This window comes from Lytechinus variegatus, chromosome 11, assembly GCF_018143015.1.
Source record: "Lytechinus variegatus isolate NC3 chromosome 11, Lvar_3.0, whole genome shotgun sequence".
Classification (NCBI taxonomy): domain Eukaryota; kingdom Metazoa; phylum Echinodermata; class Echinoidea; order Temnopleuroida; family Toxopneustidae; genus Lytechinus; species Lytechinus variegatus.
The window spans coordinates 32,849,184-32,972,061 of record NC_054750.1 but is presented as its reverse complement, the minus strand read 5'-3'; the positions used below and the strand labels follow the sequence as shown (position 1 = coordinate 32,972,061).

Genomic DNA, 122,878 nt, shown 5'->3' with positions numbered 1-122,878 from the left:
GAGATTATTGAAAATCTTTCTTTTTTTACTTAGAAATAGATTATTGAAAATCTCTCTTTTTTTTACTTAGAAATAGATTGAAAATCTTTCTTTTTTTACTTAGAAATAGGAGATTATTGAAAATCTTTCCTTTTTTTACTTAGAAATAGGAGATTATTGAAAATCTTTCTTTTTTTACTTAGAAATAGGAGATTATTGAAAATCTTTCTATTTTTACTTAGAAATAGGAGATTATTGAAAATCATTCTTTTTTACTTAGAAATAGGAGATTATTGAAAATCTTTTTTTTAATTAGAAATAGGAGATTATTGAAAATCTTTCTTTTTTACTTAGAAATAGGAGATTATTGAAAATCTTTCTTATTTTACTTAGGAATAGATTACTGAAAATCTTTCTTTTTTTACTTAGAAATAGGAGATTATTGAAAATCTTTCTTTTTTTACTTAGAAATAGGAGATTATTGAAAATCTTTCTTTTTTTACTTAGAAATAGATTATTGAAAATCTTTCTTTTTTTACTTAGAAATAGATTATTGAAAATCTTTCTTTTTTTACTTAGAAATAGGAGATTATTGAAAATCTCTTTTTTTACTTAGAAATAGGAGATTATTGAAAATCTTTCTTTTTTTACTTAGAAATAAGAGATTATTGAAAATCTTTCTTTTTTTACTTAGAAATAGGAGATTATTGAAAATCTTTCTTTTTTACTTAGAAATAGGAGATTATTGAAAATCTTTCTTTTTTTACTTAGAAATAGATTATTGAAAATCTTTCTTTTTTTACTTAGAAATAGATTATTGAAAATCTTTCTTTTTTTACTTAGAAATAGGAGATTATTGAAAATCTTTCTTTTTTTACTTAGAAATAGGAGATTATTGAAAATCTTTCTTTTTTTCTTAGAAATAGGAGATTATTGAAAATCTTTCTATTTTTACTTAGAAATAGGAGATTATTGACAATCTTTCTTTTTTACTTAGAAATAGGAGATCATTGAAAATCTTTCTTTTTTACTTAGAAATAGATTATTGAAAATCTTTCTTTTCTTACTTAGAAATAGGAGATTATTGAAAATCTTTCTTTTTTTACTTAGAAATAGATTATTGAAAATCTTTCTTTTTTTACTTAGAAATAGGAGATTATTGAAAATCTTTCTTTTTTACTTAGAAATAGGAGATTATTGAAAATCTTTCTTTTTTACTTAGAAATAGGAGATTATTGAAAATCTTTCTTTTTTACTTAAAAATAAAGAAAAACACTTCTTATAATGTTCATGCTTTAGATAAAGACATGATCTGTACATGGTGTGTTTCTAACATTAAAACACAATAATAGATGCTCTAACAAACTGAAATCTTCATTTAGCATCTTCTGGACAAGTCTTTCACAGCAACTCTTACCTTTTTCAAAATTCTCACAATGAAAAAATAAAAGACACACAGAAAATATAAAGAATTGGTGAGAAAATCATTACTTTAATGATATACAATTAATAAACAAACCAGAATACATCATTTTACATATGTAATTAAAAATCAAATATTCATGATGATAAAGGCCAGCCAATGAATTTCCCTCCTTTTTAGTACATGGTAATGACAATCTGCACTGTATAGAAACATAAAAACATAATGCAGAAGTTCAAATTTCAGAAAATAAACAGAAAATGGATGTCATTTCTTAGAACTTGTATGGTAATGCAAGGTGTCACTAATGAGGAATCTAGGTCACACAAGAACTACCTGATAAACATAATAAATATCACAAGGATAAGCATAAGATATTTAAAGGATAATTTGAGCATGATTATGAAGCACCATGACCGAAGATCTCAGCAAAAATGAAATGCTTGCAAATTTCATTTACCCTGTACAACTGAGTTTTAAAACATGTCATACAATGTGACGTCACAGCTCTTGTCAGTTCGAGAGTCACTGACAAGTCAGAGACAAATCGCAAGAAAGACAGTAAGGATTTGACATGTTGAATCCTTACAACTGGATCGTAAGCTCAATCAAACTTTCAGCCAATCAGATTGCCGAGTCGCACTTAAATACTGAGGCGTACATGATATGCAACGCGCATATGCAGTGGTAAGCGTTATTTTATCAGTTGCTATGGCAAAAAGCAAAAGGTGCATGCGTGAGTCACAAACAGAAGGGTAGTCGGATTGCAAGGTGTGCAGGGTCGCGGCTTATGACTACCCTGCAATTCATCTCCCCTCACTCAGTCGCAGACCAGTCGTAGACCAGTTGGGTTGTAATGTGTGAGGTGGCCTTAATATATACGGACCAGTATTCAATGTACAAAGAAATATATTTACTGTTAAATACATTCAAAATAACATGTGGCATTTCACAAAAGAACTTTTTTTGGCCAATTATCATTCCTGATGAATTCACACACCGTAAATGTAAACTCCTATGCACAATACAGTTAATGATAATGATGTCATAGTTACGTTCTTTAGTTCTTAATTACCTTTGTTACCTGTGTACAGTAATGTGAAAAAATTTCCCTCCATGAAGCACTAGAAATCATTTGCCTTATCTGCATTTCTTGATTCTAGTGGCCCAATTGTAGATTCGAGAGGAATGCAATTTGCCTAATATTTCACTGAAAAGTTCCATAAATACTAGGGTGAAGAATTTAAGCATCTTGATCACCAAAAGTGACCATGAGTTGTAAGCAAGTTGGAAAAAGAAGAAATCTACAGATTGAATTGAATATTGTCCTGGGATCAAAGTGATATGTAATATGAGGTAGAGAGCAAAACCTTTGGTAACTCCTCACAGCTACAACCAATTATCACACTATTACATATACAAGCATACAATCTTTATCATAGTATTGGTTTTCTTCCTCGCCTATATCAACATGAAACTAAAATATAGTTTGTCTGATTGTTTGCAAGTCATATCTATAGAACAAATACGTGTACCAACGCTATTATAGGAAAGTAGAATGCTAAGAAAGTATCAAAAGAATATTTTTGTTTCATTACGTTTCCTCTTGAATATTCACCATGCCCAATATCAAATAGTAGAGACTGTCCGATACAAATCAAATTATTTGTATATAAGTATAATGTAAAACAAGATATCTTACATCCATAATGCAGACATATTAATCAAAATCACAGTAAAAATCATCAATCCTTTCATAATAAATAAACATAATGGAACATCAAACAAAGTGTTTTTAAGACAACCTAACTTAAATAAGCCTTTACAGTTAACCTTAGTTTCTAATTTTCCATTTCAGTTAAAAATAGGCCCTTAGACTCCATGTTGGACATGCATAGAAAGGGGAAATATATATATATTCATATAACTCTATTATTTACAACTTTTAATTTACATAGTAAGGTGAGTTAAACAAAACTTATAATGAAACAAGGTACGAAGAGGACTGTAATTGATAAAGGATAACATGGCCCGTATTCTGAAGTCATGTTTAATTTAAACTCTGGTTTAAAGTTGTGGTTTAACTATGGATATCAATAGTGGCATAAATCTCTAACTGTAGAATTTCATTGAATCAGCTCATTTTTCTTCCAAACCATTCTTAACTGTTTCGGAAGGATACATAAGATAGTTTTCTTCACCATTCACGAGTTAGGAAAGAGCACAGTAAACATTAGAAAAATACATATGTAAGGAAAAAAATTTCTGGCTTTCCATAATTTTAGCAGAGTTAGACCATGGTCTAAGTTAAACCGGACTTCAGAATACGGGCCAATATGTCTCTAGATTTCTTGCAGCATCACTTTCACTCAGTGACAATTTTGGAGTCGTCTTAAAAACAGATATCCATTTTTTTTCTTAAAGTTGATAAGTTACGCAATATTTCAATTGTATTTCAATCACCAACCATTATAGATCATAATCACATACATGTACAAGATTTGATAAAGCTCTTTTCATTCAATATCAATTTGAAAGAAAACTATTTTCAATCCTCAAACATACATAACTGATACCCTTTACATTTGTGTTCATTGACTCAAATGGCACAAATATCCAAAATGATATACATGTATATAAATAATATAACTTTTTATTCCCAAACAACAAAACAAGAGACTAGTTTAAACACATACTTTCCAATGTTTAACCCTATCTAGGCCGGGGGGGCCTCGGAGGCCCCCCTCAACGAATCGCGTGATATTTTCGTCGTGCGAATTTTTTGACCGCACTGCTCGCTGACTTTTTACTTTCAAGTCTTGCGCAACTTTTGAGACCAAATTTGCGTCACCTGGGTACGTGGTTCCGAAATTACGCAACATTATGTAAGTGCATGTCAGACCGAAAATTGCTCAAAAACGTGATTTCATGTACAAAGTCAATGCAAATTGTGTTTTCAACCAAAATTCATAAATGTATGATTATTTTTAGTTTTTATAGTCTAAATGTATTCATTTTATGCTTTTTATGATCACAGAAGAGTCCCCAACAAATTTCATTGAAAAAACAATGAAAAAGAAAAGGTCAAAAAACAAAGAAATACATAAGAAATTGCAAAAAACAATATAATACATAAGAAAATGATTTGATATCACAATTTTTTTCATGTACACTTGCTAAGGACACCACAAAGAGTTTCTATACCAAAAATTAGTACATTTGGAGCTTTATTTAGGGAGTTAAAGGGAAAAGTATGATTTCGCATACTAATTACGCATAAATTAGCATAATCACTTAATAGCGATTCGCATGAAATAAATTACTATACAATCTTGTAGATTATGCTCCAGGCAACCCGCGTGCCAATTTTCGGCGCGGTCGACGGCCGAGATCTTAGGGGGGGGCCTGGGAGGCCCCCCCCCCCGGCCATAGGCACTCCCAAAATACCCCGGCCTAGATAGGGTTAACCTTTGGCATGGTTGCCCATAATTCCCTTTCGTATCTTTTGATCAGATAAAGAAAAAATATATCACAATTTCAATCATTATTTCAGCGCTTCAATAGCCGAGATCTCAAGAGGGTGGAATCAACCCACTTTGAAACATATTAGTGACTCTGATTGAAAATTCCTCCCATTACATTCATGTGTGCCTTGTTTGGTCACAAGTACAATTTACGAAACACAAGCCCGAAATATGATTTGAGCAAACACAGGACAAAAATCTGTGCCATCAAATATTATTAGATTGTCCTAATAGATACATGTAGAAGAACCTGAAAGCTTTTAAAGCTTCTTGTCTTTTACTCCTCAACGTCCCCTATCAGGAACCACCCAAGGAGGAAAGCTTCCCAGAGAATGGATGAATACCGACTACAAAACGGATTTGAAACTTGATGTGTTCACACACTCGTAAAAGGAGATTTTTCACCAATCAAAATCCATGTATAAAGCAAGAAGAAGAGCATTTATTATGCACACCCTGCTTGCTCCGAATAGACGATGGCGAGTTCACATGTCTTCAGGCCCCCAGATGACATTGGAGTAGTTTTCCTTCAGCAGCGTGTGTAGTCGTTCGGCATGCGCTTGGCCTGTTGTCTCCACAATGCATTTGACCTATTGGTAGATCAAGGAAGTGCAAAGGACAGTGTTCACTACTCAATCGAAAGATCAATTTCATGTCAACCTACAAATCTTGTTCCTCATATTTCTACATCATCTTTCAAAATTTCTTCCTCTGTGACACCGAGTTTTTCATTTTCCTCTGTATCTCCATTCACTTTATACTTTCTTTCAACCTCTTTAACATTCTCCCATCTCTCAAACTCCAACAACAAAACTTCTTCCACTTCTCCTCCCTCCATTTCTTTTCTTCTTCCTCCTTGTTCTCTTCTTCTTCCTTGTTCTTCTCTTCCTCCTCTTCCTCCCCCCCCCCCTCATATTTTCCTTCTTCCTCCCTCTTCTTTCTTTCCTACTTCATCTTCTCATCATCATCAACCCCTTCTTTTTCTCTTTTCTTCTTCCACTTCTCCTCCCTCCATTTCTTTTCTTCTTCCTCCTTGTTCTCTTCTTCTTCCTTGTTCTTCTCTTCCTCCTTCTCTTCCTTCCCCCCCATATTTTCCTTCTTCCTCCTCCTTCTCCTCCACATCCCCTTCTTACTCTTCTCCATTCTTCACTTTCTTCTCTCATTCCGTTAGAGATTATTATACAACGTAGGACGGGGAGCGTTTCATCAATATTTTCATCCGACAAGTTGTCAGATCTGACATCTTTCCATGATTTTGATTGGCTGAGAGGCACTGTTCCTATGGTAACTGTCGGATAAAACGTCCGACAAGTCCTTTCATGAAACACTCCCCGGATCTTAGTGATAGATCTTTCCTATTATTTGGTTTTCCTATTTGGGTTTTAAAGGAACCTACCTGAACTTGAAATATTGCACTTTTCAGGAAAGCCCTCTCATGGAAAATATCCTTGATACTGCAAAAAATAAGACAAATTAGAATTTAATTCGTCATGCGGACGAATTAGGTGGTCTGTCATGATTTTTCATTCAGAGTCGGCTAATGTATAAAATGAATAATTTAGATATCATTGATAATCTTGATTCTAGACATCCTAAGAATAAATTTTGACCATTGCTCAATGTGATTATTAATGTTTCCCATAGACTTTACACGTAAGCAATTTTGAGAATTACAATTCCAATATTGCAAGTGAAAAACGGGCATGATCCCGGCATCTGATCAAAAAGTGGAGGGCACATAACCGAAAGCCCAGAATCTAAGCTATAACATATCAAAAGCTCCGGCAAAACTGACCAGAAGAAATGGAGATATGGCTCACGAAATAGAGGAATGTCGAATCTAGTTTTGAGAAAAAGTCATGTCCCATAGAGATTACACACAAAATACATGTGATATGAAAAAAACAATTATAATCTGTTTTATCTTGCTAAATTTTAACTTTAATACCTTTTAATTATCATAAAGGATCATGTAAGAGGTGGCAAAAAGAAAAAAAAATGAAAAAAAAAATCATCTTTTCTACCCCAGGAATCGAACCTCCGCCCTCGAGAAAGCAAGTCAAATGCGTTATCCATTGAGCCACGATATTCCCCATAGAGATTACACGTAAGCAATTTTGAAAATTACAATTCTAATTTTGCAAGTGAAATACGGGCATGATCCCGGCATCTGATCAAAAAATGGAGGGCACACTTCCGATAGCCCAGAATCTCAGCTACATCATGGTAAAAGCTCAAGGAAAGCTGACACGAAAAAATGGAGATATGGCTCACGAAATAGAGGAATGTCGAATCTAGTTTTGGGAAAAAATCATGTCCCATAGAGATTACACGCAAAATGAGGAAAAATGACATGCCTCTTTTCATCGCTGTTTTACGCAATGATGCGTTTCTCAAAACGAATATTCATCTTAACTGAGGAGAAAGAGTACATTATAAACTACAACATATTAAAATCTGGGCGAAAAATGATCTATATTCGAGAAGTTACAGCCAAATTTGCATAAATTTGATGACGTCATTTTTGAAAAAAATGAAATTTTCAGTTTGGGCGCCTATTTGATGACGTCACGATATAATTTAGGGACAATGGTGACATGAAATCAAATTTACAATTAATACTCTATCGATATATGAAAAAAAAATTGGGGGTCAATGGACTTTTTAAAGAGCTACAGTGAATTTACAATAGGCATGTTTTTGCCCATATATGGCCTATAGTGAGAGCTCGCGCGCACACGTGCTGCAAAGTTTAACGGGTGTTAATTTCGTTATTAATGGTTGTAGAAAGTTAATCAAGGTATCAAATTGCTCAGAATTTTATTAGCAATGCAATGATATTGAAGAAACGGTTTTTATGCGTTGCGTTAAGGTGTAACGCGCGGAAACGCGCGCGCATATGTGCGCGCGCGCAAATTTTTGAAATGCTTAAAATGACCTGAAACGTACCCAAAAAAATTTATAGGTCATTTGGACGATTTTTTTACCTTTGACGCGCGCGTACGCGCGCGTCATGACCTCTACATGACCTTTGATGACATTGACATTTGACCCTTGACATGAAGTTAATGTCATGTAAATATTGTTAATTTTTGACAATTGATAATGAAGATATGATCAAATGAAGAATTTTACAAAATGGCGCGTAGATGACGTCATCATGACTATATGACCTTGAAAAGCTTATTTTGCCGTCTCTATGATAGATTCTATATATGACGAAAAAATCAGCAAAATTGATTCAGCCAATTTCGAGAAAAGTTGGCGACAAAAAATAGGTACTATGAATAAAGAAATAAAGAAAATTCTGACGAAATCAAGAGGTGATCTGTCGTAGACAGACCACCTAATTATAATATATCAATATTGTACAAAACAATAAGTGTTGTATACTCAATAATGTGAGGTTTAATGCAATCTAAATTGTTCCATTTGAAGTATTTACAATGAGCCAAAATCAAATTAAAACACCCAAACATCAACCCTGACCCAAATACTCACATATAGTTCTGAAACAAAATCCTTACCAATATCATAATGTGACATACTGTACTTGTGGGTATAAGAATGCTTGCAGAGGGAGTGGAGAATGTGCATAAATTGCTTTAAAGCAAGCCTGATAAAATCATATGGTTCTGAAACAAAATCTTTTCCACAATCATTACCAGACGTAATGAAGATATTAAATGTTGGAATGCTTGCAGAGGGAGTGGAGACTGTGCATAAATTGCTTTAAAGCAAGCCTGATAAAATCATATGGTTCTGAAACAAAATCTTTTCCACAATCATTACCAGACGTAATGAAGATATTAAATGTTGGAATGCTTGCAGAGGGAGTGGAGAATGTGCATAAATTGCTTTAAAGCAAGCCTGATAAAATCATATGGTTCTGAAACAAAATCTTTTCCACAATCATTACCAGACGTAATGAAGATATTAAATGTTGGAATGCTTGCAGAGGGAGTGGAGACTGTGCATAAATTGCTTAAAAGCAAGCCTGATAAAATCATATGGTTCTGAAACAAAATCTTTTCCACAATCATAACTAAATATACTGAAGATACCTAGTATTGGAATGCTTGCAAAGGGAGTGGAGAATGAGCATACATGAAGGCAAGCCTGATGACATCACAATTTTTTTTCCAACATTTACACAAGCCCAATCAATACGCACTGACTGTAATCATTACAAAGCCTTCTCATTGGCAAGGGTATTTATGATATGATATAATATCAAAGCACTACATAAAATTATCATTATCATGAACTGTTTTACATAAGTAACCATGGAAACCATCCATACCTGACCCCCAGTTTGAGGAGAATCTGTGTGAGCTCTGCGATGCCACCCGGTCTGTCGCTGACTGTTACAATGAATCGAACCAATCGGCTGTCAGTAGCCAGACCCCGCTCCAAGACACGCCCCAAAACTGTGGTATCAATGTTACCTCCACACATGGGCACCACCACTCTGTAATAAGAATTTAGAGATCAATATATATCTATCATGTACCATTACCAGTCAATGCTGAAATCAGAAAATAAAGTTGATCATGAATGACTCATAAATGAATTGGGCAAAAACACTTTAAAAGATCAAAATACTTAAATCTAATTATAAACAATATTTTCATGCATAATTTGACTGTTTTTTTAATTATAAGACGCAATCCGACAGGTGTCAAATTTCCTAAATTGGGGATAGAATCCCCCCATGTTTGGACAGTGCACCTTACAGGAAAGTGACTTTACTTTAGGAAGGAAAAAAAACTAAAGCAGATTTTAAGATTGAGACTTCTTTAGACTTGCCATTAATCACAATGTTTATGTGTAATTTCAGGATAAAAGAAATAAGGTACAAAGTATAATCAGTTATTCATATTTATTAGGGAAAAATACTTTACTTCCGTGTGTTACATAACCATATACCATTGCCATTACTGTCACCATGATCATTATCAACATCCATATCATTATTATTATCATCATTATTATAGATAAATGTCAACATATCCTTATGATCCACTAACCTCTTGCCAGCCAGTTCGGGCAGTTGTCCACTGAGGATGGCTGCTAGCCCTGTAGCCCCTGCTCCTTCTACTACAGCCTTCTCTACTTCAATCAATCTAAGAATGGCTAAGGCAATCGTATCTTCCCTGTAAAACAAAGGCAAGAAACATTGAGCATTATTATCAAATATTCTGAGGGTGTCATCATCAAGTATTAAAGAGAAATGATCAATATTTACAACTGACTGTGATTTTTGTACATAATAATAACAATAATAACAATAATAATATAGGGTATTTATATTGCGCACATATTCACCTTGTTAGGTGCTCAATGCACTCCTATATTACCCTGCTAAGCTAGGCGTTCATAGCGCACACAGCTTTTTAAGGAATTACTTCCTACCGGTACCCATTTACCTCACCTGGGTTGAGTGCAACACACTGTGGATCAGTTTCTTCTGAAGGAAATTACGCCATGGCTGGGATTCGAACCCACGACCCTCTGTTTCAAAGTCCGAAGACTAATCCACTGGGCCAAAATGCTCCACATACATGGTGAGCCTGAGAATAACAGATACTCTTGCTTGTACAGTTGGTTACACACAAGAAATAATAGAGAGGGTTTGTAATTTACAAGACGGGTGAGAGAACCAATATTGGACATGATACAATCATACAAATGTAGCTGAAATCATCTTGCAAGCAGTACTTACGCAACTGTGACCATCTTGTCAATGAGGTGATGACATGTAGCAAAGGAGTTGACACCGACTACTGGAACTGCCAAACCTGAAGGTAAAACAGATCATTGATTATTAACATGGAAATAGATATGGTAAGACTTCTATATGCCACTTGCTATAGCAATGCATTTTCAGAAACAATCGGATCTACTGTAGTTGTTCTACATCATCATCCTCATTTAAGAATTTGTGTGCTGAATTTTGTGGGCGACATATGAGTATTGAGGGAGTAATTAAAACTGAAGCAAATACAACCTACTGAATGATTGCCTGACTGATCACATTCTGTCCCTTTCAAACTTTGTACAGTTGAGATATAACGAATAGAGAATAATGACCAATCAACTCTTTTAGAGTTTTAGTGAATGAACTTGGAAATGTCAGGGAAGTACCTGTGAATGTCAATTGCCATCGTTCATGTCTTAAATGTTTGTTTTCATGATTCAAGAAGTTCTGAACAAAATGACATTTCTATACCCATTATCTGAGTGCTAAATGCAACCTTTTTTTTAATGCAATTACCGGGCTCTTTTTTTAATTTAACAAACAGAAGACTCTTTTTTTTTCTAAAGTTCAATGTTTTCTGACAAAAAATATTCCCAGCATTTCCTTTGAAGTCACAACAAATTAAAAGCTTACCATCAGCCAATGTTGGTCCTACTTTGAAGTATGTTGGTCTGCCAGCCTCGAGGGCTGCTGAAAAGCTCTTGGTTTGGTCTGATTCTACACCCTGTTTCCACAAAAAAATATAGAAAAAGATAGAGATAGTGGTCATAAGGCAATTCACATTACGTATCTTGGTGACAGATGATTGATGTAAGTACTACTGCCATTGGGTGACAAAAATCTTGGTATCTCAAAAAATATTAATGAACATTAGAAGATTGATTTTTTTTGTTGACTTTTGCTAATAATTGATTTGTATTGTTTATTTGTATGTTGAAAAATGGATAAAGAAATGAAGTAAACCAATAAATAAATAACTTAATAAATTAATTAATACAAATAAATGATTGAATAAATAAATGAATGAATGAATGAATGAATGAATGAATGAATGAATGAATGAATGAATGAATGAATGAATGAATGAATGAATGAATAAATAAATAGTCAACATATAAAAACCGTCTACAGGAATGTAATATGTTAAACGCTCACATATGGTAAATACCTTTTTGTTGATTTTTTTTACAAAAGATCTTTTTAATACCTGACAAGTCAGATTCAAGAATGAATTGATTCAAACTTACAATGATTTGGACAGAAGGGTTGAGGCTCTTGATGGCGAGCGCCAAACCAGCGATAAGCCCCGCCCCTCCAACGGGACAGACGACCGCATCCACGTCAGGGACTTGTTCAAGAATCTCCAATCCCATAGTGCCTTGTCCAGAGATGATGTGTGGGTTGTCATATCTGAAGACAAGAGAAAAGAAAAGGTTGATACAATCAGTGTCAATACATTCTTTTCAAATATGAAACAGCAATGAAAAGACATATTCTTAAAGGTCAAGTCCACCTCAGAAAAATGTTGATTTGAATCAATAGAGAAAAATCAGACAAGCACAATGCTGAAAATTTCATCAAAATCGGAAAGTTTCGCTTATTTTCAACAAAATAGTTATGAACGAGCCAGTTACATCAAAATGAGAGAGTTGATGATGTCACTCACTCACTATTTCTTTTGTTTTTTATTGTTTGAATTTTACAATATTTCAATTTTTACTACTTTGACGATTAGGACCTCCTTGCCTGAAGCACAACACGTTAAAATAATGGAATTCCACGTGTTCAGGGAGGAATGAAACTCCATTTCACATGACAATGACGAGAAAATATTTCATATTTCATATAATGAAATACAAAAGAAATAGTGAGTGATGTCATCAACTCTCTCATTTTGATGCAACTGGCTCGTTCATATTACTATTTTGTTGAAAATAAGCGAAAATTTAAAATGCCATAACTTTCTTATTTTACTTCCGAATTTGATGAAATTTTCAGTGTTGTGCTTGTTGAATTTTTCTCTTTTTATTCAAATCAAGTTTTTCTTGGGGTGGACTTGTCCTTTAATATGAAGGAAAAAATGAAAAGAAATAATCCTCTCAAAATGAAAGAATAAGTAGCAGTCACATATTGTATTCTGATGTATCTGCAATTATTTTCATTTTTTTTATGTGTTTTATTGAATCAATATAATCGAAAAACATTACAAAAAAATATCAATGATTTTAACAATAACAATTAACAACAAAAAGAAAACTTAATAACGTTATGCATACGAAAAAGCAGCTGATATCCATGTAAAGATATACGAATACATATTACAACCTAATCTGACAGTCATCCTGAACTCTTATAAACTTCTATATGCTAAAAATGTAACATGACATTGTTCTACAGACCATGACAAACACAAAGTTTAATGAACATTAGGGCATTCCTTTTTAACAATACTATATTCCCGGTTATTATTATTAGTATTCACCTTGTTTGCCCTTTTCCTGACTGAGCACTTTTGTAACTTATTTGATTGCGGAAAAAAAATGCAATTCTCTTAATTAGTGATTATCCTTCAAGCTGTGACACCTGCATTGAATTACCTATATATCATTATTAATTCATGCAACAGAATAAAAAGTGAAGGTAGATTTACATACAACCTACCAGCACATTATTTTAATAGCATTCAACAGTACAAATGCAAATGTTAAAGCTCTTGCATATTATCATCAATGATGACAGCTGGTCAAACAAAATCATATGCAAACTTTTCTTCACACAACACATATAATAATAGATATGATTTATATAGTACCTTTTCCATTTTGATTAAATGCTCAAGGTGCTTAGAAGAGAGTATGGCTAAAAGACAACCTCAGCATAACTTTAAATAATCATCATGGCTTTTTACTTACCCATTGACATAGAAATACCCCCTCTTCTTGGCTAAATACATAGCAAGCTTCTTTGACTGTGGAGACAAAAATAACGAAGCAAAACTAACAATTCAATTTTTCAAGGTAATCAAACTTCATTCTCAGCATGAGAATTACGCACAGTCATTGGTATTACTACAACACTATGGATATTAAGTACATTGGTAAAGAAAAAATTCAAAAATGTATGAGACAGTATGTGACAGTGTGAATTCAATTGTTCAGTTGGACTGTAAAAGCATGAACATACCAATTTTAAGAAATCAGAACAAAATTCATTAATCAGGATCAAGCTCGCAAATCCAAAGTGCAGTAAGAGTTGCATTTCAATTCATAATGCTGCCAGAATCACTGACTGTAAGCACATGAGTGCAACAAACATGTCAATCATATAGTGATGTCCCACTCTCCCATAACATTTGCAGATTTACAATTCTAAATAAATTGAAATGATCGTAGAGTAGTCAAGTTGAACTTCATGTACATTCCAATGTCAAACTGCACAAAATACAACGCATAGCCAAAATTTAAAATAGAAAATATTTTTTGAGAAGTTGGCAGCGATTTCATGACCACTTCCGTACAGATACTGAGTTGCCAAAGTTGAATTGAATTAATTGAACTTATTCTATTCAGGCGAGTAAAAAACATGTCTCGGGAAATGTGATTTAAATATTGATGAACTTAAAAAACAAGTACACAAAGTATTATATAATGAGATCTGTTTAACTTTTCAAGCTTTGCACGAAAGCACAGAGGAAGAATATAAACCTTAATAGTCTGCACAAATAGATCCCGACTGAAACTTCGATCAACAAATGGGTCCTCACACAAGACTAGCACATACAAAACTTGCTGTTTCAGAGGACCATCAGTATAGGCTGTGCATTCAGACCCCTTATCATTAATAATAATAATAATAATAATAATTGGCTTTTATATGGCGCTTTATCAATCTACGACTGCTCAAAGTTCCTCACAATTATTAATACCCGGTCACTGGATTCATAGCTTTTTAATAGCAGCTTGTTACGCGCACACTTGCAATGATACCAACCACAATGACGGTTGTTTCCTACTCAAGTGAAGGGTTTGCTGGGCAAACTAGTATGAACTCACCTCTCCAATGTCTTCTCCCTTGATGAGAATGGTAGCTCCGTGCTGCTTGCATCGATTCACCTTCATGATGGGTGCAATTTTTGGCATCACCACGAAGATAGGGATACCAAGAAGCTTCCCGTGGTAGGCCATGGCTAGGGCGTGGTTGCCTGCCGATGCAGCGATCACTCCTCTCTGCTTGTACTCCTACAGGATTGGAAAAGAGGGGGAGGGGAGGGAGATGCAGCGGGTGATTGCAAGGTCTTTAAAGTTGGAGAGTTATTTTAAAACTCACACGTTTTGCTTTTGATATTCAAATCAACTTCCATGACAATAATAATAATCATGCAACGATTTTACAACACTTAATACAACAATTTTATAAAATTTTACTAAAGTTTTGTACTTGTTTACTATTACACAGGCTTTAGTATGGCTACCATGATCGAGTGCTTTAAGGATTCAAAGAATTTCTTCCTAGAGGGTACTCTTTAACTAAACATTAGTGGAGAGTGGCAAATGCAAATAGATGTCTTAAAACTATATTGTGATATAAATGTAATCAGTAGCAAATGGTCACATGATATTGGTAATTTCAAATTTGAGTGTGAAATGACAAAACTTCACTTAAACTCTCCCTCAATGTCATTAATATATTGGCAGATAGTAAATAAAAATGACCTTGAAACAAGATCTATTATAATTGCTTGAAACTATTAATTCCATCATATGGAATATCAATCACATACATGTACACCAGTATTGGGAATCAACACTGTATTCCATTATCTACCAAATCACAGATAATCAATATTCGAGCAAACACTGGTGATGACTTTGAAAAGAATTCATTCTGAATCTGCATCCAGAATACAAGTTTGTATAAAAAATCACTCAATTACAAAGAAATCAAGCAACAAGATTTCTTACCTCTGGAAGCATTAGAAGCGTATTACGAGCCCCTCTCTCTTTGAAACTGCAACAACAACAAAAGGGAATTATGAATATTTACACTCTGGTGGTGTTAAGAATAGTCAGTGATGGTTCTTCAAGTTACAACGATTTGAGGTGAACAATTTATCCAGCTTCAAAAATCCCCCTGTAAGTTGTACCACCTAAAGGTCCCAATGCACTTACGGATGAAGTGAAAACGAAAAAGAATCTTGCCATCAGTTGGAAAATGTTATGTATCCGTTGTGTACTCCTTGCATACGTGTTTCGTACACTCTATACCCATCGAGCATCCATCCACTGTGATTTCATCGTTCGCCCATTTTGTCCATTGTCTGGAGCGGATGAAAACGGATGGAGCTACCCGGAAATTTTGCTTGTCTGCTGTATTCACTATGAGTACGCTTTGTGTCCGTCAGCCAGTGGGACCAGGCCTTAAGTACATACATGTAGCTGTTTTAAAGAATACTATTCTCAGCCTCATTATCTAATATGATAAAGCTTGAAACTAAACTAACAGTTGAAAAGAAATTGTGACTGCTCCAACTAACTTACCTTCCTGTGGTCTGTAAGTAGTCTTTCTTCAAGTACAAATCCATTCCCACCATTGTTGACAGATTAGATTTCTACGAAGAAAATTATAAGAAAGGTCGATTGAGATTTTTACATGTGATAGAGTGGTTTGCAGGAATGATTTAAAATAATATTAAAGAGAATACACATCAGTTTATCATATTTTGAGGGGGAAAATCAAGGTTTTCTGGATTCGACATTTCCCTCTTTTTGTAAACAATATCTCATAAAGGTAAAACAAAATATGAATCATTCTTTGAATAATTTCATTCCTTTTAGATTCTTTTCCAGCAAAACTTGTAATCAACTTTGAATAAACCAAAATTATATACATTTCCTTTCTTTGGTGAACTATATGTAAATGCAATTTCTAATACACGCCCTTTTGAGTACAATCAAAATTAATCACAGCGGTTTTATTACGTTTTCCATGAACATTGAGATTAAAGCAACTTTTCTTTTCAAAGTCAATGTCAAATAAAAAAAAATCAACATTTGGGTACCCTGAAGTTTTGAGCACATACAATTTGCAGGTACCGGTAAATGCCACCTGAACTAATGAAGCCCTTAAAATTTGTACTTTTAAAAGTTTTATCTTCAAATTGAGAATTTTAAGAGAATCTTCAGGAACCTGCAGCTGTGCATTTACATATGGTGACTTGAAAGCCTTACTGAGTCTGAAAGTGGCTTTAGCAACAAGCTTTACAGTCTACACTGATGCCACACACTCAATCAACATTCAGGAGAAAGTATTGACCTATCCTTAGTGTACAGATGAATCTAAGCTCAGATAATAAGATAATTTACAACTACACATTACTGGACTTTTCTTTTGCTCTAGACTTGTAATTGATTAACTTTACCAACACTTTAGTCACATTACTCACATATCATAACTTATCTATCAGCATTCTGAAGAAATTAATGACCTATAGATCATATAGATACATACATACTTCAATCACTGAATAAAAAAGAACATAGATAACCCTTTTTATATTACATGAAGTATGGTGTTTTCCATTGCAAGTTGTTGGTGTGATAACTGATAATTTCACAACAGGGGTTACAACTTAAAAAGATATCGTAAATTGATTGCAAGTTCTGTACACAGCATGATTGACCATGTATGTAGACCATGACGCTACACCTAAGCGTACATTTGTTATGCTTTTAATGCTACAGCACCAAGACTGCACATGTATGCCTCAGAGGATAGATCAAACATCACTGAGGAGGACAATAGAATGAAAATTTGAATAGTGTTGGTGGGATTTTCACACCCCAAATTTGGCGGTACTAAGGCCTCTCTAGCATCACCTACATGTACTGAAGGTGTCAATAAGAGACTATTGCGGGCATTGAAAAAAATGTGCAATCAATTGCAAGTCATTTCTGGGCCCCCAAATCAATCATATCTCTTGCAACTGATTACAAGTGTGCACTTGTTTGCTGATTTCTTTCTGCATCAATGACTTTAAAGTTTAAACCAACAGTACGAATGCAAAGCTTTTACAAAGTACATACTGGTACATGTAAATGGCTCATAATTTGTTTATTGCTTTGCATTTGTAACGTTAGGAAAGAAGGAGGAACACACTCAAAGTCCCTGATACATTGTTAAAGAAGAATTAAACCTTTGGAATAAGATAGCTTGTGTGAAAACAGAAAAATCAAAGAAACAGATCAACGAAAGTTTGAGAAAAATTGGACAAATAATGAGAAAGTTGTGAGCATTTGAACATTGCGATCACTAATGCTATGGAGATCCTCACATTGGCAATGTGACAAAGATGTGTGATGTCATCTAGTGAACAACTCTCCCTATTACTTTAGTATATTTCACTTAAACTGTCTCCTTTATCACATCTATCAGTTATATCATGTGTTCTTTCCATCTACACGTAATACAGATTTTTAAAGAATACATTATGGATAAAGAGTTTGTATCACCACAAGAAAAAGCAAGAAGGGACATTTGGGGGGTATTTTATAGTCCATCAAAGGGAGAGTTGTTCACATGTGACATCACATATCCTTGTCACATTGCCAATGTGAGGATCTCCATGGCATTAATGATTGCAATATTCAAATGCTCATAACTTTCTCAATATTTGTCCGAGTTTTCTCAAACTTTCTTTGTTTTTATTCTTTGATTTTTCTGTTTTGACACAAGCCTACTTGTTCCAAAGGTTTCATTCTCACTTTAAATGCTTTTCTAGTTGCCCTGTATTGTAATCCAACAATACAATTTTATGTGTACATGTAGTAGCGTGCATCACAGTACATGTATAGGTGACCAATGACGTCACAGAACCAATCTCTGTTTGTTGTGATTTGCATGATTAACCCCAATTCCATTTAATTCTGAAGCTTATTGTGAAAGTGCATTCACTATACAGACAGAGTCTATTCATTTTTAGTATTTATTATGACTGTTGACCTAGCTGAGGTGACCTTGTAAGATATTCAGTTGATCAGTGAGAAAAATGAAGATGTGATAGAAACTGGGACATGGGGTGAGAGAGAGAGAAAGAAAAAGAAAAGAGACAAAGACAGGGGGGTGAAGAGAGAGAAGGAGAGCGAGGCTGACAGGAGTTCTGATGAACCAAGAATAAAAACTAGTGTACAAGTGACCTACTTCTAAAAATCTTTGAAATTCTAAATGGAAAAATTACATGTATGATGGGAGTGTTTTTCTAGCTTGATCTCATGCACACAAAAAAACAAAATGAAGATTAGGAAACCATTAAAAAACATTGAAAATAAAATCTTCAAATATCCTGGAAAGTTAATGTTGACCATTGATGTTGCATGCAAGTTCTGCATTCAGGAATATTGAGTCATTTAAAAATTCAATTCTCATTTTCATCTATTGTATTTCACTCTATTTTGTTCAGTATTTGAATGGAAGGAGGAATGCTTCAAAGAGCCATGAAGGCAACTTTTCCTCGCACACGTACATGTACATTTATCAACTATTTTATCCGAACAAATTATTGAAAGTAAGAGAATGACACTCTGTTGGTACATCAAGTATTTTCATCAAATCAATGAAAATTAAAGTAATATGTACATGTACATATTTTTTAACTTACCGAACATGGTGACCGAAACACCCCACTTTTGATCTTGTAAGCCGCTGCACTCACGTCCTGGAATTTGACCTGGATCGGGTTGTCGGGGTCGCAAGTTGGATCATGTTGGTATTCCTCTCCGATCTCGCTGATGTCGATCTCAGCATCCTCTTCCAAGGTGGTGGTGCATTTATCAAGTCCGTCGACCAAGGTTTGTTTGTGCGATTCCATGGCGACGCCCTCGTCTTCAGAAACCTGTCCTTGATCTTGTGGAAGCTCAGAGGGCATCATAAATCAAGAATTTTTCAATTTTTTTATTAAACCTGAAGTGGATTGGAAGAAAAATGTTGCAAGATGCAAGTTAATGAAAGAATGCTCATTATTTATAGAAAACAACTGAACTAGAATTTGTGAGTTTCAACTTAAGTATATTAGGCCTACATAAACATGTATAATTTATAACTAAATAAGTTTTTTATCATTTTTTAAATGTTACCATGCCTGGTAACTAAAATGAAAGTTTTGTTCAGTCCCTGTTCTGCGGTGCTCCACTTCACTATGTTACATCTTGGTCCACTGGCTCCTCCTCCATACAGACCATAGGACTAGAAATTTTATAAAGTAAAACAAAAAAAAACTGTTTAAATACTCCTCCTTGCTCCTAATTAAGACCCAAGGACAACAGTACCGTAAGTCGTAACTGACGGATGTCATTTCACTTTCAGCTGTCCCCATTTTTTTTCCAATTTCACTTTCATTTTGTTGAACCTTCACAAAATTAAAGTGCAAAGAGAAAGCCAAAATAAAACGACTCAGTTTTTTTTAACCAACATTTAAAAAACCGAAATGAAAATAGTCACGATTGCCAAGCATTCTAACCTTACCTTTAAAAAGTCCTAAAATTCACTTGTTTAAAAACAAGACGAAATACTCTTTCCGCGCACGTTATCAACCACAACACAGGTGACTGAGCTCGATCAGTAGTCGGAATCGCAGTGGCGATGGACGTGGCCGTGGACAGATTCAGATCGATGATCTTGGCCTGTCTGTAAATGACAGTGTTTTTTTCTCTCTGATGACGGAGACAGAATCTGATATTTTTAATGTTAGAAACGGATCGTGATGTTGTAAACAATCTCCAATTTGCTTTGTTTCCTCAAAAAGTTAAGACATGAAAAACCGGAGGCCAGTTTCCAATTGAAAAAATGTCGAGTAGAATCGATGTGCTCAAAATACGCTGTTTACGTTCAACAACGATATGTCGGCACCACGCGTCGCATGCCGGCCGCCCGTACGAGTACGAGTACGAATGAATGCGTCGGTATAATTGTTGTCAACCGGTTCCAACCGGCGCTAGCCAAAACATGGTATTTCTCTCATGAGCACCAAAAAGACTTTTGAGAGTTATTTTGACGTTAAGATTTCAAAACTATTCAATCACGTGTCATTTTTGTTATTCTTTAATACGTTGATCATAAATGAAAATTCTTCATTCTCAGCATCTATTCAAAAGTTTTGTAGTTATTGTTAGTTAATACATCTTCCTAGAATTTTTTAAAACAAATTGCTACAAGAAAAAGACTACAACTATTTCCGGATTTCCTTCTCTGTTTGGACGTCATTGGGTCATGAGAACGGCACCGCCTTTTATGCAAATCTCTCGTTTGTGATTGGTCCACTGAGACAACACCCACTTTGATAAGCACGTGGCAATGTTTACGTTTTTCTCCGAAACTAATGTTTTGTTTGTGAATGTTATCGGAATGCTTTTGTCCGCGATTTTTTGTCAAATCATTTCCGAGGTTCTTCATCCTGGTAAGAGAAAGGCGGAAAATGCGTGTCGATGTCTCAACTGTTTGTTTTCATCTTACAAATCTGAAAAGTGAGAGAATCAGGGCCAGTAATATAATTAGACAGGAAGATTAGTTAGCCCATTTAGGGGCATATATATATTCCAAGTAAATTCTCCAATAATACTGACATGAACTTTGTAGGATGAGTCAATTTTGTGAGAAATAAAAAAGACCACAATGTGGGAAATGTGAAAGAAGCATGTGAAACTACAAATAAAATATGGTGAATTAAGAAAAGCAAAATTTGCTTAATTTTAGATAAGTAAGGGGGGTCAAATGCATTGCTCATGCGTGACCAAATATTATTTCCAACCTCCCCCTATAAACGAGTTCTTCTCTGTGTGCAAAATAACCCCCTAAACAAGTTTTTGCGGGCTTTATTTACACATTTTGGCCACTAAACAAGATGTCGCCAGAATATGACCCCTAAACAAGTTTTGACAACCGGGAAGGATCCGAACACTTTTCAGAGTAACGAGAAGGAAAAGGTCCCGGGGAAAAATCTTGGAGAAAAACATACCCTAAACATGTTTGGCTAGTCTTAAAAAAAAAAGCTTTGGAAAAAATGCCCTAAATACGGTTGACCCAGAGATTTTCCAGTCTTTATAAAACATCTTTTTCTTCTTGAAAATCGGTGTCCAAAACTGAAAAAAATACACCTTTATTATTAACCTAAACGCGTTTTTTTTTTTGGGGGGGGGGATCACGCATGTGTGCATCAATATATTTGGCTGCTCCCTTCGGGGAACAAATGAATTCAACTCAACGACGCAAACTAATAAGATGAGACTTGTTAGTTATCATCAGGTCACTCACTCCTTGACAGGTGTCAATGAGCATATTTAACACAGTGCATCCCATAAAAAAAATTATCAATATAATGTCATAACTTCGAGGGGAATCCAACCCAGATTGAAAGTTATTTTTAGAAGAAAAATTATCAGACGATGGGATGGTAAATTGCCAATTTGTATATTACCAACTCGTCCACTCATTACCCTATACCTTCATTTAGTCTAACGCCATTCCGTCCATCAACATTTCAACCATTTGTTCCAATCATCACTTTGTCTAATCGCCAATTCGTCTATGATCATTTCGTCTCATAACCAGTTGGTCTCATTTTAATTAATTTCACCCAATTCACACCTAGTCTAATTATACCAAAAGGTATATTGACTAAATGGTTATTGGGCCAACTAGTTACTAGACGAAATGACAATTAGACCATGGGGACAGTGGACGAACTTTAGTGGCAGACCAAATGATAGAAGACGAGTTAATTGAACGAATTGGCATTAGACCAATTGAAAATAAAGCGATTGGACAGATAAAACTATGAAAATATCAAATAGTAAGAGCTCCATGGTAAAAAAAAAGTATTAATTCTTTTTATTGTAAAAAGTTGTATTCATTATACCAAGGCTAAGGAGACTCCCAATTCCCCCACATCAGTGGTATTTTAATAAGGACAACTCCATTTGTATCGAAAAAAAGACTAGAATAATTGTTTCTCTTACTCCAAGTCTAACTTCAATTCTTAATTGATGACTCAGAACAGATCACAAATAAAATTTACCAAATTATCTCATTTTGTAAAAGAGACATAACTCTTTTCCTTTTACATTTTATTGAAAATTTTCATCATTTTTTCCCCCTTTACACACCTTTATAATCAAGCTTTGAATCAGGTTTAATCACACATGAAATTGATCATTGATGACGAATCATGTAAAGCCTATACTCATCTTTCATTTAACTCTGATAATGCTTCATGCATAAGGGGGTAAAACTAATTTGCAGAATGGATAACAAAAATTTGTGTGGCAGATCAGGGGCGGATACAGGATTTTCCAAATGGGGGGGGGGGGTCCTGAGCAAAAATTTGACAAGATAAACAAGGGGGGTTTAAACAAAACTAAGCACATTTCGTCCATGAAAACATTTGACAAGCCAAAAAAGGTTTTCACTTTCAAAAGGGGGAGGGGGCACAATTCTGTTTTAATGGCATTTTTACATTACAAATTTTAACTGTGCCTCTCAAAGGGGGGGGGGGGGGCACGGGACGGCTTTGCCCCCCCCCCCCCCCTGGATCATCCAGTGTGGCAGATGATACATGTATCTACTACTACTACTACTATTACTATCCTCATTTGTTCCCTGTGGCACATAAGGCCTCCACACTTTCTTTCCAATTTGGCGTTCTCTAGCACAACCCCTGGCCTCATTCCTACTCTAATTCCATCTGTAGGTATTTCTCTCCTTTACAGTTGTCCTCCATGTTGTTTTTGGTCTACTCCTTTCACGTTTCCCCCCGGGATTCCATGTTAGAGCAGTGTAACAATGATGGTCATCTTGCTTTCTGAAGGCATGACCTATCCAATTTTATTCCAACGTCTTCTTCTTTTTTTTTACTTCCTGACTCATCTTGTTGAGTGAGATTATCGAGCTCCTCCATGCCAATAATGTTCGGCCAGCAATTTGAAGTGCTCTTTTAAAGCATTGATGCTGAAACGAATCACTTTTGTTGATCTTCCATGTTTCACAACCATAGAGAAGTAAAGGTCTGATTAATGTTTTGAACAAGTTGACTTTGGTTTTCCTTCCATACTTCTTGGACCTCCACACCTTGTTTAGTTTAACAAAAACTTTTCTGGCTTTTAGTTCTGCTTCTCATGGCATTTTCTCCACCACCCTCTACTAACAATTGCGCCAAGATAGGTGAATTTATCTAGATCGTCATTGTCTTTACCTTCTAATTGAATTGCTTCATTTTTCTTGCTGTTCGTTCTCAGAATTGTATCTGGTCAAAGTTAAATTTAATTTCTAATAAAGATTTCCTATATCGGCTCTGTAATGTGATTCCAAATCAAAGAAAATAACAAAGGAATAACCAAGTTCTGTTTCTTTCTAGAACAATTAAATGTCTGTATTTTCATAATCTCATTACATAAATGGCCATTCCCAACAACCAGCAGGTAAAAATGTCTGAATGAGTGAATTAAGGAAATTAATGCCTCAGTCACTTTTCATTTACGGCGAGTCTAAAGCATAGGCGGTGGAAGCGGGGACAGCCCCCCCCCATCTAAATTCAAGGGGGCGGTCCCCCCTAATTTTTTTTTATTAACTTTTTTTTTGCTTGTCAATCTTTTTTACCTGTGTCCATCACAAAATTTCAGGTGGACCCCCCCCTGAATTGTTTTGCTTCCGCCGCCAATGGTCTAAAGCAAAACTTTTATTCATTATTCAAACCACCTATATGTAGCTGATTAAAAAAAATTAAAACGGCCGTTTTGGACTCACCATACGGCCGGCCGCCGTACGGGAAATGTGACTGAGGTATCAAGCATTGTCTTAAGCAGAACTGTTGATTCCTTGGTACATTTTTTTTTATATTGAGCAGGTATTTTATCAAAGAGCAGGTATGCAACTTTTGAGACCTGTGATTTTCTTTTCTGAAATTCAGACTCTGCCCAAAGATGTTTTTTTAAATATCCCGATTCGTTGATGGTGGGTATGTAGAAGAAAATGGTTATAAGCATGTTACAATGGTCTTGACTGGCAATTGACATAGTGGAATTGATATACAAATACTTTGATACCATGGTCACATTTGCTCTACGGCGGCCGTACGGCGAGTCGACAACAGCCGTTTCAACATTTTTCGTACCAACTACATATAGGTGGTTTTAACTGAAATTAATAAAACGGCTGTTGTCGACTCGCCGTATGGCCGCCGTAGATCAAATGTGACCAAGGTATTACCTACCATTCTTACACCAAACATAACAGGTAAGGACAAGGACAAGGTTCTGGGCCAAATAACACAAATATTCGTAATCAATATTATCAATTATACAATGAAAACGACCCGTCAAGATTATTTAAGCCAACACAAATAAGGAGACAATAGCAAATAAACATTTTTAAAAACTCAAAATACATATATTTGCAATGAAGCCTTGCAAATACAATGAATCACATAATACCCACTATTTGTTGATTTTGTTCCAACATTGGCAAGAATAGTACTTTTTTTCCACATAAAAGTACTGTCAAGAATAGCGACAACTTACTGACAAAATATAGTTATACTGAAATTGAGACCAGCCTCAGGGATGTATCATAAAGCTGTTCTTAAAGTTAGGCACAATTTTTCTAGACTTTGATATACAAGCCTATTAAAATGTTCTCTCATCATTTCCAATCATATTTATTAAAATGTCAAGACATGTTGATAGGGCAATGTACAGTATCCATTTTGACACATATTAGATAAGCTTATGCTTATGCTTATTGAAACACACTTACCCTTCATTTAAAGGGGAAGTTCACCCTGAAGAAAATTTGTTGTAAAAATAGCAGAAAAAAAAACATATTGGTGGAGGTTTAAGGAAAATCCATTAAAGAATAATAAAGATATTAGAATTTCAAATTTTGGATTTGTGACGTCATAAACATGCTCTGCCCCATATCTTAGGTAATATAAAATGCATAAATTTCATTTTTTTATGGTTCATGACTTGTACTTGTTTTCTTTTTAGGAACAGGTGTGAAATTATTTGTCTGTTGACATACTGAAGGTACAGTAAAAACCATTTTCAATTTTCTGACAAAATGACATTTCATTGATTTTTTTACCATACGATCATATGTAGGAAAGTTGCTTGCATATGACATCACAAATCAAAGAATTATAATTCTAATAACTTCTTTATTCTTTGATGGATTTTCCTCAAACCTTCGCTAATATTCTGTTATTATTTTTTCTATTTCAAATTTTGGTCAAGGTGAACTTTTGAACTAAAAAAAAACTTTGCCTTTGGGCATAGATTTGGCAGATAACATCGCAGTCCATTAGAAGTCATGCATGACTAACAGCTCTACACTTCCCTCGGGTCCCTGTAACACAATGCTTCAAAATTGATAACAAGAATGATATTCATGCTGATTGGTGATTTCTTCACCGGATTGCTAAGGAAGCATGAATGCTTGTAAGCAAGCAACCAGAAGACCGACGGCTTAAGGTTCTCTCCGAAGAACCTGGTACTGAGGATTAATGCCTTACCAAAGGGCACTAGCGCCACCAAGTGGGAATCGAACCCAGCTCACCGGAATACGAATCCTCCGCTCTAACGACTGAGCTATTGCGCCTCCTTCAGTATTTATAGCATTATTGATCAATATTATGACTGCATGGACTAAATTTTTTTTGGCCTTACTATATAGTCTCTTTTAAAATGTTAAAGCTTGTGTATAGTTTTGGTAAATCCACCAAAATGCACCTATCACTATTCCAATTCATTGCCAGCTAATATGAATGGATATGCCCTATAACAGTTATGATGTGGAGGATATGAAATGAAAATGTGTTTTACAGGATAAATTTTGTGATTTTACATGGAAATTTAATTTGATCGGGACACCCGATCAAATTAAAATATCTGTGTGTTTTTGTCTTTCAATTAAATCCTATTCCAAATCATGGAATGGGCTGAAACTTTCAAGATATGTTCTTTGTCTGTAACTTTTGGATATCTTATCACTAAATTTATAAGATAAGTGCTTGAATGCCCATTTTTTAATTTAAAACAAGCATCGCCGAGAGAGGGCGCTATATATCCAAGATTTGAATATTTGAAATTTTCTTAGAGAAGAGCAGTTGAAAAAATATCTAACGGTCTCTACGCTTCATATTAGATATATATATATATATATATGTGTGTCATATTAGATGATATTCGATTATCAATCACATTATTGACTCTTTACCAAAGCTATACACAAGCTTTAACACTTATGAGTGGCCAACTTGTGAATCTAGTGGAACAAATTGTGAAGCACTTGGTAACCACAAGGAAAAGGTGCAATACCAAATACACAATGGAATGGATTGGATATGCAATCCATTATACAAATCAATTGCATGACCAATTACTAAGCTTTGTGTAACAGGCCACTAGTTGCGAAAGGTCTTCCAGCTGAATACCAATATCTTAAATCAACTACATTTGTCTCCTACTTACTTCTACTACTACAAAACATGGCTTTCAACACATCTGAAAAGAATGGAATGTCAATCCCTGAGTAATCCATATCCATCATTGGGGTATTTCACACAGATGTTAGTGTGAATTAGTCATACTTAAATTTCCAATTGCATCAAGTATTTTAGGCGCCACCACAGGGGTCAAAGCATGCTAAGAGGACACACAATACTGCGCATTAATTAATAAGATCGCGCATTACCTATCATGTGTGTGTCAGCATTTAAGCATGACTTTTGTCACACTAAACTCTTTGTAAAACACACCTAATCTACTTTTAAAAAAGCAATATTACTTTCCTGGAGAAAGTCATGCTATCACATGCATCAGAATAATACAACAATGCAATAAATAATTATATTCATATGAAGACTTGAAAAAAAAAGAAGCACATTATAATTACTGGCATCCCCTTATAGAAATGCAAAGAAATTAGAATTATGTCACTAAGTCAAGTTGGTCCTATGGTACAGTACATATGCATACATAATGCCTTCTTAAGGCCTGGGGAGCGTTTCATCAATATTTTCATCCGACATGTTGTCAGATCTGACATCTTTCCATGATTTTGATTGGCTGAGAGGCACTGTTCCTATGGTAGCTGTCGGAAAAAATGGGACTTGTCGGATAAATTGTCCGACAAGTCCTTTCATGAAACGCCCCCCAGGTCACACCGCCTGAGCGTTTTGGAGCGTCGTAGAACGGTGGGGAGAGAGGGTTGAATTTCACTCACAAAACTTGGGAAAAAATCGAAAAAAAAAAAAAAAACAATCAAAATCGAAAATGGTGAACGGTAGCGAGCAGTGATGATTTTTTCTCCACCTCCACGACCGCTCCAACAACACTCAGGCGGAGTGACTAGGCCTTTCGACATACATTTTTGGCATTCATATTCTCTTGTCAGTATCAATCACATCATAGGTTCACATACCTGTAAGATAATAAGTTTAGATGTTTACATCATGTTATTTACACAAGACCAGATGCATATCAATGCATTGCATGGGACATGGCATAACTAATACAGACTGGAATGGGGTAAGGCACTGTGGAATTTCTTTTACAATACTGAAAATGAACACACTTTATACATTATATGAATGATTCTCTGACTTCACTCTAAGAGTTAGCACCACTCCATTGATAGACACTATATAGTTGTTGTTTTTTTCAATGGGTGTATCATGAGATATATTCGCACACTCTATATATAGACACTACAGTTTTATTTTTCAAAGGGTGTAATATAATGAGATATAATCTATCGTCATTATGGATACATGTACATAATTGGCCATTACTTTAGTTACAGTAAATTTTAGTTGTATAATTAATTGTATTGGGCGCTGATCAAATTGTCGAGTTTGGCCAACCTAAAATGACATGGTATTACAATGACAGTCACTGTTTTCTCAAGCAAGTGCAAAAACAAAAGAAGTTTATATGCCATGTTGTGAATACTGAAAGAGTGAATACTGTAAAGTTGTAACCAACTTGTTCACACTCTGTCATCTACAGCGCAAAATGAAAAAACTATTACAAGAGAATAAAGATATGCATCATCAAAAATGTTTCAGATTGTTCACTAATTTCATGAGAATTTGCAGCACAGAATGAGAAGTGTCTCATATCCTTCTCTTAACAAGGTGCATTTCTACCCAAATACTAAATACTGGGCTACTGGGCATTTCCATGTCACTAATCTACATTCTACAATTTTCTACACTAGAACTCTAGAAGACAATCAGAAAAAGCTATAAGGGCAAATCAGTTTTACAAGGCAATAACACTACCATTATCAGAAGGGCATATGCAGTAAGAGTCTCTGTTTCTCTATCTTTTGTTAGACTAAAAAAAAAACTTCTCCATAGCTCCAACCTATTGGAAAGTTTAAGCCTCTTCCTCTCGTAAGACTACTCCATGAAACTAGCCAACAGGATTAAGTCTCTCCTCTTCCTGCAGGAATGCTTCATAGAAATGTATAGTTAAAAGTATTTTCTTGTACGATCGACATGGTCCTAGTCCATGATGTAGCTTAACTTTTTCGTATTGGACTACCAGACATGAAAGATCCATGGGGGAGTTCAAGTCTATCCTCCATGTCTAGGACTGCACTAGATTACTGGTCAAAGTGTCGGTTGAAGTCTCTCCTCTTGTAGGAATACTCCATATAACTGGTCCATGGGATACTTGTAAGACAGGACTAGTGACTAGTCCCAACTTAGAACCTTTCCTTCTTCTGGAGGATCCTTGTGGACCTAGACAATGAGTTTGCTAAAGTTCCTTCACCTTTCGCAGATCTACTCCATTGGTCCATGTGATACCTGTATTAAAGACAGGACTAGTGACTAGTCTCAACTTAGAATCGTTCCTTCTTTTAGAGGATCCTTGTGGACCTAGACGAGTTTGCTAAAGTTCCTTTACCTTTTGCAGGATTACTCCATATTCCTGATCGATTGGAAAGATGTTGTCCCATCTCTCTCTCTCTCTCTCTCTGTAAGCCAAGTCCAAAGAAGTGGTCCATTCCTTCGATCCTAGTAACCAAGTGGACAGAGGGCCATGGGATCTCCATACTTCTTGATCCGTTTCTGGTACCGCTTCCTGTAGACCTCCCTGTGTTGGTCCTCCACCTCCATTCCCCACATGACCTCCTCGACCTCGGAACTGCTGATGGGTGAAATCTTGATCGCCTTGATGAGAGGGTCCGGGGGATAGGACTCCACCTTACCCACGATCATCACATAAGAATCAGCTGAAAGAAAACACACCATGATATAAGTGGTTATCAGTGGCTGGGCCAGTCATAGCATATACAATGTATATAAAATCAAAACTAGTTAAACCCTATGATTATTTCTTTTTAAACTTGATATCACCCGAGCACCTACTTACATTTTAACCAAAAAGATAAATATATAAAACATCAATAGGCTTTTTCTTACATGTTGACATTAAAAAGATTTTAGTAAGCTCCTCCTAGCAAAATCATCTATAAACAAATAATACATACCATTGGGGGTATTAGTAAGAATAACACATAAAGTACTTTGGGACAGATTTTAACACATCCAAGGCAGAGCCAAGGGTGTTTGGACTCTTTCAAATGTCACATGTGTGTGCAATTATTCTAATGCCTGAGTGAATGATGTGTATTATATTTTCTAATAAGATGATGATGATGTGGATCCTTGTTAAATGATAAAGCATCCTAATCTCATAACCACAATCGGTCAATAGAACTAGTCATTAGTGCCAGTCAATAGCAAAATGTTTGTGTTAGCCAAAATTAACGACTGGTCACATGACAGATTTCAGTGAATAACTTTAGTAAGATCGATATCACAATTTCATTCAAACATGCCGCTAATAAGGAGTTATGGAAGTAACACACAAAAGTCCAGATCAACCCCAGGGGCCCGTTGCAGAAAGAGTTGCAATCAATCAACCAATCAACAGCGCGCATTTGGAACTTGCAATTGATTTTTAGACTTGCGTTTAAACGCAACTCTTTCTGCAACATACCCCTGGGGGGAAATACCCAAAATGAAGATGAATGAACTCCAGAAGCATATCCTTTTCCTTTGATTTTGTTTCTGATCTCTTTTGATTTCTTAACAACACCCTAAACATGCTATACACATATCCCAACCTACCAGACAGTTGTACATGTATGTAAAACCATCCAGTTTTCTTCATATTTTAACAAGCACCCTCAACAGGTCAATATTTTTTTTCTTAATATTTGACTGCTAAAACTGGATAAATATTCTTGCAGAAATGAAAATTTACTGTAGAATTCTCACCTGAGATAAGACCATCTTTTTGTGACCGAAGCTTCCTAACACTGCTGTAGTCTATTCTGGCTTTACCCGTCGAGTCAAAGAGAACGGCAATGTTCTTTGCTTCGTCGACACTTAGGAGTCGTCCCTCAAGCCAAACAAGGCCTGTAGGGGTAGGAGAACAAACACTGATTATTCATGCCTTCTGATAGTAATAGGTCAATTTATGAAGATGCATTCATTCATATTTTGTTGTTTGCATTGATTCAAGGCCCTCCAGAATAAAATGATGTGCCTAAGATGAGGTGACAGAGCAAATTATCCTTCCATGTTGTGTGTGTGTGTGTGTGTATTTGAGTTTTGTCAGACGTGCATCAATCAGATATGATTATTTTCGTCTGGGACCGACCTTTAACATCACCATCTGAAAGACCTGACCAGGGTTCGCACCTAGAACTTCTGCATCAATTTGTAACTTCCCCACGTAGCTTGGATTACATCAGGTGCACGCCACAACGCCCAATTGTAAAACAGCTGAAATCAGTCTGTTTCAAGGAGTTTTTAAACATTTTTTTAAATTCTGTTTTAGTTTCTCCTCCTATCATGGGGAGGAGGTGTAATGGAGCAAGACGTAGTCATGTGAAACGACCAGCAAACAAATACTGAACCTCTGAGGCTTAAAATCTAATGCTGTATTTACTGTTTGCTTGGCCATTGAGGAAAATAATGCCAGTAGTTCAACAAGATCAAAGAATTTAAATTCTGAAATCGCTCACCAATCACAAAGATGTTCAAATTTATCTCTCGAAATTGGCATTTCTTTCAAACTTACATAAGATCACCCATAAATACATACTGTTTTCTGAAGAGAATGCATACTCAATTTACTAGTGTTTCCAATTTGAAGAACAAATGCTGCAAGATTTGATCTCATGTGTCATTAATATCTAACACAGTAGAAAAATCTTCTTTTTTTGGGGGATTTTGTCATCAAAATCATCTTAAGGTCTTCAATGCCCTCCACAATGTCTAGCAGTAAATAGGAAAAAAGGTGGAAAAAAAGAATTTCAATTTAAAAAAAAAAGGAGAGCTTTTACTGACCTTCAGGGTCCATGGTAGATAAGACATCTTTCTCTCCAAGCATACGAATGAATATCTTTACAGCAGCTTTGTTCAGTCTGCCTTGGGCCATCTTGGAATTCTGAAGAGATACTGATATTCAAGGGATGAAGATCAAAAAATACCTGAGTAGGGAATTTAAAGTAAACATGATATTAAAGTTTAAATTCGAGGGGTACAGGGGGGGGGGTCAAAATTACTGCTAGACACCCATCCCCTCAAGAATGTAGGACAGTTTTTGCCAGACAATCCAAACTGTTATGTTTTTGCCCCTACATGCCCTAAATGTCCCTACCGGTATTTTTTTTACAGTATATCTACTTGACTTTTGTCAATGTGTGTCGTATTAATCTCATCAAACATATTGCTAGAAATTAGAGAAAAAGAATTTGCTAAAATGATTTTAAGTTACACCACCCCTTCCTTTATTTGGCAATAAATAAAACCAAAGTCCACTCAAACAAAATGCTTGGACTTTGGAAATCAGAGGAGATGGAAAAAAACTCTAACTTGTCTACTATTGCTGAGAATTTCATTATCATTTGATGAAAAACATGGCATTGCAAAGTTTCAAAATGTTATTCTAGGAATCTGGAGAAAAATTTGCCAATGATGATAATTATGGCCAAATCTTTGCTTTAAATTTTTTTTAACGAAAATCTACTGCGAAATAACTGGGCCAATCGCCGCGCCATAGATAATTGGAATGAAAAATGAAACAACATTCGATCATGTCAAATGTATAAAAATTGTCTAGTTGAATCAGCCAACACTACAACTACTTTCCATGGCAATGCCATGGTAGTGTTAATATTCATCAAAATTGCTTATGATATTCTTACACTGCAACTTTTGATTTCTCATGTCACGATGCAGGTCATGGTGAAAGACTAGCCAGGCGGCTTCTAGAGAGTAAAAATAATTTACTAATGTACTCTCAACGAAGCCAGGTCTTCCTTCCAATTCATATGCACGAAGGGCAACAAAACCTGAAACTTGCACCTAACTAAGCTAACGTTAGAAGCCGCCTGGCTAGACAGACACAATCAATTTCATTATTTTTTTAATCAATTTTTTGTTTGTTTCTGTGAAAGTTGAGAATTGTTTCAACCAGCATGACAAATCTGCCAGCGGGGATTAATTTCCCAGACTTTGTGGACACACTTTTTATCAAAGTTGAACTGCTTTAAAATCCCGAGTTTAAAATGCCATGAAGACGCCACGTGCGTGGTAGTGTCTATGACGCTGCATCGCACCGACTGGCCAGACTTCCCGGGAGCTGGCGGGGCCGGGGCGAGGCGCAGCGATGCTCCCCTCCGTGGAAGCTCCCTGGATCTGGAATTGAACTACTGGTACTGACAAGCAACTGCGCATTTGGTTACTTACAGGTTGATACTAGTATGTCACTATATGTGTTGAAATACTGCTACTTTATCGGATCAGGGACGTGAGAGTACGGCCGGTGAGAGGGAGATGTTCTGAAGACGGCCCTCTTATGCTCAGTTCACACTTTTGTATGTGCTAGTCCTTGCGTGGAGACACACTTGTTGATCGAAGTTTCAATCAGGGTCTGTGCCTGCAAACTAGGTCACCACCAAAGACCTTATAATATATTTCATGAAAGGAGATGTCAGACGTTTTATCCGACAAGTCCCATTTTATCCGACAGTTTCCATGGTAACAGTGCTTCTCAGCCAATAAAAATCAAGGAAAGATGTCAGATCTGACAATTTGTCGGACAAAAATGTTGATGAAACGCCCCCCTGGTCACCACCCTTGATCACGATGCAAAACACCCCCCCCCCCCTTTTCTAGCTGTCTTTCTTCCCTTCTCTGTCTCCCCCTCTCCATTTCCTTTCTGCACATACATTTCTTTACATGAGATGTAGACCAAACATCACAAACTTTCAAAAATCAATAATCAAATACAAATTTTACAGATTTTTGAAAATTGGGAATATAATATATAGCTCGGCTAAATAGGCGGGGGTAATTATAAAGGACATTAATTAAATTTTCCTGGTCCGTTCTTTAACTATGTCTGCTCTCGCTTATAACGATAAGCATGGTGTAACCTAGAGCAAAAGGAATTATTTTACAGTACAGCCCCCCCCCCCCGAAAAAATGCCCCCCCCCCAAAAAAAACAAAGAAGGGCCGGAAAAGGGAGAAGAAGAAAAAGCAAAGGGAGAAAAGGAAAGCTTTATTGTTTTTAAAAGAATAAAAACCTAAACAAGATGTTCTAATTCTCTCTCTTCATACAAAGTTTTGCTTCTGCACTCTGCGCGGGGGAAAAACATCAAAATTGCCTTTCCCTTTGTTTACCACACCTTTTTTCTACTCCGTTTTCCCGGCCATGGGAATCACATTCTTGCCAGAAATTATAAAGTAAAGACAATGAAAAGTATTTTTTATTGCACTGCATGACGCAAATGTATATAATTTGGCTCTTCTGTTCCTTGCACTCCCCGACATGGGCGGAAATCCCAGGGGACAGGGGGTCGTGTCTCCCCTACTCTAAATAGTAGGGGAATCGACACAATATCAAATGTCCCCCCTACTATTTGTGGTACTTTATGACGGTAAGAAATACATCATTCAAAATCGAAATAAAACTGTATTTTTAGGACGAGATGACCTTACTTTTGGGACGCATACATTCGTAATTCCGAAGCTTCGTAATTCCAAAGGTTCGGTTATTCCGAAGGTTCGTATTTCCGAAGGTTCGTATTTCCGAAGGTTCGTAATTCCGAAGGTTCGTCAATCCGAAAACGAAATAAGGTTCGTAATTCCGAAGGTTCGTTAATCCGAAAACGAAATAAGGTTCGTAATTCCGAAGGTTCGTTAATCCGAAAACGAAATAAGGTTCGTTAATCCGAAAATTGAATAAGGTTCGTATTTCCGAAAATGAAAATTATTCATTTTGGTAACAAACACGGATGTAATACTAATAATAGCTGGGAGAACAGTTTTCAGAACTGAAGTGGCTTTCCCTGGGTAAATAATATCATCAAAAGTTTTATAATTTTAGGCCTACATGAAATTTCCAAAAGTTTGAGCACGTGATTCGCTGGCAACATCTCACAAGGATGCCCTTTTAACAGTAATTGACCAAATATAGGCAAATTTTACATTTTCCCCCAAACCGCTGCGCGCTACGCTCGCAGAAATGAAACGTAAATATATATTAACTTACCAATCAGAGATCACTTTAACAAATTTTTGCTCAACTTAATTATTACAAAACACACAACCTCTTTACACAGATGATAATATTATGGCGAAAATATCCGTTTGCACCAAAATGCCCCTATTGCCCCCTTTTTTTGGCTCCCCCAAAGGAAAATACGTTCCGCCGCCACTAGTTGAAACACGCATCGTCTTCATGGCTAACTGCAAAAAGTTCTTAAAATGTCCCCTTTAGATCATCTAGGTCAGAGCTTATATTTAAAATTTCTGTTCGCGCTTCTTGCTCGCAGTTATTATCTAGTTACATAGGCATCTCGTTTTGCATGAAGATCACAAACATATTGCCCATCATTTTAAAAAATATAGCTAAATATATATATATATATTATATATATAGCTAATTATTGACTGTTAGGACTGCCCTTTCAAAATACAAACAAAAATCAACTTTAAGCTGCCGATCGAGGAAAATATGGCTGAAAAAAATTCCCCCCCCCCCCATTTGACAAGTTGGATCCGCCGGGAGGGAGGCAGGGCGCACTTGCACCCCAAAAATGAAATAAAAAACAGGGAAATGCATATTTTTCCAAAAATGGGAAAGATCCTTTTTCAAAAATAAATATGCTGTTTTTCATGTTTTCGAAATAAAATACTTTTTTAAAGTAAAGTTTTCAGGCTGGAATATTGCAAATTTTCAGCTTGCGCTTCGCACTCTCAGTTATTCGATTGGTGAAATATGTATCCTAAAGAGGTCACTAAATTCTTTCTTTAAGTTTCCTTTTCTGGTAAGTATGTTTAAGCTCGCGTTTTGCGCTCGTGTTAATTCTTTAGTTAGATGTACATCTTTTTAGTGACAGCAGAAATCTGCTCGGATTTTTAAAAACTTATTTCCATTTTGATTGAAATTCCCTAAAGTTTTAGCTTGTGATTCACGCTCGCAACACCTCGCAATAATGCCATTTAAAGAATAATTGACCCCCAAAACGAGTTTTATAACTTCACCTTTGATTTTTTTTTTCACCAAGCCGCTCGCTCATTAGCTCTCCTGAAAAATAAAGGCTAAATACACATTTTGCCATAATAAGAAGTCATTTCAAAAAAGTTTTTTTGATAATCTTAAGGTGAAAATATCACCAAAGTGCCCATTTTGACGTATGAGTTTCATTTTTTGGCTTTACCCCCCAAACGAAAATTCGTTTGGCCGCCCTTGCCTTCCCATCCTCATAACAATTGAACGGCAAGTGTCCACCACCCCCCCCCCCTTGCCTCTGCTTTCCCGGTTTTCATTTTTCGGATTAACGAACCTTATTTTGTTTTCGGATTAACGAACCTTATTTTGTTTTCGGATTAACGAACCTTATTTCGTTTTCGGATTAACGAACCTTATTTCGTTTTCGGATTAACGAACCTTCGGAAAAACGAACCTTATTTCGTTTTCGGATTATCGAACCTTCGGAAAAACGAACCTTATTTCGTTTTCGGATTAACGAACCTTCGGAACAACGAACCCTATTTCGTTTTCGGATTATCGAACCTTCGGAACAACGAACCTTATTTCGTTTTCGGATTATCGAACCTTCGGAATAACGAACCGTCGGAATAACGCCACAAATGTTCGGATTAACGAACCCTTTTTCTTTTAGGCAATTTACGTGTTTCGGAATTACGAACCTTCGGAATAAAGAACCTTCGGAATTACGAAGTGTAACCGTTTTGGGATGATAACCCCCCCCCCCTTTTTTGTTTTTGCTTGTCAAATTTTCCAGCCCCTTGTCGCCCCTACCTTTTGGGAGAGATTTCCGCCCCTGCTCCCCGAGTCCCCATATGGTATATTTTTGCAAAGTATCTGCTCAAAGGGGGAAGCATTAAACTCGTGCCGTACTTTATGAAAAGTAGGTACGATGAAACTTAATATTCCATATCGCTGCACATCCATCTCCTGTCCTGTTTTGCGCCATTGATTTGAAATTCTGAATATTACTGAAGTTTCTTAATCATACAAAAGGAAGCGCTAAACATATTATGAGCGAAATTGCACAATTTTTTTCTTCCAAAGTTAGTCACAGAAGTTTCCGTGCTTCGTGTGCATGGGAAAGGAAAAGTCCCTATTCTAGCTTGCATCATTTCTTTCATAATTTGAACTATATTTTTTATTCTTACTATCTAAGAAACATCAATTAGAGTTCAATGCCTTTCATGAGAAGAAATATGATCCCCTCTGCTGCATATACCCACTTTCTACTGTTTTGCCAGTTCAAAAAAATAATATGGCCAAAGTTTTTAAAATTAAATCTGATGTAAGGTCGGAATTTTATACCACTTCTGTTCTAATTTTTTTTAACAAAACGTCTAAGATTTCATGCATCGAGCGGTAAGAGGAATTATTTTGAATTCCTCAATCTTTTCCCATTTTTGCCTGCAGGGCGCTCATCTTTTCTTTTGAAAACAAGTTTTGTTTTTAATCACAGCAGGTCAATTGAATTCGAGTTAATAAGGGTATAAGAGACGTCTTCTTTTGATTTGAATTTGATGATCTATCAAAAACTGTGCTCTCCGCGAGGGAGGGGGGAAACTCCCCAGCCCCCTCCCTGCATCCCCCCTAGGGAGCGCGCTTCGCACGCTCTGTGTTAGGCGGTTGGTTAGCACCAAAAGGTTGGCACGCCTCGCGTGCACCATGGACCTATTACGAATGCGTGCACTTCCCGCCCACTCCAAAATTAAATCCTGGCTACGCGGCTGTTACAGTACCCCCCCCCCCCTCAAAAAAGAGAAAAATATTAAATTTTAACCTGTAGTGTGAATCTGCAAACTAAGAAATAAAACTAAAGACCATCCCAATATTCCCAAATTAAATTGCCCAAGGGAGGCAAGAATATGGTCTTTCATGGACAGCCTCCATTGGAGACAAAACTTATAGTCTCTCGACATTCATCCATTCATAATAGATTTCAACATGAAACCATTTTCTGCATTCCTTCTATTCATCCAAATCAATTTACCACCTTTCTTTCTTATCACCCCACCTCTCTCTCTCCTATTTTAGCTTCATTCTTTCTAAAATAAATATTTGAAAAATTGTTTGATAAAAAAAGACTTGTCATCCTGATTACATTAAAGGACAAGTCCACCCAAACAAAAATTTGATTTGAATAAAAAGAGAAAAACCACCAAGCATCACACTGAAAATTTCATCAAAATCGGATATATGAGAAAGTTATATTTTAAAGTTTCACTTCATTTCACAAAACAGTTATATACACATCGGTATGCAAATGAGGAGACTGATGACGTCATCCACTCACTCACTATTTCTTTTATATTTTATTATATGAAATATTCCAATTTCTCCACATTGTCAAGTGAAACAGCGATTAATTCCACCCTAAACATGTGGAATTAGCATTGTTTAATACTATATGGTTCAGTCAAGTTAGTCCTTGTGGTCAAATCTGTAAAAAATGAAATATTGTATAATTCAAACAATAAAAACAAAAGAAAAAGTGAGTGATGGACATCATCGACTGACTCATTTCTATGTTACTGAGTTGTGCATATCATTGTTTTGTGAAAAATTAATAAAACTTCAAGTCGGCCATAACTTTCCTATTCTATATCCGATTTTGATGTAATTTTCAGCAGTATGCTAGTTTGATTTTTCTCTATTTATTCAAATCAACATTTTCCTGGGGTGGACTTGACCTTTAAGAATACAATGATTACACACAGAAAAATAAATCACAAACACATTACATTCATCTGCATATTCTATATTAATAGTACATTTCTTACAATATATACACTTTAGAACATAAATAGATATGTACATGACAAAGGGAACAATTTGAAGAAAAAAAATCTATGAGAATCAACAAGATGCATATGGAACAGTACACCTAATATTATATTTATCAGTCTAAAAAATATGAAAAAATTAAAAACAAGTTTGATTTGAACTGAACAGAAGTGTGTTCCAGACGAGGACTAAAACTGGATAGAAAAAATCCCATATGTAGTCGAAGTTCAAATCAATCACAGTATAATTGTAAAAATTTATGAAACCTGTCAGAAACTTCTAATTTCATTTTTTTTTTCTTGACACTATGCTGCTCACTAAGACTATGGCCCTTAATTATTCTGAACTTCTGGTTTAACTTAGGCAATGGTCTCGCTATGTACCAATTTTATGGGAAGCCAAATGTGTCAACCTTAATTTTGTTTATATTTACTGCGCTCTTTCCTCTTGAAAGCTATTCTAATTATTATCCCCACACATTTCTGATTAAACTGAATCTACAAGTTTAGAGATTTTGTCACAGCTGGCTTTCCATAGTTAAACCACAACCAGGGTCCCATAACATGGGTTAGCCATTGATCGCACAATTGATTTTCAACGATTGATTGTACTCTGTAGTCAATGGAATCAATCGTAGAAAATTGTTCTATGTTCATTACGGGCCCCGGCAGAGTTTAATTTAAACCAGAGTTCAGAATACGAGCCCCGGATACGAGCTAGCCTATGTATCGTTTTTAAACCCAAAACAGAGTGGTGTACTCTTCTTCATGACAAACTTCATGAACTCTCAGAATGTATGGGCCCCGTCATACAAAGAGTTGCGATCAATCGTAACTATGGAATGCCAGCAAAGTCAACAGCATAGAAAAAAGCATGTATGTTAAAAAAAATTATAAATATGAATATATATCCATAAATTCATATAATTCTTGACAATTTAATGTGTTCTCCTTTGTTTAAAAAGAACATTTTGCAATTTCCTTATGTATAAAAATTATGATACTGATGGATTTCCATAGAGTAACGATTGATTGGATCAATCGTAACTCTTTGTAAGATGGGGCTCTGCACTGACATAATCGAATCAAAGGGGGTGCTGGGGCACATACCCCTCCCCATTTTCATTCAAAATTTGCATGTGCCTGCTCTTTTTTAAGAGTGCCTCCCTTTTTGGTGTTAAAAACCCTTTTTGCTTCTTAAATTTCTTTTTATACACAGCTGCATCTTCTTTTGGAACAAGATTATTTTTCATACGTTTTCAGAAAATCTTGAAGAAATTTACCCAACGTCTATGCCCTCCCCCCTCCCAAAAAAGTCCTGAATCTACTCATGTAATGAGAATCCATAGAATATTTTCTCAGTGATTAAATCATAACAAGTACAGAGTTACAAAGATAAACTAGATTATCTCCATGAGATCTACACTTGAGATAGTACAGAGATTATCAAAGCCTTGAAGACTCAATTAAAAAAACATTTCTTTGCCATTTTCTAGGATCCATTCCATTCACTAAGAAGATTCATACATAACAAGTGGTCTTGACAAACTGAATTAAATGAGATCTAGAGGAATATTTGTCAACAAAAAAATCTTCCTATACATTCATTATTTTATATCCACGAGTACTGCTAAGTACCTCAAATATATAATGTAAAGTCATATGGTAGCAATGAATCTAGGTTTTATCCAGATGATAGTCGTACTCATACAAGGATATATTTTCGAGGATACTACTTATGATGCTGTCCTTCTAATTCGTCTTTTACAATCCCAGACATTCATCAATCGAGTACTCGAGTTATACAGGCAAACTTGATGTGAAGTTTGGCAACATAAATAATGAGTCAAGCCTGTTTATAAAGACCATTTGAGGTAGCCATACCATGCATACACAAAGGCCTGAATTTACAAAGGTGGTTTTGAAAACCCACGGTTGAGTCCATGGTTTATGCAGATTACCTGTATAAATTATACATTAATGAGTCCACTCTTCAACCAGTGGACTCATTAATTCAAAACAGTGGACTCATGAATAAAAAAGCGTGGATAACCACAGCAACAGGCATCAATTTGGTGCACTGGGACAAAAGTGTGCATCAGCATTGGAATTCAATAATGTGCGGTAAAATAAGCATAATATATGCATTAAATCTAATCATAAACCATGGACTCGACCGTGAGTTTTCAAAACCATCTTTGTGAATTCGGGCCAAAGGCTCTGAAGCATGGCATATGGTTGTGCTAATCCAAGGCTGACAAGAGAAGTGGTCTTCATGAGTAGGTGGTCTTCATGATTAACTGACAGGTTCCTTTTATGCATGTTCCAATGTGAAAAATAATTCTTGGGAAACCAACGTGTAGTCTTTATAAACAGGTGGTCCTTAAAGGGATGGTCCGGGCTGAAAATATTTATATCTAAATAAATAGAGTAGAATTCACAGAGCAAAATGCTGAAATTTCATCAAAATCGGATAACAAATAGCAAAGTTATTGAATTCTAAAGTTTATCAATATTTTGTGAAAACGGTTAAACATCGTCATGAATATTCATTAGGTGGGCTGATGATGTCACATCTCCACTTTCCTTTTCTTATGTCATTATATGAAATCATAAATGTTTAATTTTTCATACATGTGCAAATGATGTGTCTCCATTATGATGAAATAAGTTGTGGCAATAAATAACTAATGCACTTTATTCAGTTGTCAATCCAATTGTTTTAGTTCTTGGTAGAATTTTTTTGAGTAAACCTAATTTCATTTAATGAAATACAAAAGAACAAGTGGGGATATGACATCATCAGCCCTCCTATTGAATATTCATAAAGACATGTCTAGAACTGTTTCACCGGTATAATGCAAATTTTAGAAATTCAATAACTTCATTATTTGTTATCCGATTTTGATCAAATTTTCAGTATTTTGCTCTGTGAATTTTACTTTATAAATTATTATATCTCCAGGTTAGACCATCCCATTAAAGGCCACCGCACACCTTACGACCCGACCGGTCACCGACTGGCTTGCGACTGGGTGAGGGGAGATGTAACGTCACAGCGCTTGTCAGCTTCAGAGTCGTAGACCGGTCAGAGACAAGTCGCAAGGAAAATCGTAAGGATTTGACATGTCGAATCCTTATGACTGGATCGCTAGCTCAATCCAACTTCCAGCCAATCAGACAGCTGAGATGCACGACGCATATATGATAAACAACGCGCATACGCAGTAGTAAGTGCACTTTCTCATTTGCTTTGCCAAAAAGCAAAAGGCGCATGCATGAGTCGCAGATCGGATCGCAAGGTGTGCGGTGTCGAGGCTTATGACTACCTTGCGGTTCATCTCCCCTCACTCAGTCGCAAGCCAATCGCCGACCAGACAGGGTCGTAAGGTGTGCGGTGGCCTTAAGGCATTCCTGTTTTGTATAAGAATTCATGTAGTGATAAATGGTAATGTCACTCTCTCAGAGAGACATGGTGGCCTCACATCATTTCCCTTGTGTCCGAAGCAGCTTGCAGTGATTGAAACAGTCAGATTATTCCCTGGATGCCATGCCGTTCACACAAACTTTATTCACAAAGACAAAGTGGTCATACCCAGACTTTATAACGAACTTGAGATGCCTTGCACTTGAATTCTCCCCCTGAAAGAAAAAATGTTGGATAAATAAATGGTGGTTAATAATGACTTTACATTTTTCTTTTGCTGCTATAATTGATGCTAATTTGATCTTGCTTTATGATGAATATCTTTACTGATTTTCTTATTAATCTGTATTTTCAAATATAAAACACACATTAACAAGTTTTCTTATAAGTGTTGAATGATAAATGTATGATATTGAATAAATGAATATATTAAATTATTCAATAACTAAAAAAATTAATTTAAAATATAAATAAATAAACAAATAAATCAATAAATGAATAAATAAATAAATAAACAAATTGATCAATCAATCAACAATAAGATAAAAGGTTATATAAATAATTAGGTGATCTGTCATTCGACAGATCAACTATTAATTTCGTAAGAATTTTCTTTTTTATTTATTATTTCTTAACTTTTATTTTTCCACCCTTTTCTTGTTACCATAAAATCTCCAAATCTACATCATCAATTATCTTCATAATATCATCAGATATGGGGACTTATCATGTCATGTGAACGAAACAAGTTCAAGGTCAAAAGGTCATCATGACGTCATCTAGACGCCATTTTGTAAAATCACATTATCAATCGTATCTTCATTATCGTTTATCAAAAATTAACCATATTTACATCACATTAACTTCAGGTCAAGGGTCAACTGTCCATGTCATCAAAGGTCATGTAAAGGTCACGACGTGCGCGTACGCGCGCGTCAAAATTTTAAAATACTCAAAATCGCTTTTTGACCAAAGTAGAGTATGTTTCAGGTCATTTTAAGCATTTCAAAAATTTGCGCGCGCGCACGGTTACGCGCGCGTTCCCGCGCGTTCCCGCGCGTAACGGCACTATAAAACATAGGATCGCCATTTTTTTCATATCAATGCACCGATGATATAATTCTGAACAATTTGATACCTTGATCAACCTTCTACGACAAGTAATAAAGGAATTAGCCTCCATCAAAGTTTACAGCACGCGCGCGCGCGCACTAACCATAGACAATATATGTGCAAAAACATGCCTATACAAAATTTATTATAGCTCTTAAGGTAGTCCGTTGACCCCCATTTTTTTTTTCATATTCGAATAGAGTATGGATGGGAGATGTGATTTCATGTCTCATTTGACCCGAAATTTTATCATGACGTCATCAAAATGGCGTCGGAACTCAAAATTCCCATTTTGCTACTTATGACGTCATCATAATTATGCAAATTTGACTCTAACTCTGTAAATATTTGTCAATTTTCGCTCAGTTTTCAATATGTTGTAGCTGAGAACATGCTCTTCTTAATTTGATGGCTTAATTCACTTTTAAAGGAATGGATCATCCTGAAAAATGGCAAGTTATAGAGGCATGTCATTTTCGCTCATTTTGTGTGCAATCTCTATGGGAAATGACTTTTTCTCAAAACTGGATTTTACATTCCTCTATTTCACGAGCCATATCTCCATTTCTGTTTGTTGGTTTTCTCTGAGCTTTGAGTATGTTGTAGCTGACATTGTAAGCTATCGTAAATGTGGTCTCCATTTTCCGATCAGATGCCGGGATCATGCCCGTATTTCACTTGCAAAATTGGATTTCAGATCTTCTCGTTTTGCTTATGTGTTAAGTCTATGGGAAGCGTGTAGCTCAATGGGTAAGGCATCAGACTTGCGTCCTTAGGGTCCCCGGTTCGAACCCAAAAGTGGACATAAATTTTTTTTCTTTTCAACATTTCGCAAATGTTCCTTAATCACCATTACAAGGTATATAAGTTCAAATATCGCACAATTAGGTAGATTAAAATCGTTTTTAATAAGCCTATAACATGTACAATGTGTATCGCCTACATCTACATGTATTTCACATATTCTCATTTCCCTCTTTTTCAAGAGTATTCAACATATTCTTTTCGTAAGAAAAGTTCAGTTTTCATCATGATGATCATATTTATCTCAATAAACATGCTGATTGTCTTCGTGTTCATAAAATCAGAGACAGATCACCTAATTCGTCCTCATGACGAATTAAAATTCTAGTTAGGTGGTCTGTCATGAATATGACAGATCACCTATTATATTCGTCAGAATTTTCTTTATTTTTATTGCCAAAGCTAGTAACCACTTTATCTCAATATCGGGCATGTCATTTTCCTTGATTTTCATGTCATGTATGGCAATCATTATGGACATGCGAAACGAAACTTTTCAAGGTTATCAAATCATGATGACGTCATCTAGGCGCCATTTTGTGAAATTAAATGATTGATCATATCATCGCAACTAATCATCAAAAATCATCCATATTTGCATCATATCAAGTTCAGGTGACAAGTCATCAGGACATGTCAAGAGAGGTCATGCAAAGGTCACGACGCGCACGTACGCGCGCGTAAAAATTTGAAAATTCTCCAAATCAACCGTGGTCCAGTTTGGGTACGTTTCAGGCCATTTTGAGCATGTCAAGAATTTGCGCGCGCGCAGGTATGCATGCGCGTTCTTGCTCCTACCATCGGTATGCCTCTTCGAGTCGTCATTTATTTTATGTCTGTCCATTGTCCATTATCTTCTGATTAATTTGATACCTCATTCAGCCTCTTACGACCAATCATACCGGAATGCGCGTCCATTCAAATTTGCATTGCACGCGCGTGCAAACTCGCAAAATAAGTCATAAGTGGGCAAAAATATGCCTATATAAAATTCACTGTAGCTCTTCAGGGAGTCCGTTGACCCCCAATTTTTTTTTCCTATTCGAATAGAGTATGAATGGGAGATATGATTTCATGACACATTTGACCCTTAAAAACATCGTGACGTCATCAAGATGGCGTCGGAACTAAAAATTAACGTTTTCTGTTTCATGATGTCACCACACTCATGTAAATTGATTCTAATTCCGTAAATATTGGTCTTTTCTCGCCAAATTTTCAATATGTTTTAGCTTAAAATGTATCCTTTAGGTAATATGTCCATTGGTTTATTTCAAAGCTTGTACTACTCTCAAAACTAGAATTTGTAGAGGTTTGTCATCATGCAAATTTTCGACTTGGAAAAATTTACATTGACAATAAGTTTCCCGTTTTGCACAAGCAGTCCGTCGAAAACAATTGTGGTCGACTGGATAACGCACCTGACTGGTAATGCAGGGGTCGGTGGTTCAAACCTCGCTCGACTCTTTTTTTTTTTTTTTTTTAACCCTTTTTAGGTGGTCTGTCATGAATATGACAGATCACCTATTATATTCGTCAGAATTTTCTTTATTTTTATTGCCAAAGCTAGTAACCACTTTATCTCAATATCGGGCATGTCAATTTCCTTGATTTTCATGTCATGTATGGCAATCATTATGGACATGCGAAACGAAACTTTTCAAGGTTATCCAATCATGATGACGTCATCTAGGCGCCATTTTGTGAAATTAAATGATTGATCATAATTTTATCATCGCAACTAATCATCAAAAATCATCCATATTTGCATCATATCAAGTTCAGGTGACAAGTCATCAGGACATGTCAAGAGAGGTCATGCAAAGGTCATGACGCGCACGTACGCGCGCGTCAAAATTTGAAAATTCTCCAAATCAACCGTGGTCAAGTTTGGGTACGTTTCAGGCCATTTTGAGCATGTCAAGAATTTGCGCGCGCGCAGGTATGCATGCGCGTTCTTGCTCCTACCATCGGTATGCCTCTTCGAGTCGTCATTTATTTTATGTCTGTCCATTGTCCATTATCTTCTGATTAATTTGATACCTCATTCAGCCTCTTACGACCAATAATACCGGAATGCGCGTCCATTCAAATTTGCATTGCACGCGCGTGCAAACTCGCAAAATAAGTCATAAGTGGGCAAAAATATGCCTATATAAAATTCACTGCAGCTCTTCAGGGAGTCCGTTGACCCCCAATTTTTCCTCACTCGTCGATATAGTCAATATCTCATCTGGAAATTGCATAAATACCACAAAATAACCTTAAAAAATAAAAATTACACATTTTCGCAAAATATACGTCAACGTATTTATGCATATTTGACCGTATTTTCGTTATCAGTGGTCAGTTTTCTCTCAAATTTTGATATGTTGTAGTCGAAACAATTCTCTACAAATAACGTGTGAATAATTTTCACTTTTGACCACAGCATCATTGTGGAATTGTGACCTGTTTAAATTTTTTCAAATTTTTTCTGGGCCTAATTTCTGAGAATTTTTTAAAGAAAATGTTTTATTAATCAATTTTACGGTCTTCCTGTAAATTTCAAGCCAACTGGTTTTGCGGTTTTTCACGTAGGACATTTTTCGTAGTTTTTCCGGAACTTTTTAAGAGGTAATTCTAACATTGTAAAACATCATTTATGTATTGTCTTAGGAAACGCTACAATATTGAAACGCTATTGTGTTGAAAAATTTCATTCCGGACATTATGTGGAAATTTCCGGATTTTTGCCGGATAAATATAACATATAACAAATTTTTAGATACCTTCTGTGAAATTAAAAATTATGCAATTTACTTAAATACACATTTTCCGAAATTTTGCGGGAAAATTGCCTGTATTTGAATCTTTCACCTGACTTTTTTTGAAAGTCTTTAAGAAAGAATTTTCAAGTTAATGTTAAAGCAATACACAATTATTAAATGGATATTGAAAATTCTTGACGGAAAAAATAATGTTAAATGTTTAAGAATTTCAGACATTTTGCAAACATTTCTCCCCCCCAAAAAAAAAAAAAAAATCTACTTAATTCTTTCATCAGATACATCACTGATCAGTTTTGAAGTGAATGCTGTGAAATTGTAGCATTGTGAAATTTCTCATTAAAAATGAGTCAAATTTACCAGAAGTTTTGAACATTGTGAAAATTCTTGTTTGAAAGCTTAAAAGAAAAACTGTTGACAGAATACAGAATTTTTAAAAAGATTTTGCATACAAAACATGAAACTGTAGATTAAAATTAGCTGCTCTTAAAATGAAGGCTCGATCCTTTCATAGCGCAATTTTGGAAAGCCAATTTCGGTAAATCGTATCAAATTTTTGAGGAGTTTTTAAGGCATTTTACGTGCTCCAAACTTCATGTCGTATTTACCGTATTGCATTATCATTGTAATCATGACGGTTGTCATCACCACATTAATAATCACATTTAGCAATGGTAAAAAATTATTGCTATGATGTCTATGATCAAGATTATCAATCATATCTAAAAAAAAATCATTTCATACAACATCAGCCGACACTGAATGAAAATCATGACAGACCACCTAATTCGTCCTCATGACGAATTAAAATCTAGTTAATATTAAATTTCTTTGACCAAGAAACACTCTCATCTTGTACTTTGCAACTTAAGAGGAGAACAAACTTATGTACATGAAATTCAGAACACTTTATGAACACAATACAAATAAGACAGTAATTGCGTAAAATCATGAGAAAATACAAATAAGACAGTAATTGCGTAAAATCATGAGAAATTCCACTCACAGGAAATTCCTCTGTTTGTAATGAAGCATCCGATGGACCCAAGTCTTTTTCACAAAACGGCTCAAAGTTGACAGGTTCATTCTCCACACTGCGTTCTATGGCTAAACCTTTCACTGTGAATAAAGAAAAGAGAAGAGAGGTACTACACACTTTTTCACACAGTATATTTTCTAATAAATCTTTTTCATTCATTTTGAACTGCTATAGCTAGTCTAGAAACCAAACATGCTTCATTTTTTTATATGGTTGAACTCTGAAAGTATTGAAACAACCAAAAAAAACTTTCTTGGGATTGGCCGCTGAGCCGTTACCATGGTAATTACCAAAACAACAAAAGTCCCCATACTTTAATGAATGTTGCCACAGCCAGCTAGGTCTTTCTTTCAATTAAATGCATATTTGTGATAGATAATATTCAAAAACATGATTCAATATTTCGCAAGGCATACGGACAGAAAAGGAAAAGAAAAAATATAACATCTTAAAGTTCGGCTCTTTTGCTTTATTTAAAAAAGAATCATTAGTAATACAAATAAGTGCTCTTGTGTTTGTACCATGGCTTCCTTGTCGGTGCATCAGAGCATTTTAGCAAGCACTTCACAGACACTTTCTATGACAGATAATCTTTTGTCAAAGCCCTTCATAACAAAGCAGTCTTTGTTGAAAATCAGTGAATCAAAACAGCAGTGTCGTTCTGCGGAGCGTTTCATGAAAGGACTTGTCAGATTTTATTTTCTATTTTTTCCGACAGTTACTATAGTAACAGTGCCTCTCAGCCAATCAGAATCAAGGAAAGATGTCAGATCTGACAACTTGTCGGACAAAAATGTTGATAAAACGGTCCCCAGGACTCTGGACAAACGACATATCTGCAATATTTTGTCCAGTACGACATCTTTAAGGAGATGTGCTGTCCCAGTCCCCCAACTTTCCGCAATTACCTCTCATCTGTTCATCATGATTTGACAGGGAGTTTTGATAGATTCTAAACATTGCAGAAAGTGAAGAAAGCGTCTGCAAAATGAATGCTAAAATATGCTATTACGTCACGAGGCGGTAATGCACCAGCCCAAGTTTGCTCAATCTTGAGATTTCTGAGCAATCGGCCCTCTTCGTGATCAATTTCGAGATTCAAGAAACACCGTCTCTACCGTTGCAAGAAGAGTGATTCCTGCTTGAGCGATGCATCGATGGATTATGGTCTCACCCCAAGAATAAATAATCCAGAGTGCGACTGAACCTGCCAATTTGCGGGGTTATTCGTAAAATAGCACGCCATTTTGCAAATATTCCCAAATTGACTTGGGATTGCAATCTCAAGATTAATCCTGCGAACTAGCACGAAAATTGCGTCTCCATTACAAATAATCTCCAGATTGTTCAGACCGGGATAATTTGCCAGATCAGAAATAGCACGCTAATTTGGAAACTCGGGCTGGTGCAGATGGCCCTTGGGAGTGTGCAAGGCAACCTACCCTGATAACAGTTGATTTTAATCTGTTCCAATGACATCAAAGACGTAAACGAGATGATGAACTCCTGTGGGAACAATCCGGTAGTGGCCCAGAATGTCTCTGATTTGCTAGAGAAATAGGTAAAACACAGTGAAAAAAAGTTCTCACATTATAGCACTGAAAACTAAAAAGCACACGTGTAGACTACCTATCCATAAAATTACAATTACCAGAAACTTTTTACCCTATAGTAAAATACAAGAAGTCAAATCAAAGTCAAGTTTTAAAGCTCTATTCTGCGCAACAATTACCTGGCCATGGAGGATTATTATTATTATTATTATTTATTTCGGCAATGAAAATTGAAAGAAATTGGTACAGTGTATACACATTATAAACATAACAGAGTATAGATTGAGCACCCACTGGACTGCCAGGGTCAAATAAAGTTAACTTAATTACTGTAGTCAATAAAGACCATTTGACCCTATCCAGTGGGTGCTTACATAAAACAGAAGCGGATAAAAGAGTGGGTATGAACAAAAATGTTTAAGATCAAGATTATCTCTTGTTACTGGGGTACTCTGACAATAAGCCAGTTCGTAGTTCCTTTTTGCGCATGATCAAAAGATTCTACGCATGATCAGAAGGTCATTTCTACTAAAATGACATGGTGCTTTAAAATCTAATGAGATAAGCACCAACTTTGATGTCTTGATTATTCATATATTCTTTTGAATTGTCGTTTTCATTTATATCCACAAAAAACAACAATGCTTCCACGAACGACTGGTATTTCAGTTTGCAAAGTACATTGTGCAACATGCTAAGATATGCGTTCAAAGTAGGAATGCAACAAATGCCTTCATTAAGTGTTCATTTGTGTGCTATTCTAGTCACCTGGTCTATTCAATTTCTTCATCCTGCTATGTAAGGCAATCTTACGTAATATCTTGCTTTGAATTCTGCCTATCTTAATCAAAGAAATGAAAGGTCATTTGACCAAAATTGTCCATGAAGTAATTACGAACTGGTCTATTCTCATCACCCCAAGTAACAAAAGAATAATTTCCAATGGCCAGGAGCCTGTTTCATAAAGGACTTGCAACTGTTATAAATTGCCATTATGGCATCTACCATGGAAACCTAGATTCTGATTGGCTGTGAGTCCTGAGTCTTGTTACCATGGTAGTTGCCATTATGACAAAGTTACAACAGTTGCAAGTTCTTTATGAAACTGGCCCCAGGTCTCTAATGCTGCACTACTGTAACAGCACAAGCTCGGTATGGAATCCTGGGGCCTGTTTCATGAAATGGTCTTTGGTAGAACCGCTCTAGAACGAGATATCACTCAACTATTTCACAAAGCCGTTTGGGCGATACGAAGAATGGTCCTTGGAAAGACACCTCCAGACATGTCCTTCGTAGGCATAATCTTCTTCGCACATCGCCCGCCACCGTCGGCATTGATAGAAAGTGCGTTTACGGCAAGTCACACTGACATATCACCATTTAACATTTTTGGCAAGTTATTTGATCACACTCCAAAGCATTTTATTTGAGATGGTGCAAAGTTATCTTTTATTTGGGGGATGTCATCAATTTCAGTGCAAGACAACACAAAATGGATGTCACTTTAGCTTCTTTGAGGGTAATCAAGGCCCAAATAATTTTTTTCTCTCTCACAGTCACAATCCTCCCTCTTTTCCCCATCCCTTTTCCAAATTTTTTCAACCAATCCCAATCTCAGTTTTTTAACCTGCGCCTGAGTCTTGAGGCGCCGGTCCAAAAATGTATTTTTCTAACTAAATAAACCACTACTATTGGGAATTACACACTCGAAATTTTGACGGAATAAAGCCATATTTATAATGGCTTTATGGTATGTATCCAACTTTTCCTTCTTAACTCTCTTAGATTATATATTACATAATTCTAACATTCTCCATATTTTTTTCCAATTGAATGGAGGTGACATTTGGAAGTCTTGCAAAAAATCACACCAATCCTTCTTTACATCATTATAATAAAGAATATCGGAAAGAGTTCCATATGCACCCCCAACCAAAATTTAAATAACAAGATTGTCGAGACTTCCAATTCGTTTACTTCAGATTTTTCTCTCATTTTTTTTTTACTGCTACTTACCTCAGTTGGAACTCGAACTCACCTCCTTTCATCCGCAGTCAAGACCTTTCCTGCTATGCTAGCGAGAAGTGCTGATAACCGAAGGGGCATTTTAACGATTATCAGCCCATAGTTCGACTAGTCTTGACTCATAGACCCTTTACTGACTAAATAAACCGATGTCTATGGACAATTACACACACTTGATCTTGCTCGAAATTTGACGGAATAAAGCCATATTTTGGTATGTATTTCCAGTTCCACTCCCCATCATATAGGCCCTATATTCTTATAATTTTTAGGGCTACATAACTGGCAGTACATAGGTAATATTATTCTGAACCTTCTCCATGTTTTTATTTTCATTTTTAGTGGGGGGCAGGTGCATACGAAACTCTTACCAGAATATCTTTACCCGTCTGGCACGCGTCCGGAATCATGATGTACTTTGTCACATGCGCGGCAAGTGCGATGCAAATTGTCTTTGGCAAAGACTTAAAGTTAAACTAAGTCCACTAAAAAAATGGTAGGCCTAGCCACTCCTAGTACCAATGAGGTCCAAACATTAACATGTATGGACCTCATAGGCGACATTACCCAAAAATATGGGTTAGACAATGCTGTTCTGATTTCCAACCCAAGACTTTGGTAAATGTACGCCTTAATACAAATTGGAGTTACATGATATGACTTTCATTTGGTGGGGATACATTAAAAGTATTAATTAAGTAGTTCAAATTAAAATATATTATCATTAAACTTACATTTCAGGCCCTTTTTGTTGATTTTCGGTGAGCGTTCCACACAGCTGCGACGAGTGATCAACTCCGAAGTGATACGCGAACTGGTCAGCTGATCGGTCAGGTGATCGGTAGATTATCTTTTTGTCAGACGTTCATAATTTATGTAAAGCGTATCAATCTTCAGTATCTTGATTCCAAAGTATCAGTATTGCAGATAAATGTCATTATTGATTGGAATCAGTGGCGGATCGGGGGGGGGGGGTGGGGGTGGGGGTGAGCATTTCTGCCCGATCCCCCTATTGAGATTTGTAGTAAATATTTTGGAATTAAATACGTTGTTCATATTAGTTATGCGACCCCTCCCTTATGATGATCACAGTATTATTTGTAATGGGGATATTTCGTTCATAATTATTCTTGTCTCTTCTTTCTCCTTTTTAGCCTTTTTTTGCTTGTTAAAACCTTTTTTCCTTTTTTTTTTGGGGGGGGGGCTCGCCAAATTTTACGTGGGTCAAAATTACCTTCATTTTTTTAGTGACAATCTTTTTTTCATTTGTCCAGTTCTACGCGAGACAAAATTACCTTCGATCATTATTATAGTTAAAAACTTTTTTTTATTTTTTATTTATTTATTTTTTTTTTTGGGGGGGGGGAGGTTGCCAAATATCACGCGAACGTTTGTCAGCTTTTACTGTTTTATTCGACTTATAATCAAATATTAAATGGGGCTTACCACAGTTTTTTTTTAAGTCAATTCATAAGAATATTCCTCCTCGGGATTTGAGCTTTCTTTCATGAAATATCAATTTTTTCATGATTACCAAAAATACTTAAAATTTTTTATCGGTGTATGCCTATAAAGCTTTAGCTCATGCGTTGCGCCTGCCATATTTTAATGCTGATCAACTTTATGCTTTTAATGAATTCCTAAAAACAATAAATTCTCAGATCATCAATTTTGTCGCAATCGAATAATTCGATTGCGTCTCTCTATCAGTTTTGAATATTCATAAAAAATATCAGCTCGTGCTTTTTGCTATAATATTTTGATTAGTAAATTCTTCTCTTATATAATCGAGTCGGATAGATAGATAGATAACTAGAGAGAGAGAGTTGGGGGGGGGTCCCTCAGCTACTTGTCCTCGCTTATTTGTTATTATTTGTTATTATGCTCATGTTGTGAGAGCTTTGTGTTTTCATATTTTTTTCTTTTTCAACCTTTTTATTGTCTCGGAGCTTCCCTCTATTTCTTTACACTATAATGTAGTCCTGTTTCAATCATTGGCGGCGGAAGCCCCAAATTTTAGGAGGGGACAACCTAAAAAATTTTGACAAGCAAAAAAAAAGGCTCTCAACCCAAACATTTTAGGGGGGACGTAGGAAAATAAATTGACAAGCAAAAAAAAAAAGGTCAACAACAAATTTAGGGGGGAACGTCCCCGCTTCCGCCGCCTATGGTTTCAATTCTTTTTTTGTTCTCATTTCAATGAAAACATCATTATTAAACTGACGTACATGTAGAAGACTTTATTACGAAATTTTGACATTGTTTTGTTTCATTTGTTTGGCTTTCTTTTTTTCTTCTCCTCATCTTCTTTTTCTTCTTACTTTTTCCCTTTCCTTATTTTCTCTTCAGTATTTCATTCAGGTATCCGCCAATTTATACAACACCAAGCATATAGAGGCGGATAATCAGTGAGGGAGCATGACGGTGTGCCGCTCTAAAAAAAAGGAGGAATATTGGAAGAAAAAAAAAAGAAGAAGGGATGGGGAAAAAATAAAGAAAAAAAAAGATGATGATGGCAATGACGATGATGAAAATTATCTTGGTGATGATGATGGTTGTGGTGACGGTTGTGGTGATGATGATGGTGATGCTAATGATAGTGGTGATGATGATGATGACGAGATGTAATTTTGTTATTTTGTCTTTTGAAAAAATTAAGTAGTGCAAAGTTGAATTCATTTAAAGTTTATTATGAAAATAGCAGAAAAAAAATTGGTATGCGTTCGAGGAAAATCCATCCCCCACCAATCTTTTTCAAAGGTAAGATTTTTTTTTTTGCCCGGGGGGGGGGGGGCCCTTCCATTCACGAGTGGATACCATGCGCGACCATGGGGTCTCGAAAAGCACCCTAAACACGTAATTTCCATATTCTGAAAATGCACCCCTTAACAAGTATTGGCGTGTGAAACCCTACCCTTAACAAGTATTGGAAACAAAACGATACTCTTGGCAAATATTCCCTGAAATGAACCCCTAAACAAGTACAGGAATGTTTTATTGTTACGGGTCCTTCGGTCGTCGGCTTTACCTTATTTGGTTTAGTACGACCCCACCTTCTACACCTCGCGCAAATCGGACTCTAAACACGAAGTGTTGGAGCAAAAAGGACATCCTTTATAAAACATTTTGATTTTGTTTTATCATCCCCGCAAATTAGACCCTAAACACGACGGTTTTCCTAGCGAATTAATAGATACCCTTTTTTCGTTATTTTTGTGTTTTTGACACCCTTATCACGTTACGTAGGTAACGTGCCCTATCGTGAAAAGGACATCCTTTTTACGTTTTTTTTTGGTCGCGCATGGTATCCACTCGTCAATGTAAGTGCCCCCCCCCCGGCCCCCCGGGTTTTTTTGTGACGGCGTAGGCCTTTGCAAGCAGCTATTATTATGGTAAAAAAGTAAATGAAATGTCAAGAAATACATGATAATGATTTTTATGGTACATTTTAGTAGGCCTATATCAATTCATACTTGTTATCAAAAAGAAAAAAGTGGGTCGTTACGGACCATTAAAAATGGGAAATTTGGGCATTTTATATTTAGGATAGAGCAACTGCTCGTTATAGACGTCACAATAAATCAAGCATTCTAAATTCATCAACTCCATTTTTTGTCAAATAACACCTTCATCGATATTTTGAAATGATTTTTCTCATATTTTCATCATCTTTTTATCAGGGTGAAATTCCCCTTTAATTTACAAAACAGATTCGCAAACAATATCAAGAGTAGTGGGAGGCAAGGGTGGAAATCTAAGGTAGGGGACCAGGGGCTGGAAAACAGGCAAAAAAAAAACAAAAACAAACTAACAAAAAAAACAAAAAGGAAGGTTTATCACCCCCAAAAGAAGGTCGTCTCGTCCAAAATACATGTTTTACTTCGATTTAAATGATGTAGGCCTATTTCTTTCCATCATATATAAAAGAACAAAAATAGTAGGGGGACATTTGATAATGTGCCCCTACTATTTTGGGTTAGGGGGAAGTGTCCCCCTGGGATTTGCGCCCATGTGGGTGGGGGGTGCTGCACCTCCTTTCGGAATCATTATGGAACAGTGTGAATAGTCGCTGTGATTTCGATCTCATACCTATAAAAAAAATAGAACAAAAGAACGCCTTGACCACAGGCCAAAATGCCTAACAATTTTTCCGCGGCATTAACAACTCTCGTAAGGGGCGCTCCATTTATAAATAGAGTTGCATGTGTAGCTGTCTATGGCAACAGAATCCATCGCAGAATTGAAGCCAGAAGCGTGGGAATTTGGCAGAAAATTCAAGAAAAGAACCGGTGAGTACCGATTTAAGAGTAATTATATATTCATTAACATTTATTGAATCATAAGAATAAAGATTTTTTATGGAAAGAAAGCTTAGTTCTAAGCTAGGGCTGCCCAAATGCGCGTGAGTGGAGTCTCAGTTTCTTAACACGGGTAAGTATTGCGGTGTCGCCTAGAGTGGGCCTAGCCCTAGGTAAATTAAAATTTAAATATAAAATATTTTCATCATAATCCATAATCCCATATTCATAATTTTCATAATATTTGGAATAGCAAGTACGATTGCATCTTGATTGCATCTCCTCTAGTTGTCATTTTTAAAGCAATGAAATAAAGATGTCCGGCATAGCCTAGGCCAGGCCTAGCCTAGGGTCCGAATACACTGCCATACTTTTGACTAGTTCAGTGGGTAAAACTGACACGGTATTGAACACCTGGGACTGAGTAAAGAATAAAGGAATAGTGCAAGCCCAATCAGGGCTATCTTAGTTCTTACCCGTCAATTATATTCTCCGGAGGAAAGTTTTCATCACTTGACGTTGAAATAGGCACTTGAGCCCCTGCTTCTGCTAGCGCTACGTCAAACATGATGACTGTGATGATTTACCGAAATTTGTCAGGTAATTTTTTTTTTATAATCCAAGTCCAAGAAAATATGCGTCACCCGTAACCACGGTGTTTGAGCAGTAGATGGCGTTCTTCCACTTCACTTTTATTTAGTCCATGAAGAGGTGCCGTGGCCGAGTGGTCTAACTAAGGCGCCTGGCTACACATGGAAAGTCCGGGGTTCGATCCCCGGCCGCGGCACCTATGCCCTTGAGCAAGATTTTTACTCTACAAATACTATTTTAACCTGCTTTCAAATAAATGGAAATGCTATATGATGCATTATTGGCAACGAGGTGACACTTGTTTAAAAAAAAAAACGAAAGTGTCAGGGACGGAGGTGAATAGAGTGCTGAAGATTTCGTTTGTTGTTTTTAATAAATAAATAAATCAAATCAAACTTTATTTTCATTTGCGTGTATGTTTTTTGCTTTATTGTCAGCCAATGTTGCGCAGAAGCCTGAGAAAAAAAATGCAAGCCAAAAAAATGGATTTTCACTACAAAATGAAGGTGATTTTGGTCAGAAATAATAACTGACAAGCAAAAAAAAAAGGGGAGGGTATAAAAATGTGTATAACCTACGCAGCACTGCACCAAGACTTTCTTTGGGGTGCATCACTGCACATAGCGGGCTCCCCGGATGCAGCCCCCCCCCCCGCGGGATGGGGGGCAGTCAAATGTATTACACACGCGTGGCCAAATTATTTCCAAACCGACTGGCTCCTAAACGAGTTTTTCTCTGTATGCAAAAATAACCCCCTAAACAAGTAAATTTATTTGCGGGCATTATTTACACATTTTGGCCCCTTAACAAGTTGTGGCCAGAATATGACCCCGTAAAAAAGGCTTGGGGGAAAACATACCCAAACATGTTTGGCTATTTTTAATAGTCTTTTAAAGATTACGCAATCTGGTAAGATTACAGGTGTTTTGATTTGATTTATTTCTTTTCACATTCCAATCGCAAAAGTAGGCCTATGTCCAAGTGTTATCATTTCATTTCATTTTATTTGTCCGCTAAACGGATAATTGTATAACTTGACAATTCTTGCAACAAACATAAAATTCACAGAATAACATAACAATGAACATACCAGTAACATAATAACATGAACATGAACATAATCATCGTGATTGTACCGAGTTATAAAATACATGTAATATATACATGAATTAAAATAGATGACTTATCATTTTTTTCTTAGCATAACATATCAATAAGCAAATGACATAGTGAATCAAATATGCGTATATACATTCTAACAACCTACTTGAAATATATTTATACCTGACAATGTTTTATTATTATTATTATTAAAACAGATAGCAGAGAAAAATTTATATATATCGACATAATACATTTAGAAATGTGGGAAACTTTCATCTTAAGCTAGCTTGAAATTGATAAAGGTCTCAAAAGTAAAGGGGAATGAAAACCAGACAAACAGTGCAATAAAATAGACTTATCTTTTATTGCACAAAATAGGGAAAGATAGGGAAAGATGAATTAAATTAAGAAAGTTATGATCACGTGTTCTCGAGACTCTGCTGTAAACTTCTTTTATTTGAGGGATGAATTTTCTAACAGTGTTGAAGAGGTTGTCCCAGTGGCGTAATGGGCCAAAATTTTTGAAGGGGGCTCAAAATGGCGTGTTGCGTAAAACTGATGAGAAGTTTTATAAGGCTAAGTGAGCGAGCAAAAACTTCCCAATTTTTGTTAAAAATATCCAATTAAGTTTGTGATAGATTTTGACATAATATTTCGCCCTTATTCCTTTCCTTTTCTCTTGTTTTTTTCTTGGTCGTGATTTTTTTTTTGAGGGGGGGGGGGTATCCGATCATTCTGGGCAATGTTTGTGAACCTGAACAAGAAATTTATTATACATTATATCATAAAATATGTCGAGTGAGGGCCATTTTTTTTTCTCCTGCACACATGCAGGCCCATCGCTATAAAAGGGGATATGGGAATGCTACCCCTTCCCCCTACTCTATAGATATCGCGTAAATCCGTGCTCCCGTCGGAAAAGAAAAAAAGGGGGGCTCTTCGGGAGAAAAAAAAATGAAGAAAGGAAAAAGACGATATAAAAATGGAGATAAGAGGAAAGGGGAAAGAGAAAAGGGAGGGGAAGCCGAGAAAGGAAGGATCGAAAGGAGAATTGGGGAAAACAAAAGTAATGTAACAGGAAAACAAAAGGAAGAGGGAAGGGAGAGAGAAGGATATGGATATATAGGCTAGGTTTTGAGGTAAATCTGTGCATGTGTGATGCAGATATATTTAGATGTGGTGACGGTGTTTTCCGTTGAGAAAAAAAAATGATCCTTGCCTGTTACGCAATTTAGACTGAAATGATGAACGGTTTGGTCACGCATGGCTGTTCCAATTATACATCACGCAATGTGTTCTTGCTAGGGTATTTAGTTCCTCCATCTTTATTCTCAAATTTTCATGATTTTTTTTCCCACAATGCCAACGTTATAGGAACTCTCGACTAGAATGTCCCGGTTGTAGGTCGCAAACAAAAATCAGCTCGCGCTTCGCGTTCGTAACAATTGTTTATTGAGATACATTTCTTGTAGGCCTACTTTTTAAATCTTTATTAAAAAAGAGCTTAGCACTGAATGTCCAGTTGTCAAGAGAGATTTTTTTATATACATCACGAGTCACTGCACTGTTCAAACCGTCATTGTAGCATCAGCTCATGCTCGCAAGAATTGTTTTTGATATTCTGTTCATACTAAATGCTGCGCTTCGCGCTCATTATTATATAATAGAAATTATGCAATTCCCAGCCCCCTCCCAGGCTCTCCTTTTTTATCCCTGTCGATCCTTTGGGCCTTTTCTTAGATGTTTCCTCCCACCTACCTTTTTTTAGTCAAGTTGGGCCCCGGATCTCGTCTTAAAAAAATATTATAACTCCCAATTTTGCACAATGCATATTTTACATCATTGAAAAGATCATTTAATTTTCTTTAAAATGATACCATGCTTGTTATGATCATGTCATCACGAAAAGAGCAGGATTCAAAAGTGTTGGGGTAGGGCTGAATTGAAAAGCTGCAAAACGAGCAAAAAAGGTTTGGAAATCTGAGTTTGGCCATTAACTTCTACCAACTCCCAATTTTACACAATGCATATTTGTTTGTTATGTGTTTGCTTGTGCAGAGGTGTGTTTACATAAAAGAAACCGCTGAGAAACTCATCAACGCGGAAAAAAAAGAACAGTGACCCCGACAGTGACTTTCAATATTATGTAACTTTGCACCTTTAAATTTTTACCTTGACCCACATTTCAAGGCACTGCACCTCCATGTGTACCATAATCATATCATGTAGGGTATCATTTTAAAGAGAATCAAATGATCAATTCATTGGTATCAATCACATATTGATATTCACTAAAACCGAGGAGGGAATACCGATCAAAATCAGATTTCCAAACTTTTTTTGAGGAGTTTGAGGAGCCTGGGCCTAAACGCTACGCCCCATTCATGGATATCCGCCACTGGTATTACTTATAATACATGTAGGCCTATATAACCACTAAAACCACAAAATTATCTCTATTTTTTTATTTTAATTTTTTTTTACAGTTTTATTTCAACAGGGTGGTCTCATTTCAAGTCCATTTCTGGACCTGCTCTCCCAGAGAGCCCTGCATTCACATAAAAATATTTACATAAAAACATAACGAAACATACATACAAAGGTAAAAATGCACATGGCATACACAATAATTCCACTCAAACTGACATCCAAATTAAGATTAAGCATAATTATGTAATATCAAAATACACAATTACCGATTACAAGAGAAAAAAAATTAAGGAAAAAAAATGAAAAGTGATTAATAAAGGTCATTTCGTGACAAAAAAAAGATGTTTACAAGAGAATAAACTGAAAAGTTTGCACATACTTTTTGAAACTTTGGTAAGACTTACAGTTTTGAAAATTACAGGGTAATTTATTATATAACTTAGCCCCTGAAACCGCTAAGTAAAGTCTGTTTTACATTTTGGAATAAATAATGGACTGCTTAGAGCATAGCGGGTAGAATATAATACCGGTCTTTTACTAACACATGAATTAAGATATGGTGGTGATAGGTCGTTAATGATTTGAAAAATCAAGATGCATTTCCGATATTTAATTCTTTCCTCTACTGACTGCCATTTCAATTTAATCAATAATATATTTTGGGGTGTAAAATATTCTGCACGGATAACCGTGCATATCTATCTCTATATATCCAGTCAGCAGCGAGCAAAAAACCCCGATTTATTGAAGAATCCTTAATTGTTCACACTGCCGTCTGGGCTTTAGCTGCTTAACTTCTTGATTGAATTGGCAGAGAGCAAGAGTTGATCGAATATAATTCAAAAACTTGTTGGCCCGGCTTGTTTGGTTGGATCAACTACTAGTATCCAAAGTTGTGGTTGATGGGCGTGGTCGACCGTGAGATTGGAATTGGAAGGATATTGAGCGCAAAACCTTTGTAATTGGATGTGTGTGCTTTGATCTTATTTACACCTCTAAGTCGTTTGATACATACGTACTGCCTGCGCGCGTTCGTGGCAGCAGTGTAGCTCGTACATCAGCGCTAGAAATCCGAGTATTAAAGTTTTGTACGAGTAGTGAGGATTTTGAGTCTGTGCATGTGACTGGAAGTTGAGCTCCCGGGTTGAGTTATAACAGAATTCTGGTACTGCCGCCTTTCCACTGTGAAGTGAAGTGGAGTGAAAGCTGCGGAAAATATTCTATCTGATTTTAGGTTTGTGTTCTTCTTTCATTTCACAATTTTAAAACAGTTTTTAATTGATTAATAAATTTATACGAGTGCAGCGCATTCACGCCGCGCCGCTGAGCAATCGGGACTCGCAACCAACTCGCACCCAGCGATCTCCGTGCTCTGCTGCCATAAAACTAAAGCGGTTGAGCTGCTGCCCGGGCTGCGCACTTGATAATTAGCGTTTAAAGATTGAACATTGATTATTTTTACCCCAAAATTGTCAGTAGATTACGTTCCTTGTATTTGTATAAATAAGTGTGCCAATTTGATTTAACTAATAATGATTGATGTTAAAGCTATTTTAAATGAAAAAAGACTGAAAAAATCTAACCTCACTGTTCACTGGCAACTACTGGCAATAGATTCAGATTTTAGAAGATTGTCGCAGTTTTGAATGAAAGTCATTGTCAAATTGTTCTCTCTAGTCTAAGATGTTAAAATTCTAATATTGTACAAATGTAAACCAGATTTGTATTTACCATTGAAGTGCAAGTAGAGAGGCAGTGTAGCTCTGTCAGTTATATAGTGCCTGTTTCATGCAGACAAGACAGGATCATATGATAATGCTCTCAACATAAGTGGGTTGGTTGACGTTTCACTCGTGCAGAAAGATGTGAAAAAAGACGATGCGATAGCCGATACATGTAGCATTATGTGCAAAGCACACCTCCCCGCCCCACTGTATTCGGTGCAAGTGTGGGTGCGGTTTGAAAACTGTCTGTGGCGTTGAAAGGGACGCTAATGTTGGTCCCTTATGTATACAGGCAGGAGTTGCTCACAACAGTATGCAGGCATGTTAAAACCAACTCTTTAAAAGGTGGTTATCAAGTAGGCCCGTTTTGAAAGTCCATTTTTGATGCACGTGTACACGGCGTGTTTTTCGGTCGTGTACACGTGTACACGTTGTAAACACTGTGAGAGCGAGTTCTGTTTTCATGTCGACACGGACCCGCATCAATAATAAAAAAACATGTCATAAAAAGGGGTCTATATAGCCTAAGTCACGGTTTTAAAGCTTACCTGAGAAGTTTGAAGTATCAATCCACAATAATTGGTGTAAATTAAAAGTTTTCTCGGCTTAGCAGCGCATTAAATTAATAAAGAATGCAAAAGAAAATCAGTGCAGGGCCCTAGCTATCGCCGACGCTCGGTGGATGCGCATTTTGTATACTGTACCGTACATGCATGCACAGATCGCTGCAGAATAAGTGTAACTGAAGTTATCGATTAATTTTCATTATTATGTTGCCAATTTGAAGAGCGTTTGTTTGTAGGCTTGTGTGCAAGCGTATAACACGTAAGTTGTAGCGATGATCGCTATCACAATTGGTGATTCTCAAATTGACTCTGAGTGTGATTGAGCAACGCTTTCGAGCTTTTGAGACCGGAGAAGACCCATTTCGTGCCGATTTCGTGGTACAAAAACGTGAGTCGCCAGAAAGAATGTGGATTAAATTGGCGATTTTGGAAGTGAACTCACTCTGGATTAATTGAAATATGTTGACATATTAGTAATTAAAACATGTGCAGTGTCTGAGAACTAAGATTTAATGTGAGGCTGTGAGCTTGTTTATGCAGATGCTACCGTGTACACCGTGATGGAATTTAGTACACGTGCACTGACTTGACCGTGCGTGTACACGTGTACACGTGTACCCGAAACGGGCCTATTATCAAGCCACCTCGATCACAAGAATCCCTGTTAATTTACAATAACTTTTTTCAGGCGAAAAAATAGCTGTTATTATTGCTTTCACACCGCCCCAAAACATACCCTTCGGGATAAGTTTCTGCAAGGCGTGAGATTCAAAATTGCAAGTTCAGCAGCCACCCATAGGGTCCGCGCCCAACTACACGCTTGGCTTGAAGTTCCAGTAATTTGTTTTCACACTGCCAAAATACCTGAGACCTTGGAAAAATCCCCACAAAGGTTTGATTAGTATCTACCATTTAGTGTTTTTTTTTTTTTTTTTTTTGGGGGGGGGGGTCAATACACACATAATTTCTCACTGCCAAGATTACATGGAATTTGTTCTTGGGGTACACTGTAGATCGGGGCAAATTTAGCGATCAGAAAATACTTGCCAGGGAAAAAAATCTTCAGAAGGTCAAGTCAATCTTCAGTTGCCAGAATAATCAACTTTTTGTGTTTGTGGATTGATTATATATAAAAAATTTGCAATGCAGAATACTTTGATGCTTGAGGCCTAGTGATGCAGCATTTTGTGCTTTTTTTTTTAGAAAGAACAAACATGCTGTCATAAAGCTTTATTAAGTGGAAATACATATAGTGTATTTGTTACCAAGGGCGGAAATCTCTCCCCAAAGGTAGGTGGGACAAGGGGCTGGAAAATTTGATCCAAGCAAAAAGAAAAAGGTTATCACCCCAAATGTAAGGTTATTTCCACCAAAAGAAAATTGACAAGCAAAGAAAAAAAGATAAAGAAAAAAAAGGCTATCACCCCAAAAGTAAGGTCATCTCGTCCAAAATAAAATACATGTTTTATTTCGGGTTTGAATGATGTACATTGTATTTCTTACCATCATAGTCGAAGACCAAAAATAGTAGGGGGGGGGGAATTTGATATTGTGTCCCCCTACTATTTTGGGTAAGGGGACGCATCCCCCTGGATTTTCTGCCCATGTTTGTTACTTGCAAAAATTAAAGCAAATCAATGTGTACTCTTTGTTCATGTACAGTACACTCATCTATAGGAACATAGTTTAAAAGTCTTGATTGTGACAAGATAAAATTACTATGTGGAACTTTGATCTTTAGTTCCCCCCCCTGCTCTTCTCTGGTGTACCTTAACGCCTTTCATTTCATTTGACCTTGACCCATATTCTGAAGTCAGGCTTAAGTGAAGTCATGGTATATCTCTGTGCTAACATTTTAGGAAGCCAAAAATGTCAGATTTTGTGAACATTGCATGTTTCTTACAAATTTCAATGTACCGGTATGTTCACTTAATGTTTTGTCGTGCTATATTGCGGAAGAAAACTAATTTTGTTGTTATTCACAGACAATTATGGACAACAGATGATCTGGTACATGTGCATTATAAAATGGAACATGTACCAAATCTGTGTAACCCACAACTGTAGACTGGTATTTCAAATTAAACTGATATCAGAATATGGGTCCTTATGACTTTTAGTTACTTGTCTATTAAAAGTGTCCAGTCGTTTACAGTCCAGACCATTCCCTTCTTGGTACACTGTTGTGTGTGCACAGTTGAGAGCTGTGCTTTCTGTTAAACAAAAGTGTCATTGTTTGCTATTTGCACACTGGATTACTATTTAGCTCCAAGTTTGTGGAGAGACAGTAGGTGGTTTCAGACCTCCTCGAAGTTCGTCAGTTCCAGGTATTCTCTGATCGGGAAATTTACCCCGATCAGAAAATACCAGGTATTTTGGTAATGTGAAAGAAAACTACGTGTAATTTCCCCGAAAGAAAATACCCGCTCAATAGTAGGTACTTGGCGAAATTACGAGAACTTTCGCGGGGATTTTCCAAGGTCGCAGGTATTTTGGCGATGTGAAAGCAAATTACGGGAACTTTTAGCCCAGCGTGTCGTTGGGTGCGGCGCCGTGGGTGGCTGCTGGGCTAGTGATTTTGAATCTCGCGCCTTGCCTGCTTATCTTACCATATACTACGCACGCCCGTAACTTGAGGAACTTATCCCGAAAGGGTATGTTTCAGGGCGGTGTGAATGCAGGAATAATTAATGGGTATTTTTCAGCCTAAAAAAGTTCTCGTAATTTAACGGGGATTCTTGTGATTGAGGCGGTTTGAAACCACCTAGTGTAAATTGATGAGTGCGTGATGTGGACACACCCACTTAATATTAGTTCTGACTATAAGGACTGACCTCATTTTTATACTGTACATGTACCACCCTTATAGCTGCCCTGTTGTCTGTGGCAGTCTGTTATTGTTAAGAAATTCTATTCACCTTTTTTTCCTCACAACCATCATTGATTTCCTTACCATCGAAGGGCAGTTGCATTGTTAGAAAATTTATTTGATTTGGTAAGTACATATATTTGGATTTGCTCTGTATGTTTGTTTTAATTTGGTTAATTTCAGTATCAGTGGTACTGTAACCTCATTCTAGTACTACAAGTAATATACCAATGAAACCTTGAATAATGGTTTGGATTCCAAGTATTACATATTCATTCAGTCATTTCATGTACATGCATTCGTCTGTATTTATCTAGCCATGTGAACATGTGAGTAGTGCATTGAAAAAAGTATAGTCTACTAATAATGTGTGATTTAAATCCACCCTAATAGTCCAATAACAACGCAAGGAAAGCAACAAATTTTATGGGGGAATCAATCTGTGCCCGTGCCCGGAGATTTGGATGAACTTTGGTTGGAAAAAGATAACGTTAATTGAGAGAGACTGCCTCATGAGTCAGCATTGTTCATGTCCTGCACATATCCTTTAGTGATTTAACCATGTACCTCTGTGTAATGAATGAATTTTTTAGCCGCATACGTGGACTTAGGAAAAGTTTGTTTAATTTAATCTAACAATTTAAAGAATACTGGCCTTCTTTCTCTGAACATCTATTCCGTCTATGCCATATAGAATTCTCATGTCAATCAAAGTAGTACTGTGGCCTTTATCACAAAGCTTAATCATTGAAGAACATTTTCTACGATCGATTCCATGTACTACAATGTACAATCAATCGTAAAAATCAAGCATACATGTACGATTAAACACTAGCTTTTGTGTTACTGGGTACATGTTGTACGTATTATTTGTAAACACAAAATAAACCTGTAAAAGTATTGTAAATGGATTAAGATCTGTTTTAAACACACCCAGTATCATCAATGTATTTCAAAACAAAATCTCAAAAGTCAGACGGGTGATGATCATGCACTTGATCACATGTACAGTCGTGCTCAAAAGTTTATGAACCCCACCACAACATGCACTCCTTCATGCTGAGTGTTGAATGTAGGTAACAACATTACACTGTTCGGCAAGCCCAGAGAAACAAACTTCATACTGAATGTACATGTAATATTTAATCACTTGACCTCACAATTCAAATATGAAAGAACTGGAACACTTACGTTAATTTTTCTGGTGGAGTTCACAGACTTTTGAGGACCACTGTATTTGTCTAGTCATTTTAACATAAAGCACCTCTCAAATATTTCTATAATGTGAGTATGTCAACAAGACCATTGTGCATACACTCTTGGGAATGTTTGATTTTGGTTTGGTTAGTGCCAGGCAGAGATACTCTCAAATTGTTAAATTGTTATATAATTGGCAGATTACTCCTGAATATTATGGCTGATTATGTAGTACACTACTGTTGCTTTGCAAATACGGTATTCTGTAAGATCTGGGGCTTGGCCTCGGTTCATTACGGACTTGCAACTGTTGTAAAATTATTACAAAAAGAACAATGTTAAAATCTTAATTCTACCACTACACTAAATGGGTGGACAATAAAAAGTTCAAGGTAGCTTGAATGTAAGAATCAGTGATTAAACTACCAAGTTCTATGGAAAATATAATACATGATCAGTTCTATTTTTATCATGAATTTTAAGAGCAGTAAATAATTTTATATGCAAAGATGTGTATCTAGTCCATCAAGTAGTTTGTACTCACAGAGTTCAGTTTGAGTACCCAGAAAAGATAGACCAGGTTAAAAAAATTCAGTTACAGCTGAGTCAAGTAATATTATGAGAAAAAAATTATTAATTTGAATATGATAGTCCTTATTGTTGAGATCAGTTTACGTGTAATCTCAGTAATTTCACAAGGACTGTAAATCTTCCAAGCAGGTTATAAGCTTCTTTGTTACACCACCTGTACTGTTGGCGATTTCAATTTTTTTTCATAGTTTGACAAAACAGTTAAATACAGGTGCTCCAGGCATGTTTGCAATTGGCTAGATTTGGGAACTGATTGACATCACACATGAATTCACAATTTTTTTGTACTTCTTGTAATTTGTTATTTATGAAAACTATGAAATATTTCTTTAATGTCATATTGTCATGCATGGTTTGACTTGAACATTCTACCATCATTGAATCATCTATTAAATCTAAAGCAATCAAAATCTGAAATTTCATCCGATTTCATGTCATTATAAGTCAGCAATATGAATAATGATCCCATGCAATGGCACTTCCCTTAAACTGGGACCTATTTCCAATAAATTGATCTTACATGTACTTGACTGAAAAGATATGTAATGATATTAGGTACTGTACTTTTAAGCATTCTGATTTTTACTGGAAAAGAAATAATTGAAGTTTGAACTAGTTGAATATTAATACATTAGAAAAGAAACATCTATAAAAGAATAATGGAGAATGCCAACAGGAAAATGAATTTCAAGCCATAATTCTGCCAGAATTATGATCTACGTTTCAATGTATTTTATCAATGCTCAACTCTGACAGACCTCTTAAAATATGTGTATGGAAATTTGACCCTTGCTTGACCTCTCATCAGGCAAACTCCAGAACATTGATAAAGAGCATCTAGACATCTGCAGAATCACAAAATACATGTATATGAATGCACTTATGCAAGCCACACAAATGTAAGTCATGATTCATGTTTTTTGTGCTTTGGCAAGCTCACACAAATGTAAATCATGATTCATGTTTCAGGTTTGTATAGAAAAACTCAACCTCCATTAAACAAGTTCATTTCGACGTGGTAGTGCCTGGCAGTGATGGTACATGTATCCTACTGTATTACCCCCATGACTTGCAGTAATTTGTCAATGTCTTTATTTACCATTGGCCTAGTAAAAATAACAATGCTCTATTAGGGGAAAGCTGGGTGAGATGAGCCATTTTTTTTACTTTTTGCATGTTATATGTAGGACTGTTAGGACTGATAATATTGTAGAAATAAGTACTGGGGGGTGTTTCACAAAGATTTAAGTATGACTTAAGTCACACTTAAATGCTGACGCGTATATGATATGCAACGCCCGATCTTATTGATAGATTCGCACCGGGATATGCATTAGTGCGCGTCCTCACGACACGATCTGACCAATGCGGTCAAGCCTTTCAAACCGTACGCAACTTGGTATTTAAGTGCGACTCTAAGTCATACTTAAATCTTTGTGAAACACCCCCCAGGTCTGGTATGTACCTTGCCTTATAATAACATTTGATTCTTGGGGATTTTTTTTTACCTATGAAACTTCCTACCCCCATGCTGAAAGGCACTGTCACCTTTGAAGCAAAAGATGTCAAATGGCTCAACTTGCCCCACCCATGGGGTAAGTTGAGCCACCTTCTGGGGTAAGTTGAGCCACAAAAGCTACTACATGTAGGGCAAGAACCAGCATGACAACTTTTTATTCAAGTCTTTTCACTTGCTAACTCTCTATACTTATACTATAATTATAATATAACATCCTCTAAAAGTATAACAACTGTCAATGAATTTGGTAACCTCTGGGGGCCACTTACATTGACGAGAGGATACCATGCGCGACCAAAACAACACATAAAAAGGATGTCTTTTTCAAGATAGGGCACGTTATGCATGTACATGTAACATATACAAGGGTGTCAAAAACACTAAAATAACAAAAAAGGTATCTATTTCACTAAGAAAGCTCAGTTTTTAGGGTCAAATTTGCGAGGGTAAAAAGACTAAAATGTTCTATAAAGGATGTACTTTTTGCCCCAACAGTCAACACTACGTGTTTTGAGTCCGATTTGCAGGAGGTGGGGCCATACTAAACCCAAAGATGTAAACAAAGGTAAAACCAACGTCCCTGACATATGACAATTAAAATATAGCTGTACTTGTGTAAGGGGTTCAATTCAGTGAATACTTGCCAAGGGTATTGGGCTTCACATGCCAATACTTGTTAAGGGGTGCATTTTCAAAATATGGAAAATACTTGTCTTTTCGAGACCCCATGGTCGCGCATGGTATCCACTTGTCAATGGCAGTGCCCCCCCAGGCCCATAGGCTCAACTTACCCCGCCTTTCCTATGCTTGAATGCACTTCAATGTAGGCCTATCTACAGTAAAAATTGATAGATCTTGCATTTGAGATAAACTTTATTCGAATTGCTGATATCTAGATTTGATTTGAGTTTATGGATTTTTTCATTAAATGTAGGTAGTGCCTGGCAGTGATGGTAGGCCTACATGTAAATATTACCCCATGACTTGCACAAATTTGTCAGTGTCTTTGATAACAATGCTCTTCATTATGCTTGAATGCACTTCAATGTTAGGCCTACCTACAGACATACAATAAAAAGGCTAGATCTTAGTTTGAGATAAATATAATTTTGTATCAACCTGAAATCCTGATTTGATTTTAGGGATTTTTTTTCTTGTGTGTATTAGTATCACCATTACAGATCATGTAAGATTTTTTTGTACATATATAGTTTAGATGAATTCAAAGAATCAGTATGAGACTATTGTCATCAGATAAAGCTCTTAGAGCTTGAAAATGATGTCCAAATACATGTAGAGGAAGTTTTGGCCTTTATAATGAAACCTTACACAAACAGGAAGCCATAGAAAAAACTCTTATTTTGTTGTTTTCGATCATCATTCATCATATAGTGGATCGTCAAAAGGGATACAACGCTTTGTTTATCATTATGTGGTAGATTTTGAAGGTTTTCTGCTTCAGAAAATGAATTTGGCTTATAATATTGGTCATTAGTGACAATGCTTGAAAAAAAATTACAAAGTCATTCCCATTGTACTTGTAATCTGTTATTTTCAATAACTACATGTAATACAATCAATGGATATTTGTTTCAAGATTCTGGGAACTGCACTTGTACAGGGCCACTTGGCTTTATTCATACGCAAAATTTCCCATTTCATTTTTGCTTTTGCTTGCAAATATTTGTTTATATCATGTATTTCTGTACATTTTAATTGAGAATAGAATAAAGGCAAATTGAAATTAAAAATTGAAATAATCAATTTTATACCATTGGTTTGTTATGTACAGAATATCATTGCCAAAAAGCCATACATGGACATGTAGACTGTTGATGAATTGATATTTCCAGGGTCGCTGTGACTGTCACAGTACAGGGGGCCATTTCATAAAGCTGTTCGTAAGTTAAGATTGATTTTTAAGAACGACTGGTGAACCTTTCTTACGCACAATAACTATCGTCAATGAATACCATTTTCCACAAGAACACAAAGAAAGGATCACCAGTCGTTCTTAAAGTCGCTCTTGACATATGAACAGCTTTATGAAACACCCACCAGGAGTACAGCATCCTACATTCTATTTCCTGTTATCTTTTATTATCCATATTTCAAACTAATTCAGAGGCATTCCAATTATTCTGTATGTGAGCAAGAAGAAGTGTTGGATGGTTTGAGACATACCAGTCCATGTGTTCATCCCCTGCCAAGAGCATTTCCGTTTTCTATTTGAAACATAGACCCCTGAATTAGTGTAGAATACATGTATAAAGAAAGGGCTGTGTAACATCTCAATGAATATCTTTATATCATCTGTTACTAGTGCAGTGAGTATTCAATTTTTATCAGGAATTTATTTATTTTTCTTCAATGAAATACCTACCACTACATAGTACAAATCTTTGATGGATATTGTATATTTACAGTAGGAATTGAATATATGCTTTTGAAGTTCTGTTTATTTGTAACAGATTTAACATGTTTATAAATTCATTTGTCTAGGATTGTATATTTTTTCTTCTTCAAGTAGGCCTGTTGGTTGTTGTAGTGAACCACTGAATATTTTGTTCAGTTTGTTTAACTTTTTGATATTATTGTACTCTGATTAAAGAAAAGACTCAATAAATTTCTTAGATTATCCCTATATGTAGATGCAGCGAGTCTTCAATCTTTGTCTTGATTAATAACTGCATAATTGTTTTAATCAATGAAATATACATACATTGTACCCTTGCAAAATCCTTGATGGATGTTAATAGACAATACTGTATGTTTTATTAATTTTCAAAGGTTTACAAACATCAAATCAGCATACTTGTAACAAAAAAAATAAGCAGCAAAAATAAATAACAAAAATATTGATGATAGAAAAATAATAAATAGGACTCTGTATATTTTGTTCAGTTTGTTACTTTTTGAAGTTGTACTCTAGTTTAAATGTGAAATTAGTACTGGTATGCCATTTGCTCAGTAGGTACATGTACAGTATATGTCGGAATAATTTTCCTGGTATCGCATCACAATTTACTCCACATTTTTGAAAGACTGCTATGCAAGAAGTCTTTTGTAGTACATTTTTACATAGGACTGTACTGTACATAATAGTTGAGAGCTTTCTCTTATGACCAAAAATGCTATTCAAATTTATAAAGCAAAATTTTTCCCTGTTATTAACAGTATGTATTGTTTGGAAAAAGTACCTGTATATTTTTTCATTTTGTAGACTGATAAGGAAGCTGAAACTGTTGTTATTTTGAAGAAATTGAAACTAGTGTTTGTTCAACGAAGCAGGATACGGCTTAATGAATTGACTCAAAATTTCAGCTCTGAAATGGAGGCGTACACATGTAAGCCATGGAACATAGAAAAATCAATGAAATCTTGATAAGGCAATATCTGGCAATAAATATTTCTGCAACTTTTCATTCATGTAATGAACTACATGTGTATATTGAAATGGTTTTATACATGTTTCTTTGACATCATTAAACAGGAACTTTTTAAAGTGTAATATTATACAATTCTTTAATCAGCAATGATGATTCATTGTTCCGGTTGCTCTGTACATTTGATCAATCATAAAATTTTCGACCATGATAAAATAATACAACGTTGACATTTACATTGTTCATGCGCATACCTGTAGCAAATTCTGTAGTGTATTTGTCATTATCTTTTACATGTATGTACTTTAATGCAAAGAACTTTTCTGCTTCCTTCAAAATGTAAAGTCTTTATAGCAAATTCTGTATGGTACATTAGTTATCTTACAATGCAAAGTACTTTTCTGCTTTCTACAAAATGTAAAATAGATTTTACATAAATTGTTATCATCAAAGTGTCAATTTATTATACCCAGATCCAGATCTGGTAAGATACCATTAAGAATATAACAGTAGGGGAAGGTGGGGTAAGTTGAGCATAGGGGCAAGTTGAGCCACCAGCCCCAGGCCAATAATGAATGAGTCAGACATTGTGGTGGTGTCATGTATTGATGACCCATAGCATAACCCCTAACCCCACCACATTGTTTTCAACTTTGAAACAAAAGGTAGTTTTTTAGAGGGAAAAATATGAATTTCAGCCAAAAAAGTAAAAAAGAGTGAAATAGATAAGTGCTTTGTAAACACACACGTCTTTAAATATAATAAAGACATGATAACAACATAATTAGTCCAGGTATGGATCTTCATTCTTGTCATAGTCTTTTATACGATGGATGCATAATAAATTTGTGGATACAAAATTATCGCACTAAGTTCGGACTGGGGTAAGTTGAGCCAAACAGCATGGGGCAAGTTGAGCCATGGTAATTCCTATGGTAATGTATCTTAAAAAAACAAACAAACAAACCATAAAAATCGATTGAAATGATGGCTGAAAGGAGAAAATTTACTTGACTGCTCTTTTCCTTTTAAAAGATGTTAGTATTTATGGAGAATTAGCAAGTGAAAAGACTTAAAACAAACAATTGACATGCTGGTTCTTCCGTCATACATTTTGCACATAGTTTTTTGGCTCAACTTACCCCAGAAGGTGGCTCAAACTTTCCCCATATATGGGACAAGTTGAGCCATTTGACATCGTTTTTTCAAAGGTCACAATGACTTTCAGTGTGGGGATAGAAAGTTATATAGGTGGAAAATATTTCAGAAGAATTCAATTTCAAGGCAAGGTACTTATTTCGACAAGATTATTAATCATATCAATTCTAACATGCAAAAAGCAAAAACTGTCACAACTTACCCCGCCTTCCCCTATTATTCAAATGGATGATTAAACTTCAAAATGTTGTCATGTCAGTGTACATGTACATGAACCATTTATAATGTGGCATTTTTTCAGAATATTGAAAATCTTATCCTACCAGCACATTAAACAACATTCACTTGTATATACTGCACACTTCTACATGTATGTTAAAATAAACAAATCATGAACCGTTAGTGTACAGAATAAGTGGGAGTTGCTCATATTGTATGTGATGCCACAAAATTATTACTCTAAAAGAAACTCTTATTATTTTTTGATGGATTTTCATAAATTTCTTCTCATTTCTCTGCTGTAGAAAATATTGAAATTCCTCTCATTTCTCTGCTTCAAAAAATATTGACACCAGGATGGAAATTAGTGAATGTCCCCTTTAAATTTCTAGAGCCCAGTTGGTAAATATACCATAATGATCAATTTTATATGATTTTGGTCATCAACGCGACTCCGGAGGATGGGACAATATTTTTTCTGCGCTTGCAAGCTGCTGCTTCACACAATATCATTCTCCCAAAAAGTATACTCCCAATCAATTTGCTATCGATTTGACAGTAATCAAACAACTCACTCAGTCACGTTTCTACATTTTATATTATTGGTTCATTATCCATTGATGTGTTGGAGTATGCAATTGTGCACTCTATTTACAGAATCAGGATATTACAAATAAAACACTGATTTTAGCACTCAGACATGCTCTTTGAGAATATTCCTATTATTTTGACACATGTGGTGCTACACAATTGAGTGATTAACTTGCTTCGTAATTTCCAACTGTGTGACTTTAAATGCAGAAAATGCATGCATCCATTGACCCATTAGACGCCTTTCAATCTGCATTTATTGCCTCTCCTGTTTTCATGAATCGCCATGGTGATGTCCATTTACTAAAGCTGTTGGCATGGTGATATATATGTTTGTAGGTCCTCTTTAGATATCAATTGTTCTGTAGAGCATGAAGATATTATTCAGAATGATAAATGTCATGGTGAGTGTTCGAATGCAGTACATGATGCAGACATTCACAAATTAGATGTAAAGTGAAAAATTCAACAGTATTTGGTTTGATAGGAAAAATAGGGCCATCTGCACCTGCCCGAGTTTTCAAACAATCGTGCTAATGTTGATCCGGCAAATTATCTTGAGCTTGATCTTAGGATTATTTGCAGAATAGCACGCTATTTACGAATTATCCTGCTAATTCGCAGATGCAGACGCACTCAAGATTCGACACAGGATTATTGATTCACGGCATCTGACCATGATGCATCGATGCCTCGCTCGAGCACGAATTGCTCTTTTTGCATTGGTGGAGATGGGGTTTCTTGAATCTCAATATTAATCGCGAATAGGGCTGATCGGTCTAAAATCTCGAGATTGTGCAAACTCGGGCGGGTGCAGCACCGCCAAATGATAGATCATTAATCTTTGTGATATGATTAAGCCATGGGGGCCGTTTCATATTAGTCCTACTTTTTCAAAACTTGTTCATATAAGTTTTGAATGATTTTACAAATGACTGGTGACCCTTTCTTGTTGTTTACATACCTCAAGTTTTTTCATTGATGTTGATTAAAAACTAAATGACAGTAGTTGCAGTAAAACACTGATTTCGTGAGAAAGTCTGCAAAACCAAGGTTAAGTATTATTGTAGATCTAGATCTGGTACAGTTACATAAACTGAACTTCGTGAAATCTTAAAATCTAAGCTGAAAAACAATCGCACTGAAGATCGCCAACACAGATAGACACACCTGGGACAGTGTATATTATATTGCTGGAATAAAGACCCGACGGAAGTGCCCGAATCTGTGCTTATTTTGCTTATTTCTCAGCAATTACACAATTTCTTCCAGAATCCTTCGGCACATATTTTTATTCATAAAAAGACACTTGGGTGGTCATTAATATTGGATTCTGTAAAAAGTCATTTTGAGATCGTTACCAGAACTGGCATTTACCCAAGAAAGGGTTACCAGTCAGTGGTAAATAAGTCATGAGAAAACAGTAAAAATGGCATAGTAATTTATAACTTACAAGCAGATTTATGGGACACCCAGCTGGGGACAGTTAAAGAAAGATTTGCAATTATCAAAACACGACTTGATTTTATTTTTTAATCTATCAGAAGGATGAACTGTAGCCTTTAAACAAGGCCCTTACCTACCAACTGGAAAAAAAGACTAATTTGCAAAAAGACGAGTGAGTGCTAGGATTGCGTGCTCAGTCGCAGGGCCTTTAGGAATCTGATTTGGATTTCTTTTGTTAAGTATTGTTTTTGACTTGCGATCGCTACCTGAGAGGTAGGGGTCAATCAGCGAGGGTATTGCTTGCATCAATGAACCCTGAATGATCATGTGCCATAGAAGCGAACGAACCTGGGACCATGACTTCATGGACACTGACGGTGCGGATTGGCGCATCTGCATGAATAATTCATATATTCATGTCTTCACCAGATTCAACAGGCCTTGCGACTTCGCTCTCGCACTCACTCGGGTATCGTCAATTGTCTTTGTCGGCGGCTAGCCTTGTCACAGCCACTACTTGACCAGGAATAGAGCCAAGTCGCGAGGCCTTGTCAAAAGGCTAGGTGAATTGGAGATTTATGTTTTGAATACTTGAGTCACAGTTCAAACACATCTTTTTTCTTCAATGGGGACCTTGGTCTATGTGATATGTTGCATTGTTGAGGATACTATTGTATAGGAGGCCCACACTGTACTCCTAATGTGTAGAATAATTGTACATAAATTTATTGAACTCTTTGGATTAGAAAATGAAGATATGATCTTTTCAACATGGATAACAATATGCCAGTTGTGTTTTGAATAGGGATAATCCGAAGGGACTGTCCCTATTTTGAGGAAAAGGAAATAGCAGTTTCCTTTCTGGCCCTGCAACCTTTATATTTTGATGAAACTATCCATCTACTTGTGCATTATACTGTGGCGTAACCGGGCCCTGTCGGGGTAGCGTTCTGCCGTCTCGCAGTCTCCAGAACCCGGTCCACGCTTCTCCTCACTTTTATATCTCTTTTGGGGTGGATTCGCTCACAAAAGTATATTGTGCAACGTGGTACACTCTCTCGCTCTTCTGAAATACACCAGATCACCCGCTCACTCACCCTCAATCATGCAAATCAAGCAACTTGGGAGATATTCAGTATACAGTTCAACTTGATTTATTCGGAGCTCACATCTTACAACCGCACGCCACTGCAGCTCCCAGCGAACTGACGTACTTTTCCAATAAACGCAAAGCATATCACAGCTAAAATATCGCCCTCTACGATTAAACTATGAAATACATCTTACAGGTGTAACTAATTATGCTACAATACAAATGTATGAAAGCTACAAATGTTCTCCATGATACTTCATCTGTGTTGGTTGAAATTAACAAAATATCAAAATTTTGATCGGGTCACATCGCTGAGGTGGCTGCAGTCGGTAGCGAAAATTGTTGAGGTATCTCTTCAAGATTCTCTCTTGTGATGAGATCAGAAGATTAATAGTTTGTTAGGAATATTTTCATTAAATTCTTTTTTATATCGTATGGCTTCTACAGTAGCCAGTGAAAATTCTCTTATTTTCATTTTTCATCTCTTCTCTGGGATAGGATCAAGCCAGGTTCAAAATGATTTTGGATATTTTTCAGATGATGAATGTTTTTATTATAGGATTCGAAACCCTTTGTGAAAGGCACAAATCAGTGCCAACCAAGACAGGTTTGAATAAGAAACACGTTTCTGCATGATAGGGGTCCGGGGTTAGTTGGAACATGGGGTAAGTTGAAACATTGTAATTTTCTTTAATGTCTGTAAAGTAAATTCATGCAATACTGCCCCCAATTTATTGCTTTTAATAATACAACAGTCGTAGTATCAATAGCAATAAAGTGAGGGCAGTATTGCGTAAATTCACTTTACAGGCGTTAAAGAAAATTACATTGTTTCAACTTACCCCATGTTCCAACTAACCCCGGTCTCCCCTACAGTTATACTTTTCAAAACACAGCGGTGTTTTGAAAAGTATTTGTACCATCCGTTTCCCCACCAAGTGCACAAAGCCATATTAATTTAAAAAAAAACTAAGTCCCCTATGACCCTTCCCTTTCTCCTCTTGTCAAATTACATACAATATTAAGATGAGGTAATAAATGCAGGCCCTTTTTATAAAACATAATGATTAAGGATTTTGCGCTGAATTTTATAAGCAAGGTGCTGCAGTAGCTGGGAAAAATTAATAAAAACGTTCTAAAATGACCAAATGTCCATTTTATATGCAGTGATGGATGTAGCATGTTAATACCTCGTTCTCACTTTCATGCGATTTGTTATGACTTTTCTTTCATAGCAGATCACAAAAAATATTTAGTCGTAATTTTTTTTCTACAATCAAATGGATTGCCACAATTGACCTCGACTTCTGAGAAGATCTGATGATAGGATCACAATGCTTACAGTTAATTGTTATTTTCGACCACGATTTCAATCATGGCGTAATAATGCGTCAATTTGTATAGCACAGTTACTATGTCCATGTACCCAACTGCGCTTTGATACTTGGTATCATATTATTACCCCGGCTGTAGCTGAGCCGCATATTAATAGGCGCTAAAGCGTTCAAGGAATGAATCCTACCGGGTACCCATTCACCTCACCTGGGTCGAGTGCAGCACAATGTGGATAAATATCTTGCTGAAGGAAATTATGCCATGGCTGGGATGAAGCGTGACTGTGGGAACTACGTGTACATTTAAAGGGGAAGCTCACCCTGACAAAAAGTTTATTGTAAAAATAGCAGAAAAAATAATAAAAAATATTGCCAAAGGTTTGAGAAAAATTCATCAAATAATTAAAAAGTTATTAGAATTTCAATTATTTGATTTGTGACGTCATATGCGAGCAGCATTCCTACAAAGCGAATGGTAAAAAATCAATGAAATGTCATTTTCTCAGAAAATTGAAAATGGTTTTCACTGTAACTTTTGTATATCAATAGACAAATCATTTCACACCCGATCATGATAAGAAAACAAAATTAAGTCATCAGGAACCATACAAAATTTAAAATTCATGCATTTTATATTACATAACACATGGGGCAGCTGCTCGTTTATGACGTCACAAATCCAAAATTTTGAACTCTAATAACTTTCTTATTCTTTAACAGATTTTCCTCAAACCTTCACCAATATTTTTTACTATTTTTTCTGCTATTTTTACAACAAAGTTTTCTTCAGGGTGAACTTCCCCTTTAAATGTAGGTATTTGCAATGGCCCACAATTGTGCACAAATAATTGGGCCCCTTAAAATGGTATTGTTCTATAAAACTAAACTAGATCCACAATTGCTTGAATGTTGTTCAATTCTTGCCATTTTTTATGTCAACGCTCTTGTTTCATACTGATTTTTTTATACGCAGGAAGGAAAGGAAAGGCCACAGTGAATGTCAGGATGATGTCAACTCTGTTCCTTCTGTCATTGATCTGCATTGTGTCAGGACACGGTGATGAAACACATGATGAATTTCAAGGGGTAGGTCTGGCTTGTAGAATATTTCATGTCTACTATTATTAATTGTGACAAAATGAATTAATAAAACACAGAGTTGATGTTCATGTTCATCAATAAATGGATTATTTGATGATTTCAATTAAATAGTAAATTTTGAAATGAATAGATTGATAAAGAGATAAAGAGTGAATAAGTTTGATGAAAGAGAGAAAAAATGAATGAATGAAAGGATGAATGAATGAACATATCAATTAATGAACGGATGAATAGTGAAGGAATAAATGAATATTCTAATTAAAGAATGAACGAGCACACATTATACAGTATATGTTCATTAAATCTGTAATTTGGTGAATATTATTAAACTTTGCAGTTTGCAGACTAGATGCCCGATGAGCACCACACAATTGAAGTGCCAGTCCTCACTTCTAATTTAAACAAGAGCATGGATACATAATATACAACAAACCAATATCAAAATAGATGGAGGAACATTATTATCCAGCTATCTTGTTCATATAAAACATTTGATATTTGTTATATTTTAGGCCGGGAATTTGATATTTTTAGTTCAATGCCACTCTGCTAAAGGGCATATTTCTATATTTTCTATATTAAAGCACAAACAGGATCAGTTCAGAAGAACACAGAAAATATCCCAGCCAATGAGAGGGGTTGTGAGGCTGTGGTCTTGGATTTATTTAAGCTTGGTGGGTGTTTCATAAAGCTGTTCGTAAGTTACGAGCGACTTTAAGAAAGACTGATGATCCTTTCTTGTGTTAAAGGGTGTACACCAAAATGTTCATTGGCGATGGTTAAGCACGTAAAAAAGGATCACCGGTCGTTCTTATAGTCGCTCATAACTTACGAACAGCTTTATGAAACACCCACCAGCCAGCCAGGCTTAAACCAATCCAAGACCACAGCCTCATTGGCTGGGATATTTTCTGTGTTCTTCTGAACTGTTCCTGTTCATGCTTTAATATAGAAATATGCCCTTTAGTAAAGTGGCATTGAACTAAAAATATCAATTCCCGGCCTAAAATATAACAAATGTCAAATAGTATTTTATGGGCCAAAATTTTAATTTTGAATTTATATTTGACTGGTATCTCTCTAAGGACCCGTTCAGCAATGATGAATGCGGTGAAACCAGAGGTTGCTTTGATTGCAGCGGGGGTAGTGTACCCTGTGAAGTGAGTGTCGCATGGGAGCCAAACCCACATATAGGTGCGGTCAAATTCACACTGTGGGGGCCGAAGGTCCTGGACAACGCCCATGTATCAGTCGGGATAACGAGAAGTCAAAGTATGGTAAGACTTTTTTATATTCTTATTTATCTGTCCTAGTGTAATTGAAGAGCAGGGTCCCGTCTTACAAAGAGTTACGATTGATTCGATCAATCTCAAGTTTATAGTTTATGGAAATACATCAATGTCAGAATATCTTCTACAGGAAGTTTGTAAAATGTCCTTTGTAAACAAAGGAGAACACACCAAATAGTCAAGAAATCAATGAATTTATGGATATGCATTCATATCTAGAATTATTTTTGAACAAATATGCATTTTAGATGTTGACGTGGCTGGCCGTCCATAGTTGCAATTGATCGGATCAATCTCAACTCTTTGTAAGACGGGGCCCAGGAGTAGATGTGACTTCTGGGGCCCCGTCTTATGAAGAGTTGCAGGTTGGTCTGATCAATCGCAACTATGGAAAGCCAGCAAAGTCAAAATATAAAATGCGTGTTTGTTCAAAAAATTTTCTAGGCATGAATGTATATCCATGAATTCATTGATTTCTTGATAATTTGGTGTGTTCTCCTTTGTTTTAAAAGGACATTTTGCAAATTTCCGGTAGAAAAAATTATGACACTGATGGATTTCCATAGAATTACGATTGGTTGGATCAATTGTAACTCTTTGTAAGACAAGGCCCTGCTCTACAACTCTACTTGCCGTTTCTCTCAACGATTTCAAGCCTGTCTCATCTCTCCAACTACTGAATCCTCTCATCCCTCCAACTACTTGTCCTTCTCTACGCTCTGTGGTTTACAGTCCTTTTAAGAAGTACAGTCATTTCAAAAAGTGGAGCGTTGTGGCCCAGTAGATTAGTCTTCTGACTTTGAAACAGAGGGTCATGCGTTCGAATCCCAGCCATGGCGTAATTTCCTTCAGCAATTTATCCACATTGTGCTGCACTCAACCCAGGTGAGGTGAATGGGTACCCGCCAGGATTAATTCCTTGAATGCATGAGCGCTGAAAGGCAGCTCGAGCTAAAGCCGGGGTAATAATGATAATTACAACGCGCCTCGAAATAAAATATTTCTGGATAATGGCGCTATATAAATGCCTATTATAGGTTTCCCGTCCAATTTCATCAGAGTTGCATTTGAATTAATGAAAGGACGATCAAATTCGAAATATTTCGTCCACCCTCTGCACTCATGGTTCATTTTCATTTATTTTGTATTCAATTCCGTTCTATATCATTCCTTTGAATTTTGTAGAAATTCAATTTAGAGAGATATTCGTTCAAATTAATGGCCCAAAGGAGTCATTTAATTTCGCAACGAACAACTGATCATTTAATTTTGCCTAAAATACCATTTTCAATTTCATTTATCGGCACACATAATTGCACTTTAAACGACCGAATTTGGATAGCATGTTTCTTTGTTCATTTTTTTTCATTACGTTATACAATTTTTTTTAAAACTTTACCCTATTTTTTATTTTTTCTAACCTTTTCAGTTAAAATAATTTTATTCCATTATGTTTGATAAAGACTTTATTCATGTAAAACTTGTAGGATATGGTTGTAATCGCTTATTCTTTTAGTGATTGATGAGTGGGCGCAGGGGCGGATCCAGGATTTACCAAAGGGGGGGGCACATTTTCCTGAGGAATTTGAGGAGCAAAAAAAAAATGTTTTTAACCAAAGAATAAAGGTATTTTGTCCACGAAAAAAAATTATTGTGCCGAAAGGGGGGGGCACGAGTTGGCTGTGCCCCCCCCCTGGAACCGCCAGTGAGTGGGTGGATGACCTATGCCAATGGCAGGTATTTTCTCGTCATCATCTTGTTCTTTTTTATTTCACATAATTGTAATTTATATCGTTTTGGGGTAGGGATAAGAAACATGGTATTGAAAGTGGCACAAAAAAGAGTTGTTGTTCAGATGATGGTTTGTCAGATGGATGATACATTTCAGTAAAATTGTAAACATCAAATTTAGGAGTAAAATCCATTTCCATAAATATTCAAAAGAAGTGAACAACAACAACAACGAAAAACACTGTCCATATCTATAAAGTGATTGCATATTAATGATTTTGAATTCCTAAACGTTCGCAAGGAAGGTACCGGTGCGAATTTGAAAACACTTATTCAGCTATTTCAATTTGATCGTGATTTATACATGTTTCTATGAGATAACCATGAAATCGCATGCCAATAGAATTAAATTGAATTAAGTATTTGGATATTTAAATGCTGATCTCATAGGTCATTCAAATTAGTTGCAAATTGAATTATTACATCATTAAATCGGTTAAAATTTTGACGAAATTGGACGGGAATACCTATATTATTATTATCAAAGATACTCTATTTCCTAACATCCACTTTCTCAGCTCTCCATTTCTCTTCTACCTCTGTCTACTTTTACCTAGAACTCACCACATGGTGTATCGTAAACTTCTATGATTGTCCATATCACCATTCAAACCTTCAAACATCTAATTTCCATGTTGTCTGACGAAAGCTGTTGTTGTCATTAATATTGTTCAATTTGATTAATTGTTCCATTTGATTAATATTATTGTTGTCATAATGTGTTGTTATCATTGTTATTGTTATTATTATCTGTAGGACGATGCTGATGTGTATACGTGTATCAGTGATGACTCTGGGATGGCCGTGGCTAGATCATGGAATCCAACATCTAGGAGCACAATTCCCCAGGCACTGGTAAGTATGATAAACTGTCTTTTTTTATACTTCAGGGGTGATATTCCTCCAATTTAAATCAGATTTCCGAATTTTTTTTCCAACAAGGCATACAATTTTTTCCTTCATTTTTGTCCACTTTTGAAAAAAAAATCTTATATTTTTTCTGATTTGGTATTCTAGCGCTACCATACATATTGCACCTAGTGGCTCTAATAATTGGTAATTTCAGCACCGTAGTGATTCCGACCGTACCCCTGAGCTGCTGAGCTAGCTGCATACCCGGGCCGGGCTCTAGCGGGTGCGTATAGCGCAGCTAGCATCTTGGTGTGTGCAAATGTTCGTTCGCGGGTCGCGATAAGAATATCATTGATTGGTAAACCTTGTGAGTTTTCTTTCAAGGGGAATTTGGGCAGTTGCAGGCTTCAAACTTTCATTATTTATTGTGATCTTGGTCATGGATATTGGCATGCAAATGAATTGTTCTCTTGTTCACGACGACTGAGCTAGCTGAGCTTCGACCTTCAAAGGTTTTTTTTTTCATTTAATTATAGCATTGTCTTCGTATTCAAGAACGCTTACAAGAAGGATCACGCAAAACGTTCGTGACTGTTGCACGCCTTGTGACAGAATTCACCACATTGATGGACATTTTGTTCTGGATTTCTTCAGCACTAATTTTCTTTTTGGATTATTATTTTGCCAAATTGGATAGATCTACAAACAAGTGAATCTCTCTCTGTTGCCTGTTGGACCTGTCATATTTTGTTATACAGTGCGTATCAAAAAAAAGTTTGCATTTAGAAAAAATCCTGTAAAATTATAATTTGTAATACAGACCTGCCAACTGTCCTGATTTTATCGGGATCGTCCCGATTTACAACTCTCTTAAATCCACTTTAAATGATAAAAACTTAGAGAAACAATGCTGGAGATGTCTGATATAAACTTTTATTCAGATTTAGTTATGTCCTCAGATCCAGCTGGCACAAAAAGGGTATTAAGGTTGTGCTTACTAATTTGAAATTTCAATTTGGGTGGCAAAATTGTTACAAAATGCTTGAATGTAACCATTTTTACTATAGACTAAAATTGCAAGGGAAATGTATGAGAAATGCTTCGCATGGTAAGTTTGATTTCGCCCTTTCCCCTTGACACAGCATGAAAACAAGCATTTCTGCGAGTTACAAAAATGGACAGTGTTCACTCAAGTGTAACATTTTGTCAAAATTTTTACTTTTAGTGGATAGATGAGACCCAAACCCAACATAATATGTGAAAAAATTACCCACATCTTGTATATTTTTTAATTCCCAGGGCTTTTTCAAAGTGTAAACTTTTTTTTGATACGCACTGTAGATCTAGATCCTGTCTGATTTTTCTGTTACAGACTCTAACGTTAAATCTAGAAGCCCAAATTTCCCCTCCAGGTATGCACAAAATTGCACCATTTAAAGTCCCAAAGTTGCAAAAAGTCCCTATCGTGAGAGGGGGGATACCCCCCTCAGTCGCCTCGCTCCCTCGCTCAAGTATGTCTATTTTTTTTTTCACTAGTGAATATCACCCCTGATACTTGTATTCTGTTCATGTTTCAAGAATCTTTATTTATAGGGAGTTTTTGCTTTGACATTGCATGATGAATTCAAGAACATAGAAAATGTATTGTCTTATGTCATTCATGACAAAGACCAACCAAGAAATCTGCTTTTGAAAATTGGCAAACCTCGGGCCCGTTGCAGAAAGAGTTTCAATCGATCGCAACTCTAAAAATCATGCACAACTTGATTTTTAACCAATCAACAGCACGCATTTGAGACTTGCGATTGATTTTTAGACTTGCATTTAAACGCAACTCTTTCTGCAACAGGCCCCTGGACTATCGAAGAACAACATACATGTATTTCAATTTTTCATCAGCTAAAAGGTAGAATACAATCTTTTTCTGAATAATGTCAAAATCAATCACAAATTTTGATTTTTGCTTTAAAAAGGTTAAAATATTTACCCCAAACACAATGTGTAGCCCCCTTAACATTTCTGGCTTGCTAGGTTACTTTTTCACATGTCGGAATGTTCATGTGAAATATTATTGTAATATTTTGCAATATTGGATTGCAAACGTATTATGCAGCGTGAAATAATGTCAGTAGTCCAGAGTAATTTGACTTAAGCAGACTCGCCCTCTTTTGTTTGATTACAGAAAGGTGTCTTTAATCAAGAGGTTACTGAAGTTAATGGAGAGATCCGTTGTCAGTTTTACCGGAATATGTCGCTGGATGATGGAGATGACATGTTCTTTGATATTAACGGCACCAACTACTTTCTCATTCTGTCAGCTGGCAGTGCAAGTGGTGGTAAGCATGTTGACTGATGGTATTAGTGTTGACCAAGGGTATTGTTGACAAACTATGGTGTTGGCTGGGGGTGCATGTACTGGTGTTGACTAGTTGTATTGGGTGTTGACTGGTGTAACATGTTTAGGTGTTGACAGGTGGTATTGTTGATAGGTCTATCAGTGTAATTCTCAATGGTCATTGGTGCCAGGATGTCAGAGTGCTCAGAGGACAGAAAGGATAGTGGCAAGTGAGCATTGTTAACTCCAAATAGTGTTTCCCTCCTATCCTATTTGTTTTATATGAAAGAATACCTCTGTAACCCCCCCCATAAACTGTAAACATACAGTACATACAGATCAAATAAGAGCTACAGTATATTAACTGTCTGGAATTTATGAATAAGAAATGCTTCTCAACTTTGAATAGCTGAAAAATAATCTTTAAAGCCTGTGTATAGCTTTGGTAAAGGGTCAATAATGTGATTGATAATCGAATATCATCTAATATGACAGTCTTACTGAAGCGTAGAGACCGTTAGATATTTTTCCAACTGCACTTCTCTGAGAAAATTTCAAATATTCAAATGTTGGATATATAGCGCCCTCTCTCGGTGATGCTTGTTTTAAATTTAAAAAATGGGCATTCAAGCACTTATCTTATAAATTTAGTGATTAGATATCCAAAAGTTACAGACAAAGAACATATCTTGAAAGTTTCAGCCCATTCCATGATTTGGAATAGGATTTAATTGAAAGACAAAAACACACAGATATTTTAATTTGATCGGGTGACCCGATCAAGTTAAATTTCCATGTAAAATCGCAAAATTTATCCTGTAAAACACATTTTCATTTCATATCCTCCACATCATAACTGTTATAGGGAATATCCATTCATATTAGCTAGCAATGAATTGGAATAGTGATAGGTGCATTTTGGTGGATTTACCAAAACTATACACAAGCTTTAATGATTTATTTATTTATTTTAGCTGGTTGATCACATGCACATAGTCCCATGTTCAATTACAGCATGGACATCAACAATAATAACAAAATGCTGTGGAACAAGTTTATCCCAGAATTCAATGTTCTCTTGTAGGCCAGGGTCAAGGACACAGTCCAGGTGCAAACAGAGGCGTGTCATCGACCGAGATTAACCTTTCTCAGACTTTCTCTGCAGAAGCTGGAGAAGAAGATGCTTACTTGATGAAAGTACACGGTACGTTACATATAGGCCCTGTACTCTATTAAGAAGTTTGGTCTTACCCCGGGGGGCCACTTACATTGACGAGTGGATACCATGCGCGACCAAAAAAACACGTAAAAAGGATGTCCTTTTCACGATAGGGCACGTTACGTACGTAACGTGATAAGGGTGTCAAAAACACAAATATAATGAAAAAAGGGTATCTATTTCGCTAGGAAAATTACGTGAATTTGGGGGGATGATAAAACAAAATTAAAGTGTTTTATAAAGGATGTCCTTTTTGCCCCAACACTTTGTGTTTAGAGTCCGATTTGCGTGAGGTGTATGAAGGTGGGGTCGTACTAAACCAAATAAGGTTAAGCCGACGACCGAAGGACCAATAGGGGTTCATTTCTAGGAATATTTGCCAAGAACGGTTTTGTTTCCAATACTTGTTAAGGGTAGGGTTTCACACGCCAATACTCGTTAAGGGGTGCATTTTCAGAATATGGAAATTACGTGTTTAGGGTGCTTTTCGAGACCCCATGGTCGCGCATGGTATCCACTCGTGATTTTTTTTTTAAATCGTAATTTATTGAGAAAAATCATCTCTATGGCCCAAATTCACAAAGGTGTTTTTTGAAAACCCATGCTTGAGTCCATGGTTTATGCAGATTTCCTGTATAAATTACGCTTAATTTAGCGCGTATCTGGGGCGTGTATATAAATGTCCAATGCTGATGCGCGCTTTCATCAAATTGCGCCAAATTGACTCCTGTTGCTATGGTTAGATATGCTATTTTATTCATGAGTCCACTGTTTGAAGAGTGGACTCATGAATAAAAACAGTGGACTCATGAATAAAATAGCATATCTAACTATAGCAACAGGAGTCAATTTGGCACACTGTGACAAAAGCGTACTTCAGCATTGGACATTTGTTATACATGCGTCTGATACGCGCTAAATTAAGCGTAATTTATACAGGAAATCTGCATAAATCATGGATACAGGAAATCTGCATAAATCATGGACTCAACCGAGGGTTTTCAAAACCACCTTTGTGAATTTGGGCCTATATGTCTCTATTTAATAAAACTTACACAAAAGGTAATTTGTTTTTTTTTCAATCATTTTGTTAATAAAACCAGGGTGAGATATACACATGTTCAATGTTTTTTTTTCATCTGCAAGAGCAGTGCGCATTTTAGCTTGCATTCAGTTTGAGTGCCGCGATGAGCGAGTGCACCAAGCATTTTATCATGAAATACACTTTTTTTGGAAAAATACAGTTTTTTTATCACAGGATACAATTTTTCATTTCCAGAGGTTGGCATGTCTGGTCTGAACCTAGACAATAAAGTCTTTATTAAAATTATGAGAATTATGGGAAGCCCAAAAATAAAAAATTGCATTAGGGTGCACAGGCTCAAAACAATTCCCATAGACTCGTGTGTTAAAGTGGAAATTCATTAAAAATAAGGATGAAATTGGAGGGTCAAACGTTTTCTACCAGTGGATAGGAAATACATCTGGCAATCCATATCTGACCAGAAAAGGGTACCTCGACTGGCTTATTTTAAAAATAAATCAGCATTTATGAAGACTATGCTTGACAGGATCAAATTCAGCACCTGAGTCAGTAAAGTGGCCCTTATTCTTCCGCCAGTCAAATTTACATGTAGTTTCAAACTTGGTGATATATCATCCGGTCTCACGGGCCTAATCACTAGTGGCAGGCCCTAGATATTCATCCGAGCCAACCCATTGCTATTTTTTTATTTTGATATGGCTGATTGACAAAGTGTATGCATATGATTGTCCATCTAACACTGATTCTATATTTGGTAATTACTGAACTTCCTTTTCCCTAATTGGGAAGAAATATCACCAATTTTGGACTATATTTTGACTGGCGGAAGGATTACGGCTATTTTGCTGTTTGAGTTGATGAATCTGCTCCCCCCGACGGTGTCTTCAAACACGCCAATTTATTTTTAAAATGAGCCGGTCGAGGGACCCTTTTCTGGTCAGATATGGATTGCCAGATATAAATCCTATCCACTGGTAGTAAACATTCGACCCCCGAATTTCATCCTTATTTTTTATGAATTTTTTAAAGTGCCAATTTAACACATGAGTCTATGGGGAATGAATTAGGCCTGTGAGACCTTCCCAATTTGGGAAAAGGAAGTTCAGTCGTTACCATAAATAGAATCAGTGTTAGATGGACAATCATACTCATTCACTTTTGTTAATCAGAATTATCAAATTTAAACATTGAGAATGGGTTGGCTCGAATGAATATCTTTTGCCTGCCAGTTGTAATTAGGCCCATGGAGCCATTAAGGCTTTCTGTTTCATACCTTAACTTGGCTCTTTCTCTATATTTGAATGATAAAGAGAATTATTTCAGTAATTATTCCCTGTCGTCTATTAATGATTTTAAATGAATGAATGATTTTTATTGAAATGAGCTGGCAAACTGTAACTGCACTGTTTAATAGTGGTCTATTCCTGTCACGATTGGCTATCCATAGTTACTCCGGTAATCCAAAACTTTAGAATTGGGTTAGGATTAAAGGAAACCAAAACCCCAAATGAGAAACATTCTTAGTGGAAAGAGTATAACAAGAGGAACAATTTAAAACAAGTTTTATCAAAATGGGTCATAAAATAGGCAAGTTATGGGCGTTTAAAACATCTTGTCGTACTTTCTATGGGGATCCTCAAATCCCCATGGCAAGCATGCTTCAAAATTGCTGATTTTGTGCACACTTCTTCATTTGTTTTGTACACAATTTTTCAGATTTTACCTACTATTTTTAAAATTGCATATGGCCTCATTCTTAGCATGACATATGTCATGGGAAAATATAATTCACACCACATACATGTGCATGTATGTCAAGGTCAGGAGGAGATAATATGAAATATGTAAAATAAAGGAGAAATTCTGGAAATTTGTGTACAAAATGACTGGAGAGTTGTCCACAAAATCAGCCATTTTGAAGCATGTTTGCAAATTTGAGGATCCCCATAGAAAGTACAAGACTTCATAAACATCCATAACTTGCTTATTTCACAACTGAATTTGAAACTTGTTTTAAAATTTTCCTCTCATTTTACTCTTTCAAATAAGATTGCTTCTCATCTTGGGTTTTGGTTTCCTTTATTAAAGCCGGAGATCAGAATACTGGCCATAGCGTCTACAGGAATTATTTGTACACTCCTAGCAACACCATAATAGGAGGAGATGAACTTCAAGGTGCTTGAAATGAAACAAAAATCCTTTATACCTGGCTATCATTAAATCTGATCAATTAACTTTGAGTTCATTGTTTTACCTTTTTTTATGAAATGTGATCAGTCATGCCTGGGGCCCGTCTTACAAAGACTTGCAATTGATCCAATCAATCGCAACTATGGAAAGCCAGGAAAGTCAAATGCACGTTTGTTCAAAATAAATTTGAGATATGAATGTATATCCATAAATTCATTGATTTCTTGGCAATTTGCTGTGTCCATTTTGCACATTTTGCAAATTTCCTGTAGAAAAAATTATGTCACTGATGGATTTCCATAGAGTTACGATTGATTGGATCAATGTAACTCTTTGTTAGATGGGGCCCTAATTGATTTTAATCATGAAACATTTTTTCTAAATATCTGTGATCATTGAATAATCATGATTTTTTTTCTGACATTATTCTTGCTGCCTCACATGCTTTATACAAGGGTTCCAATGAGATTTACATTTCATATTTCACTTCCTGTGAAAAATAATAAAAATAAATCAGCCTTGCTAAATCGAATGTTTCTTTTTTATTCCTGTATAAATATGTTGAATAAATAATGATAGTATATGAATTATACATCAAATCTGACATGATACCATTCAATCGAATACATGTAATATTGTAACGCTCCCCACTCTCAAATCTCGCCAAATCAATCTTCTCCGTGTGCTCCAATGTAGCTCTCACGGATCTCGCGTATACGTCAATCACACACCATTGATTCACGCTAAAATAAGAATCCTGTGACCAGTTTTCATTCACATTAACACAATTTATTTAGTAAGTATTCACCAATCCAATCATGAACAATAATAACTGATTATATAGGTCAATTTACCGATTAATCTGGATTACAATTCTTGTATCTATCCCGATCTTCTATCCTTCTTCCGTTTGTTTTCTCTTCTCCTCTGCACCCTCTACGTTAGAACCTTCAGGTGCTACAATATATTATTGTGATATGAATATGAATATATCTAATCTCCACATGTATGTCTATCTCCTAGGTGCCTGATAAATATCACTTGGATAGGTCTAGCTAGTGTCGGTCACATGATGGCATTTTGACCAATCACTAGCAAGTGTAACTATATCCTACATAATGTAAATTATGATTAAAATATGCATTTTAATATCTTGTTTGTTGCTTGATGATCATTGCTTGGATAGGTCTGGCGAGTGTAGATCACATGATATTATTTGCACCAATCACCAACTACTATCAATTATTCCTACATGATATATGTAAATTGTGTTTTAATATCTTGTAGGTTGCCTGATGATTATTGCTTGGCTAGGTCTAGCAAGCGTCGGTCTCACCATGGCACGTTACTTCAAACCAATGTGGCCAGACTCCAAACTCTGTGACGTTAAAATCTGGTTCGCTGTAAGTTAAATCCTTAAAGAGTGGCAGATCTAAGTTTGGGCACAAGGAAAGCAGACCCCCGATATGCATCTGAGATTTGCCCATTGAATATGCATATGTGGAGGAGCTGTGGTGTATTGGTTCTGACTCTCACCTTGTAAACAGAGGGTCGTGTGTTCGAATCCCACCGCGGTCTGTCGTCCTTTGGCAAGGCGTTAATCCACACTTTGCCACTCTCTACCCAGGTGCTAAATGGGTACCCGGTAGGATGTGAAAGTCATTGTAGCTTGTCCAGTACTGTGTGCGCCTCACTGGCGACTGATTGGAATACTCCCCAGGGAGTGGAGAATGTGCACACAATGGGAATGACTGATTGAATCCGATGACCGGGGTAATGATATATGTGTAAAGCGCTTAGACACGTCGTTCCGATGTATTAAGTGCTATATAAAAGCAGATTATTATTGTTATTATTATTATTGATATTATAATACTACATATTAATATAGCTCAAACTGAAAAAAATATGTCATTTGCTACCCCTCTGGATCCGCCATTATAAAGAGAATTAATGAATGAGCTTTTCTTTGTTTGTTTTACTGTAAATAGTCATCATCACTGTGCTACAAAATCCCTATACCACACATTACCTTGACATTATATATAAAGACCAAAATAGGCTGTAGAATTTTATTCTGCAGATTTAAAGCCACCTTGGAACCCCCTCCCCCAATCCTTTAGAATGGCAATGACAAAGAGAATGGCCTGTATTCTGAACTTGGGTTTAAATTGAACTCGGTTTAAAGTTGGGGTTTAACTACGGAGAGCCAATTGGGCAAAAATCCTGAACAGTACACATCTAGTTTTACAAACTCATTTGGCACTCAAATTGTCCATAATCGTCTGGAAATGATATCTCAAGTATTTTGAAGTTTTTTTTCTTCATTATGAAACCAAAAGGAAACAAAATGGTAAACATAAGAAATATACAATATAAACAGAATTTCTGATTTTTTGGCTCCCCCCTAATTTTAGCACAGAGTTAGACCGTGGTTTAAGTTAAACCTGACTGCGGAATACTGGCCATAGGGTTTGGGTGGTTAAGTCGTATGAAGTGATATTAAAAGTTAACCAGTGATTGTATTGCACATCAAAGTCAGGCAATTAAGTACACGTACGTCTGATCCCGAACCTTATGTGATGTGTGTGCTTCCCAGTTCATAGGAAAGATTATAATTCTCTCAAGTTGAGTTGGATCAATATATGAAGTGAAGTAAAAATTGAAAAATTAGGGTCTGATGAACGTAAAGGTTCTGTCATTTCATGGAATAACTCTTGTTTTTTTATTTCAGATGCATAGAGCATGTATGGTATTAGCAGTGTTGCTGTTCACAATCGCTTTCATCGTTATATTCGTTCATGTTGGTGGATTTCTAGAGCTGGGTGAAACTGCTGAGGTGAGTCCTATGAAAACGAATAATATTCACTGTAGACCTTTATTTTCAGCCCGGAAAATTTTTGGATTATTTTTCTTTAGTTCCACGTTTTATTTTCTCAGAATACTTAATTACCTCTTTGAAAGGGGTCATTGCCATTTCGTCCACTGCCAACTCGTCCACTCACCACATGGATTCCTTTCATTCAGTCTAATGCCATTCCGTCCATCAACAATTCGTCTAACAACCATTTGGTCCAATCATCACTTTGTACCATTTCTTCTAATAACCAGTTGGTCTAATACCCATTTCCTTTTCATTCATTTTGCATAATTAACTTTGTAGCTTAATTAGACCAAATGGTACATGTATATGGACAAAATGGCTTTTGGACCAACTGGTTATTTGACGGAATGGCATTAGACCAAATGAAAATAGACCATATGGTGAGTCGACAAACTGATGATAGACCAAATGGTAGTTGACGAGTTGGAAATTGCACGAATTGGCATTAGATGAATTGGAATTTAACCCTTTTTGACAATTCTTTGTTATTCTTTCTCAGTTCAAACAATAAACCATCAGAGGGACGGCTATTTTGCACCCACATATTGTGCCAGAATAATGCAATTATAAAACATTTCATGTACATGTACTGTACAAAGTCTTTATCTGTTTATAGGACTAATGTACATAAGTGTTTCTTAAAAATAAAATTATGTTTTAACACAGAATTTGTAGAAGTCTGTCATAGATTTTATACTATGAGTTAGTTGTTCCACAATTTAGCTGCTGTTTTCCCAAAGCTCTATCGCCAATACATGTGAAACATATTATAAACATAATTTTGCTGGGGCGTTAGAATAATTACACACACTTACACAACATTTGAAACCTCCAAGTGCACTCAGCATGGTAGAACTGCTGCGAAGCTACCTTGTGCATTTAATCCTTACTGCTGCCCTTGATAATGTATACCCGTATTCATTGAAAGTAGAGGTTATTCAGCATATCCTAAATCCAAAGATACTACAAGGGGAAGATCGGACAGTACATGGAGCGCTCTTGGGAAGAGCGTCCCACAGTGTTGAGTAAGTAAATTATCACCAGCCATTTTTGGTTGTGTACAAAATATATGAGGGAAATGGTGGAATAGACGATTTTTGCATTTTAAGATTTTTTTCTTCAAATTATTTTCCATTAAATTAGAGATGAATATATTTTGGCGGTCTCTGGGACAGAAAAGGGTGGAATTATCCACATGCATTGCCCTGGTGCCCTCTCCCAAATCCCCTCTCTCATTTTCCCTGTATGTTTTGTACACAGTAGCATGCCGATGTGCGATGGTTTACTTACTCAACGCTAGCGGGCACCCCTCCCCATGAGCATTTATCGAGCATTTCGAAAATTGCCAAAGTGAGGACCCGATCTTCCCATTGTAGTACCTTAGCTAAATCCTTGACGATATATCAACAGCATTTGTTATTTTCTCTTGTTATCCTTCATAGGGTCGCCGACGCTTCTCCCATGCTATACTAGGAGTGATTGTAACAGCTCTTGGCATCGCTAATCCTGTAATGGCACTCTTTAGGCCCCACCCCGGTACTCCGAAGTAAGTTTTGAGGTGCATGGTATCAAATTATACCAAATATCCCTTATTCAGTTTGATACATTGACATTATCATGATCATTGATAGTAATGGGATTCCATTTTGATTTAGATATTTTTGTGTCTTTTTAGATTTCCATTGTTTTGTGCTAAAGATGAAAAACAAATGTACAGTATTGTCTGCATATTGGCTTAATTTTTCATTCAGTATTTTCTGTGGAGATTTCTTTAATACTTTTATGTTGACATATAGAATTTCTACTAGACCAAAAGGAAAAGGTAGGGAGAGAGGGGGCACCCCTGTGGTACTCCTCGCTTTATTGGGAAGGGTTTGAGGAGAATCCGTTATTAATACCACATCCTTCAATATTAGACTATAACAATTGTACCCGAATGAACAAAACATTCATCAAAACCAAATTTATGTAACACTGTATACCAAAAATACTTTTTTTAACCTAAAAGAAATTATATTGGCCAAAATCTTATAATCATTTAAAAGTGAAATAGGATGCTAGTTTTTCAAAAGAATTATGTATATTTTGTGGGGGGATAAAGTGATAATTCCTCTACGCATTGAAGGGAAATGCTAATTTATTTCACAACATTCTTTAAAAACAGCACATAATAAAATTAATCATTTATTTGTTGTAGAGTTTACTGGAGTTGTATTATAAATGAGATTATTATTAAAGCATTTAGTGTCGACTCGGGTTCATGTGATTTTAATCAATACCATTGATTAATTTTTCTTCTATTTTAGCCGACCAATTTTCAACTGGGCTCATTGGGCAGTAGGAACTAGTGCTCTTCTTTTATCATGTAAGTATAAAAGTTGTATACATAAGGAATAAATTGTTAAATTGGTGCAAGAATGACCTTAGTCCAAATTTCTTTACTCGGGGTATTGTACATATCAGGGATCTTAAGCTGTTTTTTAACCAAAATGACAAAGTACATTTATTCCTTGTAACTTATTCAGATACAGTCTAGAAGGAAATTGTACTGAAGTTTACTGGGGATTGCCATTGAACCACGACCCTTTGTTTTATAGTCTAAACACTAATCCTCTGAGCCACATGTACATGTATAAAGTACAGTAATAACTGAGTTGTTCTCTATGGAAATAATGTTCAATTGGATGGCTATTTGCCTCGAGCACCTTGATTGTCAAACAAAAGTTGGCTTTATCAATTTATGATTTATCATCGTAATCACATAACTTCCAAATATCTTGATCTTTTGCTCCCTATCCAGTTGTGACGATAGGCCTCGCCCTGGTCCCAATTGATGGTATAAACATACTCCCCAACCTTCAGGGATATACCTTCTATGTTCTCATCGGGTTCTGTGTCTTCATGGCCGTCATGTGGATAATCTTTGAATTGGTTCGATGTGCCACGGACAGCGAAGGTAAGAACTGGACCCTGTTTCACAAGACCAATCGCAGGTTCCAAGACACTGTTGGAAGTGGGCCTGAGTCATCCAGGGTCTTTTGTTGACTGGTGCCCGCCTGGGAATTTTCGGCGAAGACCAGTGGACCGTCAAAATAAATACATTTCCTTATCTTGATCTATATCAAAAGTTACATATGATACCTTATTTGGAGCGTGGAGCGTTGTGGCCCAGTGGATTAGTCTCCGGACTTTGAAACAGTGTCGTGGGTTTAAATCCCAGCCATGGCGTAATTTCCTTCACCAAGAAATTTATCCACATTGTGCTGCACTCGACCCAGGTGAGGTTAATGGGTACCCAGTATGATTCCTTCCTTGAATGCTTTAACGCTTATTAATATGGCGGCTCAGCTACAGCCGGAGTAATAATATGATACCGAGTATCAAAGCGCAGTTGAGTATATGCACATAGTAACTTGCGCTATATAAATGGACATATTATTATTATTTGGAAACATTAATTCAATCAAGTAGAGCTATGAAAATGATAACATTAATTCAATCAAATAGCGCTATGAAAATAGTAGTATCTAAGCAGGATTTCTCAATTCCCTTGCTTGAATTCATCAGCCCAAATCATTATAATCCCTGTTCCAAGTGCGCATCCATTTTGTTCTGTTTGCATTGCGTGCACTTTTAGTTAATCCACTGCAGAATTCCTGCGATATCAATCAATCGTAATCTGATCTATTTAATCTATTCTTTGCTCTCTGTATGCACCCTGAAAGGACGCACTGATGATATTCCTCTGGGTGACAAGAATGAGTCCGTACAAGTGTCAGATGACAGAAGCCCCTCGGTAAGTATATGGTTCCGTTCAATCTTTTAATGGGCAAAACAATGGCTTGAAAGGCAATGGCCCAACCTCACAAAGGTAGTTTCAGTTGTACCATGGTACGAAACCATGGTCTGTTCAGATTTGTGTACATAATTACGCTTAAAGCAGATACGAACCAATAGTGCCATCTCGAGACCTGAACTACTCATGCCTGGCCAGTTTCCTAACCCATAATGCTCATGTAGTCTAGTAATATAGACCCACTTGAATGATAACATGCTCACTAAACTACTCAATACCTTTATACCACAATAATTATGTTACCAAGTACATGTAGCAAAACCATTACCTTTCCTCTCAAAACATTTCAGTTTATCTATACATGTACAATTATAGGTTGATTTATTCTCTGTAGTATTAGTAGATGTCTGAAAACGTATATTTTAAGACTAAGTATTCATAACACGCAGCCAATGAGAGACCACACACAGTTCACCTCCCCTTTAATTTATTGCATAATTATAAATGCACGTTTTGGTCAAATCGTGCTACTGTATTCTTACTTGGATGAAGTGTGATATGAGAAATCTGTACAATTCATGGTCTTGTACCTTGGTGTAATTGAATCCACCCTTTGTTTGAATGTGGGCCATTTAGTTCAACCATGGCTGTGTTCAACCAAAAACCTAAGAATCATGGTTGTAAAGACATCTAGATCAATCATGATTAATGTTAATTAGTTTTGAAGAATAATGTCTTTCAATATAGTCAACAAAAAGTGCCTTCCTGGAAAATATCAAACAGAAAAATTGAATCTGGATGAGGTCAAGTCTTTGAGAAAGCAGTTTGATTTTAAATACTTTAATGCTCGAAAAATATTCATCAAAATAAATTGTTCAATGTGATTTATTTGAGGAATAGAGAAGAACTTTGAAAATAAGGGTAACAAATTATTTTTGATGAATAGAGTTCCTAAAATCCCCAAATACAACCCATCTCCTGCCTTTGCTCCTAATCTTCTAATTTCTAACCCAAAGCTTATTTCATAAACCAACCTAATTTTGCAAATTAAGAGATAATACTTTGGAGTAAACAAATTATTTAGGTCTAAAAAGCGTAATAAACTGTTCTCATGAATCTGAGGTCTATGTTTGTTTGTACTTGATGTGTTGGTGTGAAAAATCTCTATACTAAACTCACTATACTATATACACTGTAGATATTTCATGGTAATTGGGATTAGAATTGAATCATATATTGATATCTGTAGCATTTTCATAAATTCTATTATTAATCTCTTTCATTATTTGTTGTCATTATCATTGTCTTTTTTAGAGTCAACTTGTTTTGTGGTAGAGTAGATGTTTTCTATATACACCAAAAACGTTTTCAGAAACTGCTTTAATGTCAATTCTTGTGAATAAGTTTGTGTTCTGTTTTCTAGCAATTCCATATGTTCTTCCATATGTTCCTGGAGTTTGTTGAGTCTACACTGTAGATGCAAATGGCACTCGCTTGCTGTAATATGCCCTTGTCTCTTTGGCCCGTAGTCTAAACTCAAGTTTAATTTAAAATCTGGTCTTAAGTTGTGTTTAAGTATGGATTGCCAATTGTGCCACAAATCAGGCTCAATCTTGTGGAGCGTCGTGGCCCAGTGGATTAGTCTTCTGACTTTGAAACAGAAGGTCGTTGGTTCGAATCCCAGCCATGGCGTAATTTTCCTCAGCAAGATATTTATCCATATTGTGCTGCACTCAACCCAGGTGAGGTGAACGGTTACCCAGTAGGATTAATTCCTTGAATGCATGAGCGCTGAAAGGCAGCTCGAGCTAAAGCCAGGGTAATGATAATAATGATAACATCGCGCCTCGGAATAGAATACTGCTAGATAGATGGCGCTATATAAATGCCTATTATTATTATTATCAAAGATACTCTATTTCTCACTCAATCGATTCATACGATAACTTCCATTGAGTTTTATCCACCATTAGAGCATATGGTAAGAGCAAATTAAACATGAGAAATATGGGATGTAAACACCATTTTGTTGAAATTATTGGTTCCCTTATTTTAGCACAGAGTTAGACCATAGTTAAACTTGGCCCGTATTCTGAACTCAGGTTTAATTTACATTGTTGACTCTGGTCTTAGTCTGTGCTATAATTATGGGGAGCTAAAAACTAAAAAAATCTGTTTACATTGTGTATTTCTTATGTTACTATTTTGTTTCCATTTGCTTGCATAATGAAGAAAAATACTTCAGTTATCATTCCCAGCAGTTCTGAAAGATTTGAGTGTCGTGTGAGTTAATAAATTGAAAGTATACTAGTATAGATTTGTGCCCAAATAACTTTAAACCACGGTTTAATTCAAACCCGAGTTCAGAATACGGGCCTCTGTCTCTACACCATTGAAATAAAAAGAAAAACTCCTTCAGTCTCGCCATTCTTTATAGTTAAGTAGCTAATCCTAATGCTTATTTGCCATGTCTTGATTGGGTAGTGCTTGGCCCCATTGGCACTGTGGTTCTTTATTCCAGTTTCATGCTTACAATCACACTCAGAGATTGGAATAAAATTACCGGTAATCCAAATGAAATGGTCACCTTTATGTTGATAAAGTTGTATTTGGCAGTGTGACTTGCCCTGCTTATTATCACAGCCTTGTTTTTCCACTGTGATGTGTGACCAGGGTCCCGTCTTACAAAGAGCTACGATTGATCCGATTGATCGCAACTATGGATGGCCAGCAACGTCAACATCTATTATGCATGTTTGTTCACAATATTTTCTAGCTATGATGTATATTCATTCATTGTTTTCTTGAAAATTCACTGTGCTTCTCTTAATACAAAGGACATTGTGCAAATTTCCTGTAGAAAAAAGTTACATGTATGACACCGTTGGGTTTCCATAGAGTGACGATTGATTGGATCAATCGTAGCTCTTTGTAATTTGGGGCTCTAGGCCCCGTCTTACGAAGAGTTATGGTTGATTGGATTGATCTTAACTCTATGGAAACCCATCAGTGTCATATTTTTTTGCAAAATATCCTCTGTAAACAAAGGAGAACACACCAAATAGTCAAGAAATCAATGAATTTATGAGTAGATGTTCATATCTAGAATTTTTTTGAACAAACATGCATTTTATATGTTGACTTTGCTGACCTTTCATAGTTGCGATTGATCAGATCAATCACAACCCTTTGAAAGACAAGCCCCAGGAATGTCAAATATACAAAGTGTAGGCTTGTCACTATACTGACACATAACATGTACGGCACTTTATTACCGTATATTCTGCGTTATCGAAATGACTGCGTGAACTCGCTTGATAGTCAAATTTCTTACAGAATTCTCCCTTCCATAAGAAGACTAGTCTCCATTTGCGTAGTGGGGAAAACATTAAATGAATCATAAACTGATTTACTTAAAGTGTGGTTTTCGTAGGGCTCACAAAAACTTTGCAAAGGACGTGAATGTCGAAAAAATGCAAAGTCCAAATTTAGATAAGCTTTTCTCTGAAGTTCTTATAACATACTTTAAAACGATTCTTGTGCAGTTCTTGCTAAGTTCTCACAATGAATGGCAAGGACCTGATTTAATTCATTATATATGCGTTTCTGATTCAGTCTGTGCATGTACAGCAAACAGGTTTTATGGTGAGTTATAAATATAATAAGCAGTGTTACTTTTGCATCATGGTGTACTGGTTATGATATATACATTTACAGATGTATTTTAAAGGGAAATGTTTGGTTTTTGTTAACTCACTTGATCAGTATATGAGTTGAGTTTGGTGAGGCTGTATTTCACCATAAACTAGATGGTCATGCCAAAGATTATTCCTTAATGACATGCAATACCATATTGTTCATTTTCCTAAAAAAAAATACTGCATATTGGATAAGTGATGGTGGCCACAAATTTGGCTGCATGATTCACAAAAGGAAATTCTTGTAGAAGCAAGATTTTTGTCAAAAATAAATCTTTAGATGGTCTAATCACTGAAAGAGTGTTTTAAATCATAGGAATCAACCATGTACTAAATTTTTATATACCATGGGATTCAACTGTGGTACAATTTTTATATACCATGGGAATGAGCAATAGGAATCAATGATGGTATGAATATTTAATCAGTTTACATTTAAATGATACTTCCTTGTTGACAAGCAGTTTAAGTGAAATTGCATGGCCTTTTTTAATACAATCATTAAAAATGGAGTAGTTTATTGGAATTTTATTTCATTTTATTTTGGGTTTTCTGTGGTATTTTAATAGTATTCATGGTTATTTTAAGGGAGTAATCAATCTGAAAATATGTTTAATAATTGAGTATGGGTAATTCAGGATTTCACATTTTCATTGTATTATTTTACTCAACTTCATGTTAAACATGGATGAAATTATGCTGACGAATTAAGAAATACTCACTTGTTATTTCTTTCTAATACATTGGCATCAAGCAGAATAGAAATATTGGGATATTAGTCTAGACTCTATGACATATACTTAATGGAAATTCTTTAAGCTAAAAAATATCTGGTATTTTTTCTAAATTTTATGAAAAATATGTTAAGCAATAAAAGAACAAAGGAACTATACAATTGTTTTATGAAAAAAGTGACAATTTTGTTTCATGCATACAAGTTCATGTAGATATCATTGTATTACAATTGTACCCAAATCTGGAATGTTATGATTTATTTTATTTGAAGCTGTACATATTCTTTTTGGTTTTGACCTCATTTTCTCACTTTCCACCCTTCATTGCTTCAGTCTAATTCAAAGGGGAAGTCCACATTAATGTCAAGGAGGTCTTTATTATGTCAATTTGACTTTTTATAACAGAATTGGATCATAATAGAAGCATATTAATGAAGATTTTATGAAAAAACATTGTAAAATCAACCAGAGGATGACTAAGTAGATTTTATATTCATTTTTTTAAAAATAAATTTTGTGACTGCATATGATTATTCCAAAAATTGTGTTTGTTCAGCACCAATATGATTTTTAATTTCTGAGAAAATTATGTATGAGAGCAGTTTGCAACTGATATTTTCAATTTCATCTTCTGTGAGATTTCTTCTTATTTTCATTGCTCTGCTTTTTCATTTTCCCCTTTTGTTCAAAATAATTTTGACTGAGGGTAGGGAGGGCTTCCTCTATAATCATTATCTTGAACTTGTTTTGCAAATGATGGTGAATATTTCTTTCTCTCCCGCTAGGGTTATTATGCAAGGTCTTCCCATGAAAGAATACAGACGACGAGAGAGGTGCAGTACTACCAAAAAAATCAACACGAATTTTTTTCGAAAAACATAAAAATGAAATCATACCCCTATGTTTGCATTGTATGCTTCTTTTCATTCTGATTGGGGTTTTTCTCTTTTTTTGTTGTTGTTTAACCCCCCCCCCCCTCAAATCCTTTGCCTCTTGTTCACATACTCTCTCCATGTCTATCTGTTTCTCTCTTTCCTATGTAATCTCTACATTTCATTCATTGTTCTGTATCCTCCATTCATTCATCATTGTACCTGGCATCCTGACTATATCTTTCGTTTTCTTTTCATCGGGTCTCTTTTCCCCTTCTAGACAAGCCATTACTGCTTCCCCCTTCTCCGTAAACTTGATTCTTCAGCTGCTAATCTTTACCCCCCCCTCCCTCTCCGCTCCCACTTGCTTTTTAATCACCCCCTTCCCCTCATATCTCTCTTTTTCAGTTTCACCCTCATTTCCCTCTCAATTCCTTTCTCACCCTCTTATCTGTTAACCCTTATCTTCTCTCTTTCCACCCTATCCTTTCTCTCCCCTTATCTCTGTCCCCTCTCTCAATGTCCCTGTACCCCTCCCCCTAATCTCCCAAATATCCACTAGATCTCCCTCTCTTCCTCCACTTTATCATCTTCTCTCTCCTCCCATCTTCCACTTTACTCTCTCTCCTCTTCTTCATCTCTCATTCTATGTCTCTCTCTCTTTCTTTTCTTATTTTATTTTTCCTTCCATCTCTGTCTTCATATACTCTATAGGTGGTTTCAAACTGCCTCGATCATTAGAATCCCTGTTAAATTACGAGAACTTTTTTTAGGCTAAAAAATACCCATTAATCATTCCTGCATTCACACCGCCCCGAAACATACCCTTCGGGAAGTTACGAGCATGCGCAGTATGGTCTGATAAGCAGGCAAAGCGCGAGATTCAAAATCACTAGCTCAGCAGCCACCCACCGAGCCTTACTACATGCTGGGCTAAAAGTTCCCGTAGATTGCTTTCACATTGCCAAGATACCTGCGACCTTGGAAAAATCCCCACGAAAGTTTTCGTAATTTTGACAAGAACCTACTATTTAGTGTGTATTTTCTTTCGGGGAGATTACGCGTAATTTGCTTTCACATTGCCAATATTAGCTGGTATTTTCTGATTGGGGTAAATTTCCCAATCAAAAGATACCTGGAAATTTGAGACGGTCTGAAACCACCTAATCTGTCTTTTCTCTCCCTTTTAAATCCTATTGTTTCTCATGGTAGATTACATCTTGTTTACATCACTAAAATGGGATGTTATGGGGGGTCTGGTCAAATACATGTGTCTTCACAATAAGAAGGAATTTGATTTCTAATTTGTAGAAAACAATATTGTATGGGATTTTATCAAATAATTTACTGTTGACCATAATGTGAAAATGAATTCTGTTCTTGAAGATATTTACAGGAATATACTGTATTTCTATTAATTGATTTGATCTTTGCTTTGCTTTGCTTTATGTCCTTTTGTTTTGTAAATCATAATGATTAATCATAAATATTCATACAAATTTTTTTGGGTATAATTACAGCTGTTATTGATTTATGAATTTTAATTACAGCTGTTATTGATTTATAAACGAAATTGCCTTTATTCATTATTTTATTTCCATAGTGAATCATTCATGTATTGAAAGTTTTGACACCGAAATGAGACACATCCTGTAAACTAGACCCTCTTTCATCTAACATTTGGACATTCTAGTTTTCACCTTTTTAAAATCTTATTTTTCCTCATTTCATTGCTGTGCTGTCACTCTGTGGTAAAGGTAATTTTGAAGGGATTTACCTTCATTTGTTTGATAGTAAATTCTTGACAGTGTTCAAAGGTTTTGAGAGTGAGAGAATGAATTGTTCATTTTTCCATTGTGGAATTGTCACATCAATAATTTTTTTTATCCCAATAAAATGCATTTTGTTTGAGAAAGAAAAGAAGATTTTAAAAATTTAATTAAGAAATCTTCCAGTCATTTTCATATTCAGTGATTCCTGCAATTTTGAATAAGAAAATTTCATTGCAAATAAGCAACAATCAAAATATATTTGAAACAAAGATTTGATTTGCAGAATGTAATTTTTTTATTTGCTCATCCTTAATTTGCAGTTTAAAAGAATGCTAAAAACATGATTTTAATTTTGATAAAGCACCACCCACTGCAGAGCAATTCACCATTTAATAATGTGCCACTAGATTTGATTTATGAGAAAAGGAGCATAAATAATGCATGTCAAAGATTTGGGTGAAAAATCAGACATTTTTGTATGTATTGATTGTTTGCATAATTAATTGATTCATATTAACACACCAAAAATGTATTTATGAGATGGACTGTAAGTAAACTTGCTGATTTTAGAAATGAAAGAAAAATCCATACAAACAGAGAAAAAGAAAAGAATCAATGATAAATCAAGCTCTCATTTGCTTCATGTTTTTACATCTATAAATCTATTTCAAAAACTTTGCTAAACCTTGGGGCTTATCCACCCTAATTTCCCCAAGTTATTTCAATCACACTTGTTTTTTAACATGATGAAAATTATTATATAAAAAAATTACGCAAGTGTTTATAGTGAGAATGAATTGTTAATTTTCATAAAATGATTGCACTAATGATCCTGGGTTTGGAACTCTATATTGAAAGAAATGTAAATGTGATTGTTCAATTTCAAAGAATTTGATCTCTATTTTAATGTTTCCAGTACATTATACCTGAACAAATTGCTCCCTTTACCGGTATATAAAAAAAATGCACTTATCTTTCGCATTCGAAGTACACTTTTGGGCTAAACCGCTCTTATTCTTTTTTTTTAATTCAAGTATTCTTATTTTACACATGAAAATTTCAATTTCAATTTTGAGTACAAGCTCATGAAATCATCCTAAACTTGTTTACATTCAAAAATTATAAATGCCTCAAGGACCCTGGCTGGTTTTTATCAGAAATTTGGATCAATCTTGCGTGCACTTGATTGATAAAAGTGACAATTCCAGACAAATGGGGCAATTCCGTAAAATATGTACATCCGCCCCCCCCCTATACATGTATGTTGGAACTTCATGAAATTTTCTGTCTCTGACTTCTGGTTCCTATAACAGCCTGTAATGCTGTCAAATGACCATGACTTGGTCAGTTTAGGGAGTGAAGTAAGACTTGAGAAAAATGGGGGTTGGACATACAAAAAAGTTGATCATAATATGGAATTGCCCATTTGTAACAGCACAGCAAAGAATATTCTTACTAACACCCTTTTAACCCTAATAATCCTCTTTTTACATTACTTGTTCTGAATTGATATTCTTATTACACTAGATTGTGTGGGTTGTGAGGGTTGTCTGTAATGTCAATAAACCACAGAATTCATACTGACTAAATATGGCTGAAATCTTAATAACTATGGCAGGACATTCGGTTCACTTCGTAATTCCGAAACACGTAAATTGCCTATACCTCGATGTTCGTTAATCTGAAAACGTAAAAGTTTGTTAATCCGAACATTTGTGGCATTATTCCGAAGGTTCAATAATCCGAAAACGAAATAAGGTTCGATGTTCCGAAGGATCGTTAATCCGAAAACAAAATAAGCTTCGCTGTTCCAAAGGTTCGTTAGTCTGAAAACGAAATAAGGTTTGTTAATCATTACGTTTTCGGACTAACGAACCTTCGGAATTACGAACCTCATTTCGTTTTCAGATTAACGAACCTTTGAAATTATGAACCTCACTTTGTTTTCGGACTAACGAACCTCATTTCGTTTTCGGACTTACGAATCTTCGGAATTACGAACCTTCGGAAATACGAACCTTCGAAATAACGAACCTTCGGAATAACGAAGCTTCGAAATTACGAATGTATGCTGGAAATTCATGCCAGTGCTAGCTAAAAATTCTCAGATTTGTTTTTGTTGATAATTTGATGGTTCAGTGTTGCTTTCCCCTGACCCCCTTCATCTCTTAATTTCTTTGCTCCTTCTGGCTAACAAGATTATTTCTCACTCTGGAGTTGATCATCATATGAAAGCTGATATTGTCAATGAAAGTATTCTGAGATGGATCTCCTTTCTCTAAAAAGAAAAAAAAAGTTAATGAAACATAACCTGTTTTGGCAACTCTTCCCCAAGTGGTGTTATTCTAGCTCATTAATGAATTATTTGGATTGTATACTTTTATAACAGGGAATATGTTTCAGAGGATGTGAAAGAAAAATGTGTTTTACAGGATGATTTTTTTTTAATCGTACCTGAAAGTTTATTTTCACTGGGTGCTCAATATTTCAGGGTGTATTTAGCCTTCTGATATTTATTCCTTACACTGGGAATTATAATGATTTCTTTCTGTTTTGTTATATTTTTACAATGATTTTTTTTCCTGAAGATTTTTATGACTGCTGATACTTGCAGATTCTGTTATGCTAGCTTAACAAATCATGATAATAATACTCTATTATTTACAGTAACATTTCCAATTTGATAAGATTAAACAAGGCATTTAAACCTATTGAAAAGTAAACAATTAAAAAGAATGGATAGGATAATAAGAAACTTAAGAATGTATAGAGGAACAATACTTAAAGCAGATACAAACCAATAGTGCCATCTCGAGTCCTCAACTACTCATACCAGGCCAGTTTCCTGACCCACAATGCTAGTGTAGTCTAGTAATATAGACCCACTTGAAAGATGACATGGTATTAACTACTCAATTCATTTATACCGCAATAATTATGTTACCAAGTACCAATGCAATTACTTTCCCTGTCAAAACATTTTAGTTTCTCTATACAAATACAATTATAGGTCAATTTATTCTCTGTAGTAATAAATAGTAAATATCTGAAAACGTATATTTTAAGACTATGTATTTGTAACACACAGTCAATGAGAGACCACACACGGTTCACTCCCCCTTTAAAATCCAAAACATTAACTTTCAGTTATTGGAATATATGTTTGGATTTTAGAGGATAAGGAATCACAATATCTATTATATGAAGGATATCACAAAATAGTTGCCTGCTCTTTATTTTTATATCTTCCTTGGTATCTACAGGGCATTCATTGTATCACATCATTAGTTCTATTCATTCGGTTGAATTTTTTTTTCATAAATCCACTTTTAAAGGTCAAGTCCACCTCAGAAAAATGTTGATTTGAATCAATAGAGAAAAATCAGACAAGCACAATGCTGAAGATTTCATCAAAATCGGATGTAAAATAAGAAAGTTATGACATTTCAAAGTTTCGCTTATTTTTAACAAAATAGTTACATGAACGAGCCAGTTACATCCAAATGAGAGAGTCGATGATGTCACTCACTATTTCTTTTGTTTTTTATTGTTTGAATTATACAATATTTCAATTTTTACAAATTTGACCATTAGGACCTCCATGCCTGAAGCACAAAATGTTAAAATAATGGGATTCCACGTGTTCAGGGAGGAATGAAACTTAATTTCACATGAAAATGACGAGAAAATAAATATATTTCATATTTCATATAATAAAATACAAAAGAAATAGTGAGTGAGTGATGTCATCAGTTTTTCATTTGCATACCGACCAAGATGTGCATATGACTGTTTTGTGAAATGAAGCGAAATTTTAAAATGCCATAACTTTCTTATTTTACATCCGATTTTGATGAAATTTTCAGTGTTATGCTTGTTGAATTTTTCTCTTTTTATTCAAATCAAGTTTTTGTTGGGGTGAACTTGGCCTTTAAACAGAATAACAATGACAATACCAATCTCCAGAATAGAAGTCATTTCTAATAGAATGTCATAAAGCTAATATTCTTCAGTTTGAGTCTTGTTGAGAAACATGATTTTCATATTCAGGGTTCCCAGCCTGTCAGTGAAAATTATTTTACTTTTTCTCAATCAGGGAAAATCAGGAAATTTGATTAAAAAAACCTCAAATTAGGGAAAAATGCCTCAAATGAGGGAAAATATCAGGGACTTTTGATCAGCCCAAAAGTTAAAAACATGGTAGTCAGTCAGACCCTGATTTTGTTGCATATCAAAACGAGATCCAATGAATGACTGGTTATGTTGGTACTAATTAGTTGTAGATACATGCAATTGTTTTTATACTGAAAATCCATGTAATTCACTGCAACCATTTAATAAACATGCAAAACTGGGAATGCTTTTAAATAATTACCAGGGAATTTTAAAAATTCATCAGGGAAAAATCAGGGAATTTTGTTTTCTTGAAAAGCTGGGAACCCTGATAACTGCAGATTAAAAATGTCAATAAGTGTTTATGTTGCCTGGGAAAGCTAGCATTCCAACTAGTATTGGTAACCAGGTTTTGTGCTGCAAACTCCTGCAAAGACTGCTAGGAAATGTTTTAGGATAGGTTTGTGTTTTCATCTCGGCCAAAATGGTCTGAGATCTAACCAAGACCCATTTTAATTGAGGCCATCTTAAGATGTTATTAGGTTCACTTTAAAGGGGAATGAAACCTTTGGAACAAGTAGGCTTGTGTTGAAACAGAAAAATCAAAGAATAAGAATAAAGAAAGTTTGAGAAAAATCGGACAAATAATGAGAAAGTTATGAGCATTTGAATATTGCAATCACTAATGCTATGGAGATCCTCCCATTGGCAACGCGACAAGGATGTGTGATGTCACACATGAACAACTTTCCCTTTGATGGACTATAAAATACCCTGAAAATGTGTCTTTTTGCTTTTTCGTATGGTGATACCATGGAGCTAACAGAGAGCTATTAGCTCCATGATGTATTCTTTAAAAATCTGTATTACATGCCCTCCTAGAGAAAGAATACATGTTCTACTGATAGATGTAATAAAAGAGGCAATTTAAGTGAAATATATACTAAAGTAATGGGGAGAGTTGTTCAAGAGTGACATCACACATCTTTGTTGCATTGCCAATGTGAGGATCTCCATAGCATTAGTGACTGCAATATTCAAAAGCTCATAACTTTCTCATTACTTGTCCAATTTTTCTAAAACTTTCGTTGATCTGTTTCTTTGATTTTTCTGATTTCACAAAAGCTATCTTGGTCCAAAGGTTTCATTCTCCTTTAAAAGTTGCCTCAGGCGGGTTGGCTGCATTTCCGTTTATTTTCTTTCCTAATCGTCTTGGCCAAGTCTCTGGTAGAGAAGAAAACAGAACACAGGGATCATAAGAACATTCATTGCTTTAAGAGATCTTTTTAAAACTGACATTGAAGGTTGTTGTCAATTATCGATGTTTTTATGTTTCAAACACAAAGGCCCGAATTCACAAAGGTGGTTTTTAAAACCATCGGTTGAACCCATGGTTTATGCAGATTTCCTGTATAAATTACGCTTATTTAATGCATATATTAAAAAACAATGTCCAATGCTGAAGCACACTTTTGTCACAGTGCGCCAAATTAATGCCTGTTGCCATGATGAAGTATGCTATTTTTATTCACGAGTCCACTGTTTCAAGAGTGGACTCATTGATTAAAAACTGGACTCATGAATAAGAAACAGGCGTCAATTTGGCGGACTGTGACAAAAACACGCATCAGCATTTGGACATTTTTTAATACACATGGTAAGTAAGCGTAGTAATTTATGCAGGAAATCTGCATAAACCATGGGTTCAACCAATGGTTTAAAAAACCACCTTTGTGAATTCAGGCCATCGATATCCTTGTCATTGTATACAAGCAATCAGTTTGTTATTGTTTACCTTGTCAAATAACTTTGCCTTCTGCTTGAAAGCACACTTTTGCAGTTGAGTTGACTGTTTGAACATCATTCTCATACTTTTAACGCCCCTTTATCATTGTGATTGTTTTGTCGCCCTCTACAGTTAAAAACATTGTATCATTGTCTGTTCTATTGGTTTCAGTTGGTCCTGTCCTCAACCATAATGTAATCTAAGTTTGCGTAATCTTTTCAAGCAACTGTCGCTATGTTGGTCAAACTGTTTTAACATAATATAACGACATATATATTTATTTCTCTCAGACTCCTATTCTTGGCCGCAAAACACCTCAGGTTGGAACCCTTTTTATTCTCTTTGGTTTGCTGTCTAATGCATATCTGCCAACTTTTCTTTTTAAATTGGAATATTCCTGGGGGGGAAATGATTTTATATTTAAACCTCTGTTTTCCTATTTCTGTGAAAATTGTGTATTATTTTTCCTACAGTATTTCTGGAAATTTCTTAAAGGGGAAGTTCACCCTGACAAAAAGTTTATTGTAAAAATAGCAGAAAAAATAATAAAAAATATTGCCGAAGGTTTGAGAAAAATTCATCAAATAATTAAAAAGTTATTAGAATTTCAATTATTTGATTTGTGACGTCATATGCGAGCAGCATTTCTACATAGCGAATGGTAAAAAATCAATGAAATGTCATTTTCTCAGAAAATTGAAAATGATTTTCACTGTAACTTTTGTATATCAATAGACAAATCATTTCACATCCGATCATGAAAAGAAAACAAAATTAAGTTATCAGGAACCATACAAAATTTGAAATTCATGCATTTTATATTACATAACACATGGGGCAGCTGCTCGTTTATGACGTCACAAATCCAAAACTTTGAACTCTAATAACTTTCTTACTCTTTAACGGATTTTCCTCAAACCTTCACCAATATTTTTTACTATTTTTTCTGCTATTTTTACAACAAAGTTATCTTCAGGGTGAAGTTCCCCTTTAATAATTCATTCCTATTCTTGGCAGTCCCTGTTGGCAGGTATGCAGATGTGAAAAAGTACCTTGGTGCATAAGAAAGCAATATCTTGAAACATGTTCCCCAATGCTGCAGCTCCTTCTGTATTGTGCTTCTATACAGCCAGCCCCCCCACCCCCCTCCCCTCCCCTCCCTCCCCACCACAACCCCTGTATTTGTTGCTTTTTTTTCGCTGCCGTGAGGTAGGCCATTTTTGTTAAAGTCAACAATTTCAGCGTCAATGTCAAAATGTTGTGGCCTAGTAATTTTTTTAGCCTCAATTCAAGATGATTATTCACAATACATGTATGTAGGAAAGATGATGCCCTATTCATGAATGCACCCTCAAATATTCTGGATTGGATGCGGCTCGGAATAATGCCATGTGGCAATAAAAAATGCTTTCATGAATTCAGAATTAGTCCACATTATTTTTTTCAAGATCACGGTATAGGAATAGTGTGGCTTATCATCATGGTGGAGAGGTGTCGTGTAGTGGTTCTGAATCTCGCCTTTCAATCAGAGGGTTGTGTGTTCAAATCCCACCCGGCGCTAGCGTCCTTTGGCAAGGCGTTGATCTGCGTTTGCCACTCTCCACCCAAGTGCTAATTGGGTACCCGGTAGGATGCGAAAGTATGTTTGAATTTGCCAGCACCATTATGAGGCAGGGAGTGGAAATTGTGCACTTTCGTGCGGGATTGAAATGAATCCAATGACTGGGGTAATACATGTAATATGCTGGAAAGCGCTTTGAGACATTTATGGGAAAAGCGCTTTGAGCCATTTATGGGAAAAGCGCTAAATAAAACCTAGCTATTATTGATATTATTATGGTATGTCAGTGCAGTGTCTGCTCATGGGAAATCAGAATGTTGACTGCAGAATAAGTAGCATTATTTGAAAATCCTGTTCATGAATTAAAGAGAAATTCCAGTAGTTGCAGTAATCACTGATTTCATGAGAAAGTCTGTAAAACCAGGCTTAATTGTCAGTATGTCATCGAGGATGAAGATCTGGTACAGTTACATAAACTGAACTTTGTGAAATCTTGAAATCTACGCTGAAAAACTTTCACACTGAAGATCACCAACACAGATAGGCACACGTGGGACAGTGTATTATTATTGCTGGAATAAAGACCCGACGTAAGTGACCGAATCCGCGCTTATTTTGCTTATTTCTCAGCACTTACACAGTTTCTCCCAGAATCCTTTGGCACATATTTTTTATTCATACAAACAGACACTTGGGTGGTCATTATATTAGATTCTGTAAAAAGTCATTTTGAGATCGTTACCAAAACTGGAATTTATCTTTAAAAGAAAAAGATTGGATGCAGATCTAGTGAGTCCTTGTAGGTCTTGATTAGTGCTGCTTTATTTTGACCTAGACCTTTTATGTGGGGGCGTCATGGTCTAGTGGTTACGACTCTCATCTCTCAATAAGAGGGATGTGTGTTCGAATCCCAGCTATGGCACGTTTTCCTTCAGCAAGAAATTTACCCTCATTGTGCTGCACTCAACCCAGGTGAGGCGAATGGATACCTGGTAGAAATGATTCCTTGAATGCACAGAGTGCTGGAAGGCAGCTCGAGCTAAAGCTGGGGTAATAATGATAATAACAATGCGCCTCGGGATAGATTTTTTCCAGATAGATAATATAAAGGCCTATTATCATCATCATCATTATGAATTGAAATAAGCCGCATCCATTCCACAGCTTTGAATTCCAGAAGGAGACAATAAATAGAACATTCAATATCTCCTGTGCATGGCCTATTAAATCAAACAATCTAAAGGTCCAAATACACTGAACCATATAAAATTGAGGTAGAAAAACATTTATACAGATCGTTAATTGTTGGTAATGATTAATTGCACTTGATAACTATTGCAAATATTTTTATGAATTCAATCATGAATACACATTGAATCATCCCTTTCTTTAAACATTTTGCATTTTTAGATATCATAAAATACAAGTGATATACTTCCAACAGGACATTTAATATTTTGAATTGAGAATAACCCAGCAAAATCTTTGTTACTATAGAAAGTCAACGACAAAACTTCTTCAGCAAGTAAGCCAGATTACGGCAACATATTTGTTTCTTTACACTGATTTGATAAACTAAATTGTTCCTTTTCTTTGAATAAGATTTTCCGTAAAACTTTAATGAATTTGATTTATATCACTATGACTGGTCTATAAGATGTTTATTTAACAACAGTCTGTTTTTTTCATCAGTCCACACCAGAGAAGTGTTGAAACGACACTGGTTAAGAATCAAAGCGATATTGGTTAAACACTAATTGGTGCTGTTAAATCCCAAATTGGTGTTAGCCTAACACCAAACTGGTAACACCTCTTTGGTGTGGATCGATATAGATACCAGGCTGGTATTGAATTAACACCGGTATTTTTGCAGTGATAAGTTGGAATGGGCTTAATCTTAGTTCCATTGTGTCTTTTTTTTCTTTGAACAGTCTATGTATTTCATTTTCTTATTTCTTGTTGGCATTTCCCCTATCTTAATAATCTTTTTTAGTCATTATTTCCCCTTTCATTTCTTTCTCTGATCTTGTTATTTCCCTACCACTTTTAATAGTTCTTTTCTTTTTTTCTTATATTCTTATAATGGAGCAAATTTACCCAAATTATTTTAATCCCTTTCCTTAATACTTATTCTCCTCCTCACTTCAACCCCATATTTGAATTGCTGCCCCCCCTTTTGTCTTTATGGTCATTAAATTTTAGTATCTTTTCAAGATATATATGTTCCGATTATTGTTCTGAAAAGGTGTACTGAAATTCATAGCTTGGACCTGCCTGCAATAGTGCTATATACCATTGCATTATCATGGTACTAGTTTTGGTAGTATATATATACCCAGTTCATTCAATACATGTAGGTGTATATCAACTATATCCTGAAATGTTTTCCTGGGGCCCGTATCACAAAGCTTAGCAATGATCGTGAACATTTTCCTACGATTGATTCCATTGACTACAATGTACAATCCATCGTGAAAATCAAGCGTACGATCAATCGATAACCTTTGTGTGTTATGGGACCCAGAATGCACAAACGTTCATATGAATTGTTGTGATCATTTGATCCTCAACTTTAAAACCCGACCCCCCTGCCCCCACCCCCACCCATCAATTTCTTTCTATTATTACAACCCCCCCATTCCCCATTGTCATTCATGTGTCTCTTGTTCTCAACGTCTGTATTGGAAAATATTCTTTCTGCATGTTATTTTGTCATATCAGGAGATGTTTCATAAAGCTGTTCTAAATTTAAATTATTTTACAACTTTTTTATAGTTTGGATTATGGAAAGCCAAAATATTACACAAGTAGTCAATGTACAAATATTCTTGTATAAAAGAAGGGATATGGATGAATATAAGTTATTTTAAAGACGTAATTTGAAGTCGTCATATTTTTTGCCACAATGGATGCTTTTACACCTCCCAGGTCATGAAAAATTGTATTTTTGTCAATATTTCTTCAAAGCACTGGAAAACCATGGAGATATTTCTCAAGATTTTTAAAGTAAACTGCCCATTACTCATGTGATACCTTCAGCAGGAAGGCAAACTATGGAACTTCTATTCCATCTAACATTAGCCCATGTTGAATACAACACTTGGGTTTCATTTCAAAATAATTGTAATATGAACTTGTGCATGCTGTTGTTCGTTCAGATGGATATGTTTTGCAAGACCAAAATGACTGAAAAAGCCCCCCCCCAAAAAAAAAAAAAAAAAACTTACAAATCAGGCATGTGTTACTTGAAAGGAAATCTCATAAAATAAGTCAATTATTCTGATAAAAAAAGTGTGAAATTAAAGTCCAATATCTTATGAAAGAAATAAATATGCCCCACAAAATATTTGAGATTACCATTTTGGCTTTCCATACATCGAATTGTTTGTAACAGTTCATATTTTCACTGTCACATGCAGCTTTGTGAAATAGCCTCCTGATATGTTCTATGGTATGTGTTTTACAGCCTATAGGGTCTGCTGTTAGGCAGTTCTTCGTCGACAGGCATCTGTTAGTCTTGGAGAGCGAGGTTTGCTTGAAAAATGACATTTATCCATCTGCATCCCACGCAAGAAACTTTATAAACCGCAACCCCCTTCCCTTTCATGGTGTGCAAGCAAGCAAACTCAATAGCAACAATGCAATTTTGGTGCTCTACATTTATCAGGGGCTGATTGCACGAAAGGGTCTTTGCAAGGACGGTCTTTCGTGTTGCCCATCTTTTATGATGCGCCATGTGAAACGCATTTTAAATACCGTAAATCATCTGCAAACATATCTCATTCGTCCGTTAAAATTAACAAAATATTTGTTTATAAAATGATATGATATATCATGAAATTCTATAAAATTTGATTTAAGAGCAAGCTAATTTTATTATAAATTATTATAAATTATTATTCTTATTATAAATTTCAGAACACCCCGCTTATAGCGTATCATAAAAGATGGGCGACACGAAGGACGGTCCTTGGAAAGACCCTTTCGTGCAATCGGCTCCGGGATAATTCTTGCATGTCTTAATTAATCAAGTTTTTAAAGGGTTTTAATCTGTTAAGCACATTTTGATTTTAGCGTAACAGAAATTTCTTTTAAATGCGCATGCGTAATACAATAGCTTTCCAGGATAAAATCAGGGTGATAATATCCAAAATCCTTTGGAAGCACCTAGCATCATTAGGTGATAGCATTATATGCACTTTACCAATGCAGGGTAATATTTACCATGGTCCGTAGGTTAAGATAAATATATCTCATTGAAAAGATTCTTTGCATTACAGAGTAAGTCCGCCCCAACAAAATGTTGATTTAAATCAAACCAGCATAATGCTGAAAACTTCCTCAAAATCAGCTGTGCTTTTAATTTGAAATTTTGAAATTTTACTTATTCATCCTTTTGGAAAAAAGTACGGTACAGTGTTATGTGAGTAAGAAGCCGGTGATGGTACTCACTCTTTTCTTTTGTATTTTGTCAAATGAAATGGCTAAGGCCGTGTTTATGCTTCCACTTTTCAGGCCAGAATCAGCGTTTCCAAATGTGATTAGTCCAAAACACGGTTGCGTCCATGCTTACTTTCATTTAAACGCTGTTTCAAAACGCCGATCGTAAACTCACAAAAAGGTGCGTTTGTAAACGTCGTTTGACCAGAATCAGGCTTTCTGGGGAAGTATAAACAGAACCACGATCGTAAACGTGTTCAAATGACGTCATTTGGTACATGCTTCCGGTGAGATGAAAATCTGCGGGCAAATACAGTCGTATTGCTCCATGTTATCTCTACGTAATAACAACAATCGGAAAAAAAACTTTCGAAAAAAGGCGCGCCCAATTTGACCTCGCTTTACAATGCGAAGCCAGCTGGAGATCATGATTTGCCCTGAAAAGTTAAGCATAAACAGCACTCCCAGAACCACGTTTACGATCGGCGTTTTGAATCGACGTTTGAAATCGCTGATTCTGTCCTCGCAATGGAAGCATAAACACACCCTAAGTATCTAAAAATTTTGAAAATTCTTTCTTGAATCACATACAACAATGACAATCTGATTTATTGAAATTCCTAGTGATATTTTTTTTTCTTTATCAAAATCAATGTTTTATTTGGTGGACTCGCCCTTTATGGACTTTCAAGTGCAGAGGTAGAATAAACATCGTGGGGTAGGTCCACCATGATGGATAAAATTAACCCCAATTTAGAAAAAGGTCAGTTTTGAAACTAAACATTTGACCAAGGGCCTGGACATCGTAGAAATAGTTGTAATTTTCAAAGTGCAACTCCAAAAACCAAGTTCTTATTTTTGAGATGTGTTTGTTTTTTGTTTTAGTCAGAATTTTAAATATTTTTTTTTTGTGTATGGCACCCTGTGTTTTAAACAGCAAAGTATCAAATTATATATTTGTGTTGCACATGCCATAACTGCATGCTGTTGCTATGGTGTTCAATTATGTTTTAATTTTGTATCACATTACATATTGCTCCATTATATAGTTTGCATGCACATTCATCGACCCCAGTTTAAAAAAAGCCCATGTCAAGTCTTGGATGGATCCCACAACTTTGTGTTTCTGTTTTTAAGACAAAACATTCCCATGTTTGTACCAATGATGTATACAGCCTTTTCATTTGTTCAGTGTGCGATCAACAAAGCAATTTATGTTGGAGGGTGTTAGTGTATTTGCCAGGAGTCCAACCCCAGATTTTAGTCCGTGTGAAGTCAGGCCTCTTTTGCCTCTTGGCCACTGCATCAGGAATGGCGCCTCCTCAAAACCCAAACCCAAGAAGGGAAACAATCATATTGGAAAGAGTAAAATGAGAGAAACAGTTTAAAACAAGTTTCATCAAAATCGGTTGTGAAATAAGCAAGTTATGTACCTTTAAAAAGACTTGTACTTTCTATGGGGATCCTCAAATTGGTAAACATGCTTCAAAATGGCTGATTTGGTGGACAACCTTCCATTAGTTTTGTACACAATATTTTAGATTTTTCCCGTTATCTTTCAAATTGCCTCTTGCCTCCTTCTGGGCATAACATATGTCATGGGAAAATATAATTCACACCACATATGTCAAGGTCAGGAGGAAATGATGTGAAATATGTAAGATAAAGGGGGAAATCTAAAAAAGTTGTGTACAAAACTAATGGAAGGTTGTCCACCAAATCAGCCATTTTGAAGCATGTTTGCTAATTTGAGTATACCCATAGAAAGTACAAGACCTTTTAAATGTCCGTAACTTGCTTGTTTCATAACCGATTTTGATGAAGCATGTTTCAAACTGTTCCTCTTGTTTTATTCTTTCCAATAAGATTGTTCTCTTCTTGGGTTTTGGTTTCCTTTAATAGCTAATGTAATAACGTAGCAAGACAAAGGGAAGTCTGTTATAATAATTCATTCTTGGCCATTATTAATATTATGGGAAGTCGATGGAAGTCCCCTTTGCCTAAAGTGCTTGGGTGAAGACGTGAGGGATTATCTTATTTATAAAACAAATAATGCACAGTAAATATTACTTATGTTAGTAATGATGAAGGTATCTGGGATGTTCACAATCTAGCTGTAGCATGGTCGAAATCAGCCGTTAGTAATATGCTGAAATTAAGTAGAAATAAGGAGTGAATTGTCAGGTAGTAATGCATTTCAAAGCAGATAATTCATTCAAACCTTATTCAATCAGTTTCACTTTCAGATCAATATTCTTCTATATGTAGGCCGCAAACTATTGACATGAACTTCAAATAGTTGAAAGGGAATTTCTTCTGTTACTGTATTTTCAAAAGAACACCAAAAAATAAGGCAATTTAATCTCCATTTTAAACCCCTCAAAAAAAGTTTTGCAACTCAGTTTTGGGGAATGATATCTTATTGGTTAATACAGTATAAAGGATGAAACTGGTATCATTAGAAAGCTGAATTATTCCTCTTTACAATGACATGCCATTTGCTGTGATTATGTAATCATGGAATATGTAATCACTAGGTAGTAATCACCCTGAACATTGAGAAAAGTCAGAAGTGAAATGTTGGAAAATGCATTGATTTCCAACAAGAGTCTCCATTTCTATAGAATTTCCACCATGCAGGTGGCAGTGAATGCACTCAGTCCATCCTCGAAACAATTGGAATTTCGCTATATTGGAAACAACACATTTTGCAACATTTCATTTCTAACATTGCTGCATATTATCATGTCTGTGTATTTCATGATAACACTCGCATTACAAATGACACATGATTGTAAAGAGGAATAATCATGCTTTCTAAAAATATCACTTTTACACATGACGATGGCACATTAAGAAATTTATTAGCACTCAAACTTGCAGTTTGAGCTGCAGAATTCAAACATGACATGGCAACGAATTTTGCAACATTTCATTTTTTACATTGCTGCATATTTTTTATGTCTGTGTATTTCATGATAACTCTAGCATTACAAATGACACATGATCGTAAAGAGGAATAATTATACTTTTCAATGCTACCACTTTTACATATGATGATGGCACGCTAAGAAATTTATTAGAACTCAAACTTGAGTTGCAGAACTTTTTTTGAGGGGTTTAGATAATTAACCTGTCTGTTCAAACAGGCAGAATTCTGTACCTGCAAACATGGACTACATTGTTGTTTTCTTTTTTTTTTCATGGCTTTTTGTTTGCCAATGCAAATAAATATTTGGAAATATATTAATTTTATTTTACTGCATTTGAGTAAATATGCCATTTGTTTTTACGACTTGCAATGCAATCAAAAGTTGAGACCGTGTATTTATTACCAATCAAAGTTCTTATCTTTGTTAGATGTGAACATTTGGAGTATATTTTCAATCAGAAAATGTATTTTTGGCTAAAAAATGATACTTTAAACCTGTATACATGCATGAAAGTATAGTGTGCTATTAGGTGTGTTGCATTTCTTAAAACGAAATACTGCAAATTCTTACAATATCGTGAGTGTTAAGAGTTATAATTTGTTTGTCAAATACAAATTGAAGACTTTTTTCCCCCCATTTTTATCTTTCTTTTCAGGGGAAGAACATAAGAGTTGAGGAGGGGGTGGGGTGCTTTTGTTTATTTTTTCATCACTCACATTACTTGATTACTTGTTATTACTGAATTTTGTATTAAGTTCTGTGAATGGGGGGGGGGGGGGGGGGGCTTCTTTGGTGACCGTCATCCTAGGCTATCCTGTTTATAGAATTTGATGGAAATTATATGCAGATGATACCAGGATCCTTTAATGATCAATTAATTGATATATATGACTATCACATGTCGCAACCATCAATACAAATTATGGGTGGACATTGGATGTGGAATCAGCCATTAAGCTCTGTGTAAAACTGTTCTGATTTTGAAATTAATCTGACATTAAGGTACATGTACACTTCATAATTGACCCACTGTTACTTTGTAATCATCTACTTCTACAAGCATCATTTTCATTCTATAGTGTTTTCATATTTTTGGGGGTTTATTTTCCACTCTAACATGTACATAACTAATTCATATCATTATCAAGTTCCCATCTGTTTGTGTTCATGCAAGATCAATATTCTATTTACATTACATGTTTAATGCATCTTTCATTAATTCATTTCAACTAACTTGTTTCTGTTTAATCACAGAGTGGCATGATCATGTACATGTATGAATTAACAGATTTAACACTTGAAATTCGCTATTTATTTCCTTAGTATGCATTCCATTTGATTAATCATCATTTTCCCTCAAATAAATCATGATCATATTTTTAGACAAGGGTGGTAGTTCATGAAGTTCTTTGTAAAGCTATGCATGACTCCCATTGACGAGTGGATACCATGCGCGACCAAAAAAACACGTAAAAAGGATGTCTTTTTCACGATAGGGCACGTTATGTACGTAACATGATAGGGCACATTACGTATGTAACGTGATAAGGGTGTCAAAAACACAAAAAAAAAATGAAAAAAGGGTATCTATTTTGCTAGGAAAATTACGTGTTTAGGGTCGAATTTGCGGGGATGATAAAACAAAATTGAAATGTTTTATAAAGGATGTCCTTTTTGCCCCAACACTTCGTGTTTAGAGTCCGATTTGCGCGAGGTGTAGAAGGTGGGGTCTTACTAAACCAAATAAGGTAAAGCCGACGACCAAGGACTCGTAACAATAAAACATTCCTGTACTTGTTTAGGGTTTCATTTCAGGGAATATTTGTTAAGGGGTGCATTTTCAGAATATGGAAATTACGTGTTTAGGGTGCTTTTCGAGACCCCATGGTCGCGCATGGTATCCACTCCTGATTGGAAGTGGCCCCCCCCCCCCCCCGGGGCACGACTTCACTCACAGCTGGGGCCCGTCTTACAAAGAGTTGCGTTTGATCTGATCAATCGCAACTATGAAAAGCCAGCAACGTCAACATCTAAAATACATGTTTGTTGAAAATATATTCTAGAAACGATGTATATTCATACATTCTTTGTTTTCTTGAAAAACTCAGTATGCTTCTCTTTGTTTTCAAAGGACATTGAACAAATTACCTAATGAAAAAATTATGACATTGTTGGTTTTTTCATATACTTGAGATTGATCTGATCAATCGTACATGTAACTCTTTGTGAGACATTGTTCATAAAGTTGTGCTCAATTTTACAAACATCTTAGTGAAACACCTCATTCATAGATAATGTCCCAAATTGTCTATTATTTCTGTTAAATCTTTGGTGATAGTTTTAATTGCTTGACTGAAATGTGTATTTTTCAATAAATTTTCAAAAAGAAGAGTGTTTATAGACTAAAAGAAATCATGAAAGTTCTTTTGAGGTCTCATTTCCTTCAGATAATAGTAGATATATGATAGTTTAAAGGGAATTATGATTTATTGTCACGCAGTGAATAAACTTGATTTTCAAGAAATAACCAAATTGATGACTTTCTAAAAAAATACACTTTTCAACACAATCCATTTTAAAGTGCCCAGTGTATTTGTAAAAATTGGTTCCAATATGTGTGGTATCCATCTTAATGTCATCCCATCCAAGAAAGAAAATAATTCAAATGCATGAAAACTGTTATAAATAATCTATACTTCATATTTTGCCTGGAAACTCAAAAATATTTTTTTTATTAATGTATTCCTAAAGGCCACCGCACACCTTACGACCCGACTGGACGGCGACCGGCCCGCGACTGGCTTGCGACTGGGTGAGGGGGAAATGTGACGTCACAGCTCTTGTCAGCTTGAGCGTCACAGACCGGTCAGAGACAAGTCGCAAGGAAATTCGTAAGGATTAGACATGTCGAATCCTTATGACTGGATCGCAAGCTCAATCCAACTTTCAGCCAATCAGACAGCATAGTTGCACGACGCGTATATGATAAACAACGAGCATATGCAGTAGTAAGCGCATTTCCTCAGTTACAATGCCAAAAAGCAAAAAGCGCATGCGTGAGTCGCAGATCGGATCGCAAGGTATGCAGTGTAGAGGCTTATGACTACCTTGCAATTAATCTCCCCTCAGTCGCAAGCCAGTCGCAAACCAGTCGGGTCGTAAGGTGTGCGGTGGCCTTAATGTAATTCAATACAGAATGATAATGTAACTATTTCTTTTCCTACATTTGACTGTTATCTCTTTATTTTGCCTCTTTCCTTAATACAGGGATCGATGCTGAAGACGATTCTGTTGTTCATTTTCTCTCTCGGCGCTGTCTTCGTGACTGCCTTCCTGATCATCACCATCGCCATTGCCTAGAGACTTTGGATATAACGTCCGAAACCAGCTCAAAGAAAAAAAACTGCACAGTACTTCTTGTTTGATATCGTAAAGTAGTTCAGACATTAAATTTTGCTGCAAAAGCCCCTAAAAAAGAGAAAATTATATTATAGAATGGACACAAACTTGCTAGACTGTGATACAAAAGAGCAGTTTGTGTTCATGGGAGATCTATTCAGACTTTAGTACCTTTCGATTATGTGCCAGTCTTTTTTGAGACAAACACATCAGTGCATTTATACTTACCGTAGTTTTGTGTTTTACTTTAGCACATGAGAGGAGTACTAATGGTCATGTATGAACATGGAGAACAACCATCACACACGAAAAAAGATATTCTGATTTTTCTTTTCTGAGTGTAGCTGGGTTTTGTATATTATGTATAGATAGAGCATGACCATGTATATACAGGTTGTATATGCATGCAGCCCAATATTTGTTTAACACTTTTTCATCCGCTACAAGGCAAGGATACATCAAATTTTATCTACCTGAAAATACTACAATCCTTCTCAAATCGATGGAATCTAGTATGTAAATGGTAATTTTTGCTGATTTTATACCCGATTGCTAAGAAAGCATGAATGCTTGTATATGAGCAAGCGACCAAAGGACCGACAGCTTAAGGTCCTCTCCGAGGGACCTGGTAATGAGGATTAATGCCTAAACGGAACTAGCGCACCAAGTGGGAATCGAATCCGGGTCACCGGAATCCGAAACCCCTGCTCTTCCGACCGAGCTATCGCGCCTAGTCAACCACTTAATCATTTTTTTTCACATGACATCACAAATATACGCCGAAAATGAATGCACACCATTCATTGCACATAGCCTTTGAGGATGTAAATTTTTACAATACATGTAATCAGTAAAATGAAATTTACCTAATTTTTTGTCTCACCTGCGAAGCAAAGTGAGACTATAGGCGCCGCTTTTCCGACGGCGGCGGCAGCGGCGGCGGCGGCGGCGGCGTCAACATCAAATCTTAACCTGTTGAATTACCATCATAACTTTGGAAGTTTATTGGGCTATTTCATTAAACTTGGACATTAGAGTAATCAAGTATCACTGAACATCCTGTGCACGTTTCAGGTCACATGACCAAGGTCAAAGGTCAATGAACTTTGGCCGAATTGGGTGTATCT

The 122,878-nt window shown here is 35.8% G+C and overlaps 4 protein-coding genes across 11 annotated transcripts; 1 reads left to right on the top strand and 3 right to left on the bottom strand.

Annotated features, from left to right (window-relative positions):
- Positions 1-4,920: 4,920 nt before the first annotated feature.
- On the bottom strand, positions 4,921-20,324 carry LOC121424071 (L-threonine dehydratase catabolic TdcB-like). The gene is made up of 13 exons (XM_041619655.1): positions 20,204-20,324; positions 19,341-19,642; positions 16,225-16,295; positions 15,649-15,694; positions 14,740-14,925; positions 13,600-13,655; positions 11,935-12,097; positions 11,321-11,411; positions 10,652-10,727; positions 9,957-10,082; positions 9,230-9,397; positions 6,323-6,380; positions 4,921-5,516 (listed from the first exon to the last, which is right to left on the bottom strand). The coding sequence occupies exons 2-13, from the start codon at positions 19,608-19,610 to the stop codon at positions 5,412-5,414; spliced, it is 1,416 nt and encodes a 471-aa protein (XP_041475589.1). The 5' UTR covers positions 19,611-19,642; positions 20,204-20,324; the 3' UTR covers positions 4,921-5,411.
- An 8,579-nt stretch (positions 20,325-28,903) lies between these two features.
- On the bottom strand, positions 28,904-33,655 carry LOC121424399 (recQ-mediated genome instability protein 2-like). 2 transcript variants are annotated; one of them, XM_041620066.1, is made up of 4 exons: positions 33,504-33,655; positions 32,100-32,242; positions 31,023-31,163; positions 28,904-29,971 (listed from the first exon to the last, which is right to left on the bottom strand). In XM_041620066.1, the coding sequence occupies exons 2-4, from the start codon at positions 32,188-32,190 to the stop codon at positions 29,754-29,756; spliced, it is 450 nt and encodes a 149-aa protein (XP_041476000.1). In that variant the 5' UTR covers positions 32,191-32,242; positions 33,504-33,655; the 3' UTR covers positions 28,904-29,753. The 2 variants fall into 2 exon arrangements, with proteins under 2 accessions (XP_041476000.1, XP_041476001.1); XM_041620067.1 differs by lacking the exon at positions 33,504-33,655 and adding an exon at positions 33,282-33,299.
- An 8,610-nt stretch (positions 33,656-42,265) lies between these two features.
- Positions 42,266-56,799, bottom strand: LOC121424489 (intraflagellar transport protein 25 homolog). The gene is made up of 4 exons (XM_041620196.1): positions 56,600-56,799; positions 49,690-49,796; positions 48,215-48,327; positions 42,266-42,738 (listed from the first exon to the last, which is right to left on the bottom strand). Exons 1-4 carry the CDS (start codon positions 56,689-56,691, stop codon positions 42,631-42,633), a joined length of 420 nt encoding a protein of 139 aa, XP_041476130.1. The 5' UTR covers positions 56,692-56,799; the 3' UTR covers positions 42,266-42,630.
- A 4,547-nt stretch (positions 56,800-61,346) lies between these two features.
- Positions 61,347-121,736, top strand: LOC121423728 (putative ferric-chelate reductase 1). Of its 7 annotated transcripts, XM_041619170.1 has the most exons (16): positions 61,347-61,482; positions 78,915-79,027; positions 80,128-80,319; positions 82,879-82,977; positions 85,157-85,310; positions 86,394-86,513; positions 91,051-91,166; positions 92,498-92,602; positions 94,090-94,193; positions 94,954-95,012; positions 95,448-95,603; positions 96,373-96,443; positions 100,059-100,088; positions 101,661-101,708; positions 114,446-114,508; positions 121,620-121,736. In XM_041619170.1, the coding sequence occupies exons 2-16, from the start codon at positions 78,947-78,949 to the stop codon at positions 121,710-121,712; spliced, it is 1,491 nt and encodes a 496-aa protein (XP_041475104.1). In that variant the 5' UTR covers positions 61,347-61,482; positions 78,915-78,946; the 3' UTR covers positions 121,713-121,736. The 7 variants fall into 7 exon arrangements, with proteins under 7 accessions (XP_041475104.1, XP_041475105.1, XP_041475106.1 ...); XM_041619171.1 differs by lacking the exon at positions 100,059-100,088; XM_041619172.1 differs by lacking the exon at positions 114,446-114,508.
- Positions 121,737-122,878: the final 1,142 nt, after the last annotated feature.

What these genes read in the sequence shown, in the direction of transcription:
- LOC121424071 (XM_041619655.1), bottom strand. Translation starts at nt 19,610, where the DNA reads ATGATGCCCTCTGAGCTTCCACAAGATCAAGGACAGGTTTCTGAAGAC. An exon ending in AGGGAGAAGACATTGGAGAG is followed by an intron (nt 13,656 to 14,739) that starts GTGAGTTCATAC and finishes TTGTCTCCACAG; the next exon opens with TCAAAGAAGCTTGCTATGTA. An exon ending in CCCGAACTGGCTGGCAAGAG is followed by an intron (nt 9,398 to 9,956) that starts GTTAGTGGATCA and finishes TTCTTATTACAG; the next exon opens with AGTGGTGGTGCCCATGTGTG.
- LOC121424399 (XM_041620066.1), bottom strand. Translation starts at nt 32,190, where the DNA reads ATGGCCCAAGGCAGACTGAACAAAGCTGCTGTAAAGATATTCATTCGT. An exon ending in ATCTACCATGGACCCTGAAG is followed by an intron (nt 31,164 to 32,099) that starts GTCAGTAAAAGC and finishes CTACCCCTACAG; the next exon opens with GCCTTGTTTGGCTTGAGGGA. An exon ending in AAAAGATGGTCTTATCTCAG is followed by an intron (nt 29,972 to 31,022) that starts GTGAGAATTCTA and finishes GTTTTCTTTCAG; the next exon opens with CTGATTCTTATGTGATGATC.
- LOC121424489 (XM_041620196.1), bottom strand. Translation starts at nt 56,691, where the DNA reads ATGTTTGACGTAGCGCTAGCAGAAGCAGGGGCTCAAGTGCCTATTTCA. An exon ending in CCGGAGAATATAATTGACGG is followed by an intron (nt 49,797 to 56,599) that starts GTAAGAACTAAG and finishes CTATTTCTCTAG; the next exon opens with CAAATCAGAGACATTCTGGG. An exon ending in TACAAACAGAGGAATTTCCT is followed by an intron (nt 42,739 to 48,214) that starts GTGAGTGGAATT and finishes TTTTTCTTTCAG; the next exon opens with GGGGAGAATTCAAGTGCAAG.
- LOC121423728 (XM_041619170.1), top strand. Translation starts at nt 78,947, where the DNA reads ATGATGTCAACTCTGTTCCTTCTGTCATTGATCTGCATTGTGTCAGGA. An exon ending in GCACAATTCCCCAGGCACTG is followed by an intron (nt 82,978 to 85,156) that starts GTAAGTATGATA and finishes GTTTGATTACAG; the next exon opens with AAAGGTGTCTTTAATCAAGA. An exon ending in ACGTTAAAATCTGGTTCGCT is followed by an intron (nt 91,167 to 92,497) that starts GTAAGTTAAATC and finishes TTTTTATTTCAG; the next exon opens with ATGCATAGAGCATGTATGGT.